Source organism: Symphalangus syndactylus, chromosome 12 (assembly GCF_028878055.3).
Source record: "Symphalangus syndactylus isolate Jambi chromosome 12, NHGRI_mSymSyn1-v2.1_pri, whole genome shotgun sequence".
Taxonomy (NCBI): domain Eukaryota; kingdom Metazoa; phylum Chordata; class Mammalia; order Primates; family Hylobatidae; genus Symphalangus; species Symphalangus syndactylus.
Window position 1 is genome coordinate 68359380 of NC_072441.2, and position 112312 is coordinate 68471691.

The following is a 112312-nucleotide window of genomic DNA, read 5'->3' on the forward strand; positions in this document are numbered from 1 at the left end:
TTGGATTTACACCTTGCCCTTGGAAAGCTTCTCCACTATGCTAGCAAATATCTTAGGATATTTGATGGAAAGAACTTGAGAATCCCTTCTAGAAAACCCAGCCTTGCCAGTGTTAACACCTGCTGCAAGACAGGGATGCTGTTGTTCTGGCAGCCCCCGTTTGCTTTTGCCTGGCCCCACCTTCTGCTCCCACTCTGCTGGCTTGGGCAAGATGTGTGCCTTGGGCCTTAGGTGCAGGGAGGCAGGCAGGGGCTTGACCTGGCCTCTCTCTGGTGCCATGGCACCATTATGCCCCAAACTTCTTCCCTGGTTGGAGTGAGAGGGGCTGTCCACAGCCCCATCCTGTGGGGATCTCGAGCCGGAGTCCCTGGCCTGGCCTCCTTGACGTAGGTGTTCTCAGCAAGCAGTTTGCATCCCACCGTTTTACCCACACTTGCCCCCAAGACTTTTGACAGAGCAGACGTAAAACAGGACTCAGAAAACCATTTTTCTCTATTCCCATATGTAGTAAGTTTTGATTCAGTTGTGCATAAACCATAGTTTTCTGCCCTGCTGTTTGCTTTCAGTGGAAGATAGTAAAGGGAAGATGGTGCTCATGTGTCTCCACGTGACATCTCATGAAGAATTAAGATGTGATGGATTAGAAATATAAAACTTCAGCGTAAAATTAAATTTTAGGGCTCTATAAGTCCCGTTTTCCCAGGTCCTGTTCCGTTTCTACGTAGATAACCCAATTTGTTTTGTCTATGAACTAAGTCTCTTTAGTGGGTTGTTTTAGAATCTCTCCAACAAGAGAACAGATTCCTAAAGCCAGGTGCAGCACTGTGAAAAGTTTCTTTCAATATGGCACCAAGACTCTACCATTTATGTCTCTTTCAGCTTACAAACATCAGCGTTTTGTCCTTGTCATAGTGGAAGAAAGACACTTATTTTAAGCTTTGGGGGCAAAGGTGACAAACCCCAGGCTTTTATCTTGAAAGTGTCTTTGGCACTTCTCTTGGCACTGAAGTGGTATTTGGATAACATTATTTGAATGTACAGTGGTTTGGTTTTGTATGTGCTTATCTTTATCTGAGCTTTCGCTTGTGGGCATGGCCTTTTGTTGTGAAGTTGCTCGTCATTTAGGAGTGTTTAATTCTAAAAAGCCTTCAGCCTAAGAAAGCTTCATCTGTGGGGACCGGAGACTGTTGCTCAGGGAGTTCGTGATGGGACTTGGGCATCTGATCTGCAGGTGACAAGTTTAGTTCAACTCAAGTTGTAGGGAATTTAGACAGTTGCACATCATCGCCGTTCTAGGGGCCTTGTAGAAAGACGCGACAGTTGTTTTTCATTTACCAGCACCTCTCAGTTATAGAGGTAATGGAACATTCACTTACTTTTCATCATCATTCTTTCAAAAGTGAACATACAAAAATCTAAGCTTTGGCAATAATTTATTTTTATAATAGTTTACGGTAGGTTTTAATTAAATGGCAAACTCCTCTGGGACCCCTAAGTTATGGCGTGATTAACCAAATTGGATTTCCAACAGTCATTTATGACCATAACTATTGCATAGAGTGTAGGATGCCAGCAAAGATGAGGGTGGGGGCAGATACTGGCTCAGTGATTTAACTCACATTATAGATGACCCCTTCCTCAACAGAAATGCTACTGAGAGAACCAGAGAGGCCTGGGCCAGGCAGGTCTTATTTGAGAGGAGATTATTTGATAATTGCTTTGGTTAGAAGGACTTTACATTTCCTGATTTCAAGTCCGGCACCAATTTAGAAAGTTCAGAGATGAAACCACCTGTCTTTACCTGACAGAGTCATAACTGTTTGTGTAAAAATGTGGTCAGGGATCTTCTTTGTTCTTTCTGATTAGTTAATACTGTACATTGTAACCAGGAAGGGCAGTTTTGCCAACCAGCCTCTGCTCCTGGTCACCGTATGTGTATGACAAGGCCTGAGTGAGCTCCTGCATAAACTGGGTAGTGGGCTCTTTTGACACTTTTGCAAGCATGTAAATGAATGAATGACACTACCAGCAACCATCTGTACAAGTCCATTTACTTACATTCATAAGGTTTATGCTATGAAACTTCTTCTCATTGTGATGTCAGTAACAGAGTTAGTGTCTCTGATGGAATAGTGTACCTGTCACCCAAGTTATTTGTTCCTTTTTGGGTCCTCCAGGATAATCCCCCCCTCATCCCAATTAACTGTAAAATGTTTTACACGTCACATTTTTTATACTGTAAACTTGGAAAATAAATTGAAATATCAAATCGTATCTTGTTTCTTTTCTTTATGTGATTATTTCAATCTAAAAAGTTGCTTACTTTTTCAGGGACATTTTTCACTCGTGCATAATTTTGAGACCTTCAGAATTTCCAGACAACCTGTCATATTTCTATAAAAACCAAGACAATTGTGATGGATTGGGAAAGTAGAATTACCATTGTAACAAAAACTACTGATTGTCAATCATTTTACAGTGAAGAAAATGTTTTGAATAGACAACTAAAAATGAAATCCTCAGGCTCTAAAACATGGAGATGAAACAGATCTTCTGAGTAAACCAGCAAGTGGAAAGGTATTTGAGTCAAATAAGAAGAGAGTAAAGTAACAGACCTTGGATTGATGTGGGAGGTGAATATCGGATTATTTTTCTGAGTGGCTGGGGAATTCAAGTTAAATTATCAACTGATTTTAGATAGGTCTATTTTAAGGAAATTTGATTATTTGCAAAGAAATATGAAGCTTGTTTTCTGCTAAACTCAGCAGTAGAATTTTGACAGCACACAATCAAATTCTTAGCTATTGCATGGACAGAAATTAGAGAAAGCAATTGACTTGAAGATATTCATTGGTTAGATTATTGACAAGCTGCTTCTTTGGGCCATTAAGCAAAATGTACACAATTTATATCTGCATAAGTAAACCCTGCTAATATACTTTGTGCTATCATTTGGATATTTGTTCCCACCAAATCCCATGTTGAAATTTAATCCCCAGTGCGGCGGTGTTGAGAGGTAGGGTCTAAAGGGAGTGATTTAAGAACTTGAGAACTTGGGTCATGGGATGGATCCTTCATGAATAGATGAACGCCCTCTCTGGAGGAAGTGAGGTGTGAGTGCGTACTCGCTCTGTTAGTTCCCTGGAGAGCTGGTCTTTAGAAAGAGGCTGGCACCTCCTCTCTCCCATGCTTCCTCTCTCACCATGTGATCTCTGCACACACTGGTTTTCCTTTACCTTCTGCCATGAATGGAAGCAGCCAAGGCTTTCACCTGATGCCCAGTCTTGCAGCCAGCAGAATTGTGAGCGAAATAAATATTTTTTCTTCATAAATAACCCACTCTTAGTTATTCTTTTATATCAATAAAAACAGACTAAGACACCTTGTAAGCTCTGTTACCCAATAGTGCTGGGGAATTATAGGTATTCTGGTTAATCAATTATTCATCCACCAACTCAATAAATGAGTATCTTCTTTGTGACGGGCAAAGCGCTAAGTGCTATGGATTCTAAGATAAATTCCTTGCCTCTAAGGAGCCTGCAATTTAGTGAAAGGACAGACATGCAAATATATGTTATACCTTAAATGATAAGTGACATGATCCAGCGATGCACAAAGCACAGAGGGGAAGGGGCACCTTCAGGTCACCTACACAATTGGATAAATGGTGTTATCACCCACCCAAACTAGGACTTCATAAAGAGGAGAAGATGTTTAGGGGAGAAGGCAACGAGTTCAGGTTTTGTTGTGTTGAGTCTAAAGTGCTTGAACAACATCAAGTCAACAAGTCCAGAGGCAGTTGAATGAATGTGTCTAAAAATAAGGCAGAGTCAAGGTTAGAGACTCATAGTTGGAAGTAATTAGCACATGGATAGTATTGATGGGCATGATGATATCATTTTGGAAGAGTATGTAGAGTTGAGATGCTGTGAAACACCATCATTTAAAGAACAGGCAGAGGAAGCGGGGCAAGAAAGAAAAACAGAAGAAATAAGGAGGTAGGACTGGAGCCAGATGAGAATGAGCACAGTCAGAAAAATCAAGATAGGATTTTCAACATTATCTGAATATTTTCAAAATATGAGTTTAATGACAGAATTAGTTAGCTAGTATTCCACAAAAAGTATTGCTCTATTTTCAAAAAATTTGCACAGTGTCTTACACATGTGCTAAAAGATTGAGAAAATAAATTAGAAAATTGTACTGCACACTTAACACTAAAACTACCAAGCACAATGTAACTTTTAGACAGCTCAGAAGGCACTTTGGGATTTTTTTTCTCAGTGCCTCAGGGCATCAGTATGAACTCCAATTATTGCTGCCCTGGCCAACTGTGGGAGTACGATAACTGGAGAGTTAATTGACTGCTGGATAAAGCAATCTTTAATCTAAATGGGAAGGCTCACTAGCAGCTACAGAGAAGGGGTATTCAGATCCCAGCTTAGGCTAGGAAGCCAGCTGACCCAATCAGAGACATGAACCCATCAGAAAAATGTAAAACCTTTCATCTTTCTAGTTTCCCCCCACCCTCCACACCCGCTGATGAATATGTGAGACTTGCCAACTAGAGGGAAGTTTAGAGAGCAAATCAATCTCCCATCCCAGTTTCCTAATGTACTAGAAATGATGGTGACACCTGTACACATTTCGAGGCCTCTCCATAGCCATCCAAAGGCTTGAATATCCAAGTTCATAATGATATGAATGACCATCACTTGAAATAAGTTTAACAGAGCCATGAGAATATGATTTATAAGTTTGCTTCCAAGGCTGAGCCTTCTCTAAGAAGGATCATCTTGGCTAGAGGAGGGATCCCAACTGATGTTCGAGGTATGGAGGGAGCTAAATCATTAATCATGTGTCTTCCCTGGGCTCTGATTATAAGGTCACTCTATGCCTGTGAGTTAGAAAGCTGTCAATTCTGTTACTGTCATAATCAAAGATAAGTAAACTTGTGTTAGGGGATTGTTCACCCCAGACTGCCATGTTCAGGCACTGCCATGACCCTTGATGGTCCAGCAAAGAACAAGATCTGTTCCATGACAGTCAAGACAGTCAACATGGGAATAATTTTCCTCCTGTCCCTGCTAAGTGGGATTGCTGCATTTGAAAAGGCATTTGCTGAATGATACTGCTCCTGATGCAAAGGGAGTGAGAAAAGAGATGATGGAAAAGGGAAAGGAGCTGGCTGGGTGTGGGGCAGAATTTCTTGCTGCCACCTTGTGCTGTCTTTACGGTAGTGGGTAGCTGTGATTTTATCTTCATCAGAATTGTTTGGAGTTGGGCTATTCATCATCATCATCATCATCACTGTCATCATTATCCTCTTCATCAGAATTATCATCATCATCATCTTCATCATCATCTTCAGTGTTTATCTTTCCAGAAAGCACATCCTCTATCCAGTCCTCCAGCTCCTCGGCAGTTGGAAGATCGTCATCATCTGGAATCTCCATCCAGACACTGTCAGCCTGCAGTGAGGGACAAAATGAATGAGTGAGTGAATGCATGAAGGCTGAACCAGACCAGGGGTAGCCGTGCTGAATAGCTATGCTGAGTGCTCCCCGACTCTCTTACACTTATTAGGAATGTGCACATTGTTAACTGGAAATGCCAAACAGCAAAACGGTATGTGTAGTATACTGTTTGTGTTGCATAAAAAGAAATGCGTATTCCATTTCCCAGTGGAATATATATGACATTTCTGGTAATATACCCATGCAACAACCACCAGTGGTTCCCTCCAGGAATGAGACTAGGGGTTGGGTCAGGGGAGTAGGAAATACTTTTTACTTTGACCTTCTATTCTACTGTTCTGTTTTAAAATGTTTTCACTTGAGCATATTTTAAAAGTTATGTATTATTATTAATTTTAAAGTAGCTTACAAAATAAATGAATGTAGAGTTACCTAGGTGATTGAACACCTATCAACAGGGGAGAAAGACATTGCTAACTGGCCCCCATTCTTTTTTTTTTTTTTTTTGAGATGGAGTTTTGCTCTTGTTGCCCAGGCTTGAGTGCAATGGCATGGTCTCGGCTCACTGCAACCTCCGCCTCCTGGGCTCAAGCGATTCTTTTGCCTCAGCCTCCCAAGTAGCTGGTATTACAGGCGCCCACGACCATGCCTGGCTAATTTTTGTATTTTTAGTAGAGATGGGGTTTCACCATGTTGGCCAGCTGGTCTCGAACTCCTGATGTCAGGTGATCCACCCATCTCGGCCTCCCAAAGTGCTGGGATTACAGCCATGAGCCACCGCGCCTGGCTTGGACCCCATTCTTAAGAGATTCTACCTCAGTTAAGTATGGCTCTAATAATCCTCTGTGATCATCCCTTTCTGTCCACTGTTTGCCTGATTGTATCTGTCCCCACTTGAGTTTTATGATGGTGGAGTTGTATCAGATGTATGGACTGAGATCTAAGATTTCCTCACATTCTGCCAGTGTACCTCACTAGCCTGTCCCACCCTCAGTTCAACAATGCCTTAACTCTGAGGAGAAGCCCCTTACTTGCATATGATTCTCTTCCTTCCCTTCTGCAGGCCTGGTCTCCTGCCTGTGGAGTAGTTGCCTGCCTGGGATTCTAGGCCACAACGGCCCCATCACCCATTGTGCAGTGATGGCTCCTGGTGTGGGTTCCCTTTTGTAAGGAGACTTTGTTGTTTGTTGTTTGGCTTTGGGGGTAAATACAGGAGAGTTTACTTGAAGGGAAAATTCCAAATCAGTGATTCAGGAAAGCCTGGCCCCATAGGCAAGAAAATGTGCCCATGGAAGAGAGCCATGAAACCACAGATTGGGACTGGCTCAGAGACCAGGTGTGGAACACACTGGCAAGTTTCCTTGAGTAGGACCCCTGCCCTCTTCTGAAAAGGCTGGGCTATATAGATGCTCTCACAATCTAAGCTGTGTAGCAGAAGACAGGGCAGGCCAAGGGTGCCTGAGCAAGCCTTCATATGGGATACTCACATCTGTGACATTCACCACCCCAATCTGTGGCCTGAATAGGTCAATCTTGAAAGTCTTCTCCCAATAGGCAACAAGCTGCAGCAACAAAAAAATAAGATTAGACAGCAGGCAGAGGGCATTCTCTGTTAAGGACCCACCCGCCGTCCCCTCGCAGTAACTAGGTCACCATTGGTTAAAGGTCTTCAAAACAGCTGTGAGCACTTAGCAAATTGAAGACTTGGCCCCAGCCTTCAAGCACTTCAAATAAGCATTAAATAAAAGATGACATAGCATAAATTATGGAAACATGTGTCTACAGCTGTAAGAGAGAAAATTATAGAGGCGGTCTAATGTTGCTTTCCAAATTACTTGTGGCTGTTTTATAGTTTATAGAGCCATTTCCCTCCACCTCTTTTTTAATGTCCCAGTTTTAAAAATACCTTATCTTGTGCTACATGAGATAGCTGGGAAAGCCATGATGGGTCACAAGTTGCCAAGTAAGAAGAAGGCTTCTTCATTCAACCAGGCTTGGACTCCACGTGGACAAATCTCTGACTGGGGCAAAAATAAAGGAGCAAGGGGCCACAGGATTTTTTTTTTAAATGGAGATGTTCACTGGTAGAAAATCTCCCATGCAAAGATATGGCCTAGTGGGGACTAGGGATATTCAGGAATCTGGAAATCAGAATAGTCTGAAGATTTCTTCTTTGCAAAAACCAAGGCAAACACATAGAACTGGCCAGAAGAGAGGCTGGGCGCAGTGGCTCACGCCTGTAGTCCCAGCACTTTGGGACTGGAGTCCAGGAGTTTGAAACCAGCCTGAGCAACATAGTAAGACCTTGTCTCTAAAAGAAATTTTAAAAATTAGCTGGGCGTGGTGGCACACGCCTATAGTCCGAACTGCTCAGGAGGCTGAGGCAGGAGGATTGCTTGAGCCTGGGAGCTTAAGGCTGCAGTAAGTTGAGATTATGCCACTGCACTCCAGCTTGGGTGACAGAGTGAGAGCTTGTCTCAAAAAAAAAAAAAAAAAGAACTGGCCAGGAAAACTGCAAACCATCTGCAAGCTTGTATAACAAAATAGTCAGATAAACTAGAAACACAACCAGGCAGAAGCTATATCAACAAAGCTGTACTGTATGCAGTCTTATATGGCCATGACTTTGTTATAATTACCCAGTGCTACGACATTGGTCTCAAGCGTCATGGAAGCCTCTGCCTTTGATTCACCCCCCTCCTCTACATAGGGCTGATTTTCAGGACCCTTGAGATCCCTCTCAATTTTCTCTATTTAATCACAGTATCATCAGTCATGACCTATGCAACTAATGATAATTCCTGGAAGATAAAGTCATCATTCATAACCTAATGATAGCTAAACTTGTACTGATTACCACAATAAGCTTTTACCTAAAGCAGTCGGTAGACCAAGCTTTAGCATCATGTAGACCCTAGATTGGAATATCACATCTATCACTCACTAGCTTTAACCTCCCCAGCTATCATTCTCTCCACCTTGTGACAGGAATTATAATAGTACCTACTTCACAGGGTTGTTGAGAGGATTCGCTGTGATGAGGCATGTAAAGTATTACTATAGTTCCAGGCATACAGTAGAATATATCAGCTACACTTATTATCAGTACGAGTACTTATTATCAGCACTAGAACGAGTACCAGGGTTCAATGCATGTAGTGTACAAATTCTGTTTATTCTTTTTTTAAAATTAAGTATAATCAAAACTTTTGGGCCATTGATCATGGACACTAGCAAAAGTGTGGACTTTAAGTTTCTTTCACATTCATCGTATGCTAGACACTGTGCTAGGCCCTGGGGAGAACACGATGAACATGACAGGCACGCTCTCTTTCTCTCCACAAAGTTCTGAACTCGCTGAAAAATGTTCATCTCTGATTTTTATTACTTAGTAATTCAGGTGGCCTCAGAACGATGGTCCCCACCCAGAAAATAAAAGTAGTTCTGGGGACAGGGAATGGAGTGATGAGGGGCAGCTCTGGAGCTGCTGCCAAAGGAGTTTACCCTGCTCACTTGGGTGGGGCCCTGAGAGTCAAGGGTTTTCAACTCCTGGTCTCCAGGGAATAAGCCTAATCCTTTCAGGGTCAGCACCAGGCCCCAAGTTCAATACTGCCCCAAGGGCCAAGACCTCCCACATGGGATGAGGGCCGCCACTGGGTTTCTTCAAGTGCGCCTGCCTATTTCACCTCCTCGGATGCTAAACGCAATCATGAGGCTGTGTCAGCAACTGAGGGTGGGGCGCTGGCCTGAGCCACTCACCAGAGGAAAGTCGTCGGGGTCGATCCACAGGATGCTCAGGTCGGGGTTGTCAGTATTGTCCCGGGCAACCTGTTTCAGGATCTCCAGGAATTCGTAGCCATCTGAAGCAGGATTCAAGAGAGTTGAGTAACCCTTGCACATACACAGCTTCTAATGCAGACAGCAGAGTGCGATTTTTCCACGAGGACTTCTTAGGACATTTGGTGCTTACCCTCAATTATAGGATTATTCTATAAAATGAGTCAGATGAGAGCTCCAGGCACAAAGCAGCTTATACAAAGGAAACAATAAAAAATTTGAACAAAGGATTAAAAGTTCACAGAGAACTGGCTGGTTTTTCACTGGAAGCCAAACTTCATTTGTGAAAACTGCCCAGCCTTGGGTCAGAAAGTCAGTCCCGGCAGAGAAACCCCTGCCTGTCTTGAGATCCTGTTTCAAGAGATCCTGTGCCATCTCTTGAAACAGATGCTTTGCTGTCCCTTAGAGTCCCCAGTAACATTTGCTCTATGGACCAAGAATGTTTACACCTGGACCCTTAGTTTCTACAACCAGGAATGGCTAAAACCTTCAAACCAAATGAGCTTCTGATTTACAGTTGGTTTCACAGCTCTGGGATAGTAAACGGGGCTTCCCTCCGTCTCTCCCTATTTCCTTGTATACTGGGCCCTCCCTCTGTTCAGTCAGCAGCAGTCATTGCCCCAGGGGTAGGATGATTCATAAGAAAAGCAGAGAGGAGCTTTGTAAGCTTCAAGAACACGAACTTTTTAGCTTTAAAAGCCTAAACCTTGAAGGACTGGGAGCATACAATTTTTGCCATAAACAAAAATTTTAGGAGAATGTTTAGTAAGAGATAGCATACTCTCAACCCTCAGCACCACTCCCCATCCCCCAGCTAGAAACTGAAAAAATAGTTTAGATTCTGAAAGGTCCCTGAGAATAATGAACTGTGCCTGTGTGTGTGCGCGCGTGTGTGTGTATGTGTGTGCGCGTGTGTATGTGTGTGTGTGTATGCATGCGTGTGCATGTGCAGAAACACAAGCCATGTGTGCATGTGTGTCCACGTACAGAATCTCCACTGTTTCAGGGAATCCCAGAGTATAGAAGACCCATGATTTGTTCCAGAACTAAACTCAGGCAAATGAAAAGATCCCAGAATCCCTTAGAGAACCCCCTAGTATAGAAGCACTAGGACAGAAAAGTCTGTCAGAAGGCCCCATGGAGTTGCTTGTCATTCTGAGGAACTTGGACAGATAACGATGACCCATACCAGATGTGCACCCCACTCAGCTATGCCTGGGAACCAGAGAGACCCTGGATCCCTCGGGATAGTGGGGTTGGGGTGGAGGACCTTAATTATCAGCCCCAGCTTCCACCATTCAGTGGTATACACTCAAAATTGAAATTTAGGTTCAGTTCTAAATAATAAAGTTACATTTCTTGCATAGCTGAATTTGTGGCTTGAAATTTATACCTTGAATACAAGTAACTCACCAGCTACTTGGGAATTCAATTAACTGTGCTTTGTTTGCAAAGTTTTTCTTCTTTTGTCTGGAGTCTCAGCAAACTTGAGCTCCTCCCTATGGCCTCTGTTTAGCAAGCCTCTCCTCTCTCCAGGAATGCTAGCTTTTGTTTGGCTCTTTTGGACTCTTGGTAAAAGTTTTTTTCTACACTTCTTTATCTCTAATGCATTCCAGGCAAAACGCATACTCTTCTTAGCAACTCTACTTTGAGTTTTTGAGTTGGTGTAGTCACTGTTGCTAGCTCACACTGAAGATTCAGGCTGAGCCCCCTTTGGCCTTGTTACCTGGGAACCTGGGAACCTGGGAACCTGGGAAGCACAGCGACCTCTAGTGGAGAAGTAGTTCCTTTTTTTTTTTTTTTTTTTTTTTTTTTTTTTGAGAGTCTCTGTTGTCCAGGCTAGAGAGCGTGGTGGGATCATAGCACACTGCAGCCTCAACCTCCCAGGCTCAGGTGATCCTCCTGTGTCAGCCTCACAAGTAGCTAAAACTACAGGTGTGTGCCACTATGCCCAGCTAGTCTTTTAAATTTTATTGTTTTATTTTGTACAGACTGGGGTCTCACATTGTTGCCCAGGTTGGTTTTGAACTCCTGGGCTCAAGTGATCCTGCCTCAGCTTTCCAAAGTGCAGGATTACAGACGTGAGTCACTGTGTCAGGCCTAGAAGAGGTCTTTATGGCCGGTGGCCACTTCTTGCAGAAATACAGAGTGGACCTGGGTGATCTTTTAATCTGTGCTCATAGCCATATTGCAAATGAGATTATGACAGACACCGGAGATTGACAGGGCCCTAAGCATTAGAGTTCACTTATCTGTCATTGCGGGGCTGGGGGTGAGGTGGGGTAGGGGCATTTCTCCTGCTGCCTGTAGGTGGAACTGAGAAGGTCCTGCCCCTCCAGTGTATCACTGGCTGACATGTGTGGACACTATGGGTCCTCCTTTGGCCATGTGTCTGTCACAGGAGAGGGAAATATGGTGCCACCTTGGTTATCTGTAGAGCTAGGAATCATAATACAAAGACCACAAGGAGGAATTCCTCCAAAACAACTTCAGTTACTGTTTTTAGCTGCAGAAAACAAAGAAATGATGATCAATGAGGTGACACTGCCAGTACTTTGGAAGATGAGAGAGAGTCAAATGTAAAAGGGACATGACGAAACTGAAATTCACAAAGAGGATGAAATGCAAAAACACAGACTGAAATGAAAGTAGAAAGTAAACTTGCGGTGCAAGAGACTGATTCACCTAAAGGAAAAGATAGTCTAGGCAGGCACGAGTGTTGTGGAGGGACAGGACCTGTGACCCAAAACTACAAGCTGAATACACAACGGAGCGCTGTTGTTTTCTTATGGGAAAAACTCTCTTAACATTGGGATTCATCAAAAGGAATGTGGTATACAAGGACATCCCGACTACATTCCTATTTGACATTCTACAGCAGGTTAAGAGTTGAAAAGAAAAACTGAACTGTGCAAGAAAAATCAAATGGGTTGTAGTTTTTATGTAAACGAGTGAAGTCAAAAGTGTGGCTTAATGCCCATTTTCAAGAAAATAAAAGTTTCTGTAAGGAGAATATTCTTTGTGTCTATGGAGAAGCAAAGAAATCTCAAAAACCATTCCCAGAATAAATTAATAAATAAGGTTGACATTAAAGCTGAAAAAGTTTCCTCTAGATCCAAGGGCAGGTTTCTGATGTGCAGGGTGATGAATTCTGTAATGGACAATGTCTGTGACCCCGAATACTTTCAGTGACAGAACAGAGCCCATTCTTCAGGGAGTCAGCCCAGCATGGCCCTTAAACACACAGACTCTGGGGCCAAATGACCTTGGCCAAGGTCCTGGATGTACCCTTAGAGTGTGACTTAGAGCAAGTTATTTAATGTTTGTCTCTTCATCTGTAAAACAGGGATGATGAAAATGATAGCATCTACTTCATCGGGTAGTTCCGAGTTAAATGAATCAGCATCTCTGAAGCACTTGGACAGTGCCTGGAGTATAGTAAGGTTTAGCCATTATTTTACTTAAATTACCTGACATTCTATATTCAAAGGCAAGGAAGCTGGCTGGAACTCCCTAAGCCTGGCCATTCCTCTGTTCATTTACCACATCGGTGTCGGGTTCAGTGATCTGGGCACCGGGAGTGGGGTAGAGGCAGTCTTGGATCCACGTGGTACATGCTCACAGAAAACTATATCACGAGAGTGTACAGCGTGGGGCGGTTCCTTCCAGCTCCTGTTGCCGATTCTGTGACCAAAGGCTTCAGGGATGGCTGCGCCAGCTGGTGTGACCACGAGAACCCTGCCTTGATAACTGGGTCAGGGAAAGGTTTAATTCCTTTGCTTTTAAGGCATTAGCTTGTGTGGCTATTCCTGATCAAAGGCTTACGAGCCTCCGAGGCTCTCCCCTCTTCAGACACCAGCCTTGAGTGCAGACCTGTTAAAATGGATTCTCAATCTGTGTAAGTGAGTTAAGGCAGCTAACCTGGTCTCACATGTATTCTGTTGCTAAAATTGTAAGTTACAAGCTCAATTTTTTCCAAAGAGAGCCTCTGTTTCTTTGTAAAACTGGCAGGTCCCCTGGAAAAGAGAAACATTCTCTGTGGATCCTCCCTTTTTGACCAGGAAGGCAGGTGTAGGAAGCCGCATTTCACTTTAGTAATTCAACGTTAAGCAGGGACTAGTCCACTGTTAAAATTACATGGATGAATGACTGAGTTTAAAATGAGTAAATGTTTCCTTTATCAGTGGTAGACATGGCTTGGAGCCCTTTCAAGACTGTGGTCATGTATGTTTCAGAAGGAATATAGCCTGTACTTCAAAAAACTGTATAGAGAAAAGGGGGAAATACTATTCAGAGATGTGTAGGCTAACAGTTATCTAGACAAAGCAAGTAGAGGACTATTCTCTGCAGTTATCAGAAAAGCATCAGTTCTCAAAATCAGAAGAGACCCCCGCAACCCAGACATTCCAAACTCCAGGTAGATGAATAGCCCCCACTCAGAACATTTGTCTGTGTTGAATATTTCCAGGACTGAGACCCTTTGACCTTGCTAAAGGCTGACTACAGAGTTGATCATTTTAACAGCCAAGAATCTTATCCTTGCATCCAGTTGAAATCTCCTTTTTTTCACATGACGTTTACTCCCCAATTTCTTCCTTTATGGACACTGGACATTGTTCTTTTTTGTTTTGTTTTGAGATGGAGTCTCGCTCTGTTCCCCAGGCTGAAATGCAGTGGTGCAATCACGGCTCACTGCAGTCTTGACTTCCCAGGCTCAATTGATTCTCCCATTTCAGCCTCCTAAGTAGCTGGAACCAGAGGCACATGCCACCGTGCAGTTAATTTTTTTATTACTATCTGTAAAGATGAAGTCTCTCTGTATTGCCCAGGCTCGTCTTGAACTCCTGGGCTCAAGCGATCCTCCCACCTCAGCCTCCCAGAATGTTGGGATTATAGGCGAAAGCCACCATGCCCAGCCAGGACACAGAACATTGTTCTCCATATGCAGAAAGTCTGTAATCACGCTGCTCCAACCTTTATTTTCTGAGTGTCTATTGAACACTTACTGGGTACTGAGTACTTTTGCATTTGATTTTTACAACTAGTCTTGATGGAGGTTAGGAAGATTTTATCATCTCCATTTTAAAGAGGATGGAATTAAGACCCAAGGAGAGCAAATGACTTGCCAGCATCACATGGGAGCAAATGGTAGAGCTGGGAGTTGAACTCAGGTCTTAAGTCTGCACGTCTGGAGCCACTTCCACTATCTCCTACCCTCTGAGGTCTCCGCTTTCCTACCAGTGTCGCTGCCATCTTCTTTCCTCGAGTTCGTGCTTGAGATTTTTAAGCCCAGTGTGAAAGCTTCAATATCAGGGAAGCAGGGGTTGGGACACTGAGGAAACTGTCCAGGGGTCAGCCCCAGGGCTGGCGGGCTGGCCTCTACCTACTCATGGAGGGGTCCCTTCCCCTCCTTCAAACCACGCTGCCGAGCCCTCGCCTCCCAGCAGCTGTAGTATGATGGGATGGCTAACTCAGGGATGGCTCTGAGCGGGACTGGCGTCTCAGAGATGGATGTAAATAAAGAGACCTGGAGCTGTGCGAACTGCAACTCCTCTCCTGCCACGAAGGCTTGGAGTCCTGAGAGACCATGACCCACAGACAAGGGATGCACGTTGAACCAAGAGGTTTCCCACGGCAAGCGACTGGCCTCTGGGAATCACATCTTTGTGAGAGGAGAAACTGGTGATTATCCTCTCCTGTTCCCCTGGCAGGGACTGGTGGGAATGAGCCTTCACCAAGCCCTAGGGGACCGGTCCCAGGTCAGGCCCAGCCAAGTCAGGAGCCAAGGCCACATTCGGCAGAGGCTCGTGTGTCTCAGACCAAGCAGCGGCCCAAGAGTGAACAGGCCTACAGCATGCAGCCTGCCCTGCCCTGCTATCTGTCCTCACGGCCCCACTCCTGGGGGAGCTGGCTGTGCTCATTCCACAAAGGCATGGAAAGGGACCCTTCCTGACTCCATGCCATGGGAAGTTCTGGGCCTCAGGGTCTCTGCTCCTGTGAGGAGAGGCCTGAGCTTGGGAGGACCAAGCTCTTAGAGTGGGGTCCTGCCCTTGCTTGTGTGGCAGGTGGACAGATAAACGGCCGGGGCTGGAACCACACAGCTTAGAGGTTGTGTCTAAAGAGGGCACTGGGTCTGGAGTTTAAAGACCTTGCACAGGTCGCTTAACCACTCACCTTTCATCTCCCCCTCTGAAAGTGGAGAGAACAGCTGCCACATGACCTCTCAGGCATGTTGATATAACAAGATGCTACCAGCATGTGGGTTGGGTAAAGTGTGTAGGGAGACACATGCAGAAGGGCCTCATAAAGACTTTGTCTGTCTTCTTCCTTTCTCTCCTCCACCCCCATCAAACTCTTACTCATTTTAAGATTGTTTTTTTTTTTCCACTACTTTGATCCTTCATTGATGGGAAGGGTTTTTGTTTGTTTGTTTGTTTTGTTTTGTTTTTGTTTTTGAGATGGAGTCTCACTCTGTCACCGAGGCTGGAGTGCAATGGTATGGTCTTGGCTCACTGCAACCTCTGCCTCTCAGGTTCAAGTGATTCTCCTGCATCAGCCTCCCGAGTAGCTGGGACTACAGGTGCATGCTACCACGCCCAGTTAATTTTTGTATTTTTAGTAGAGACCGGGTTTCACTATGTTGGCCAGACTGGTCTCGAACTCCTGACCTTGCGATTCGCCCGCCTGTAATCCCACAGTGCTGGGATTACAGGCGTAAGGGTTTTGTTTGTTTGTTTGTTTGTTTTCATCAGGCAGGTATAATTTGAGTTCCCACAACATCTTAAGCCCAGAGCCAGGGCCTGAGACACAAGGGTATATAGGACAGGTCCTCTCTCAGAAAGGCCTTGTTGGTCTGTAGGCCAGAGCTCACTCAGTAAGTATGGAATTCTCAAAAAGCAGCCCAGCATCTGAACTGGATCCTTTGGGAAACCTCAGAGGGACAGACAAGGCCAGGAGCTCTCCCTCCTCTCACAAGATGGAATTGCCAAGAAGTCACCTGTGAGAGTCAGACATCTGCGTAGGACAGGGGACATTGTCTGGGCCCCACAGCTGTGACATGGCACTTGAGACATGTGAATACGCTACCACGCCTTACCACAACTCTCTTTCTCTGCCTGTCTTCTCCTGGCCCTAAGATCCCAGAATTGGTGAAAAAGTCAAATGATATGGTGTTGTGATGAAGAGAAGCTTAAGCTGCTGGTTACAGAGCCCAGACTGGGGGCTGGACTGCTGGGTTTGAATCCCAGTTCTATCACTGATTAGCCATGTGAGCTGGGGACATTATTTAACTTCTTTGTCCCTGTATTTTATCATCTGTACAACGGGCAAGATGATAAAAACAGCACCTAACACGGCGGGTTGTTGCAAAGGTTAAATATGTTGATACTTGTTAAGTGCTTGGAATAACATTCAACACATAGTAAGAACCAGGCCTGGCACAGTGGCTCACACCCATAATCCCAGCACTTTGGGAGGCTATTAAAATACAAAACTTAGCCAGGTGTGGTGGCCTATGCCTCTAATCCCAGCTACTCCGGAGGCTGAGGCAAGAGAATCGCCTGAACCCGGGAGGTGGAGGTTGCAGTGAGCAGAGATGGTGCCACTGCACTTCAGCCTGAGCAATAGAGGGAGACTCTGTCTAAAAAAAAAAAAAAAGAAAGAACCAAATGTTAAATTTGGTAAACCAAACTTAAAATCAAAAGCTCAAGGCGGTAGTTGGTGGTCCTACTTAAGACAATTGTTCTCAAAAAGATTTTTACAAGAACCTGAAGCAGTGGAAGCTTGGATGGAACAGAGCTTGGAGACGTTCCTTCCAGGGCCTGTCACTAATTCTGTTCCACGTGTGCAGATAGCAGCCTGTCCTTGCATTTTCAGCTTGTTAGCGCTAATATTCCCGGTGCCCTTTGAGGAGACCCATCTAGCATGCACTCATGTAGAAACGCTGCTTTGCAAACCTTTCATCACATGTTATAAAGAAGATGTCAGCCTAACACAGACACATCTAGGGGTGGTGAGGAAGAGAGTCATTCATTTTCAAACCTGTCAGACGAGCGGCTCTGGCGGGCACTTTGAGCGCAGGAGCCGGAGGAAGACTGGCAGCACCACCAGGCAATGGGCAAGAGCACAGGGCTAGGAAATGTCCTTCCCAGCCAGGCCTGCCTGAGGGCATGGGATGAGTACAGCAGGAGAGATCCAGTGATTAGGCTCAAGGGCCAGGAGAGCAGACCCTGCCTCCTGGCAGGTGGAGGTGGGAGTACAGGGTTGCTGCCTGCCTTCAGCTTTCTACCCTGGGTGAACTCAAGCTCTTGGCCATGAAGGTCATGTCAGAACTGCTGGGGGAAGAAAGTGGTTGGGGCAGCTGGATCACTGGGACATGTGGTTGTTGCTGCTGTGTAATCTTAGATCCCAAACCTGGACAGACAATGGGAGGAAGCCGGACTTTTCTTCCCTAACTGGGCTCTCAAGCTTCCAGGTGGTTTTGCGCTCTTCTCACCTCCGCCTGCTCTGCCTGCTCGTGTCCCCTTCCCCAGTACATGCGGCAGCACTGCACATGCTCAGAGCCTGCACTGGCTGGGGCATTGTTTGGAGTTGGTGTGATAGGGTGGACTGTGCACAGGAGGGGCCCTTGGGAAATCTAAGCTCGATTTCCCACTATGCCTATAACCCTGTGATCTCGAACATGCCATTGCATTGCCCTTGGTCTCCGCTTTCTTGTCTTTCAAATGTTGGAGGTGGAGAAGGTGGTGAAGGGCAACAGAGAGGCAGGAAGGAGGACCAAATGATCACTTAGCATAAGGCCCTGCTACAGCCTTATATGCCACTCAGAGTTGCTACCCTGACGACTTCATATAACTCTATGGCAGGTCCTTGTGGTTAAGGGTGTGGGCTGGGAAGCCAGACATCCTGAGCGTCTTTCCAACTTTATGCTTCCCAGTGAGGTAAGCTCTCTCAGCCTCAGCTTCCTCAGTTGTAATAAAAAGAATGCCTTCCTCATGGGGTTCTTGTGTACATATAAGTACACAGTAAGTGACAATCATCATCATCTTCCTCATAGTCATGATGTATTTAGAGGTCAAGACAGCCTGTTTGAATTTGAATCTTGGCTTAGGTACAGTGAGTGATTTGGGCAACTTATTTAACCTCTAAAACTCATGTTCCTCATCTGACACTAGAATAATAATCATCATGCACGTATTACAGAGTGGCTTTAGGTGCTAAATAAGGTCATCTACATAAAGCTCCTAGCACAGTTCCTCAGTACTGTTAGTTCTTTAAGAAGAACTGTATTATTTTCCTGGATGTATGATCTTCTTCCTTGGGGTGGTGGGGGTAGGTGTTTGGTTGGGGCGAAAGGCCGTGTCTAACTTGTTAGCAAGAGCAAAGGAATGCAGAGGGACCGTTTTGCAGGAATGAAATTCCTAGTCCTGCAGTCAGGTCCATTGCCCCAGGTTGCACATCAGTGCTGTGCAGGTAAATCACTGATTAACCACAAATTCAGAGTCAGGGACTTTCACAGACAAGTCTTTCGTTTTCCCAACCCTGAGTAGCAAGGCCCTCGCTCACAGAAGGTGCTTCTAGAGCTCCTCCCCATCCCCCTGCTCTCACCTCAGTGCATGCTTACAGCTTCCCAGTACAAGCCCCAGCCTGGGCTCTTTTGGGGAAAGGCACAGCTTCAGGCCCAGGGATATTTGTGCAGGGAGGAGGTGGAAGTAGTTTCTGGAGCTTGATTCATTACAGCAGAAATCTCGGTCAAACAGGTTCCTGCAACTTCAGGGAGGCCTCTTTGTTCTATTGTTCCAAAGAGCCAGACAGGCTTCCCCACAATCCTGGAAGGGAGCGGGTGAGGTGGAGTCTGGCCAGCAGGCTGCTGCCTATGGCTACTGCATCTCTGTTCACATAACACCAGGGATCCAATTCTGTTTGATTATAGCTTGTAAACCTTAGGCAATTGGCTTCCTTTGCTATTTGCTCCTCCAGGGAAGAGTGGTGGCCAGAATCGGTGGAAAACCCACTGAAGCCACACTGGCTTTTTTTGGGAGGGTGGAGACAAGGGCTAGATCATGTTGAAAAGTGAAAAAGACAAGAGAGTGCTCAGATAATTCAGAACATAAATTTGGTTTTGATACAATGGAATATTATTCGGCCCTTAAAAGGAATGATATGTGCAATGTCATTGGGACACCTTGAAAACATCATGCTAAGTGAAAGATGCCACACACAAAAGGCTACATATTAAATGATTCCATTTACATGAAATGTCCAGAATAGGCAAATTTTAGAGATACTAGGTAATTCCTGCTTGCAGAGGTGGGTGAGAGGGAAATGGGAGTGACTGCTAATGGCTGTTTTTCAAAATGTTCTAGAATTAGATACTGATTATGTTTGCACAACTTTGTGAATGTACTAAAAACCACTGAAATCTTCACTTTAAAAGGGTTACTATTATGGTATATGGATTATATCTTGATTTTATAAATTATATGATAAAAAATGTGGGTTTCATTCTGTAAGAAACTATGGAGGCTATTAGTGTATTGCCAAAAAAGGGAAGGAAAAGCTGGTCTGCCAGTGAAGAGTTTAGGGCTCAGTCTTGGTTGGTCATCTAACTCTCTAATCATCTGCCAGACAAATATTTATTGAGCACCTACCATGAGTCAAGACACTGTGCAAGAATCAGCTGTATAGTGATGAAAAAGGCAATCTGTTCACCCTTCATGATCTGCCACTAACTGTGTTCTCTTGGGCAGTTTGTTCAACTTCTCCAAACCACTGTTTCCTGATCTGTCTAGTGGAACCATCTCTAGATCTCTCCCTATGAGTATACAAGAGACTGAGGTCCCCAGCAAATACCATGAAAGTCTACATTCCCTTGTCTTCTCTGGTTACATTCTGGGTTGTCCCAGGGTTTCCAACATGCACTTCAGAATCTGTGCTTCCACTTTCTCTTGGGGACTCTCTATCTCACAGAGCACTGCCATAGGGAATTGCTACCTGCAGAATTAATTTTCCTGCACTTCACTCTCCACTGGTGTTGAAAAGAGTGAAACCAGAGAAAAGTCGTCCAAGTTCCAAAAACAAAGTTACCTATCCGTTTACAGGGTCATCTTGCACTTTTAAAATAAGCTGCTCATTTTCCCCAGTTCTCATTATTTAGGGGAATGTTTCCTACTTCATTTCCTAAGCACAGACAATATTTTATGGATCAAAGTACACATTTATCCTATTTTCAGGTAGAATTGTGGTTGATATAGGCTAGATGGCAAAATTGGTAAATAAACTTTTAATGTGAACAGAAGTTCACATGTGCACACACACACAAGCATACACACACCCTGTAAAGCTGGTATGTTTTAATATCTCCCCCAGGGCCCAGTGTACCTTTCTATGTTTAGGAAGCAAAGCAGAATGTTTGAGGTTCTTGAAAGCATCTCCAAAAACACTTCATAAAATCAACTGGAGAAAAAAATAATATCCCGCTAGGCTTCCCACACCATCAGCAGCAATCGTGAAGCTGGCTTGCCCCCTGGCCCACTTCTCTTCCCTGTGTTCTACCCCAGGATAATGTAGCCCTTGTCACAAGACTTGTTGTCCCTTCTCTGTTCTATAGATAAAGTTTAAGACATGGTGAGATTAAAAGTGATATGGTTTGGATCTGTGTTTCCTACCCAAATCTCCTGTTGAAATGTAACCCCAATGCTGGAGGTGGGGCCTGGTGGGAGATGATTGGATCGTGGGGGTGGTTTCCTATGATTTAACACCATGCCCCACTTGGTGTGAGTTCTCACAAGATCTGGTTATATAAAAGTGTGTGGCATCTCCCCACCACCTTGGTCCTGCTCCTGCCATGTGAGGTGTCTGCTCCCGCTTTGCCTTCTGCCATGAGTAAAAGCTCCCTGAAGCCTCCCCAGAAGCAGATACTGCCCTGTTTCCTGTACAACCTGAAGAACTGTGAGCCAATGAAGCTCTTTTCTTTATAAATTACCCTGTCTGTGGTATTTCTTTATTGCAATGTGAGAATGGACTAATACAATAAGATTTCCATTTGAGTTTCTCTTTTAGGTTCTGCATACCAATAAAACTACTGACATCAGCTGGTCTAAAAGGCTGAGCAAGGGGCTGACTTATGGAAGAATGCAGTTTCCACATCCTCACGATTTCATCCCCTTACCCAGATCAATCGATGACCCCAATTTTCCAGGCCCTCACCTTCCATGATCCTCTTAAAAACCCTTTCCCAGAACCCCTTGAAGAATTGGATTTGTGGCCTGAGAATCCCTCCCCTTACCCATTTGGCAGCCTTGCGATTATTAAACTCTTTCTCTGCTGCAAATCCCACTGACTCAGTGTGTTTGGTCCATTGCTGTGCAGCAGTGTAGGAACCCGGTAGTCTATAACTTCTGATTTGTTCACACCTTCTCTTCTCTTAGCCGTGTGCACAATTGAAAACGAACTCATACTTAATGGGCGACCACCAGGGGGTGCCCAATATCTTGCAGTTGCATTGTGGATGGGATGTGAGAGAAGAGAAAGGTGAGAGCTGACAAAGGTAAGAAATCGGTACTTGCTAAAGCTGTAAAAGAGCAGATTGAAGGTTTCCTACCTGGGTCACTCTTCTCTGCAAAGGCCACAATGTGGATCCCATTCAAATCATCTTCCTGTATGAGAAAGGAATCAAAAGTTACACTTCCAGCTGGAGGGATACAAAGGACTGAGCTGGGGACAGGGACTCAGAAGCTGGAATGGAAATAGGAGAGGTAGGGAGAGGTGTGGAAGCGAAGACAAACACAGAGGCACAGAGGAGTACAGTGGGGCTCACATTAAGGAAGGAATGCTGAGGAGCAACTGCCACGAATGCATAGGGTTTGGATCAGGGACTCGGATAAATGAGTTTGCAAGACAGGAAAATACCAACCACACGCAAGACATTAGCACTAAATGAGCCTCACTCCTGTGGTCTGGTGGTTCCAGGAGAGGAGCAGTAAAAGGCAAAATGAGAAAGAACATGAGTCTGGTTTATCAGGAGATCTGAGGGCAACAACGGGTCTAGAGGCAGCTCAGTAAAAGCAGCTGTCAGTCTCTGTTTCAAGAATTTACCACTGGCAGATAGAGTCAGTGATGCACCAGATTATGGAGGCTTCTGAATGCTGTGGACAGATCCTGAAACTATATCCAAATGGATGGCAGACAGGAATCATTAAGGTCAATTAGGATGTGGGCTGGTGGTGTTCACACAGGAATCACAGACGAGGGTTGTGCTTCCCTGTTAGGATCCTGCCTACCGAACCCATGTAGTGTGTAGGGGACGCTGCTGACTGTGACCTCTAGGTGACTTCCTTGAAGTCCTTGCCCAGTCAGTATAGGCCTCCAGTGCATTTCTGAGGCTGCAGGAATTGTCTGGAATTTGAGTGCAAGGAAGGTTGAGGGTGTGTGATTGAGAAAAGTGGTGTATGGCTGTGGGGGCAGGGGCAGGAAGAAGAACCTAGAGAGAGTATTTTAAGTCTATGAGGCAAACGAGGGACATTTCATGTCTCTACACCCTGGACAGCAAGGACCCTGTGCCTTGTGTCTCCTTTGCAATGATTATTCCTGGAGAAAGAAGAGCTAGAGCTTGGAAGGGGCTCTGCTACCACAAATGTGATTCTCAGGAGACTTGGGGAGGAATACGTGTGAGAAAGAGGCACCTGGGGACAAGGCCGAGTGCATACTGATGATGAGACATAGGGAGAGGTATGCTTTGGGCACCCTGAATGTCATTATCAGAATCATCCTATGGAAAAGCCTCCAGGAGTCTCAACCTTCCCATGATCTCTGTTTCCATTTCAATTGATTTTAATGCTGGTGCAATCCTATCTAAATGCTAATTTTTTTCCTTAGAGTTTGGAATGGACAAAGCCTCCACAAATGCTAAGAAAGATTAAATGGAAAATATTATTATTAAAAACAAGAGAGTGGGCGCTGCCTTGGTCAGATTCTCTGGGGAATTTAATTTTACAGATATACGCATGTGTGTGCCTGTGTGTGCCGGCTTATTACACAAATCCGACAGCAACCAGAAGGGGAGTCTGAGGTTTCACTGTTTTACATTTGCTATTATCACCAGACAGAATATCCCAATCAGTTCTCATTAGGCTAGCCTGTGTCTCTGTCTCCTGCCATCAGATGGGAGTGAGCGCTGTTAATTCTGTGAAGCAGGCTTCATTTCTGTGTGCCCTGCTAGAACGCATTAGGAAATTGGCTTTAGAATTAAGAATCCATATTTCTTTTCTAGGAGGCTGCTCATAATACGGCTGTCACTCCCCAGACCCAAGATGGTCCCTGGAGGGAGCACTGTCACCAAGGGAAAGAGCCTGTCTCTGTGTGCGTCACAAAGATTCAGCACGCAGACCTGTATTCCACATCCACAAGGAAGCAGGCCAGCGCTAGGTGCCAGGCATTTTCGAGTAATAAACTCATAGAGCCAGAACCCATGGGCAAGCTGGCAAGTCGGGGTTACTCAGTGAGAACCCAGCTTGCACAGGGGAGGAAGAGCTGTGCTGACTTTAGGGCTGAGAACCCCTGTTGCTTCTCTGAATCCCACAGCCTTTGCTACCCAGATCTCTCATTTGGTCTTTAGGTCACATTGTCTTGGAAATTCTGTTTTTAATTGCATGAATCTTCCCTCCTCAACTAGATGGAAAGCTCACTAAAGGAAGGGATTATGCCTTAAGAAAACAACAGTTATTAAAGTGGCAACAGTATCTGCTATTTGCCACTTTTTCTGTACTTACTTTGTAAGTACATAATCTCAAAATCTCCTAAGAAAGTCTAATTCTTATTGAATGCTTGAAGAATCAAAGTGACTTACCTAAGGCCAAAGAACTAGTAGTGACAGAAGGGGGATTCAAGCCAGTTCTGTCTGGACCCAAAGCCCACTGTCTTGGTCCATTCAGGCTGCTATAACAACATATCAAAACCTGGGTAGCTTATAAACAACAGAAATTTATTTCTCACTGTTGTGGAGGCTGGGAAGTCAAGGCGCCAGCAGATTTGGTGTCTTGCGAGGCCTGCTTTCTGGCTCAGAAACAGTGCCTTCCTGCTGTGTCCTCACGGTGGAAGGGACCAGCTAGCTCTCTGGGGCCTCTTTTAGGGCATTAATCCCAACATGAGGGTTCAGCCCTCAAGACCTAATCACTTCCCAAAGGCCCCATCTCCTCACACCATTACCTTGGGGGCTATGATTCCAATGTATGAATTTGCACGGGGACACAAACATTCAGACCACGGAATCTGTACTCTTTCTTTCTCACCACCACCAGCAGAACAGGCTCCTTGAATTTATTGCCCCCTGCAGGGTTTGCAGAAGATGTTGTAAACTTAGATCAATGGCTCTTAAGTTGAAAGAGGCTGGAAAGAGACCTGTATACAAAGTAACTGAGTGCAAGATTTCCCAAAGAACTAGAGATTTGGGAATAATGTCAGAGAATCCCTTCCATTGGATACCCCAGCACTTTGTATGTGCCTCTGTCGCAGCAGTGAGCATACTGGGCTGGCATTATATGTCTTGAGACTGTTTCATCTACTTAATCTGAGCTCTTAAGGACAGGACAGCAATGTTAGTCTTTATAACCTCATTGTTTAGCACAGAGGTTCTTTTTAATGCCTATAGACTCAAAAAAGGAGTATGGCAATAAAAACTTTACTCACTGAAGAAAATTAGAAAATATTAGGTATACCAAGAAGAAACTATGCTTAACAATTACCTACCAACAACATATATTACCACTTAATATTTTACTCAGTTTCCTTCCAGTCTCTGTTGAATGTTTGTTCTCATGTTGAATGAAGAGATGCAAAGAAAAATGCGGTTAAAATAAGCAGGCTCCCAATTTAAGGTGCAATGGAGTGACCTAGATGCTTGTCTGGGGGTCTCTGACTCCATCTTGAAAGTATTTTGTTGTTGCAATATAGGGAGGCTTCTTTTAGAAGAAATTGCTGACTCTCCTTCCCTGTGGGCAGTTCCCCAGGACTCTAGCGGGCCACTTGGCTAGATGGAGGGTGAGGTCTCCAAGGGGAATTACAGATCAGCACTGGGTCTCTTTTTGCGCTGCCTCAGCTTGACATTCTTTGAGTATTTAAAATAAATAAATAGCTTTCCAATGTACACACAGCAAATATTACCAGGCACCAGTTTCTTTAGTAATCATATGTGATGTGTTTTCTATGGCCTGCATCTTAAAAACCTGCACAATTAGAGAGAGAGAAAGATCAATCGTTGTTTTAGTCCTAGCTGGCTTTCCCGTCTTATTGAATATTTCTCAATGTCTCGGGAAGTAGATGTCTGGGGAAGTGGATGTTGAAGATAAAGACTTTTGTTTTTCTTTCGAACAGGGTTTCACTCTGTTGCCCAGGTTGGAGTGCAGTGGCACATCTCGGCTCACTGCAGCCTCTGCCTCCCAGGCTCAAAGGATGCTCCTGCCTCAGCCTCTCAAGTAGCTGGGACTCTTGGCACACACCACCACACCCAGCTAATTTTTGTATTTTTTGCAGAGATGGGGTTTCGCTATGTTGCCCAGGCTGCTTTTGAATTCCTTGACTCAAGCGATCTGCCCACCTCAGCCTCCCAAAGTGCTGGGACTATAGACATGAGCCACCTTGCCTGGCCAAAAAGATTTTGAAGTTCATTAACTGGTCACTTTCCACAACCACATCTGTGGTTTAAGTTGCTGTGGCCACGTGGCCCACAGAGATGCCACTCTTTAGAGAAGTGACCTGCTAGGGGGCCCAGGTAGAGGAGGGGGAATGGAAAGTGGCTCCTCAGAGGTCCTTTGGATGGACTGATTTCTGTTTCTCCCTTTCAGGGAAACAAAGATGACACTGGAGAGGCCTGTCCTGCCTTCCCTCTAGTTAGAGACTTGAATGACAGGCAGACTAGGTCTGGTTAGGGTTCCTGGGTAAGACATGGGGCTGTTCCAGAACGGGGAGGGAAGGAATAAACCATTTCAGTTGCCCTTTTCTCTACCTCGTTAAATTAAATACGCTGCCCTTCCCCAAGTTGAGAACAATTCGATATGCAATAATGTGGAAAATATGAGCCATCACCATTATTTTATATTATAGCAAAAGGCTGTATTTTATCTTATTCATTAAATGAAAAGAAAGGAGAGAATGAGTTCCAATGAAACCAGACACCGAACTTCCTTTCTGAACATCTGCCTCTAATGTGTCAACAGGGAGTATTTCTGCAGCAGTGTGGGATATGTGAGGACACAGGCTCCCCATCTACAGAACACCATGATCTTGAGTGATATTGCTATGACAGGAAGGAAAGACCTGGGAGAAGGGGTCCAGGGTCCACAGTGTTATATTCCCCCCCTTCCTAGAACCTAGATAATTGAGACTTGCCTCTTAGGAATAAAGACAATAAAAAGAAAAAAACTGAAGATAAAGCCATAGCAAAAGAGAACATCAATAATGACTTTCAATTTAAAGTGGTATTTTGTGCCGTGAAAGACAAAGACCAAGACTCCGTTCCAAATTAAAGGTGACTAAAGAAGCATAAGCAGGCCGGGCATGGTAGTTCATGCCTGTAATCCAAGCACTTTGGGAGGCCAAGGAGGGAGGATCACCTGAGGTCAGCAGGTCAAGACCAGCCTGGCCAACATGGTGAAACCCTGTCGCTACTAAAAACACAAAAATTAGCCAGGCGTGGTGGTATGCACCTGTAATCCCAGCTACTTGGGAGGCTGAAGGAGGAGAATCACATGAACCTGGGAGGCAGAGGCTGCAGTGAGCCAAGATGGTGCCACTGTACTCCAGCCTGGGTGACAGAAGGAGAATCCGTCTCAAAAAAAATAATAATAATAAAAGAAAAAGAAACATAGGCAAATGCAAGTGTGGAATCCTGGATTGGATTCTGGGCCAGGAAAAAGAGACGTTTTTCTTTTGCAGTAAAGGACATTGCTCGGACAACTGGCCAATTTGAATAATGGTAGTAGACTTATTATGTCAGTGTTAATTTCCTGATTTTGATAATTCTATCTCTATCTATCTATCTATCTATCTATCTATCTATCTATCTAATCTATCATCATCTATCTATCTATGTATCTGTGTAGGTAGAAGGCATGATAAAATGTTAACATTTGGGAGATCTAGGTGAAGAGATAATGAAGTTCTTTGCACTATTTTGGTACATCTGAAATTATTTTAGGGTAAAAAGTAAAAACAATTAAAAATATGATTTTAAAGCACTATTATAACTTTTTGCTATTACTATTTTAAAATATATTAATAAGACTCTTTTTTTTGGAGACAGGGTCTCACTCTGTTGCCCAGGCTGGAGTGCAGTGGTGCAATCACAGCTAACTGCAACCTCTGCCTCCCAGATGAAAGTGATTTTCTTACATCAGCCTCCAGAGTAGGTGGGACTACAGGCGCCTGCCACCATACTTGGCTAATTTTTGTATTTTTTGGTAGGAATGGGGTTTCACCATGTTGGCCAGGCTGGTCTCGAACTCCTGACGTCAAGTGATCTACCCACCTTGGCCTCCCAAAGTGCTGAGATTACAGGCATGAGTCACTATGCCTAGCGATAAGACCATTTTAATATCTTTGAAAGGTTTAAATGTTAGGAAAGTTTGTTTCTATTGTGCTGAGTTGTTATTAAATAGTCCGCTCCTCTGGACTGTATTATTTACCCTTTGGTATCTTGTGAAATGTTTGCTCTACCTTCAAACATCCAAGTAAGTTACAGACCAGTAAAACAGTGTCAAGTTACTCCCTGGTTCTGTTCATCCGTCACTTCAAAGAATTAAATAGATAAATACTTCCGTGTTAATTCCTTTCTCCTCCTTCCCAGCCCTCACCCCAAATGGCCCCTTGTGGGTACATAGTCACTCTGGGGAGGCATTTTTCAGAGAACACCAGGTTTGGCTCCAGATGGCCTATATTTAAGTTCCAAGAACTAATGGTTATTAGTTATGTGTCCTTTAATGATTAAGCTGTATGAGCATCAGTTTCTGACTATGTAAAATGGGGCTAAAATAGTACTTGGTTTTTGTTTGTTTGTTTGTTTGGGGAACAGAGTCTTGCTGTGTTGCCCAGGCTGGAGTGCAGTGGCATTATCATGTCTCACTGAAGCCTCAAGCGTCTGTGCTCAAACAATCCTCCCACCTCAACTTCCCAAGTAGCTGGGACTACAGGTATGCCCCACTATGCCCGACTAATTAATAATACTTGTTCTACATCACTTTCTAGAGCTATTGGAAGATGCAAATAAAAAGATGCATGGAACGCTTTGAAAAATGCTCCACAGCCTTTGTTGTTTATGAAATTCTGTACATAAGGTGTGGGTTGGGGGTTTATCTCCAGGGCCCTCTATCTAACACTATTTGAGCTGCCTGACATATTATCCATGACACAGACCTAGAGGACAATTTGGCTCAGCTGCTTGCCAGTGCCTTCAGTTGATAGTTTAAAAAAACAGCTACCATATTCTGAACTCTTCATATTCATCCTTATAAGTCTCAATTTTAGATAAGGAAATTTAGACAGCTCAGAAAGGCCACAGGACTTGACATAGGACACAAAGCTACTAGGTGGCAGATTCTGGACTTGAACCCAAGTCTCTATTACTTTGTAACCTGAGTTCCTTCCACTGTGTTACTGTGCGGCTCTGATGGTCAATGAACAGGAGCTATAGTCACTGTGGGAAATGAACTAAGAGTAATTTTGCCTAGTGAGTAGTACCAAAGAGGCTTAGATTGATCCATGGAGAACTGTGTTTTAATTGAGCATGACGTGCATGCTTTTGTTTTGTTTTGTTTCGGTTTTTTGAAACAGTGTCTCAATCTGTTGCCCAGGCTGGAGAGCAGCGCCAGGATCACAGCTCACTGCAGACTTGACCTCCCAGGCTCAAGCAATCCTCCTGCCTCAGCCTCCCAAATAGCTGGAACTCCAGGCATATGCCACCATGCTCGGCTACTTTTTGTATTTTCTTGTAGAGACAGGGTTTTGCTATGTTGCCCAGGCTGCTCTCGGACACCTGAACTCAAGTGATCCCCGGCCCCGGCCTCCTAGAGTGCCGGGATTACAGTTGTGAGCCCTCGTATCCAATCTGTCCATGTTTCAAATACTCATCTAGACATCCACCTCAGCCAAATAAAGCTTGGTTTGAGTTTGGGGACTTAATCTAAGAAGCACTCCTCTTTGGGACTATACTCATCTCTACAAGGCAAGGAGAGTTTGCCTCTTTCTTACCCATGTTTCAAACATTTCTTCTGGGCGCAGGCGACGTAGAGTGGGTCTGAAAAAAAAAAAAAGAAGGAGCTTCCTTGAGTAAGGATCACTGTGGCAGATATGGCAGCCACAGCATCATGAAATGTAAAATGAGTTGATGGTTCCTTTGCAAGGCATGGAGAGCCCTAAAAACCCACTTATCTTCTAAGGAAACAGACCTGCTCTACTCTGCTGTGTCAGACAGCGAGCTGGGCCAAGCCACTCAGCCTTTTCATAGACCCACTGATCCAAGAATTATAAAGTCGATTACAAACATGGGTCAGAGGGCACAGGGTCAGCTCATTCCCAGGACAAGATGCCATTTCCCTCCTCACAGATAGCCACCATTCCAGAGAGCCCACAGCAGGCCTGGAATGAGAAACCTGAGGGGGAAAACAGGAAATCTCGGATTTTGTAGGTTAAAACTGCCTTTGTTTTATCATCTGGGGTATACATTGAAAGTCCTTTAGGGATATTTAGGGGAGCAGACAGGATCTATATTTTGCTCATAGTTTCATTTCTTTCTGAATATTGGCAAATAGTGCTGGACATATTAGTATCTGTTCCTCCAAGTACTGCCTTCCTGAAGGAACTAGGACCGTCCAGGTGAGGGGGATCACAGTACTGCAGGTCCAATGAACACACTCATGTACATGCCAGGTGGGGTGGATGGACAAGCCAGTGAGTCCACTACCATGTTCCATATTCCCATATCTTCCCTCCCTCAAGAGCAGCGGTCAAAAAACTACAGCTGGTGGGACAAATCCAGCCAGGGCCTCCTGTTTTCCTAAATAAACTTTTACTGGGACACAGCCACACCCATTTGTTTATACACGATCCATGGCTGCTTTCATGCCACAGCCGCAGTTAAGTAGTTGCAACAGACGCCATCTGACCCACAGAACCTGAAATATTTACCATTTTGTTCTTTACAGAAAAAGTTTGCTGATCCATGCTAGAACTACACTAAGTGGTATCAAGCATTTCTCTCCCAGAAGTTCTATGCATAGAGTGTTCATCCTTGGCTAAGTTACTTAACTATTAAGTCCAATTCCTTGATCTGTAAAATTGGGATAATAATAATTACTCCGTAAGGTTGGAGATTAGATAAAATAGTTTCCCTAAAGCACTGGGCATAGTTATTGGTATACAGGAACTTTCACTAAATTGCTATCATTCCTAGTATAGAATTTTATTTATATCTTGCCCTGGCTTTGAGGGCATTTGCTGACTGAGGGATTTATCAAACTCTGCTTGCAGGTGCAGACTTAGATTCAGAAGTAATAACATCCCTGCTAGTCATCACTGATCAACAAAGCCATACTACTGAGTTCTGTACTGCTGGGGTACTAACTAGGTTGTTGCTCTTGGCAGGTCTGAAATGTTAGCACAGAGAGGCTCCTCTCCATTCCCCAGACCCCAGGCCCCCAGCCCCCACATGCCATCTCAGGCACCTTTGGTGTTCCTTCACAAACTCCACAAGCTCCTCTTCTGTGTAAGGTTTGTTGGGGATGGCAATGGGCTCATCCATAAATGGCTCATAGAAGTCAACCTCATTCATCTTCAAAGATAATTTCTTTGCAACCTGTAACCATTGGAAATAAGACAAAGTTTATTTGAATGCTAGTCTAGAATAGCAATGTGTTGTCCATCTAAGATAAGTGTGTATGTTTTCTGGCAAAGACATAGAAACAGATGTACAGTTTTAACTTCAATGTTGAAGTGATAGGAACTCATCACCCAAGGCCTGGCTAGACCAATCTTCTTTTGTGATCAAAGAAGGAAAGATAGGAAGGAAAAAGACTTATCTAGCAAATAAGGGTCAGGCAGGGGCAGGGAGCCGTTGAGATGCAAAGTGGGAAATTTAATTCTACAATCACCATCACTCTACTGCATTTGCCAGGGCTGGATGGGAAGCAAATGCCAGTGGAGCATATTTACTATCCTGTGTTGTGTGGATTTAATGGAACCAATGTTGATAAAACAGGCAATTGATGGAGATCCTTAAGGCATACAGGTACTCAGAATCAGAACTCAAACCATTAGCCTGTCTTTGATCTGCTCATAGCCCTAATTGCTTTTTACGTTGAAGTGCTGGCCCTACAGTTAAATCTCTCAGTACCCAGCTTGCTTTGTGGTTTGTCAGGCTTTGGGAGCTGCCCAGTTTGTCAGCAGTTTTGAGGTGACTGACCATCTTGCTTTGTTCTGGGTGGAAGGGCTCCCTGGGATGCAGGACTTTCAGTACTAAAACTTGGACAGACCCCAGTAAGCCAGCATGATTTGCTCATCTTACAACAGATAAAGAGCTCAGAGAGCCAGCCCATAGCCTGGAAGACATTTTCTCTCTGGATTAAAGCGGCCACATGTTCAGTGTGTTGTCAAGGCAGAATGGTTGCTATTTCCCTGCACAGCTGCTGAACTCAGGACCTCCGTTTGTGAAATGATTTGAGAGGCCTGGAATGTGCAATGCTCTACAGAAAACCAAATGCCACTCTTTTCTAGTTCAGAGCTGTGGTTCAAGAAAGCACAGGGATGAATAGTGGTTCCCTTTAAGCTGAAGAGGAATTGCCTAAGAGCTGACGCACTGTGATGGTAACCCGTGGTGCCATGACCCAGGGCGGCTGCAACTAACTGGGGAAGGGGAGGAGCTGGGTATTGCATAAGCTCTTACACAAGGAGGTCCATTCTGAGGAAACACTGATATCCATTTGGTTTTTGTCATCAATTGCTATGAATTCCAGGTCACTATATTCTGAAAGGCATTTCATATAGTACTTAAGCAAGAGAAATTCCAGCATCCTACTCAGAGATCAAGAAAACAGGCCACGTTGACAGCTATAGTCAGTCAAGGGAGATTTTATTGTCAGGTTAATTTTAAGAGAGGGAGACGTGGAGTTTTTTCTAACTGTTTTTCCCTTTTCTCAGGGGTAGGCGGGTGATGTGGATGATGGGGTGATGAGGCAGGGAGCCAGAGTGGGCAAGAAAATGGCATTGAATTCTGGTTTTCTGAGTTCACTCACTATGTATTCTAGGAACCAGAAGACTGTTTCCATGAAAGGAGAAGTGATCAGAATGAAAACAGTAATAACAAACATATGGAGTGCTTATCATGTGCCAGGCACCGCTGCCAGGTGTTTTAGGTTGATTCTTTGTTTAATTCTCACTTTGATTGTATGTGGTAAGAATGATTATTATAGTTATTTTACAAACGATGAACCTGAGGCACAATTTGGGTAAGAAATTTGTCAGGATCATGTATCTGGAGGGAGCAGAGCCAGAAGTCAAACCCACCTGGTGGTGGTGATAGTCTCCAGTCTCTGAATGCCAGTGTCTGGGTCCACAGTGCTGTCTATGAATGTAAAAATTGGATTGTCGTATCCTTAATTTAAGTCTTGGAAATGCTGAGTAAAATTTCCCAGGGATCTCTTCACTGTCTCACTGGAGTGCCCTCATCTTTTATCTCAGAGAATCCCTCTCTTTCATTCTTTTTCTTTTTTTTTTTTTGAGACCGAGTTTTGCTCTTGTTGCCCAGGCTGGAGTGCAATGGCACAGTCTCGGCTCACCGCAACCTCCGCCTCCCAGGTTCGAGCAATTCTCCCGCCTCAGCCTCCTGAGTAGCTGGGATTATGGGCACAGGCCACCACACCCAGCTAATTTTTGTATTTTTAGTAGAGATGGGGTTTCGCCATGTTGTCCAGGCTGGTCTCGAACTACTGACTTCAGGTGATCCACCTCCCCCCTCGGTCTCCCAAAGTGCTGGGATTACAGGCATGAGCCACCACGCCCAACCCCCCTCTTTCATTCTTATTAATCTTATCTTGGATGGTAAGGACTGAAGGGGATTTGACTGGTTGAAGCTTTTATTCATTCCTTTATTCAGTAAGTATTTAGTGGGGCCTACTGAATCCAAGGCATTATTCCAGGAGGAGATCTGGTTCATGGGTATTAGCATTGTATAAGAATGAATTATATTATTAAGAACCAAATGGGTCCATAAAAATGAATTCTTTCATGCTTTTATCTGTTAACTAGTTGGAAAAGATTTTAGCAAAGAAAACTACAAAGTACAATGCCAATTTTCTGACATGTGCATGTGTATGAATTTTGATACAGATCATTTTTCCTCCAGTTAGCAAGCCATTTTAGTTGTTGCCACTGAAACCAACTCAAGTATTAGGTTGGTGCAAAAGTAATCGCAGTTTTTGCCAAAAGTAATGGTTTTTGCCATTACTAAATTTAGGTCTTCCCAACATCTATCTTCTCCACTAACTTTGTTTAGTCACAGCTCCCTTTGGCTCCAGTGTGATTTAAAAAAGAAAGTGATTTTTTGTCTCATTGTTCACTCAGACAAAGAGAGGAACAGGTCAGTGGGCGGGGACATGAGATTATAAGAACTGATATTTTTCAGGCTGGGAGGTGCAGCAGAGTGGAACCATCCTTGGCCCTCTGACCCTCTCTTGCTCTAACTGCTTCTTCAGAGAGGTTAGGCCTTCATGTGGCTTGATTTAGGATTAGTATCAATAGATCAGTACTGGTCCCAAACCTGCACACCCTTTAAAATTCCTTGGGAGGCTTTCGAAAATGCAGATTCCCAGACACTGCCACAACCCTAAAAAATTAAAATTTCCAGGGCTGGGGCCCAGAGACCAATGGTTTTAAAAGCTTGTTGGAGGATACTAATATGGATAGTGGTTGGGATCTACTGACTGCCAAATTTACATCAGCAGCCATGACATCTCACCCTCTTTACAGTCCTGCAATTCATATGATGTATTTATTGGTTTGTTTACTTTTGAACTTTCTGTCTTTCCATCTTCTCTTTCCCACAATAAACTTTAAATTCTAAAGGGCAGGAATCTGCTTTTCTCAATGTTGTGTCCCTGTCACTGAGAAGAGTGCCTGGCACATAAAGGGCACTCAGTAAATACTTGTTGAGTGAATGAATGACTGAATTAATTAATTAATTAAAGACATTTCCAGTTGAATGTTTCCCCAACTTTTAGAAAATAGAACTCATAATCCCATCTCATGTTCCTCAATAGATTCTTCTTCCTAGATTTCCTAATGTTTTTAGTAGCTTCATAATTTTTGCTGTCTTGATGCCAAGACTTGCTTTCTTAAGTTATTTTGAGGCCTTCTCTCATCATCTCATCAACGGCCTGATCTTCTTGTTATATCCACTTTTGCTAGTGCCAGTTGTTTTTTGCATTTTTGTGACTACATTAGTGCTTTCTTGTCCCTTGCCTCTCCTGGTTTCAGACCTCAACAAAGCATCTCCAGGTCCCTCTGAGATTCCCTAGGGTGTGTTGTACAAACAAGTCCTTTCAGCCACTTCACATTTATTATTTTTCCCCTCTTCTGTCCTAGCACTCCCTGCTGGAAACCACTGAGGCTCTACCGGGTGCAGTCATGCCTTCTGGACCCCACCATCTCCCCTTGAACACCCCCTCCACCCCAACTGAAGGATGCAAGTTCTTAAGAACCAAATGGCATCAGAGTCCTCTCAGTGCTCTCCCCTCTGTGTGCCTTTGTCTTTTTAAATGTTCTGAAATCCAACAAGGCTACACGAACACTGGCACTTATGACTCAGTGTCCTACAGAGTTTTAATAAAGCATCTCTCTGAATTTTTAATCATAGCCTGACCTCACCTTTTTCATGGACAACAGGCATGAAGCTATACAGTTGCACTAGGAGGCACTTCTACAAACAGATACTACTCTGAGCTCAACGTTGAACCACCCCTCTAAAAACTAAGTCATTGTTGTTTGGCCAAATTAATTGGCCTGCCTCTCTCTTCCTTTCAGCTGGATTTTTACCCAGGAGCCACTTTAGACACACCTAGTCCGTTAGAACCAAATGTTCCATCAGAACCATATGTCAGTAATGGATTCAGTTTTGGCTTCTCTGTTCCTCCCTTTCTCTACTAATATCCTATCCAAGCCTCCCACTTCCTGGGCCTAGATGACTGCCTTCTTATGAACAATGGTGCTCATAGCTGGCTATTACTGAATGCTTCCTGTGTGCCAAACACCAGCTAGGCAGTTTGCATATATTGCTTCTTTCTCTGGAGTAAAGTAGGAGAGAGCATTGACTTTGAAGTCAGGCTGGTCTGAGATTATAGCAAGCTTCTCAATTCAGTAACTACAAGATCATGAAAAAATCACTTAATCTTTCAGCACCTCAGTTTCATCTTCTGTAGAATGAGGATACTAATTCCTCCCTTATGGGAGTGTTGAGAGGATGAAGTGAAGAAAATCCATGTTAACTTCTTAGCACACACTCTGGCACAAAGAGATTTCTTAGCACAGACTCTGGCACATAAAATTTTTTTTGAATTTATTATTTTTTATATTTTTATTTTTATTTTTTGAGAGAGGATTTCACTCCATTGCCCAGGATGGAGTACAATGGTACGATCACGGCTCACTGCACCTTCAACCTCCTGAGCTCAAGTGATCCTCCCACCTCAGCCTCCCAAGTAGTTGGGACTACAAGTGTGTGCCACCACACCCAGCTAATTTTTGTATTTTTTGTAGAGAAGGGGTCTCATTATGTTGCCCAGGCTCGTCTCCAACTCCAAGGCTCATGCAATCCACCCCCCTCAGCTTCCCAAAGTGTTGGGATTACAGGTGTGAGCCACAGCGCCTAGCTCATAATAGACACTTAATAGTTTTTCTGAATATTCTTGCTCAAGATCCCTCTCAACTGTAATACAACTAATTAGGATAAACATTCTTCAAGTTTAGATCATGTTACTTGGATTATAGACCACTCTTCTGGATCATAGGCTTGAAGACAGAGCTACGTCCACAGAAGCGGTTCATCATATACATGAACTGAACACAATCTCATCCCACCATGCCCATTCCCTGCTTCAGCTCACTGGCTTCCTCTTGTTTTTCACAGAACACTTGCTTGAACTCATCACAGAGGAGTTCCCATTCTACTTCCCATCCTGACACAGCAGAAGGGGAAGTATGCAACCCCAGGAAGGGAGAGGATATCCCCTAAGGAAAAAGGAAGCGGTAGCTCAGTGGGCTGGCACACTCTGGGCCCACACATTTCCCATCTCAGTGTATGAGAAGATAACGGTGGGCTGTCACTTTTCCTTGAATGTTTTTATAAATATTCTTACATCCTCTGACTTAGTCATCTTTGTACTCATCTTAAATCCAATAGTGATTTAGTGATATAATTCTTAACCCTTCTAGAGAAAGAGGCAAGGCAGGATGGTTAATGTTGCTAAAAGAAAAGAAAGAGTGGTGGGAGTTCAAACTTTAATTCTTCATGCCTACAAAACTGTTCAAATTGGGGTTTCACAGGTACTTACCCCTTTGTCAAAGGTGGCAAAGAATTTGATGTAAGGCTGGAAGTGTTCAGCTGCTTCTTCAAAAGCCTTGTAGTCTAAAGGGAAAATAAAGATGAAGGGAGAGACATTTTCAAGATGCACACTGAAGAATCTTCTTTTTAAATGATGTAGAGAGTAGAAAGCCAATTAATCCTGATTGGATAATAATTTAGTAGATATTGTTTAGATAGGTATTATTTAATATTATTTAAACCCATAGTTTCCCCCAAGGAGTTGGAATTGACTGGCATTCAAACGCCCAAGAGAAGACCCCTTCACCACACTTTTATGAACTGCAGGTAGAAAGCAGGAAACAGAGGGAACTGGGAGGACAAGAGAGAGAAAAAGACGCGTAAAACTCCAAACCGAAATAAAAAGGCCTTTCACTCTAACTCACTTCTACTTATAATCATGCCCTCTAGAGAGAGTGCAGTTTGCCAGAATAAATGGGCCCTAAGTAAGAAGGAAATTCATCTCACAGTGTAAAGTAACCTCAATCACAATTGACATCACAGAAGTATTTTAAACTTCTTAATGGAAGTACCCCTGTTGCTGAATTCTAGTTTTCTTTCCCCTTTTTTCATTTTAAAGTTTTCTTTTTTATTCTGATGCCTCAAGAGGATTTCTTAAACTTAATCAAGCCCTTGATTGACTGTGGTCTCAAACTCGAGTCCATATTGGCTGAGGCAGTATGAGATCAGGTGAGTGTGGGAGTGCTGTACCTTGGTACACCTGGGGAGTTACTTGAGAAAGAGATTTGTCCTCAAGCCTTAGTTGTGAGGGTGATGATGGTAATTGTGGCGGTGGTGGTGGTTATGAATAAATGCTATAAGCCTGAGAGTCAATGAGCCTGTGATTTATTCTTAACAAGATTAACTTCTTTCCATTTCATGGAATTCCATTTCCCTTAACCATCAGAAGTATAAGCCTTTGTTAGAATTCTGAGACCTTGCAGAATTTACTAAGATTCTATCAAAATTTTTTTAGAACAATGTTAATTCAGAGGATACCAAAATGAGTAAGACACAGATACTGATCTTCAAAAGCTCTCAGCCTAGAGAGAGCTACTGATCCTTAAAGAATCAAAATGCAACACGATAGTTGTTACAACAGAGGTGAGTGCCGCAAACACAGGTGAGAGAGGGGTTGGTAAGTCATGAGAATACTTGCACATACTGATACACACTCACACTAACTTGTCCTCATAAAAGTAAGTGGGTAGTCAAAAAAGATATCCTGTAACCTCATAGCTGGGGTCGAGAATTGGGTGGAGGGGAGAAGATGGCTGAGAGCATTTGAAGAATGAATGGAGTGAAGGTAAGGAAATAGAATGGCTAAAGCAACACCTAAGCCATCTGTGTCTAAAGCAGCGGTGGTCTCTATCAGAATCCTCTGTCCCCCTCTTTTCCAATCCCCATGTCCCTGATGAATTTCTCCTCCCTTCCATGAACTGCCACCCTGATGGAAAGAATGGCTTAGGCCTGTGTCAGGAGCTTCCCTTCCTCTCTTGGAGAGCTGGTCTACATCACTTTAAGATGAAGAACGGAGCAGGGTGACCTCCAGATGGGTGATTCAAAATGTGGCTTGACCTTTAGCCTCAGCCAAACAGCAGTTGTTTTCCAAGAAGCCTCTTCTTGTCTTCTGCTCTGATGGAGCTCAGGTCATCTCTAGGCTTTCCCTGCCTCCTGATCAGCCTGTTCCTGGTCCCTTGCAGTCAGACCCCTCTCCCACTTTCTTTGATGACTCTTTTGGCTTCTGGACTAGGCTCCTGAACGTTGAATTCCCAGCCTCCAGCTTACTAAAAACTTATCTTAGCATTTTCTCTCCTTTCTTCCCCATCTCTCAGGGTTGTGCATACTGGATATTAGTATCACAGATTTTAGTAACTGGGTGTGGTTGATGGCACCATTTAGAAACCCTGACCAGAAATGCTTGGAATAATATCATCTGTCTTACAAAGAAGAACCAAACCAAGTTGTTGGGGATGAAACATTCAAAGAAGTAGATTAACATGTCAAAATAGATTCTGAAAGCACTGCACAAGATAAGTGTACACAATTAAATGTATAAACTTTACAGTATATGAATTCTATACACGGTTAAACTCTGAAGTCAGATTTTGAATGTCCAAGTTCATGTATTGATAGTGCAGCTACAATGACAAGAAGGTGTAAAGGCTTTACATCAAGTTCTTTCTGAAAATCTTGAGATTCAAATAATATTTATTCAGAGAAAAAGTTCATCATATAAATGCCAGTGAATCTGCATTCCACAAAAAGGTTGTTATTTTTTAAAAGTGACTCCAATAACATTCAAACCTGTATAACTCCTTCTTTTTATAGCTTTTGGTGAAGAAATGGGTTCAGGAGATCTCTCTCTGCTCTTTCATCCTAAAGTAGGTTAACTGGGCAAGAATTTTACAAAGAGTTTATCAGCTAAAAACTAGATTTAAAACTATGCTATGAATTATGCTTACTTTGAAAATATTTTGAGGGATCATTATTGGCTCCAAAAAAGGCTAGATCTTGCTAAACACCTACCTGAATGTACTTAATTGAAAATTGCAAGGACTACGTGAAATATATAATGTACTAACAAAGTTTATAAATTTAAAAACAAAAATTCAACCTTAAAAAGAGGTTAAAATGATTCACTAGCAAATTTATTAAATTTTAAGAATGATTATTAAGATCAGTGGAGCAATATCTGTGTATTCCTAAGGAAAAGCTTCATTATTATTTTGAAATATTGATGATATACAAAATTTAATTAAGATCTGTAATCCTTTCAAATTCATTCAAATTATTATGAGGAATATGAACATTACATTTGTCAATGAAAAGAAAAGCGATAGCTGTCAGATTGGACTAAGTGCCCTTGAAGGACACTTTAGAGATGGAATTATCTGAATTACGTCCAATGGCAAAAAAAGAATGCTCATCAGTCAAAGAAAGAGCAGGCCGGACATAGTGGCTCACACCTGTAATCCCAGCACTTTGGGAGGCTGAGGCGGTTGGATCATCTGAGGTCAGGAGTTCCAGACCAGCCTGGCCAACATGGTGAAACTCCATCCCTACTAAAAATACAAAAAATTAGCCAGGCATGGTGGCAGGCACCTGTAATCCCAGCTACTCAGGAGGCTGAGGCAGGAGAGTTGCTTGAACCTGGGAGGCAGAGGTTGCAGTGAGCTGAGATTGCACCATTGCACTCCAGCCTGGGCAACAAGAATGAAACTCCAACCCCCCCGCAAAAAAGAAAAAGCAATGGATATTGTCCTCCGATTTGTCACTATCCACATATACAAGTGAAGTCTCTTGTCGATGGTGACCATCAAGAATTTGAAGAGATCACCATTTAAAATCTTGATCAGGGTTTCATATTGCTATTTTAAGCATAAAATCTAATATCAAAAAGCTATATCCTGGGCTGGGCACAGTGGCTCATGCCTGTAATCCAAGCACTTTGGGAGGTTGAGATGGGTGGATCACTTGAGGTCAGGAGTTCAAAACCAGCCTGACCAACATGGTGAAATTCCATATCTACTAAAAATACTAAAATTAGCCAGGCGTGGGTTTGGGCACTTGTAATCCCAGCTACTCAGGAGGCTGAGGCAGGAGAATCACTTGAACCTGGGAGGCAGAGGTTGCAGTGAGCCAAGATCATGCCACTGCGCTCCAGCCTGGGCAACAAAGCAAAACTAAGTCTCAGAAAAAAGCTATATCAAGAATGAGCATAAGATTCTCATTCAAAATTTTTTTTTAAATTGGAGATATTTTACAATGCAATATGTCATATATTTCATATTACTTTGTACACCATACTAGCCATGTGATAATGGGCAAGTTAATTGCACCTTTCTGTTCCACCCTTTCATCATCACTAACATGCAGATAATAATGATAATCACCTCACAGGCTTGTTGTGAGAATGAAATTAAGGCATCCATATAAGCTCCTAGCATAGGCCCTAGCATATGAAATGTGTTAATTAAATAGTATTATTATGATGATTCGTCTAGGCGGGGGAAGACGCCAAGGGTACTGAAAGGTGTGCTCTTTATCCTAACCTTGGTTTTGCTTCCCTCTTATCTGCTATCCTGAGCTACATGGATGAAAAGGATAGAGGAACATAAAGATGGAAACAAATTGAGACAGAGGAACTGAAAAGGAAGGGGAAGGAGAAGCACCCCAGAGTAGTCAGCACTGATATGGAAATGTACAAACTAAAATAAAATTGCCTAAAGAAGAACTGGGCCAAATCTCCCTGGTTAGCCAGTTCCCTCTAGCACATTCATTTTAAGCACTGTAAATGGAGGTTTTAATGAAGCAAATGAAAAGAGAGTTAAGTCGGGGCATGGGAGACAGAAAATGAATGGGTTGTTGATGAGGTGACTAAGGATGCTAGTGGGCAGACTGGTTAAAGAAATGGGTTTGCAAACAATTTCAGAATATTTTGGGGTTCCCAGAAATAGTCATAAGCAGCCCACATTTGCACTTCCTACTTGTATGAATGCTACCAGAGTTATGCTCACCCCCTCTAATGCTGTTCCTCTCTCCAAGGCTGAGATACCAGAAAAAAGCCTACCTTATTGGGGCCATGCTGCCAAAGCAGTTTTTAAACATGTACAGTACTCAAGTGCTTACTTCTCCTGGTCCCTTCTGCCTGCTCTTTCTGACTCACCCCCACCACCCTCTCATCCCTATAGGGCTGTGGTGATGTTATCATAGGTCCTGTGTCCACCCAAAACCTGGTCACAAAGCTTTCAAAGGGAATATGCCCAAGGGTGTGGCTGCACTATGACAGGCAGCCTTGGTGGTCAGCTGTGGGCTTGGCCAGTGATTTTTCACATTCTGTAGCCGCTGCTAAGCCCATTCCTACCCCAGTTTTCCACTCATGCTTTCCAATTGACTGCAAAGCTCTCCAGCTGGTGACCATAGGAGCTGCCAATGACAGGGAGACAGCCCATTGCTTGTCCCATTGTAGGGGAGAATCCTACTGGGAGGTGGGTAGGCAGGAAAAGTGGAGAAGGGCTTTTCTCTCTTTTGTAGAACACTCAGCCTGCTTTAAAGCCAGAGAACCTGGCCCCACCTTAATATTCTTTCAGCTTTCCTGACTGTTTTGTACAATTTTTGCACATGTACTCCACTGTGTTAGGCTCAGGAAGAATTCTAACATCTATTCTACCCAGCAAAAGAGGTGCTGAAGACCCATCCTCTTTTGGAGTAACCTGACATACCTTGTTTGGAATCTAGCTTTTAGAATGATCGGCTGGGGTTGGCAGACAACTTACATTCTGAGTCCTCACTCTTGAAAAAGCCAATGAGTTTGATGTAGTCCTCAATGCGTTCGAAGGCTTGGACTTCCAGTTTGCTGCTAATGATCTCCACTGGGTCTTCAATTAGCTGAAATGCCACACACACACACACACATGTTCAAACAAGAGATTTCCTTCTTCACTGGGGAAACAGAATGCGTTGGAGGGAAGTTGTAGTGGACTTTGTGGTTGGTGCCTCAAATATCTATTCCATTCTCCCCACAATCCCCCAGTGAGGATACCAGCAGTACCTTCTGAAGAATAGACCTCAACTCAAAGAGTGAGATGATTGGTGGGGGCAACCTATTCCTTTTGCCAGTTTTAAAAAGCATTTATTTTTAATCATAGATTGACAAATTATAGTTGTATTTATTGGATGTAAAGTGTTGCTATGATCTATAAATATGTGAAATAATTAAATCAAGCTAATTAACCTATCCATCACCTCTAATACTCATCATTTTTTTGTGGTGAGAACATTTGAAATTTACTCTTTTAGTGATTTTGAAATGTGTAATACATATTATTTACTATATTCACCATGCTGTACAATATATCTCAAAGAACAAAATCTTATTCCTCCTGTCTAATTGAGGCTTTGCACCTTTCGATCATCATCTCTCCATTCCCACCACCCCCACCCCCATCCAGCCTCTGATAACTACTCTCTGCTTCTTTAAATTCTCGTGTTCTAGATTCCACATATAATAAGTGAGAACATGTGGTATTAGTCTTTCTGTGCCCAGCTTATTTCACTTAGCATAATGTTCTCCAATTCCATCTGTATAGTTGCAAATGGTAGTTCTTTTTTTTTTTTTACAGCTGAATAGTATTCCCTTGTGTATATAGCACATTTTCTTTTTTTGTTTTTTGTTTTTTGAGACAGAGTCTTGCTCTGTTGCCCAGGCTGGAGTGCAGCACGATCTAGGCTCACTGCAAACTCTGCCTCCTAGGTTCACGCCATTCTCCTGCCTCAGCCTCCTGAGTAGCTGGGACTACAGGTGCCCACCACCATGCCTGGTTAATTTTTTTGATTTTTGTATTTTTAGTAGAGACGGGGTTTCACCGTGTGAGCCAGGATGGTCTCGATTCGATCTCCTGACCTTGTGATCCACCCACCTCGGCCACCCAAACTGTTGAGATTACAGGCGTGAGCCACCGCGCCTTGCCATATACCACATTTTCTTTATCCAGTCATCTGCTGATGGACATTTAGGTGGATTTTATAACTTCCCCTGCCAGTTATTGATTCAGGAATGGGCAAGTAACTGGCCCAATAAGGACAGATTTGCTGAAGGCTTTGGGAAAAGTTCTTCACTCTTAAAAGGGCAATGGGAAGCCAAATTTGTTTTTCTATCATGAAATATGAATGAGGAAATGTAATGTATTCATTCCTACTGTTGGCCATCTTATAGCTAACGTGAGAATAGTCAGCTTGAGGACACAAGCAACATACTGAAAACACAGTTATCTGTGATTTACAGAGAAAAATGGAGCCAGTGTCTGGATTCGATCAAGTGTAAAGTCTCCTCTAACTGGAGCCTTCTACTTAGTAAGTCAATCACATTGTTTATTGTTTGAAGCAGTTAGTCTTATTTCCAAAAGCCTCCTCCTAGCTGATAAAGCTGGGGCAGCACCATGCTGTCCCAGAGTTGTTCTGTCACCCCTCTCAACTTTTTTAGGGCTTGTGGGAGTGAGTCAATGAGATGGCCAAGCACAGTGGGTCATGAGATGGCACTTTTTTTGGTAAAAGGTAGCTTCCAACTCACTTCTGGCCTTCCCTCTGGTTTTTGACACTGTAGAGAAAGAACAATAGACCACTGGGTACTGGCTGGTAGATAAGGAATCATCGGCATGGATGCTCAATGCTAGGTTCTTTATCTGTGCAAGAATATGTGTTCAAAGCATTGAACTTCACAGCGGTTATTGAAAGTGTGAGTTTATCTATGGATGAAATATTTTTATAATGTTTGTTCCTATGTTTGTCTAAGCATATGGATATGAGGGTGTGCTATGTCCATGGCTGAAAAAGTGTGATATTGGGGGGCTGTTTAGCTCTGCCACTTCTCTATGTTGCTCTGAGGGTAGCTAACTCAGGGTGACCTGGCTGATTGGTACTCCCATCCCTCCTCTCTCTTCAGGTGGCTGGTTAGCCCCCTCACTCCCCACATTCCCCAGCTCCTCTTCAGCAGCAGTGGAGCAAAGCCAAGGAGATTTCAATAGATGTCTATGTATAACTGGTAACGGAATTAGCATATTACTACTACATGGCCCCCAACAGTTTCTAGGGTGACTTAAAGATCACCTTCCCGGTAGAGTAGACAGTGCAATAATATAGGTGCTCCTTAGTGTTTTGTGAATTCTGAAAAACCTGTCACAGATGAGGCCAGGTTCTCCAGCTTGTCTGTTCTTTGGGATTCTATCTCTCCCTATATTTGAGCAGAGGCAGCTCCATGCAGGGTCACTGTGTATAAATGCTTACATCCAAGAGGAACTCCACCAAGACATCAGCTGCAAACTCGCCATCAAACTCTATTGTGCGATCACCCTTAAGAATATACAGGCTTCCTTCTTCATCAAAACCTGTAAGAAACAAAGAGGCCCACAGAGAAGGTCATCCTGACATAGGAAGAGCGATTGCATTGGCTGAGGTCTGGCTCAGGGTTTCTGGGTGACAGTGGGGTCAGGATTAGTGGAACTAGCATTAACCCAAGAAGCAGTTGCCTTGAAATAACACTTTTGAAGAGCTCCTGAAGTGGACATTTAATTGGAAATAGTCAAGAACAATTCCAGTTGGATTTTGACTTAAAAGAAAAGTCTATTCTCCACCCCACCACTTCTTTAGTTTTCCAAAAATACAGCTGATCCCATGTCATTCTCCTTATCAAAGAATTGTAACGGCCACTGCCCACCTGACTCCTTAGCCTTGCGTTAAACTCCCTCCAAAATCTGTTTCCAAATCTATCCCTTTCATTCTCCCTTGGGTAGACCTGTACTCCGTTGAGAACTGCTCTCTTGTCCCTTGTGTGACTCCCTTCACTTCCTGCCCACATGCTTGTATGAAAAGGTGAGTAAAGGAAAAGTCATTGAGCATTATTCTCTAGACTTAGTTTTTCTTGTTCCCCCTGCCTGGAATGACCTCCATCTTGGTTAGCTTCTTCAGGTCTCAGCTTAGGATTCATTTTTCTTAAGAAAGGTCACTTCAGTCTCACTGAGCTCATGCCATTATTGATCTTTCTTCAGCTCAATTTATAGATCTTCACTATCACAGTGAGTTCTCTGAGGGTAGGATCATTGTCTTCTTGGTATCCCAGTGCCTTGTACAGAGCCTGTGTACATCAGCAACCCATTAATACATGTGGCCAGGATGGACAGTTTGCTTTCCTGTTCCAGTTGAATGCCACGCGTCTTCTTTATCCAGTTGGCTGGTAGATGTTGCAAGGACAGGCTCAGCGTCTTCTTATTTTGCTGCCCTTTAGCACCCTTGGTCTGATGTTGTGTACCTTAACAAATGCTTGTTGGAAAAATGCATTTTCCTCCTTAGGAATGTTAAATAACCAAAGCTGGCATTTAGTCCAATTACATGGCATCCTTAATTCCTTAGATTGTTGTAAAACTCTATTAGCTGGAGAAAGTTTTCTCCAAATGAACTCTTTTGCAGAACCTCCAGGGACAGGAAGGCTGGACTGCTGCCTGCTGTGTCCCAAGGCATGCATGAGGTATAAGGAGCCTCTGGCACATGGGCGGGAAATGGTGGAGGCACCATTTGTAAACCAAAAGGAGCAATGTGCCAGGTATTCTTTTTGTTTGTTTGTTTTTTGAGACAAGGTCTCCCTTTGTCACCCAGGCTGGAGTGCAGGGCCATGATCATGGCTCCTGCCTCAGCCTCCTGAATAGCTGAGACTACAGGCATGTGCTACAATGCTGGCTAATTTTTCATATATACGTATATATGAAAAATTATATATTTTTTATATATATGAAAAATTATACATTATATATATATACACACACACATATTACAAGCATGAGACACCGTGTCTGGCCCTGCCGGATTTTCTTGATATCAATGATGGCCAAGCTCAAAAGGTGCCCTAGGGAACATTGGCCAGTGTCCTGCTGTTGGATTTTGTCTTGAGCAAAACCACAGTAAGAAGGCTACTGCAATTGTTCAGGCACAACTTGACAGAGGCCAAAATAAGGCAAATGGAAGAGGAATGAAGATGAAGGAGCAGGTTCACAAAATACCTCCACTGTCCTATAAACCCTCAGGGATCAAATAACCAGAAGGAACATGCCCCAACTCTTCCAAACTGAGCTTGTTTCAGTGTATCAAGCCCCATCATATTCCTTGCTAGTCTATTTTTATGTATACTTGCCCAGCTTGTCCACCCAAAATTTTTAGATCACTGGGACACTAGTATTTTTCTCTAACTAAATTTGCTGGAAATTCTCCCAAATTCAACTTCTCATTAAACCAATGGGAAGGCATCAACAGACTTCTGGGGGAGGAGACAGAACTCATTAAACTGTTTGTTTGTTTGTTTGTTTGTTTTGAGATGGAGTCTCGCTCTGTCCCCCAGGCTGGAGTACAGTGGTGTGATCTTGGCTCACTGCAAGCTCTGCCTCCTGGGTTCAAGCCATTCTCCTGCCTCAGCCTCTCGAGTAGCTGGGACTACAGGTGCCCGCCACCATGCCTGGCTAATTTTTTTGTATTTTTAGTAGAGACGGGGTTTCACCGAGTTAGCCAGGATGGTCTCGATTTCCTGACCTTGTGATCTGCCCGCCTCGGCCTCCCAAAGTGCTGGGATTACACTGAGCCCAGCCATTGAACTGTTTTTGACTCTAGGAAAAGAGTTTAACATATTTTGCTCCCATACTCAAGGGAGAAAAATATCCCTCAATATGTCTCCAGGGAAAGAGACATCCCAAGCATTCTTTATTTTTATTTATTTATTTATTTATTCATTCATTCATTCATTCATTCATTCATTTATTTGAGACAGAATTTCACTTTATTGCCCAGGCTGGAGTTCAGTGGCACAATCATGCAGGCAGAAGTCACGGCAATCTTGACCTCCCTGGCTCAAGCCATTCTCTCATCCCAGCCTCCCAAGTAGCTGGCACTACAGGCACACGCCACCATGCCCAGCTAATTTTTAAAGTTTTTGTAGAGATGAGGTTTTGCTATGTTGCCCAAGCTGGTCTCAAACTCCTGGGCTCAAGCAATCCTCCGCCCTTGGCCTCCCAAAGTGCCCAGACATTCTTAATAACTCATTATCATTGTATAGTCCTAAATAGTTTCCTATAATTTAAATCTTTTTTTAAAAAAAAGGCTGGTCTTCTTGAAAATAAAATAGAAAACAGTTGTCTGTAATTTTCCAGGATAATGGACTTTTATGTACCTGAAGGTATTTATTGAGCCACCACTAATCTTTTTTTTTTTTTCTGTACTTACTACTCCAAATCCAGTTAACCTTTCTTCAAAGATCCTGTTTTATAACTCGCTATTTTTTTAATAGCCATTCTTCACTGGTCATGCAGAAAAAGCCAAATGGGCAGTACATGTGTGTCAGTGTTTGAAAATCAGAGGAGCGGGCCGGGAGCTGTGGCTCACACCTGTAATCCCAGAATTTTGGGAGGCTGAGGCAGACAGATCATTCGAGATCAGGAGTTCAACACCAGCCTGGCCAACATGGTGAAACCCTGACTCTCCTAAAAATACAAAAAAAATGAACTAAGCATGGTGGCGTGTGACTGTAATCTCAGCTACTCTAGAGGCTGAGGCACAAGAATCACTTGAATCCAGAAGGCAGAGGTTGCAGTGAGCAGGAATCACACCACTGCACTCCAGCCTGGGTGACAGTGAGACCCTGTCTCAAAAAAAAAAAAAAGAAAAGAAAAGAAAAGAAAAAGAAAACCAGAGGAACTACCTATATTCTCTCTCTTTGGGATTACAGGGTTGTGAATCCCGAAGTGCACTGCACTTAAGCATGACATATCGACACTAGAGAGTACAACTTCCATGTGCAGTCACTTAACCATACCTCACCTACGTCCTCCCTCTCATCCTTGGTGATAATGCCCAACTGGGATTTAGCCTTAAATTTAAAAAGCACTGTTACCCTGGCATTATTACTATTAATGCTGTCTTTTGTTGGCTGCTTCAGCTGCAGGGAAACGAAATAATATGTGATGAAAGAAGAGAATTTTTAACTCTCTCAGAGAGATCGCCACAGTGGTGAGATAAGAGAAGCTGGACTTTTAGCTTGCTTTAGAAGCTGAAAATAAAAGCTTGACTCTTTAGCATCAGTTTCTCCAGGAAGAAACCCTCTTCATTGTATTGATACAACAATCTCTTACATGATTAATGTGAAACCATTCAATTCAGGCCTATATTTGCTTTTACGAAACTCTTCTCCAACCAAAGATGAAGGTATGCAGGATAGTTTTATATATTTTAAAAGATAGTCCGCTTATGCAAGAATAATTGCAACTGTACTTTTCCTTTTGCAAGACACATTCGTTTCTTTCCCACATACAGCATCTCAAAAATCACACTTACCCAGTTTCTTGGCAAGCTTGGCTTCTCTCTTGGCATCCACCATCACAAAGCCTATAGCTTTATGTTCAAGGACCTGGGCCACAAGCTGAAGAAACAAATGGAAAGATGAGTGTGCTAAGGGCAGAAAGATGGTACAACATATTACAGGATTACTATCCTCATGTATCAACGGAAGGGTTTCCTCTATACTTTCTGTTGCTATGTGACCAAGTTGAGCAGCAGCAAAGGAAATGTATTCTTGACCCCTCAGGAGAAGGATGATTCAGGAGAATGCTGAGAATCAAGGAGGGAAAATCTGAGGAGCAGACCTAAGACAAAATTTGGAAGAATATATCCACTGTCACATACCAGTTTCTGCCCTTGGAGTAGATAAAACCTGGATCGGGAGAAAGAGGAATCAGGAAGCATGGGTGCCTGACAAGAGGCCCTGAGCCTTTCTCTAGCTGCCAAATGTACCTGGGGTAGAGTGGGAACACAAGAGGACCTAAGAATAAAGGAGGCCTATGTCCTCAATATCCAAGCATTGCCCTCAATTCCCCCACTCCTGGGCTTGTGAAGTAGGAATGCCCATTGGGTGAATAGACCTGAGATGTCTTCTCAAGGTTCCCTGAAGCACATTGAGACTAGCAGAGTATCGGGGGTCAGGGGTTTGGCTCCAAAGGCCAGGAGGATGCAGCAGTGTCCTAGATGGACAGATAGCTGAAAACGACTCTGGGTAGACACCGGCATAGATGGTGACACCAAGCACAAGATTGGCATTATGTTAAGCTTCCTGCAATGCAGATATGAGCAAGTAGGGAATACTTGCTTACTTCAGGACTGAGACCTTATTCTTGCCATCTGTTTGAACAGGGACTTGAAACAAACAGAATGGAGATGCTACCAGGCAGATCATGAAATATTAATACTACTTTTTTTAGTTAAACTTAAAAAAAGATAATTGTAGATTAACATGCAGTTGTGAGAAATAATGCAGAGAGATATACATTTTATCCAGTTTCCCTCAACAGTAACATCTTGCAAAACGGAGGTACAATGTTACAAACTGGTTATTGACATTGATACAGTTAAGATACAGAACATTTCCATCACCAAAAGGATCCCTTTTGGGTGATGGTCACACCCACTGGTTCGTGTCCCCATCCCCTCTTTTACCCTGGGCAACCACTAATTTGTTCTCCATTCCTATAATTTTGTCATTTCAAGAATGTTATGTAAATGGAATTATATAGTATGTAACGTTTTGAGACTGACGTTTTTCACTCAGCATAATTATGTAGAGACTTGTCTAGGTTTTTGCATGTATCAATATGCTGTTTTTTTTTTTTTATTGCTGAGTTGAATGTATGGTATGAATGTACCATAGTTTATTTAATCATTCACTCATTAAAGGATATGTGGGTTGTTCCCAGTGATTGGCTAGTATGAATACAGCTGCTATAAACTTTTGTGTATAGGTTTTTGAGTTAAATATTAGTCTTAATTTCTCTGAGATAAATGTCTAATAGTACAATTGCTGGGTTGTATGGTAGTTACATGTTTAGTTTTTAAAGAAGCTGCCAAACTATTTTTCAGAGTAGCTGTATTATTTTACCTTCCCATGAGCAAGGTATGAATAATCCAGTTTTTCCACATCTTTGTCAGGACTTCATAGCATAACCATTTTTCGTTTTAGTCATTCTGACAGGTATGTAGTGCTATCTCATTGCGGTTTTAATTTGCATTTTCCTACTGGCTAACAATGTTGAGCATTTTTAAATGTGCTGATTTGCCATATGTATGTTCTCTTCTATGAAATGCCTGTTCACACCTTTTGCTCATTTTTCAACTGGATTGCTTTTTGGTTGTTGAATTTTGACAGTTTTTTAAATACCAGTCCTTTTTCAGATATATGCTTTACAAGTATTTTTTTTACTCTGTATGTGTGTTATTTCATCTTCTATTTTATTTGGAAAATAATAATTCTACATATCCATAGGGTACCCAGTGATGTTTTGATTCATATAATGTATATTGATCAGATCAGGGTAATTAACATACCTATCATTTCAAGTATTTATCACTTTTTTGTGTTGAGAACATTCAATATCCTAATAATTTCATCTTCTTAACAGGATCTTTCACAGAACAAAAATTTTCAACTTTGATGAAGTCCAGTTGATCACTTTTTTCATTCATGGATTGTACTTTTGATGTTAAGTCCAAGAACTCTTTGTCTAGCCTCAGATCCTGGATTCTCCTATTTTTTCTAAAAGTTTTATAGTTTTTCATTTTACATTTAAGTTCGTGAATCACTTTGAGTCAAATTTAAGGTAGGTTGAGGTTTTTCTTTTTTTGCCAATAGATGTCCAACTGTTCCGACATTTTTTGGTGAAAAGGCTGTCTTTCATCCAATCAATTGCTTTTGTACCTTTGTCAAAAATCAGTTGGCATATTCATGTGAGTCTATTTGTGGTTTCTCGATTCTGTTCCATTGCTCTATATATCTGTTCCTCTGCCAACACCACATAGTCTTGATTGCAGTAGCTAGGATCAAGTATATCTGAAAGCAGGTAGACTATCTCTTTTCACTTTATTCTTTTCTTTTTAAATTGCTTTAACTATACTAGTCCTTTAGCATTTTTGTATAAACTTCAGAATAATCTTGTTTATACATACAAAAAAATCTTACTAGAATTTTGGTAGGAATCGCATTAAATCTGTGTATCAACTTGTGGAGAGTGACATATTTACTATGTTGAGTCTTCCAATTCATGAATATGGTATGTTTCTCCATTTATTTGATTTTCTTTGGTTTCTTTCATTAGCACTGCATAATTTTCAGCCTACAAGTCTTGCACACATTTTGTTAGATTTATATCTAATCAGTTAAATTATTTCAGCTACTGTAAATTGTATTGTATTTTTAATTTTTAGGTCCATGTGTTTATTGCAAGTATATAGATATACAATTAATTTGTTTATGTTAATGCTAAACTCACTTATTAGTTATAAGAGGTTTTTGTTTTGTAGGTTCCTTGAGATTTTTCTAGGTAGACAATTTTGTTACCTGCAAATAATTTCTTCTTTTTTAAGCTGCATGCCATTTTATTTCTTTATGTTTTCTTACTGCACTGGTGAGAACTTCTAGCACTATTTTGAATAAGAGTGGTGGTAAGAATACCTTGTTTTCTTAAATTTTTTATTTGTTTGCCAGTCGTAGAGGTTTGTTCATTTTTCCTTTCCGTTCTATCAGTTTTTGCTTTGTGTATTTTGCAGTTCTATTGTTTGGTCCAGACACGTTTAGGATTTATTGTCTTCTTGATGGTTTGACCCTGGGTCTGTTTGGCTCTACAACTCATACTATAAATCCCTCTACTTTCTTTTCTATGTTTGTTTCTTTCATATCTTCTTAATTTTTATGTCTTCCTTTCATTTTTCCCAGTATCTGTGTCTTTTCCTTCAGAGTTCCTCTTTTGAACATCTTGAGGTTTTTCTTTGCATATTCATTCTTCCCTCCCACACCTTTTCATCTGTTCCCAGCCTCTTTCTTTCTCTCTGGCTTCTAACCATTTCCCTTCCTCGAAGAGCAAGGATTGTGAGCACCAAGAGCAGCTCCGAGGAGTACCTCTGGTGGTTGGGGACTCGGGGGTGGGATTGGAATGGCAGGTAACAAATGAGCCAAGCCCCACCCCCACCCCTCATTCAGTTTTCTCTTATTTCTTTTATTTTGGCTGGAACTAGGCAAAACTTGGGATGAAAGGCATCATCAGTGTTTACGTATGACTCATCTTGAGATTTTCTGCAGTGCCCAAACAGACCAACCTTTCTGCAAGTCACTTGGCTTCACTCTATTTCATTTAGTCTGTTAGACAAGGCCATTTATGACTTTTCTGGTTTCCAACATAAGCCCCTGTGTTCTGTTTAGTGCTGTCAAAATCTTAAGTTAAATGCTCCCTTGTGTATCATTCAGAGTCAGTAATAATGGGACCTCATGGCTTTGTGGTATAGTAAGTTTCCTTACTCCTAGTACATGAGCCTCTGACGGTGGTTCTTAAACTTCAGTGTGCATAAGAATCACCCAGGGACTAAAGTGGGGCTTCCTGGGCCTCAGCACAAGAGAGTAGAAAGTAGACCTGGGTGGGGCTCAGGAATCTACATTTTTATAAACCACACTACCACACCCCATTATTCTAACACAGCAGATCTCAAACCACACTCTGAAAAACGCTGCTATAAATGATTGTCAGCACATCCAAAGTGATACGACACAGTGCTCTTCTAACCGCTGGGCTCTTTAAGCCCCTCTACCTTTGGCATAGGAGAGAAGTATTCATAATAGTAAGAATAACCAATGACATAAAATAAGAAATTAACTCTGAGAATTAAACAGATAATTTAACTCTGATCTCTCCTAGGCATGCACTACCATGTTTTATTTGGTTTTAGGTAGATCCAAATGTGTGCCTCTTGTAGGCATGTAAAGCATGGCCTTCTGGTTATCTTATGGATATTTATATGTGATTTTTGAAGATTTATGAGTGGGAGGTGCTATCTCAAATGAACTCGATTCTTTTTTCCAGATTCCCTGGTTAACTAAATACAGCCAATCACTGTCCTGTGCTATAGATGGAGAGACAGAGCAGGCAATAACACATGGGCCAGGATCCCATGCCTAGCTGAGACTTTCCCACCTCCTCTTTGGCTCCCTTTGTCAAAATCCCTCCAGAATTCCCATCACTCTTGCCTCCCATGCTGATAAGACCCAAAGCCTGCCCACTTGAGTTCTGTGATCACTGCCATCAGTCCTAGCAAGTCTCCTTCATGGGAGCCAAGGGTGCCAGGTAGGTGACTCCTGACATGGCCGCCAGGAGCCTCTGCTGGGCTAGTGGGGCAGGCAGGAGTCTGTCTACCTCTCATATTTGGCTTGGCCTTGCCTCCACCTTTGCTTTGGCCCTAAATCTCCAGCTCACATGTTCCCTTCTCTCCTGCAGCCTAGTCTCACTGCATTCTCAGGTCACTACCAGTCCTGGCCACCCTTGGCTGCAGAGCCCAGCTCCAGGTTCATCTTTCACCACATTCTCCTCTCTGGAACTCCAAAATCCCCTCACAAGGGCACAGTACTCTGGCACTTATTGTGTAGTCATTAGAGTTGTGTATAGTCTCTACATTGTGACTCTTTCCTCCATAAGAAGAAGGACCCTGTTTTGTGCTTCTTTTGTATCTTGCAGTTTCTTGGAGACACTCAGCATACTTGTGGATGAATGGGTGGATTGGTCCAAGTACTTCACAAGTTCAAGGGCCTTGTGAGCCAAGGAGTTAGAGGCAATTGTCATCAAATACAGTGACAAAGAGTTCCATACATGAGAAAAAAAGGTAGAGTCAATATATCTCCGAAATTCCCAGAAAACTAGTACAGACTTTTCAGACAGGATTGCAATTTTCTCCTGTTGATGTACAACTGTTTCTCTGCTGGTTTGTTTGGTTGGTTAGTTACCTCTCAGATAGTGCATCCTAGCGAATGTGGTTATCTCTTATCAGTTGGTTATATACAGCCTCTGGGCATCGGTCAGTGCTCATTCTTTCTAGAAACATTACGATTTGTTTTAACCATTGCTGATTCTTTTGAGTACAAAAAATGTTTTTTAAAAGTTCTTTTAAGGTCCTTAAAGTTTTGTTTTGTTTTGGGACCTGTTCTCACTCCCTTTCCCATGCTGCAGTGCAGTGGCACAATCATGGCTCACTGAAGCCTTGACCTCCCAGGTTTAAGCAATCCTCCCACCTCAGCCCTCTGAATAGCTGGGACTACAGGCCTGCACCACCACACTTGGCTAATTTTCTAAGTTTTGTCGAGACAGGGTCTTGCTTTGTTGCCAGGGCTAGTCTTGAGCTCCTGGGCTCAAGTAATCCTCCCACTTTGGCCTCCCAAAATGTTGGGATTACAGGCATGAGCCACTGCACCCAGCCTAAAAAGTTCTATTTAAATAATATGCGTAATTCAATAGGAAAGAATTGGATATTTATAATATAGCTTTACTCTTGTTAAAAGATTGTGTACTGTAGGTATTTATCGCACCACTGCTACCCCTGTAATGACAGGGTGGATCCAAGCAGATCTCGTCTTCGAATGAATAAATGACTCATGGATACTATGCCCCGGTTGTTAAGTGCACAGGGCTTGGAATCAGAGACCTGGATTTTTGACTTGTCCACAAGCCTGTGCTGTGACTCCAGTGTAAAAAGTGGACAATACCAATATCTATTCAATGGGACTGTTTTGATGATTAACTGAAATAATGCATGTAAAGTGCTTGGCACAGTTCTTGGCATGGAGTAAGTGCTTAGTAAACATTAGATTTTCTTCTTAATATTATGACAGCTGGCTAGGGTTTTGGATCTTGTGCCAATTCAAAAACGCCATAGTGTTAACTATTGCAATGGAAAGAGAACGATTATTAATTGAGAACCTACTGTGTTAACAAAAATGTGTAAGTCACATGTCAGCTCCAGGGACTTTGTGATTTAATGAGGTATGAAATTCATTAAAAAAACAGCTCTAGGGCCAGGCTCGGTGGCTCACGCCTGTAATCCCAGCACTTTGGGAGGCCGAGGCAGGCGGATCATGAGGTCAGGAGATCGAGACCATCCTGGCTAACACAGTGAAACCCCGTTTCTGCTAAAAAAAAAATACAAAAAAATTAGCCGGGCGTGGTGGCAGGAGCCTGCAGTCCCAGCTACTTGGGAGGCTGAGGCAGGAGAATGGTGTGAACCCAGGAGGTGGAGCTTGCAGTGAGCCGAGATCACGCCGCTGCACTCTAGCCTGGGCGACAGAGTGAGACTCCGTCTTAAAAAAAAAAAAAAATAGCTCTAGGTGCCACAGGAATAGGACAAAAAATAAGAGCTATGGAGACTTAGTTTGTGGGCTGGGAGGTCAAATCCTGCAGAGCCCAGTGGGCTGTGATGAATACTGTGGATTAAATTTCCATGCACTCAGGATGAACCTAAATCCCTAACATGGCCAAGAATGTCCTGCACTCTTTGTTCCACTTGTCTTTCCAGCCTCATCTGGGGTCACTCTGTTTCTTACTTAATACAATTGTCTTCAGCTCCTCAAAACATCAAGCTTATTCCTGGCTCAGGTGTTTGCACAGGATCACCTCCTTCAGCTGTGCTCTCAAGCCCTAGGCCAGTTGAAGCTTCAGCTTCTGGCAGGGACACCTTGTTCTAATTCACACAAAGGCACCAACACATGCTCTGCTTCTACACACACCCTTCACTCCAAATAGAATTCCTTTTCCCCGACTGTTTGCTGGTTTCTACTTTCCTTGAAGTCTACATTCAAACATCAGTTCCTCAAAAGGCATTCCCTGACTCCCAATCTTAGTTTTTCCCTTTTTACCCTTGATCATATCACCCCGTGCTTTTCCTTTGCAACCATTTCACAGTTGCAAGTGCACATTAATTTATATGAGTCTTTGTCTAGCAATTGTCCATGTTGTAGCCTGTAAGCTCTATGTCCATGTCTGTTTTTCTCCCATGCTATCTCTAGCACCTAGCATAATACCTGAACAGATCAGATCTCAAAAATAAAAAAATAAAAAATAAATAAAACCAGTAGTTTCTTCAGTAAATGAATGAATGAAGAGGGAGGCTGTTTAGAAAAGGGGAGGCCAGCTAGACCTTGGAGGAGGAGTGTGTGGATAGGCGGAGGGGGGCTGCAAGGGCATCCCATGAGGAAGAAATGGTATAAGAAAAGGTTTGCAGGTAGGAATGTGCAGGGGTGTGCAGGAGAAGAGGCTGACCTACTTGAGCAGTGGGCTTATTTGGGGTGCTGAAAGAAGTCCTGTGTTAAAATCACATTAGAAAAAAAAGTGTGAAGGACTTAACTACTAGGACTGGAAGCTCTGATTTGGGGGTTGTGTGAGTAGAAGAGTAATATGACTAAGTTGTGTTTGGCAAGAGTGGATCTGAGTGTGTAGAGAAGACAGAAAGGAGGGTGGAAAGGAAAGGCCACCACTTGGGAGGCTGATGTCCTAGTCTGTGTGAGAGATTCTCTGATCTCAGACCAAGACAGTGTCAGTGGGAGAAAAAGTGACTCATGCAGGTGGTGCTACAAGTTGAGAATCAGTCAGACCTGGTAAGTCTTCCTTGGTTTTGGAGAGAAAAGGGAGAGAGATCAAAGAAGAGGGAGGAGGCACAATAGTTTGAGGGTCTCCCATGAGGAAACGAAGTGGAGGAGAATCAGTCAGACCTGGTAAGTCTTCCTTGGTTTTGGAGAGAAAAAGGAGAGAGATCAAAGAAGAGGGAGGAGGCACAATAGTTTGAGGGTCTTCCATGAGGAAACGAAGTGGAGGACACACAGTGGTGGCAGGAGAGCATGACAGAACTGGGGAAGCTTCTCAGCATGGATTCAGACCCAGAGAGTTCACAGTCATGGCAGTCCAGCCCAGACCCAGAGGTGCTGATCTAGGGCTCAGGGGAGAGGTCCCGCGTGAGAGGTGAAGGCTTGAGGACAGATGACATCTTTGGGAGACGAGTATGAGAGAAAGCCACAGGGTCAAAGGCTGGCTGGCTCAGGAGTAAGAGCAAGAAGCCTACCCTGGAAGCAGAGCGGAGCTATGGGAGAAGTGCAGGGAGAGAACGGATCCTGGTGTCATGACTTCAGAGTCACAAAGGAGCGGGTGGTCATATCAAATGTTGCAGGGAGTCAAGGAGGGGTAGGACCCCCATGAGGCCTCTCATCTCAGGACTGGTAAGTCACAGGTGACCTTTTAGAGAAGAGCTGAGACAGAAGCCAAAGCACTGGGAGTTAAACCGCTGGGTGGGTGGCAAGGACATGTTACAGCAGGTGTGGCTCGCTTATTCAAGGCGTCACACAGGAGCGAGAGGGGTGCCCTGTGCTGCTTGACTGCCCCTGGGACTCCCAGGGCAGCACATCCAATACCTCCATAAAGACCCCACCCAATCCAGTCTCTTCATAGGACTTACCAGCTCTAACCCAGGGAAAGACAGGAAGAAAGTTACATTTGTACCATTTCCCAAGAGCTGTCTTTGTAGAGGAGAAAGACTAATTTACTACACAGTCAGAGGGAAGATGGGGAGGTGGAGGGTCATAAAGAAAAAGGAGGTGGTTACTTGTTGAAAGGAGGTGGGTGGGGATTACTTTCTGCAGGGCCAAGAATCTGAAAAAAAAAGTTGAGCCTCGGGGAAAATGTCACAGATCTCTGCTCCAAGTGATTGTCCCTCAGGCCAGTCATTAAAAACACCCTGGCTGTAACCCTGCTGTTTTCATGTAAGCCAAGAGCCAAACGGCTGTTTGTACCCACTGTCCCTCATGCCATCTGGCAACATGTCAAGCAATTCAACAACTGTGTGTCCTCCCCTGAAATCAGAGAGCTGACGTTTCTCTCCGGTAATCTCCTGTCACTTTCTGCCGCCCTCAAAGTAGGCCTGAGCTATGTATAGCTGGGCAGCTGGCATGTGATGTGTTCACGAAGGAGGCTGGCTCAATGAAGGGACAGCTATTTTATGGGATTCAAGCGAGTATCAGGGGCCTCTTTAGGGCTGGAATAGGTGGCCTCTGAAAGAGCCTTCGGGGAGAGGGAGACTGTTGATTGTTTTTATTGGCATTTTGGACTATCACGTTGGTCAATGCCAAGGAAAAGACCCAAGGGAAGATGCTATGTATTTTTTCCACCCCACAATTCTGAGAGGCTATATAACAACAACAATTTAAAAAAAGCACTTACTGGGTGTTTACTATGTGCCAGCTATTGCTCCAACTGCCTTACAAGAATTATCTTATTGAATCTCTACAAAATCCTCATGAGGTAGAGGCTTGCAGATGAGGAAATAGAGGCACAGAGTGGTTAACCAACTTGCCTGGGAACACACAGAGCTTAAGTGACCCAGCTAGGCTTTCAACCCTGACACTCTGGCTCCAGAGCCCAAACTTTTATCCATTACATTTTGTTCCTATACCTTGGCCTCTGAGGGACCTGGGCCCAAATCCTGGCTTTGCAACTTACCAGCTGTGAGACTCTGGGCAAGTCACAACTTAACTGATCTTCAATTTCCTTATCTAAAAAAATGAGATCCAATCTCACAGGAGTATCATGTATACAAGTACGTAGTGAAAGTTCCCTACCAATTAACTACAGGGCAAACCCCACTACACTAAGTCAGTGGTTTTAGAACCTGGGTGCACATCAGCATTCCCTGGAGGGGCAGCCAGTAAAAAGAGATTGCTGGGCCTGCCCCAGAGTTTCTGATTCAGCAGGTCTTGGATGGTACCCAAGAATTTGCATTTCTGCCCGGGTCCCAGGTGCTGCTGAGGCTGCCGGTCTCGGGCCCACACATTGAGAGCTGTGGCTCTTCCGGTCTGTAACACAAAATCACAATCTTTTATTGTGCAGCATTTTCCCATGTCCAAACTGACAGAATGAGGGAAGCTGTCCCTGAAGGCCAGGTTTGTTTTGTTTTATCTAAAAATATTATTGCAATGGAATTTCTAAAGAGTGAATTTGACTGACGTGGGGCAAGGCCATGCCCTTCTCCAGTTTTTCTCAACAGAATTCTGTGCCCCAGAGCCTGTAAAAACGCAGTCTGGAAGCCCAGGCCCTGACCTCCTCTGGTAGTCCCTCCCTCCAACGCTCCTTGGGAAAAAGTTCCACATGATACTCAGTGCTTTCTGGAGCCAGAGAGATCACCCCTTTTTAAACTAACCTTCATTGGAGGTTGGTACACCTCATTTTCAAAAGGGGGTGGGGTGCTTCCTCTCATGGAGAGGCCTCATCAATGTAAAATAATGATTGAACGAAGAGATCCTTGACTTACGGTTTCCACAGTGCAATAAGCAGAAGAGGAACCTGTCCCTGCTTGGCTGAACTTTCTGAAATGTCTGACTAGTGTTTATTTTGATAGCATCTGCTAATGACAGCAAATGCCATGGATAACTAACTTGAGTGGAGAGTGGGAGTTTTCAATGTGCTTTCACATACAAAACGATTTCAGGAGCAGCCCTTCACTGAGCACCAAGCGTGTGCCAATCACTTCACACATGTTACCTGTTTTGTCTTCTTAAAACCTCTATGAGGAGGGTACTGTGGCTTACATTTTATAAAGTCAGCACTCAGCCTTGAGGAGCTAAGCGACCTGCCTGCAGTCACACAGCTAGTGCAAGGACTCAATCCCAGCTGGTTCTAACTCCAAAGCCCGTGCATCTCACACTGCTAGGTGCTACTGCCAATAGTCATCTGTGTTGCATTCACTTCTTCTTCTGTGTCTGGAGGATGCTTCACTTCCTTCATAAATCGGAGGTGTGTGGTCAGGCTAACAGTTAGATATCCAGGGCCAGAGTAATTGTGTGTGTTGTATAGGTCGAAGCAGGTGAACGTGTGAGGGAGTACCTGTTGGCTCTCCTTGCCACCCAGCTCAAGGCAGATGGTGAGGAGAGGCCTGTCTGGCTTGGGGCACCTGGGCAGCAGGTGGGAGCTCCTGGAACTGGCACTCCGGGCACACAGAAGCGGCTCTGGCTTGCCTAGCCCACCACATTGCAAGATGCCATACTGGCCCCTTTCCTGCATGGCTGTCCAAATAGAAACAGCTTATCTGGATAATTCTGGCCTACCACATCCAGTTTATAAAAAGGGAAGCCTTAGAGGCTTCTTTGAACGGGCTCAGTTCTTCAGGGGGCTGACTTTCTAGCAGGAACAAGTCATTTTGAATGCGCACTAAAGCTAAGCTGACAATTATGCAAAAATACTCCGCACCAGCCTGTAAAGCTCAAACTGCCACAGGGTAGGGCTGCTGAGTAAAGAAAAATCTTGTGATTTGGAATCAGATTTTATTTCTTACTTTTAATTTTACTGCCTTATATCATAATAGCCCTTATAATATTTCTGCAGTGGTGACTTTCATGGTATCTCACGCCCCCATTTTAAAATTTATAACTTTGGGGGCCAGGCATGGTGGCACGTGCCTGTAATCCCAGCACTTTGGGAGGCGGAGGCAGGTGGATCACCTGAGGTCAGGAGTTCGAGACAAGCCCAGCCAACATGACAAAACCCCGTATCTACTAAAAATATAAAAATTAGCTGGGCATGGTGGCACACGCCTGTAGTCTCAGCTACTCAGGAGGCTGAGGCAGAAGAATCACTTGAACCAGGGAGGCAGAAGTTGCAGTGAGCCAAGATCGCACCACCGCACTCCAGCCTGGGAGCCTGGGTGACAGAGCAAGACTCCGTCTCTAAATAAATAAATAAATAAATAAATAAATAAATAAATACTTATACCTTTGGGAGGAGATCTACCTCAGGAATGTGATGAATAAGTGTCCTATTTGGACTTGCGCAATAGCAGGGGCTTTGGAGATAGGAGTAGTGAGAGAAGGTTCCAATGGTCTAAAAACTTCTGAATCAACAATGTATTTTCCAGTTCGTGAAACCTTTATTTCCTTATAATTCCATAGGTGAAAGGAAACATTTAACTGTAATCAACTCAATCCATGCTTTTACCACTAGCATTTCTGTTCTTTTACCATCTCACTCCAAGGATCCCCTGTATTACCGATATGTGCCCCGCAATCCTCCACACAGAATTCAACAGCACTTGGGCTTCACGGAGAACTGCGATTTAAAAGTGAGCACCTCCTGAGAGAGCATGGGCTCTATGAGAGGCTTTGTTCTCTAAGCCAAACCAAAATAAGCCTGACCTCATCTAATTTTTCAGAGTGGAGCAGGTGTGAATTTGGAGATTGCCATTTTTGGGCAGTGAACAGTTGGAAAAAAATACCTGAATCCTGTGTGTGTTGCTATTCCCTGCCCAGCGTTTCCACACGGCTCCATCTGCAGATTCACTCAACTCCAGCAACTTCATTTTGCCTTCCTCTCTTGGGGTTTGGAAATGCAACCACCACTGGGATATTTGCCAGTGCTAAATAGGTTTAGAACAAGGGTCAGCCTTATAAAGCTTGGAGGCTTCTGCCTACGTGTATGTATATTTTGGGCTAAGAATCCCATGGCTTAAAAAAATCAATTTTACCCATATTTTGGTGGGATTAAGCAAGGGTAACAAACAAGTTCCTGAATCTGGCAAATTCAACCTCTTTACAATTTTACTCAATACTTTAAAAAATTTAACTTAATTTAAATATGAGATCAAGGAGAAGTATATCTTCAGTATAAGCAATTTATTTCTAATTCTTGACCTTTTCCTTCTTCCCCTCTCCATCCATCCATCCAGCAAACATTTATTAAGTTCCAAGTGCCAAGCAACGGTCCATTGGCTCACATTAGTCATTTAGGTTCAACACATAGTCTAATTGTGCAATTTAATGCAGCTCAAGTGTGAGTGAAAATCCAGAGTACAAGCTAAAGACATCGGCCCCTTCATAAGTTGGCACTGCTTACAAACATGAAGCAATCCCTTTAGCTGCTCCTTAGCATAATGGAAGGAACATATCATTTGAAACCAGATAGGTTTGGGTTCAAACTCTGCTTCACGATCTAATGTTTTATAGCTTTGTGACTTTAGGCAATTTTTACTTAGCTCTCTGGCTCATTTCTCTGTCTGTAATGTTGTAAGAATTAAATAAAATAACATATGTAAAGTCTCATATTGGCATGGTTTATGGTAAGTTCATAATATGGGCTTCTCCTTTCTCCTCCTTCCTCTTCTCTTCATTCAACATTCATTTGACAAATGCTGTTGAATACCTACTAAGTCAGGCACTGGTTTAGGTGCTGGGGGTATAGCAATGAGTAGAACAAAGTCCTTGCCTTTGTGAATGTCACATTCTATAGCAGGTGCTGTAGTCTGGACGTTTTTCCCTCCAAATCTCACATTAAAATTTGATCCCCAATGTTGGAGGTGGAGCCTAATGGGAGGCCTTGGGGTCATGGAGGTGAATCCCTTATGAATAGATTAATGTCGTCCATGGGTGAGGCAGTGACTGAGTGAGTTCTCACTCTATTAGTTCCTGCTAGAGTTCCTCTGAGAGCTGGTTATTAAAAACAGCCTTGCACCTTCTCTTTGTCTCTCTCTCTCTTGCTTCCTCTGGTGCTGTGTGATCTCTGCACACATCAGCTCCTTTTCACCTTCTGCCATGAGCGGAAGCAGCCTGTGGCCCTAGCCAGATATGGACACCCAATCTTCAACTTTTTCAGACATCAGAATTGTAAGCCAAATAAACCTTTTATTTTTTACAAATTACCTAGTCTTAGGTATTCTTTTATAGCAACACAAATGTACTAAAAGAAGGGGTGTCAGACAATATGCAATATGTCAGCCAAGTGCTATGTAGAAAAAGCATAGAGGAGGGTAGAGGAGGTAAAATGAGTGCATGGAAAGTGTGATTTACATAGGTTGTCAGGGAGATAACTTCTTTGATAAGGTGACATTTAAGCATAGACCTAAAGGAAGTGAGTTCTTATCATCAATAAAAGAGGAACATTTCCCTAGACACTGGGGCCATTCCATCTGCATCTTTCTAAGTGCTATGATTTGGGTGTGGTTTGTCCCCATCAAAACTCTGTTGAAATTTTATTCCCAATATGGTAGTGTTCAATGGTAGGGTCTAGTGAGAGGTGTTTGGGTTATATGGGTGGGCCCCTTATGAACAGATGAATAGATGAATGCCCTCATTCGAGGGTAAGTGAGTTTTAATGAGAACAAATTAGTTTCTGAGGGAACAGGTTGTTTAAAAGGGTCTGGCTTCCTTGGCTTCTCTGTCTTTCTTTCTCTCTCATCACATGATTTCCTTGCCCCTTCCTCTATTGCTTTCTGCTTTCTGCCATCAGTTGAAGCAGCATGAGGCCTTCACCAGATGCAGCTGCCAATTTTGAACTTTCCAGCCACTAGAATCATGAGCCAAGTAAACCTCTTTTTATAGATGACCCAGCCTCAGGTATTCTGTTATAGCAACACTAAGCAGACTTAGACAGTAAGTAAGATGAATATTTCATGAATAAATGAAAGAATGAATATTTCTATTCAGGTGTTCACTAGACTTAGTTTTATATTACAAAATACTCACAAGTTTTCTCTGAGAAGCTTTCCCATGGTTTTCCATTAAACATCATAACATCTTAATGCCCCACTTCCATCTACCTTCAGGGTTCTTAGATTTGCCATCTCTTTTGGGGAAAGGGCTAAAGTGACACAGCAACCAAACAGATGCATGTCTTCTCTTTCTGAAGGTCAACTCTGAACCCTGGCCTGAGGATAGTTAGAAGACCACCTTCTGAGTTGGTTTTTAAAAGCCAAGCAATTCAACTGGAAAGATCTCAAATAGGGTAAGACTTCTCAAGTCCCAGATCATTTCCTTCTAAGGAGGTCCAAAGGATTAGTCACTGATTGTGTGAGTGATGGGTCAGTGGGAGAACCCCGGGAGGCCTGGCTGAGTCCCGAATCAGATATGAATCCCTGCACCCCTAGAACCAACTTAACATCCCAACGACTCTCCAAATTAGAGCTATACTGACAGTTCCAACACCATTCTGAAGAATGAATAATCCAAAGGTCAAACAGGTAACAACATGATTCTGGTCATCTGGAAAACTTTCCCAACCCAACAGACTGTCGCACTGCTTTGCAAACTTTAACGTGCCTACAAATGACACAGGGATCTCATTTAAATGTTAAGTTTGATTCTGGGATAGGGCCTGAGATTCTTTGTTTTTAACATGGTCCAAGTGATGCCATTTGCTACTGGTCTGGTGTCCACCTTTTTATTCAGATAAGGTCTCACTGTGTTGCTCAAGCTGGAGTGCAGTATCTACTCACAGATGCAATCATAACACACTGCAGCCTTAAACTCCTGGCCTCAAGCAATCCTCTAGTCTCAGCCTCCCACGTAGCTGGGCTGCTCTCAACCTTGGGGTCCACATTTTAAGCATCAAGTTTCAAGTGGCCTTCAAACTTGGCTGCATCTTAACAGCACTCAGAGAGCTTTTAAAAATTGTAGCAGCTGGACATCAGCTTTTACCCAGTGACCAATTAAACCAGCACCTGTGGGGATAAGACTCAGGAAACAGTATTTTTTAAAACTCCTTATGTGGTTCTAATATGTGGCCGAAGTTGAGAACTACTACAATCGACTAAGAACACGTACAAAACTTCAAGTGACTAGTGAAGGAAATTCGCATTGATAAGCACCCGCTATACTTCAAGCACTCAATTAGTCATTCGATTAATACACAAATGAATTTCTTCAGTAGTAACTGATGTAACAAAAATAATAAAACCTGACTCTTTTATACCTTCTTATAATTTTATAAGAAATTCTTATTCACCTGTTTTCATTTAATTCTCCTAATTCATGGAGGTAGGAGATGATGGTTGATTTTATAGATGATCTTACACATAGATTTCATAGATCAGTGTAAAGAGGTGAATCTGTGTGACTTGCTAAGGATAGTGGGTAAATAGAAGAGAAGTTCAGGTGCCCGGCTCTCAGTTTTCCCAAGCACTGCTACCTCATCTGAGGTTGGACATAGAAAAATGGTGGTATACCAGCCTGGCCAACATGGTGAAACCCTGTCTCTACTAAAAATACAAAAATTAGCCAGGCACGATGGTGGGCACCTGTAATCCCAACAACTCAGGAGGCTGAGGCAGAAGAATTGCTTGAACCCAGAAGGCAGAGGTTGCAGTGAGCTGAGATTGCACCACTGCACTCCAGCCTGGACAACAGACTGAGGCTCAGTCAAAAAAAAAAAAAGAAAAAAGAAAGAAGAAGAAAGAAGAAAGAAGGAAGAAGGAAGAAAGAAGAAGAAGAAGAAGAAGAAGAAGAAGAAGAAGAAGAAGAAGAAGAAGAAGAAGAAGAAGAAGAAGAAGAAGAAGAAAAGAAGAAGAAGAAGAAGAAGAAGAAGAAGAAGAAGAAGAAGAAGAAGAAGAAGAAGAAGAAGAAGAAGAAGAAGAAGAAGAAGAAGAGGAGGAGGAGGAGGAGGAGGAGGAGGAGGAGAAGAGGAAGAGGAAGAGGAAGAAGAAGAAGAAGAAGAAGAAGAAGAGTAAGAGTGGTGTTCATAAAGTGCACATGAGTCTTGTCAATGATGATGCTGGGCACATTGCAAAGCCTGAAGAGGCTACAGTCACTCTCAGCTAAAGTTTACTTTTTATTGATATACAGATAGTTTAGGAGACTGAGGCCCGAAGGAAGAAGGAAGCTCAGTCTGTTAGGGGCTCTGGCAGACGGAGAGCAGCAGCATCAAGAGATCCACTAAACAGCTGCAAAACTCAGAGGCCTACATCACACAGGATTATGATTCTTGATCCTGTCATAGATGATGAAACCAGCATCTCTCTCCCCTACAGGGCCTAATAGATAATCTGTGTGAGTCATCCTTTAAAAATTATTGGAAAGTAACCTATGTTTCGGCACTGGAAAATTGGTTTGCATTTTTAGGTAGTGGTCCTGCCATTTAATACCCAAGAAAGCTTAGGAGAGATCCCCTGGACAGGCACTGTGTGGATGGCAGCAGAGCATCTCAACAGCCTCTATTGGTGAGCTAAAGTGAGACCTTCTTAAGCAGGAAAAGCAGAAGAAACACACCAAGGGTACACCGGGCAGCAGCCTTAGACCTTGAACTCTAGTTGCAGCCTGTTGAAAAACTATAGGACCGGCAGGTAGACCTGGTTCAACTTCCAAGAAGATGTGGCCATTTTTGAGCCAAGACTCCTGATTCCCTGCCTGAGCAAGGGACCTATTTCACCCTAAATGAATGAACCAAGCTTTACTGTTCACAATCTGGAAAGTATTGCTTGTTCCTTATCCATACATTCACTGATACATTCATTTACTCATGCAAAGATTATTGAGTGTCTGTTTATAGCAATGAAAATTTGACAAATGAATGAATATTTCTATTCAGGGATTTACAATACTTGTTTTCATGTTCTGAAACACTCTCTAGCTGCCTGAAAAAATCCCCCATATCTTTCCTTAATCCAATAAATGCATATTGGTTACAGGTTAGTCTATTTAGTTACTATTCCTCCCTCTCCACCCTGCCACCCAAAACACATATACATGGCTAACAGCATCAATTTTAGCTACGAAATGTGAATATAAAATGAAAAGTGCCCAGAGGTCCTAAAACTGAGCTCTGAGGTCTTTGCATGTCTCCTTCCTCCTTTCCTTCTATAGATGATTTAAGTGACCATAAAATTGTTTCTATAGATGATTTAAGTGACCATAAAATTGTTTCTATGTAAGTGTTAAGCTCACCTGGAAAAAGCTTTTGTCCTTTTTTTGCCTTCTTTTTCAGGTTGGAATGCTGGACCCCTAGCATTGAAGTGGTGTAGAGGAAAAGATAAAGGTCTTGGAGTTAGGGATTGGATCTATGTCAAGGTAGAAGGGGAAGAGGAAGGAGTCGATGATTCCTCATCCCAGGCTGGGTGCTAGGCAGAACGGTAATGCCATGTATAGAGGGCTCAGGAACTCAGGATGTGGAGGCCATGTTGCTCATGCCTGGCCAGCTGGGGCTCCACCTGTCACGTTGTCATGTGACCAGTGCATTCATTTAGTTGTGTTTTTGAGTCACAAGCAGTTTGTTGATCCTTGCCCAATGTGAACTTGGCTCAGTCTGCTTTTGTTTTGTTTTGCTTTGCTTTTTGCTTCCCCTATTACCAAGTTTGATTTTAATTCAGGTTGTTCTCATGAGGCTTCTAATCTAGAGGGAAAAAATCCAACCATGTCTCCACGGGGGGAAAGAGTAAGGTAGAAAGGATTAGAAGGAAACTGGAAGCACCTCTCAAAGTAGGTGAGACTGAACCATGACTGAAAATGGGGCAAGGCCTAATTTAATAAATGGCATTGATGAGGTGATTAGACATAGCTGACACAGGCTCAGCAAAGCCTTGAGAGCAGAGGGAATGCCAAACAGCGGTACATCGAGAGCGACCTGTGACCACTGGCAACTCACTCCTCCTCTCCAGCCCCAGAGAGGAGGAGTGAATAAGCAATAAGAGGAGGAGCGAATCAAACTGGCTGTGAATAAGCAAGATGGCTGCATTTCCAGTCCCCAGCTCCCAAGGCCTGGTTTCCTCAGTTTGTCAACTGATGGGGTTAGCTGCATTGTGTTTAGAATCCCGACAAAATATTGAGTGTGGGTTGAAAGAAGCCAGCGTTTGTTAAGTATGTTCTGTGTGCCAGAGCTATGCTCTTGCTGGGCAGCCTCATTCAATCCTCACAACAGCACTGTCATCTCCAGCTTGCAAATAAGGAAGCCAGGTCTATCTGATCTGGAAGCCCATGTTAGAGCATGCCATCTCTCAAGCACTTCAACCTGAGGGAAATGGTGGTGTTGAAGAACTTTCTCTGGCAATATTTATAGGACATGATAGGAGCAGTGGCTTGCACAGCAGTTTCAAGGAAAAAGAGGAAGCAGGAAACAAAGCATCAAGGAGAAACTGAATTACCTGCCCATATCCTGTCTCTGGGTCCTGTAATGCTAATGGAAGTTGGCCACTGTGGTGTGACTAAATTTACTGTCTTGGCGGAAGCTGTAAGAGACAGCATGCAAAATTGCAACTCCCTTTATAATTTGTGTTGACACCCCAATAGAAAAATGAGAAAAGGCATAGAAAAATAATCTATGAAAGAAAAAATATATAAATGGCAAAACAATTTTATGGAAAACTTTAGCCAGAAATCAAAGAAATGTTCATTAAAACAACAATGAAAAGATAAGATTTTTAAAACTCTAAAAATTGTGTCAAGATCCAAATATAGGGTAATTATTTTAAAAATATGTATGATAATACAATGGAATACTATGCTGGTATTAACATTACTGTTTAATAATATAGAAATACAATATATGGATGTGAAAAAAAGCTGGAAACAAAACTGTATAAATGGTATAATTCCCAATTGAAAAATGTATATTTATGTATAGAAAAAAATACTGGTTCAGTGGCATTAAGTGCATTCACATGGCTATGCAACCATCACCACTATACATGCCCAGAATATCTTCATTTTTCCAAAGTGAAACGCCATACTCATTAAACAATAACTCACCATTCCCTCTTTCCCCCAGCCCCTGGCCCCTACCAACCTACTTTCTGTCTCTGTGAGTTTGATTACTCTAGGTACCACATATACATAAAATTGTGCAATGTTTGTCCTTTCGTGTCTGGCTTATTCAGTTAGAATAATGTCTTCAAGGTTTACCTATGTTGTAGCATATGTCAAAATTTCATTCCTTTTTAAGCCTGAATAATATTATGTACAACATGTTTATCCATTCATCTGTCAACACTTGGTTTATTTCCACTTTTTGGTTATTGTGAATAATGCTGCTATGAACATAGGTCTTCAATTATCTCTTTGAGTCCCTGCTTTTAATTCTTAGGGGTATATACCCCAAAATAGAATTTCTGGATTATATGGTAATTCTGTGTTTAATCTTTTGAGCAATGAATAATTTTAAATTCTTTATTGTCTTTTTGTTCTTCTGTATTTTAACATTTATTATATAATCATGAAAGTATTACTTTTAAAATCTAATTATTTGAATGCATTCTGCATTGTAAATGGACATATGTTCTGTGAGCTTTTCAACATTTCCCATAATTTGTGAATTAATATATGTTTACAATGGGAAAAAAAAAGAAAAAAATACTGGAAAGAAATCTACCAGAACATTATCCATGTTTATTTTGGTGTGATTACTTTTATTGCCTTTTAGTTCTTTTCCACATACTCTGAAATTTCTAAATCAGTATATGCTACTTTGTTTATGAAGAATACCCAAGCAGGAATCAGAACTGCCAGCTGTTTAAGTCAGGGTTACAGCTATGAAATGAGGGGTTCAGAGCAACCTAGATGACTCCCACAGTTCTTTTGAGCTCTAACATTTCATTCATTCATTCAACAAGCATGTGTAGAACATCTGCATAGAACTATGGATCATACACCGACCCTTGGGCCCTCCAGAGCTGGACTCTGGCCAGATTGGAAAGCAAGGTTTGGGTTTGCTGCCTCCTGGTGTCATATTACTTGCCTTTTTCTTGCTAAGCTGTATAGACTTTATCTTCTCCCCCTTCTCCTCTTCCCCTTGTCAAGCCCTGTTCTCACGACAGAATTCAGACTCAGGCGATGTAAGTGATTGGCAACATCTCAAAGGTCTACCTCTCCCATAGGACCTCGACTAAGTAGGGACAAAAATCTTACCCTAAAGAAATGAGGCCCTCTTGGCCAAATTTTAGGAAAAAGCTAGCAGGTGGAAAAATACTTGAGAGCCATCAGAATATTTGCTGTTTTGCCAGTAAATTCCTACTCATTTCACAAACAAGTTCTGGCTCTTCCTCTTTCCTCTACTCTCCCTGAGAAACTTATAAGTTGCTCTGTTGTTACAGCAACCTCCCTGCACTGTAGCTCTTAGTTTGCATGTTTTCTTCCATGTTCAGCTGTGAGCCACTTGAGGGTCTCATTTTCCCCGTATCCACAGCATCTACGGGCCCCAACAACAATTAGGTGGCAGATGCATGACTAATTGAATGGTATTTCAAGTGCCCCTCATCAGGCAGTGACCTCCTCGCTGTGTGGGTGGAGCTGTTTCTGGCTCTTTTCATTGACATCCCTTAGAGATGCAGACAAAATATACGTGACTGGCCACAGTGCCCTTGGAGTTTCTTAGAATGGGGTGGCCCTAGTGTGAGGAGCTATGAGTTTCTAATTCCTAGAAATTCCTCAGGGGTTTCAGCCTGGGGATGACAACTCCTCACTGCAGAGCGAAATCAATTTAATAGGTTGAGATCAATTTTTAAAGTGAAATAGAAGAGAACAAGATAAAAATAGAAAAAAATTTTAATTCCCCAGGTAATAATAATAAGTATAGTTTATATGAAATTTTTGTTTCTGGTGGGTGTGTGTGTGTGTGTGTGTGTGTGTGTCTGTGTGTGTTTGTATATACTGGGTCATAGTCGGTTATGATAAAAAGTGTCAGAAGCCGCCTTAAGCTGCGAGGGGGAAGGGAGACGCCTCCCCTCCAGCTATTTGCCCGTTGCTGAGACTCCACTGCCTGATGGATGGACACTGGGAACTGCCTCCTCTTTTCCCCCTACCCCCTAACAGCCACAGCCCTGGAAGCTGGCAGACTATTTTTCTTAGTGCAAGTGTGGGGTCTAGAGGATTAAGAGGACAAAATAGTTGTTTTGACCATGAAGAAAGTTTAAAGGCATATTCGCTCTTTCCACTCATGGACTTCCTGGAGCCATTTTTTCCCTTGATGCTGCACCTGACAAGTATCTCAACAAAGGCCCCTCCCTTCCTCAACCTTCACTAATGGAGCCCAGGCTTCCTCCTCGGTTTGGACTTTTGCATGAGCAGCACCTCCAGGCCATGTACTTCTCGGCCATACTGGTGGTACAGCTGGCATCATCAGACCTGGGCCCAGAGGCTGAGCAACTCTGTTTAAGGGAGACTTTTGAAGCCATCTTAAACAGGTTACCCAGAAGCCCCTTGGGCATTTTCGCACTGATTTCAGGAGTAGTGCCGTGTAGGTGTCACATACGACTGCCTTCATCTGCAGTAGCTGTGTGACCTTGGACAACTTAGCCTCTCTGCTTCAGTTTCCCCATCTATAAAATGGAATTGGTAACTGTACCTACTTAATAGAATTATTGTAAGGATTAAACAAGCTAACACACACCAAGTGCTTAGAACAGTCCCTGCACTTAGTAAGCATTTAATAAACATTATTATTATTTAATCATTTCTTAAGCCTGCATGATAGTTATTTTTCCATATTTATAGATAAGAAAATGAGGCTCTGAGAAATTACATAATTTGCCCTGTGTCCTGTGTGTAGTAGAGACAAAGCCAGAACTTAAATCCAGATATCCTGACTTCAAGTTCTGTGTTCTTTTTCTCCTAATGATGCCTCACTCCAGCTTTAGCAGCCTGAGGGGCATCAAATTAACTCCTGTGGTGAACTTTTCCTTATCGGTCTCTGCTGGGCTGGCACCCAACTGTGAAAAGGGCACTCTTGGATCAAAGGTGTCTGGAGGGATGGTAAGCCCAGGGGAAGTTTCTCTTCATGATTTTGCATAGTCTTTGGGGACAGATATACTTGGGGGAGCTAGAGATAGACAGACAGATAGATAGATAGATGATAGATAGATGATAGATAGATAGACAGACAGATAGATGATAGATAGATAGATAGACAGACAGATAGATGATAGATTAGATAGATAGATAGATAGATAGACAGATAGATGATAGATAGACAGACAGATAGATGATGATAGATGATAGATAGATAGATAGATAGATAGATAGATAGATAGATAGATGATAGATAGATGATAGAAAGAGATTTCTTTTAAAAAAAAATTAGAATCAGAAATGAATGTCCTTGCCTGTACTGGCCACCCAAAGGCATTCTTTTGGAGTTCTAGGCTAATGGACAGCGACGAGCATATAGGGGAGAATCCTTACGCCTTCAATTAAGTTTTCATAACAATGTCTCTTGAGAACTGAGTATGGCAGTTTGAGATGGAGATATAATGTAAGTGTTGGTTTCATGCGCTAAGCAGCAGCTAAGTTCTATGTCTCGTTCTTTTCCAGCCTGTGATTTGCTCATTTCTATAAAATAAAGTCTTAATTACTGTCCCTGCTTTCTCTTTTCTTGCAACCCACAGAGAGAACTGAAATTCCACATTCAGCACCCAAGGTTGGAGATATATTTTTGATGTATTTGGGATAGTTTTGCTGGATTTTATTACAGTCAATTTTTCAATTTGAAAAAATTCAAATCCACATGGGTTTTATACGATAATTCTGTTAATCAAACTATTTCATCAACCTGAGTTCTCTGATTGTGCTGGTTAATAAACTGTAATTCTCAAATATCCTTTTCACAGGTTTGCGCCTGGGCTAGGCACGGGGACTGATGAGGGATCTTGGTGCCCACTAGCATTCTTGGCACCCTCAGGCCCTCTTAAAGTTTAAGCCATCTTAAGCTGTCCAGGAGGAGCTGCAGGAATAGTTTCTGGGGCACTCGCAAACGATTAGAAAATGGGCCCCAGTGCCAGGTTACAAACAGGCAGGCCGTGTAATGCAGATAAAATAAGAACTGACTTCAGCTCTGCCCTAAAGTCACACCAAGAACTTTCTGAGAAAAAAAAATCACATACATGAATATGCCTCTCAGAAGATCTACACACAACTACATTCTGTAATGCTGACTGACAGCAAATCATGAGAGAGGAAAGTCATTTAGTGATATTCTCCATCTGACCCCCAGAGAGAGGCAAGGTCAAGTAACTCTGGTCTCTCCAGGATCACGGGGAGATGTGAGGGAGCAGATTGGGCACACTGAGTGAAATCCACAAGTAGTCCCTGGATTTCATTTCAGCCAACAGTTTTAACAATAGTTTCTACATTCTATCCGGGAAACAATGGCTGTGACAAGGGCCCTTGAAAAGTCAAGGGGGCCATAAAGACTTTACATCAGACCCATCATAGTGTAGCACGTTTGGTTCTCTTCATTTGAAGAGTTAGGACCCACCCCTCATTGTTCACACATCCCAGCTGTGCGACAAGGGCATCTGATTCACATGAGGCCAAAATAAAGCAGACTTCAGTATATATTCTCTGCATCCTTGTTCCCATATCCCAACCCCTGGCCAAAGGCATTCCCTCAGCACCTCACTGAGGCAGCGCAGACAGCATGCCCTTTGATTACTTACCTCAAGCACGATTTCTTTCAGTTGGAACTGTTTTTGCGCGACCTTATCTGAAGACACCGGCTCATGGTAGTAGAGGCAAAGCAAGTCATATTTCTTTAAAACCTGCTTGAAGTTCTTCTCGGAAAGACTTACCACTCGGTCCTTCCCATCATACGTGGGGAAATTAAGCCCCTCTTCGGCCCTGCAAGAGGACAGAAAATAAACCCCCACAATAAACAAGTGAGTTCTCTTCATTTGGGAAAACTTTTGTTTCTCGTTCCCAAATATGCCGTGTGCAGAAGAGAGGACAGAAGACTGTTGGAGGCCTTCTTGGGCCAAGCAGGGAGCAGACAGGCTGATTTTGTCTCTCTTCTTTGCCCTTCCTGGGGCCGAGAAGTGACTCTTCACCTCTTTGGGTCCAGCCAGCTCTGGAATCGTGGGCTCAGGACAAAGAGCAGAGGCACACACACACACACACACACACGCAAGCGCGAGAGTAGAAAAACAGCCAAGCTAGGGAGGCTGGGAGGCCAAGCCCCAGATACCTTACATAGCTCTGCTCAGCCTCTGTCTCATTAGGAACTCCATTTTTAGGATGCAGTTGTTTCAGGCTAAAAATAAATCATGCAATGAATAAAAAAGTTAGATACGACACTGTAGAGGGATTCGCTGATACAGACTGTCCGAGTGGTGAAGAGGGAAGAGGCAGAACGAAAAAGACAAGAATGTACACGCATGAAATAAGGAGGCTAGAAAGGTCAAAGAAGAGAAAGAAACTCGAGAGGGAGAGAGATAAGGGACTATGGTGCCAATAAGCAAATAGAGAGTTAAAACATACGGAATGACACTCATACATTACTGAAATGTTAAATCACCCCAGGGAGGTAACTCAGCCTGTCCCCTCATGGTGGTTGCTCATCCTCTGTTCCTCACTGCAACATGGAACAAAATGGAGCCCCGAGGTAGACTTCATGTTCTACTCCTGTCTTTTTCTGACTTCCATCCTCTCTTCTTAAAAATCCTCTGCCAGACACTGGGCGAGGGGTGCAGGGACACCCTGCTGAACCCAGCTGACACCAGAAGAATCTGTCCTCATTAAAATAAAATGAAACAAAGTTCACAGTTCCAATCCCTACTCTGCCTTTTAACAGCTAATGAACTTTGGAGGGTCACTCGCCCTCTCTGATTCTCAGTTCCCCTCTATGTAAAGTGGGGCTGATAATAACCACAAAGTTTAAAACACATAGATGAAAAAGCACGGCACAAAATAGGTGCTCAAAAATAGTAGCTATTATACTTACTTCTCATTGGAGCTGGTGGAACATTGGTTATATAATGGATATTTGTCTGTTTCTAATATGAATGGTTTGTGAACCCTTTCTTGTCCATTTTCTCCTTGAATCCAGTAGGCAACTGGGGCAAAAGTGATCAGGGCTCATCCTACCGCTGAGCTAACAGCAATTTGTCTGAGTTTGCCGCATTTCTAACCGCCGGAGCAAGAATTCAACCCTGCCTCAAAGCTGCTGCTCCTGGTTGTTTTGCCTCTGACTCTGGGTGATTCGCTTGCAGACACCCCTTTTCTTAAGTACCTTCTTGACCATCTCTTGCAGTCCAACCCTAGTCCAGTCATGTCTCTCCACTCTTCAAAGGCATCTAGGGCATTCATGATTCTGACCAAGTTTTTGTTCTCCTTCAGTTATAAATCAGCTTCGGAAAGACAGTAGTCTGTCACGCACAGCTTCTGCAGGGGCTAGAAGGCAAAGAGAAGATCCGTGGCCTCTCTGAGTAAAGCAAGTCTCCCCTGCAGTCAGAGGGCCTTACACTGAGAGTCAGGCTGATAAGGGGTTGTCTTGATGCTACACTTTCATGTGCAGAAAGTTGGGGCCTTGAAGAACCCATCACTAAAACCCTTGACAGTATTCCGTTCTTTCTAATGGTGTAGTCTGTAAGTTTTCAAAAGATGGAGCGAAGAATATCCATTCTAAGGTGCACTTAGCTTTCCAAGTCAGTGGCAAGCAAGCAAGATCTCTGCTTTCTTTAGGAAATTTAAGGGGGAAAAGATTTCCGAGTGAAACAATGTGTGTCTTGTCTTTTTGAGGTCAGCCTCCCCAAACTGTTCCCAGTTGTCTCGATCTCACTGGGTTACCTTTATTTAGAATTTGCTCCACTTTTCTTAATATGTAAGTAGGTTTTTTTAACTGTTACTGAAAAATTGGAAGCTATTTAAAGTCAGAGTCTTTTAATTTCCTTCTGACTTATAATCGACAAAACTATAAGGGAAAAGAAATAATTTTTTAAAATTTAGTTTAGCCTTCAAGTCTGGTTTACTACAAAAAGCCCGAGCTGGGGAAAGTTCCTGCTCCTAGACCATGGACTCGATTTGGGCCAGGCAGCCCAGCCCTGAGGACACGCAGCCACTGACATATGCTATGGTGATCAAGTTTCCCCCAAGCATCCACGGTAGATACGAGGTCTACATTCATGCCCCACTCTCAGCAAGAGGTAGGTTTTCATAGTTTACATTTAACATACCAGGCTTATTTTCTGCCTGCCTTTTATTTTCCTATTTTTGTTTTCCCTCTGTCTTAATTGCTCATCAACATTAATTTTTTTTTTTTTTTTTTTTTTTTTTTTTTGAGTTGGAGTTTCGCTCTTGTCGCCCAGGCTGGAGTGCAATGGCGCCATCTTGGCTCACCACAATCTCTGCCTCTCAGGTTCAAGCCATTCTTCTGCCTCAGCCTCCGGAGTAGCTGGGATTACAGGCACACGCCATCATGCCTGGCTAATTTTGTATTTTTATTAGATACGAGGTTTCTCCATGTTGGTCAGGCTGGTCTTGAACTCCCAGCCTCAGGTGATCCGCCTGCCTTAGCCTCCCAAAGTGCTGGGATTACAGGCGTGAGCCTCTGGGTCCAGCCAATTCATTTATTTTTTAAACAAAGAATGCTTCACACATTTCTGAGTCAACCTTACATCCTGCAAATCAGCTGTTTTGTTCCAGCTTTAGCTGCGGCCCAAGCCAATGTGTCATGCACTTCTAGTTTATGTGGTTGTGCTGAAATGCATGCATTTTTATTTGCCATTAGTAGATACTTTTTGTTTTGTTTTTAAACAAGAAGGGGTAAAACAAAACAGACAAATCAATACAAATAAATGTTCATTGTTGTCACAATATATGCCGTAGGCCCCTTGTTTTGCTAACCATTTCCAGTCCTTCACTGTGAGTGGCCGCCAACTAGAGTCCCTTAATGTAACCTAGCTCATTTACTTTGTTTATTCTTGACAGGTGGCAGAATGATTTTCTCTGAGACCATTTTATCTACAAAGAGAAACGTATGTGCTCACGCCTCCCTTCGAAGGTCTGCAGGTCTCCATTTGGGCGCCTCTGAGGCGGCTTAGAGAGAAAGAACCGCCCCCAGAAAGGCAGGAGACCTGCGTTCCGCCCGCCTGTGTTATTAGGTCAGGAGCCCTGAGGCCCTACCACTTCCAATTTGTGAAAGAGGGTTAGAGTCAGGCCGATAAGGGGGGCCAAGCTCCTACGGCCCCCTTTCTGGCTCTAAGATGTTAAAATCTATTACAAGATTTTCTTTTACCAGGATAGGCCTCAGCCCAACACACAGGTGTGATGAAGTTTGATGAATGTTAGCTGCGGAGGAGGGTTTTGATGGGTGTGACTCCAGGCGAGTCCAAGCTTGCCTCTTCTCCAAGGCAAAGATCGCCTACAATGTCACTGCTGCCAAAGGCCCCTTCTTTGGCTAAAATACTCCACCCAGTGGACAAAACAGAAAATGGCCTATTTCTTTGCTCCCGTTCCTGGAGGGAAGCACAGGCTATTGGCCTGGTAGAAAGAATGCAAGAATGCTCGGGTCTAGAGCCCTGTTCTCCATGAGCCTCCAGCATCCTCTGGCCAGATCTAAAAAGCCTCTTAGCAACCCCAAGGCCCTCGTTTTCTCTCAACTTTAACAGGTGGTCCCTGGAGTCTTCCTGCCTCCTCTGCACCAGGAAACTCCTCAACAGAAACAAGCAGAAAGAGATCAATGCTATCCTGAAAAAGAGCCCCCAAACTCCACCAATATGATTCCAGGTTTTGACAAATGTCACTTCCTCCAGGAGGCCCTCAGTGTAGACCAGGAGCTGACACTCACTCCCCTTACACACTGTACTTCTCCTTGGAAACACTCCTCTCACGGGAGATCCTTCTCCCTCTCGCTGCTGAACCTCATTGCTGCAGGGGCAGCATCTGTTCACAGCATCCTCATAGCAAGTAGTAGTTCTCATTAAATGCTTATTAAATAAATCTGTAGCATTACTTTGTGGCCGGGCCCGGTGGCTCACACCTGTAATCCCAGCACTTTGAGAGGTTGAGGCGGGAGGATCACCTGAGGTCAAGAGTTTGAGACCAGCCTGGCCAACATAGCGAAACCCAATCTCTACTAAAATACAAAAAGACAGGCATGATGGCACCTGCCTGTAATCCCAGCTACTCAGGAGGCTGAGGCAGGAGAATCGCTTGAGCCCAGGAGGTGGAGACTGCAGTGTGCTGAGATTGCACCACTGCACTCCAGCCTGGGCGACAGAGCAAGACTCCATTTCAAAAAAAAAAAAAAAAAAAAAAGTCAGGTATTGTAACAGCAGAAACAAGAAAGAGAGAGAGAGAGAGAGAGAAGGAAGGTAGGAAGGAGAGGGGAAGGAAGGAAGGAAGGAAGGAAGGAAGGAAGGAAGGAAGGAAGGAAAAATTTAATTCAGTAGACAAGAACAGATAAATGGAAAGCTTAGGGCTACTTTGTCCTGGAACAAGGGGGGAAATACAGGGTTCTCAAGGGCAGCAGTAAAAGAACAGAAAAAAAAAGCCCTAGTATGGAGGTCATATCAAAGGGTCCAAATGGAGGGTATGGTAGGCGGAATAGTGCCCCCCCATTCCCCCACCACCCCTCCACAGAATGTCCAGTATAATCCTCAGAACGTGTGTGTGTGTGTATGTGTTGCCTAATATGATCAAGGAGTCTTTGCAGATGTGATTAAGTTACGGATCTTGAGATGGAGAGATTAGCCTGGATTATCCTGGTGGATGCTTGTGAAACAGAGGCAAGAGGGTCAGAGTGAGAGAAGGAGATGGAGGATGGAAGCAGAGGCTGGAATGACACAGGCCAGCAGCCAAAGCATGTAGGCAGCCTCTATCTAAGAGGTAGAAAAGGCCAGGAGAAGATTTTCCCTGAAAGCCTCCAGGAGGAATGCAGCCCCGCAACCAATTTTAGACTTTTAACCTCCTTAACTATAAGACAATACATTTGTGTTGTTTTAACCACTAAGTCTGTGGTAATTTGTTACAGCAGCAATAGGGAACTAATAGAGGGTGACAGTGAAAACTGACTCCTAAAATGACAAAAAGCTGCCTATCCTATAGCCTCAGCTGTTTTATCTGCAAAGTAACCTGTACCTTCACCTAGCCCCATTGCTTGTACCAAACAGATGAGAAAACAGCTCAGCACAGCTCAGTTGACAGGGTCGTTTACATTTATTGTTCCTTTGATCCTCACTCCATGAGGGAGCTGGGACATATGTCTCTTGAGGCAAGTCACTAACACCTCTGAAGGCCTCTAAAATAATCTAGATCCACATTCTCCTACCTTTTTGACCTTTCTTTTTTATGGTAATATACCGTCTCTCAATATCTCTCCTTAGGAATTTTTTTAAAGTTGCCATTTTTGTGTAATATATTCGCAAAGAAATAATTTTCAAATATGTCTAGGTTGACATATTATTACAGACTCTTATAAAATTCATTTTAATATCATTCTTAATTATACAGAATGAAGATAAATTATACTTTGCCAGTTTATAAATGATTCATTGTTTAATTAAAATAGACAACAGAAAGGTTGATTTGTTAGCAAATGTTTAAATGGCATATTGGTTTAGGAAACATATATGAGAAATAAAGATTGAAGTTTTTCCTTTTTTTAATTTTTTTAATTGAGATATAATTGATATACAAGGAATTGCACATATTTAAAGCGTGACATTTGATACATTTTGGCATATGCATACATGCATGAAACTATCACCACAGTCAAGATATTGAATATATCCACTGCCTACAAGTTTCTTGAGTCCTTTTATCATCTATCCTTCTTCCCTCTTTCTCCCCTTAGTCCTTAGGCAACCTCCAATGTTTTTGTCACTATAGATTAGTTTTTATTTTCTATAGTTTTATGTAAATAGAATCATACATTACCTATTCTCTTTTTTTTCTTTGATGTGGCTTCTTTCTCTCAGCATACCTATTTTGAGATTCAGTAATGTTGCCTATATTAATTGTCTTTCATTTATATCACTAACTAGAATTATATTGTATCAACATGTACAATTTGTTTATTCTTTCCCCATTAATGGAAATTTGTGTCATTTTTACACATAAAGCTAAAATTAAAATCTGTGATTCAATCTAGTTAATATAGTGTGAATAAGTATGAATCAAAGTAGGGGTGTTTTTCATATTCCATTGTTCTGTATTATACATTTCTTGAAAAGACTCCAATTCTACTGAATTGCCTTAACATGTTTGTTAAAAAGTGGTCACCCAGCCAGATGTGGTGGCTCGCGCCTGTAATCTTAGCACTTTGGGAGGCTCAGGCGATCGGATCACTCGAGGTCAGAAGTTCATGACCAGCCTGGCCGACATGTGAAACTCCATCTCTACTAAAAACACATGAATTAGCTAGGTGTGGTGGTGCGTGCCTGTAATCTCAGCTACTCTGGAGGCTGAGGCAGAAGAATTGCTTGAACCCGGGAGGCAGAGGTTGCAGTGAGCCAAGATGGCGCCACTACACTCTAGCCTACAGGACAAAAGCGAAATTCTGTCTCAAAAAAAAAAAAAAAAAAAGTGGTCATCCATATATATGTTGGTCTATTTCTGGGCTCTCTGTTTTGTTCCTTTTATTTATCTTTTTAAAATGTCAGTGCTGTGTGTTAGTTTTTATTACTGTAGCTCTGAAAGTCTTGAAATCAGGTACTGTTAGCTGTCCAACTTTCTTCTTCTTTTTCAAGTTATTTTGGCTATTCTACATACCCTACATTCCCATATGAACTTTAGAATCAGTTCAACAAGTTTTAAAACAAAAATCTGTTGGGAGTTTTATTGGGGAGAATTCATATCTTTGCAACACTGAGTCTTCTGAAACGTGAACAAGATATATCTCTCTCTAAATTTGTCTTTAATTTTTTTAAGCAATGTCTTATAGTTTTCCCTATTTAGGTACTAGATCCTTCATCAGACTTAATCTTTAAGTATTCCATATTTTGATGCTTTAAAAAAATGATAAAGTTTTAAATTTTTTATTTCAATTTGTTGATAGCAAATATAAATATAATTGATTTTTGTGTGTTGGTGTTATATCCTGTAAACTGGCTAAATTTAATAGTTCTAGAAGATATTTTGTAGATCCCATTGGATCTTCTTCATAGATGTTATTTCGTCTGCAAAGACCTATTTATTTCTTCAGTTGAAATTTGGATGCCTTTTTTTTTCTTTGGCTTGTTTTATTGCACTAACTAGAACCTCTAGTACAATGTTAAACAGACATGCTAACTGTAAACATCCTTGTCTTGTCCCTGATCTTAGGAGAAGAGTTCAGTTCACTTACTGGCAGGGTGGTAGCTACAGTTTTTGTTTATTTGTTTTATACAGATGCCCTTTGCTAGGGTTAGGAAATTGACTTCTTTTCCTGGTTACGAGTTTTTCTCAAGAACGGATATTGCATTTTCTCAAATACTTTGTCTACATCCACAGAGATGATCATATGTTGGTTTTTTTTAACTATGTTGATTTGGTAAATTACCAAATTTATTTTTTTAAGTTAAATCAAACTTGGACTTACAGTATAAACCCCATTTGGTCATGATGTATTATCATTTTTATAAATTTTTCAATTCCATTTATGAGAATTTTGTTTAGAATGTTTGCACCTTTGTTCATGATGGATATTGATCTGTAGTGCTTTGTGCAGGTCCAGATTGCCATTTGGTATCATTTTCCTTCTGCCAGAAAAACTTCCTTTAACATTCTTGTGGTGCAGGTCTGCTGACAATTCTTTTAGCTTTTGTTTGTTTGAAAATGTTTTTATCTTGCTTTTTGTTTTTTGAAAGATACGTTTACTGGTTAAAAGTTTTAAGTTGACTTTTTTTTCTTTCAGCACTTTAGAGTTGCTCCACTGTTGTCTTGCTTATATTCTTTTCTATAAGCAATTACTGTCATCCTTATGTTTGTTCCACTGTATATAACTTCTTTTTTCCTCTGGCTGTTTTCAAGATGTTGTTTTTATCAATAGTTTTGAGTAATTTGATTATGATGGGCCTTGCTTTCATGATTTAGGTTTTTGTTTTTGGTTTTGGTTTTTTTTTTTTTTGTCATGTTTCCTGTGATCCTTGGATCTGTGCATTCACAGTTTTCCTCAGATTTGTTAAATAGTTGGCCATTATTTCTTCAAATGGCTTTTCTGTCTCCTCCCCATTCTTAAGGGATTCTCATTATATATATTAAGCCACTTGGGGTTTCGTAATTTATGTTCTTTTTATTTTCTAAAATTATTATTATTATTTATGCTTCATTTTGTATAGTTGCTATTGCTGTGTCTTCAAATTCACTAATCTTTTCTTTTTTAACATATAATCTTTTGTTAATACCAGTTAGTGTTGTTTAATCTTGGAAATTATGGCTTCCACCTCTAAAAGCCTGATTTGGGTCTTTTAAATATTTCTTTGTCTTGAATTAGGTTTTTCAAGATATGAAATACAATTACAGTAACCATTTTTAATGTTGTTGGCTACTAATTCTAATATCTGTGTCAGTTCTGAGTCAGTTTCAATTATTATTCTTCTCATCATTATGATTCATATTTTTCTGCTTCTTTGAGTACCTAATAATAGTTGATTAGAGGCAAGACCGTGTACATTTTACTTCATTAGTTACTGATTTTAAAAATATTTTTAAATCTTTTCTACTTTTGTTCTGAAATGCAGTTATTTGGAAACAGTTTGATCCATTCAGGTCTTAATAGTAAGATTTTGTTTTGTTTTGTTTTGTTTTTGGTGGGACAAAAGCAGCAATGAGCCTAAGACTAGTTATTCTCCACTATTGAGGCAAGACTTTTCTGAAAGCTCACCCAATGTATTCATAATAAGAATACACAGGTATTCTGAGGTTTTCCAGCCTGGTCGGTGAAAGTTGGCATCATCACTGGCTCTGTGTGGGCCCTGGGTACTATTCTCTCTAGCTGAATCCTTTAGATTGTTCTTTTCCCTAGTCTGACATAGTTTCCTTAAAACACATGCATTGATCAGTGCTCTGCTCAAGAACCTGAGGGTAACGCCCTGCCACTCTTCCAGGTTGTCTCTCTGTGCAGCTTTCAGACTCCTTGGTCTCCTTGGATCCTCAGTTCTATCTTCCCAACACAGGATTCCACCTTAGTTACCCCTCCCTGTGCCACTGCCTAAAAGCTCTCTCCAGGCATTCTGTGGGGCAATTGTAAGCTTTAAATGATTTACTTCCTATCTCCCAGGGATTATGCTCTTTTGTTGCCTACTGTGCAGTATCTTAAAAACTGTTGCTTCAAATGTTTTTTATTTTTTTATTTTTTAGTTGTTTCGGATGGGAGGGGAAATTGGTCCCTGTTACTCCATTTTGCCTGGAAGCCTTAGAAAGTTGAAATTTTGTGTCGTAGTCAATTTGGACTGCTATAACAGCATACCATAGACAGGGTGGCTTATAAAGAACAGAAATTTATTTCATACAGTTCTGGATATTGGGAAGTTCAAGATGAAGCTGCCAGCAGATTTGGTGTCCAGTGGAGGGCCTGCTATCTGGTTCATAGACAACTGTCTTCTCTTTGTGTCCTCATGCAGTGGCAGGGCTGAGGAATCTTACAGGGGTATCTTTTATAAAGACACTAATCTCATTCATGAGGACTACCTTTCATTACCTAATCACCTCTTGAAGGTCCCCTCTCCAAATATCATCACATTGAGGTTTAGGACTTCAACACATCCATGAGGTGGGGGCCATAAAGTTTCAGTCCACTGCATTTATCTATGTATTATACAAGTAAAAGTAGACAAAAACTGCTTTCATGAGCTGATGGTGGGTATTCTTGCAGATTGCTTATTTCAAGTAGTTTAGTTTGTATAAAGATTTGTTTATTTCTAAATAATTAGAAAAGCTAATGATAGGCCGGGTGCCATGGCTCATGCCTGTAATCCCAACACTTTGGTAGGCCAAGGTGGGCGGATCACCTGAGGTCAGAAGTTCGAGACCAGCCTGGTCAACATGGCAAAACTCCATCTCTACTAAAAAATATTTTTAAAATTAGCCAGGCCTGGTGGTGTGCACCTGTAATCCCAGCGAAACTCCATCTCAAAAAAAAAAAAAAAAAAAAAAAAAAGAAAAGAAAAAAAGCTAATAGTATATCAGTAAGACTATGCTAGAAGGCAAGTAACAAAAATCCAATGCAAGCTAGCTCAGCTTGTGTAACTAGAGATGGGGAGGGCTGTAGGGTCAGTGTGATTTGTCTGCTCAAGAACACCTTCAGATGTTTTCTGTTTTCATCTCTCTGCTCTGCCTTCTCTTGTCTTTTTTTTTTTAATACTTTAAGTTCTAGGGTACACATGCACAATGTGCAGGTTTGTTACATATGTATACATGTGCCTTGTTGGTTTGCTGCACCCATTAACTCATCATTTACATTAGGTATTTCTCCTAATGCTATCCCTCTCCTATCCTACCACCCCACAACAGGCCTTGGTGTGTGATGTTCCCTGCCCTGTGTCCAAGTGTTCTCATTGTTCAATTCCCACCTGTGAGTGAGAACATGCGGTATTTGGTTTTCTGTCCTTGTGACAGTTTGCTGAGAATGATGGTTTCCTGCTTCATCCATGTCTCTATAAAGGACAAGAACTCATCCTTTTTATGGCTGCATAGTATTCCATGGTGTATATGTGCCACATTTTCTTAATCCAGTCTATCATTGATGGACATTTGGGTTGGTTCCAAGTCTTTGCTATTGTGAATAATGCTGCAATAAACATACGTGTGCATGTCTCTTTATAGTCACATGATTTATATTCCTTTGGGTATATACCCAGTAATGGGATCACTGGGTCAAATGGCATTTCTAGTTCTAGATCCTTGAGGAATTGCCACACTGTCTTCCACAATGGTTGAACTAGTTTACACTCCCACCAACAGTGTAAATGTGTTCCAATTTCTCCACATCCTCTCCATCACCTGTTGTTTCCTGACTTTTTAATGATCGCCATTCTAACTGGTGTGATACAAAATCAATGTGCAAAAATCACAAGCATTCTTATACACCAATAACAGACAAACAGAGAGCCAAATCATGAGTGAACTCCCATTCACAATTGCTTCAAAGAGAATAAAATACCTAGGAATCCAATTTACAAGGGATGTGAAGGACCTCTTCAAGGAGAACTACAAACCACGGCTCAACGAAATCAAAGAGGACACAAACAAATATGAGAACATTCCACACTCATGGATAGAAGAATCAGCCTTGTGGAAATGGCCATACTGCCCAAGGTAATTTATAGATTCAATGCCATCCCCATCAACCTACCAATGACTTTCTTCACAGAATTGGAAAAAACTACTTTAAATTTCATATGGAACCAAAAAAAGAGTCCTTATAGTCAAGACAATCCTAAGCAAAAAGAACAAAGCTGGAGGCATCACACTACCTTACTTCAAACTATATTACAAGGCTACAGTAACCAAAACAGCATGGTACTGGTACCAAAACAGATATATAGACCAATGGAACAGAACAGAGGCCTCAGAAATAACACCACACATCTGCCACCATCTGATCTTTGACAAACCTGACAAAAACAAGAAATGGGAAAAGGATTCCCTATTTAATAAATGGTGCTGGGAAAACTGGCTAGCCATAGGTAGAAAGCCGAAACTGGATTCCTTCCTTATACCTTATACAAAAATTAATTCAAGATGGATTAAAGACTTAAATGTTAGACCTAAAACCATAAAAACCCTAGAAGAAAACTTAGGCAATACCATTCAGGACATAGGCATGGGCAAGAACTTCATGACTAAAATGCCAAAAGCAATGGCAACAAAAGCCAAAGTAGACAAATGGGATCTAATTAAACTAAAGAGCCTCTGCACAGCAAAAGAAACTACCATCAGCGTGAACAGGCAACCTACAGAATGGGAGAAAATTTTTGCAATCTACCTATCTGGCAAAGGGCTAATATCCAGAATCTACAAAGAACTCAAACAAATTTACAAGAAAAAATCAAATAACCCCATTGAAAAGTGGGCAAAGGATATGAACAGATGCTTTTCAAAAGAAGACATTTATGCAGCCAACAGACACATGAAAAAATGCTCATCATCACTGGTCATCAGAGAAATGCAAATCAAAACCACAGTGAGATACCAACTCACACCAGTCAGAAAGACTGCCTTCTCTTGTCTTAAACCCTCACCATAGTAGTGGCTAAGCCTGTTGAAAGATGACTGCAAACAACTCCCGGGCTCCATAATTTTTCCTCTAGAAAGAGCGTGTGAAGCTTTTTTTTCCCCTCAGAAACCAGCCCAGCCATCTTCTCCAATCTCATAAACTAAAATTGAATCATGTGCTCACAACTGAAAAATAGAATCCACTCAGACTCCAGTGGGGTCAGTTCCCTGAAAGCTGGGCTGCCAGAGAGGGGTGGAATACCCAAACAATACTCAGGTCACTGTCAAAAGTCAGAGGATTGAGGGAACTGAGGACACTGCAATCACAATGTCCACTTGGGTGGGCATCAGACCATTTGTAAATGCTTTGAGACAGGTAACCTAAGTGTGAGCAATCTCTTCCTTCCTAATAAATGAAAAGCCAAATTTGTTATAATTATGATCGTATCTTTTGCGCTCTCATTTTAGATATTTTTGGAGACAACTGGATGTGTACATGGGATTTAGGTCAGATAAGTTAAACTAATAGAGTTATGAAGATCACCTTGAGGTGAACTTGCAGAATTAATAATATTGGTATGTTCCTCTTCCCTTGTGTTTCAGTACCAAAGTTTCTTGTATGTTCTTGTCTTTATGTGTTATAGGCACAAATTAGGCAATATGATGACTAAGAACAAAGACAGTTGAAGGCTCTGCAAGAGTCAAAACCACTGTGGCAGCTGAGTGATCATCTGAGAGCCTGAGTCAGGAGCTGGCCCATCTGACCCCACTAAGGGCCATGTGGACTAATATATTTAATCAGAGGCACTCAGCAGTTTTATTTTAAGTGGCAAGACATTTAGGTTAGTATTTTAGATACTTATAAAAAAATAAAATTGAACAAGACGCCTTAGTGCCATTAATGTCATGAACCCTGGGAACACTGTCACAACCCCCAGCTGAGAAGTGCTGAAACAGGCCATTTGTAGGACTCACCATGTCCCAAGTGCTGTACCGAGCATCGTACATGCAATGAAGAATATATATCCTCACAGATATATATTCTGTGAGGCAGAATAGAAGATTGCCAGAAGTAGTCACTGGCATTGTCTACATTTTACAGATAAATAAAAAGGTGAAAAGAGGTGGTATTCCCTTGCCTGACGTCACCTGACAGTAGGCAGTAAAGCTGTGTCCCAAGCAGCTGGGATTCTGGCACCAGAGTATGTGTAATTAACCACTACACTGTACGCTTCTGTAAAGTGCTTGGGGCAAATTTTTTAGATTAAATAATGGCTTTGGCTTCACAGATATGAATAAATCAACATAAGTGTTGGATTTTTAGCAGAGGTCTCTGTATTTCACGCCAAGCCCTAGTCTCAGGAAGTATTGTTGCAAGTGCTTTCACTTCTTTTGAGACTTAATACCAGAAGTCTAGATTAGTCAATTCTCAATCAGAGGTGATTTTGATTTGGCAGTGTCTGGAAACATTTTTGATAGCCACAACTCAGAGATGTGTTGGCTGGGGTGTTCCTGGCCCTTAGTGAACAGAGCTCAGTGATGTACTAGATATTCCACAATGCACAAAACAGCTCTCCACTACAAAGAACCGTCCAAACCAAAATGTCACTAGTGGTACGGTTGAAAAACCCTGAGCTACACTGAAACAGAGCTTGCAATGTGTGCATTGAGATCCCCTCTCTGTGGACACTTCCCGGAGTTCTGTCCCTGTGACTTGAGTAGCAGTCATCGTGCCTAACCCTGCTCACAGAGCCTAAAGAATGCATGGCACATTTCATTCCTTGTTTGGTATATGAGCACTAGTTCATAGCCCTGTCTCCTTGCCTCACAAGCTATGGGATAAGTTTAGAGTGGGAGAAATGCTTTCTCCTTAACTGTTCCAGGACAAGCATTCTCAGTGTGTCTGGCTCTTTTATATTTTCTGAGTCATGCTTTAATATAGTCCTTTGATTCTTCTTTCTGCCTGTCCTGTTTGCTAGGTTCTTGTGGTAGCAGCCACCCAGTCTCTCAAATCCCCTGTCATCCTCAGCACACAACCAGCCTGATGGAGCTGAGGTGCTCAAGCTTCTGTGTGATTTTGTCCTGTGGTCAGAGCTCTCAGGTGCTTTGGAGTACACAGACACATGACCGAGGTGAAGCATGGGGCAGGTCCTTGTGGTGTTGGTGCAGTGGCACCCCAAGGCCTGTGGGCTCATAAGAACAGGAATGATATCTGCTAGGGCAGCATCTCAGCACTGCTTCAGGAATAGCTGCTGTATCTTGCAACATGTGATCTGCATTTGTAGCATCCAGAAACATTCCATTGCCACTCCTTCCTAGAGCAAAGGAACTGCTAATCCTCCCTCTGACTCATAACTAAAGCCAGCTTTCAAAGTGGTGAGGTTGCAGAGCTTGAGGGAGGGGCCTCATGGTCCCAAATACCTACTCCACTTGTTTGCTGCTCCAAGGAATTCCTACACAGTCAGTTAATATTAATATCACTCGCTCCAATTTTATAGATGAGAATCCTTAAACTCAGAGAAGTTAAGGTGACACAACTAATAATCTAGGTGATCCATGTCTATATATTTCACATTCACTACTCTCTGCTGGGTTATTACCAAGAAATTCCTTGGCCTTATTTAATACTGGATAGGACTAATTAAATGATCCAAGTATCTAAGCAACAAGGGTATGTCTGCACCAACAAACCTGAATGTAACTTCTAGATCTGAAAAATAAAATATTGATGGTCCCCAATTTACGATGGTTCAACTTAACAATCTTTAAACTATACCATGGGGCAAAGGCAATATGCATTCAGTAGAAACCATACTTTGAGTACCCATACAATTGTTCTGTTTTTCACTCTCAATGTAGCATTCAATAAATTACATAGGATAATCAATTATTTCTTATAAAATAGGCTTTGTGTTAGATGATTTTGCCCAACCATAGGCAAATATAAGTGCTCTGAGCATGTTTAAGGTGGGCTAGGCTAAGCTATGATGTTCAGTAGACTGGGTATATTAAATGCATTTTCAACTTATTTTCAACTTAGAATGGATTTATAGGGACATAACCCTATTACAAATAGAGGAGCAAATGTATCTGGAATAAAAAAATATACCATATGGGATTAAACCCAGATTAGACATTGGGGTAAAAATAGACCAGTGAACCAGAAGAAATAGCAATGAAAACTACGTAAACAGAGTACAGACAAACAAATTTGAAAAAAATAGAATCCCAGTGACCTATGAGACAATGATAAATAGCTTATCATACCTATAATTGGAAGCCCTGAAAGAGCAAAGAGAGGAGAGATCAGAAAAAAAAAATTCAAGAAATAAATGGCTAAAAGCTTTCCACACTTGATGAAAACTATAAACCTACACATTCAAGAAGTTTAACAAACCCCATCAGAGAAAGGATAAAAGGAAAACAAGGCAAATTATAATGAAATTTCTGGAGACAGAGGACAACAAGAATTATTAAAAGCAACTAGAGAAAATACTTTATCTACAGAGGAACAAGTATAAGAATGACAGCATACTTCTTTCTAGAAACTATCCAAGCCAAATAACTGTAGAGAAAAATGAAAGAAAAAAAACTGTCGACCTAGAATGTTTTGCTAAGAGAAAATATGTTTCAGAAGTAACAAGTAAGAATGGATTTTAAAAGGGCATAAAGAAACTTGTGAGGATGGAAAAGTTTATCATCTTGATTTTGGTTATATATACATGCACACAAATGTACATAAAATTGTACATTAAATAGTGCAACTTACTATAGGCAAATTACGTATCAATAATGCTATATAAATTATTAATAAAAAGGAGAAATTAAGACTTTTTCAGATAAATAAAGGCTGACAAATTCATGACCTAAAGACCTTCACTACAAGAAATGTTAAAGGAATTTCCCCAGGAAGAAGGAACATGATGTCAGATGAAAATTTGGAACTCAACAAAGGAATGAGTAGCTCCGGAAGAATCTGGTAAGTATGACTGTTTAAAGCAAAAATGATATAAATGTATTATGGGATATATAGCCTATATAAAAGTAAAAAGACCTTGACTCTTTTTTTAAAAAAGTAAAATGTATTATAAAAATAGCATAAAGAATAGAATGGGAGAGATGGAGATTTACTGTTGTAGGGTTGTTATTTTATATATGAAGTAGCAGTATATAAAATGCAGATATGTTAAAGATAAAGGACAGAAAAAGAAATTTCAAGTAAATATTAATACTAATCAAAGGAAAGTTGGAATGGCCATATTAATTTTGAAACTAGGAATTTACCAAAGATAATGAGGAACATTTCATAAGGAGTGAAGGCTGTGTATAGCCTTAATGAACAATAATGCTGTGAACATATGCTGGATCCCAGCTGAAGGAAGCCTAGAATGACAGCTGTGATGGATTTCTGTTACCTCTCTTTCTTCTTACTTTCCCCCTTCTTCTTGTAGTAGCCTTCTGCCAGCAACCATGCTGCAGCAGTGGATTCTGCCCCACACAGAGCACACCCCACCCTCTGTCCATAGTGATAGGTCCTAGGAGAGACACACAGCCCAGTATGGTCCAAGCAGATCCCCCAAGCAGATGTTTCTTAACTGGATATGGTATGCCAAAGGATATTTTCCCCTTCTGTGGTTACTAAGCTTAAAGAATGGCAGTCCAGAGCTGACTCAAGACACATCAGGAGGAGATAAGAGAATCAACACATAATAAAAGCAGAGATAAGAGAAGAAGAGAGGTTTTGAATCTTTCCTTTCCGTTGTCTTCAGATCAAATCTCCCTGATCTTTCTGAAGTTGAATGTGCAAGCCAATAAATTCTCCCTGTTTTGCTTAACCTGGATCAATTTTTTTTCTTTTTTCTGTCCTTTGCAATTAAAGATTTGAAAGTAGTACACTATGCTCAGAATTTTTAGCATATATTGTTTATCCCTGAAAACCTGAATTTGTGTGTGAAAGAGCAAAAGGCAGGGGGCCAAGTCTTTTATAGCCATGTGTCCCACTGTTGGGAGGGGTTTAGTTTCAATCTTTCGCCTGTCTTAGAGGGCACTCTAGCAAATGAGGTGAGCCCTGGGCCTTGGAACAGGAAGGACTTTTGAGGTCATGTAAGCCAATAATTTGTTGTGGTTTGCCAACTAAATTCCTGGAGCTGCTGGCTTCCATGGAAATGCCCCAGGATGTGTTAAGTGGGCCTACAGGGAGGTTCTCAGCTCCCCTGCTCTATTAATAGCAATGCAGCTGTGGATGGCAAGGCAACCAGAAGGATGCTGGCATAGTACGGATAGCACATTGCATGTATTTATGCTGTAATCCGACACATCACGCACACTGCAAAGAAACTGTTTTCTTCTGAAATCAAACCCCAGTATCCTCCAAGGTGTGAGCAGAGAAGAATGCTGGAAGAAGAATCCACCCAAGCAGGAGAGGCAACTGAACAAGAATTTTTAGAAACCATTCTCCTGAGTTTTCACCTCCCACTTGAGATTCTCACCCCAGAGCGCATCAGTTTCCATTTAACAGTCAAGTTCAAAGGTGGACAAAATTGTTTCCCTTGGTTCTTCATAGCACAGCTGAGACAACCTGACATTTCCAAAATGAATTTAAATACTAAGGGAGAACAAAAATGAAATTATAGCAGTCAGTACAAATAGCGACTTTCCAGAGTTACTGGTTTCTGATCCTAAGGTAACCACGGGGTGGTCTTAAGGATAGTGTGATAATTTAGTTTATCGTTCAGCAAATATTCATTCCCTATCCCTTCCCACTGTGGATGGAATATACATCCCTGTCTCACTGATGCTGAGCCATGCCTGACTTTCTTTGACCAATGGAATGTTAATGGACGTGACATTGACAGAGGCCTTAAATCTGCGTGGGTGGCTTGGCTTTTGCATCCAGTGATCTTCCATGAGAAGATAAGCCTTCAGTAGCACTTCCCCTTCAGCCTGGACCCTAGAATGACATGTGGACCGGACCTAAGCCCAGCCTGAAGCCAGGAACACCACCTAGAAAACCCACAGCCTGAAGCAGAGACTCCTGGGTGGCTCATCCTAGAGCAGCTAAATTGTAGAAAACCTGCAGACCATAAGCATGAGGCTGGTTGTGGTGACCACTGGGTGCTAGGCCAACTTGTTTCTCAGCATTCCAATAAGAATAGTTGATTAATACACATGATGTAATATCACAAGTCTTGTCTAAAATGCCTTCCTTAGAGGAAGTCCTGCCCATCTTATTGCTTGCTACCCAGGTGCTGTATCAGGACATCTTGACCTCGTTCCTACTGGCCAGTGAAACTGAGGAAAACATGATACCTGCCTCCAGCTGCTGATGAAGTGTTAAGTTTATCATCCTGCTCAAGAAGAACCCCTGCCACATCACACATGCCCACTCCCACAGTGGAAAGCAGTCTTGCTCTAAAGAGTAGTATAGTATAGTATGGTATAGTATAGTATAGTATAGTATAGTATAGTATAGTATAGTATAGTATAGTATAGTATAGTAAAAATATGTCTGAACCAGACAATAATTGCAGTGAATAAGAAGACCTGGCACACTTGCAACTGCCATGCTCTTCCAGCAGCTTGGAATGCCCATCCTTCCTTTCTTTGTGGAGTGAACCGCACTTACCCGTCAGCTCTCAGCACAGTTGACATTACCTCAGTGGCCTTCCCTGAGGAGACAAAATGCTCCACTAGCCACTTCCATAATTCTTTTCTTCTTCACACCACTTAGAGGTACAATTTCACACTCACTCATAGGAAGATTTGTTTACTGTCCATTTGTCCCAATATGTGAGCTCCATGAAGGCAGGAGCAAGCTTCAGGTTGCTTTTGCCATGCCTGGCACATGGAGCGTTTAATAAGTATCTGCTGAATAGACTAGACTCATAGGCTCATGTTTTTTTCCAAGCCTCAGAGCTGCCCCTTTTCTAGGTAATCATTTGATTACCTGGGTTTTCTTTCCTTTCTATAGCACTTTTTATCCCACAGCTCATGAACCCGTACGGTTCTGACCACAATTGCAAGGTTTCTCCCAGCCCTTCAAAGTCATAGAAACAAAGAAATCACACAAAAAGGTCTTACCATCTTCATCTTGGATGTGAGGACACAACCTCTTCAATTAACAAAGGAAGAAACTGAGGCACATTCTCTCATCCAAGTTTACTTGGCCAGCCATTGGCAAGTGTTAGAGCTGTTGACAGGAAATTGGTTCTGCCCCCTTATGTTGCCACTGTGGGCATAAATTGTTTTCCTCCTCTAACGATGACTTTGGCACCAAATACCATAGGTCTGAAACACCGGTTTCTTATTAAGCAGCCCTGGCTTTACAGGGTCTGTGAGTGAATAAGGATGGATTGGGAGCCGTCCACCGGCCAGGTGTTTGGTAGCAGCTGCCACTTTCCTTCCTTTGTCTTTTCTACCATCACTGATTTTAACCCTCATCTAGAAGGCCACTTTGTCTGGGACAGGGAGATAATTTAGTCTTGCATCTGTTTGGCAGCTTCCTGATTACCAGCTGAGCCTGATTACACAGTCTGTGTGCCTGTCCCAGGACAGACGTGCTGCTGCGTGCTGGAGGAAGGAGGCAGCTCCAATAGTGGAATTGCATTTGGGGTCTCATTTCTAACACCTCTCTTTGGCTAACCCAGACCCAGTCCCACAGGCGACTGGCTCTGAGTTCCACTGTTAATTTCAAAGCACTTTCTCTCTCCAGCAGGGGTCCTAGTGGATAGACCAGGCTCTTCTCTCTCTCAACACCTTAGATCTGCCCCTTTCCTAGGAGATCCTTGGTTTTCTGTACTTTCTCTAGCAAGGATAACTTTCATTCATGAATTCAACAAGTTTAACTAAAACAGTTGGCAAACATTTATTGAGGACTTTTGTGCCAGGAATTTGAGATATGAGTTGAGTAAGACACAGTTCTGACCCCAGGAGCTGTCAAAATAGAGATAGAGACAGATATGCAGCAGTTCCAATAGTGGGAACCCCCAGGAAAAGACTAGCTTTCTCAGAGAAGGGGTGGCAGGGAGTAGTTCTGGAAGGCTTCACAGAAGATGTGCCACCTTGGTGGGTCTTAAAGAGAATAACTGGGGTTTGCTACTATGTGTAGCTGAGTAACACACAGAGGCATGGAGATCCAAGGCAAGTGAGGTAGGGGGAACAGCACTGGCAATCATGTCCATGGTGGGTCAGAGAAGGTGAGTAATCAGATATGCCTGGAAGACACCAGGGGAGAGGTGGCTGAGGCTGGAAAGTCTGGCTGAGGATAGAGGGTGAAGGATGCTATCTGACACGCTGTGAGGCAGGCAGAGTTACAAGCATCAGTTGCAAATATCAGCACCTGTGTGAACATGAAGCAGTTCGTGAAGCTTCTACTTCATATAAAAATATTACTTTTATATGATAGGTTAAATATTTTCCTGGAAAATAAAACACATATAAGTAAACTAAGGAAGATTACTTCTAAAACATTTGAATAATTGTCAAAGGGAATGCTTGACATCCATTGAGCTTGCAGTGTATGAGACACTGTATAAGCACTTGATATATATTCACCTCCCTTGGCCTTTACAACTTAGCTAGGCAGCAGATATTATTTTTATCATTCCCATTTGGTAGATGAAGAAAGTGCCTAGTCATAGGCTTTTGGTGAGGAATACAATTTGAAGTCAGTCAATCTGATTTCAGGGACAATGCCATAATCTTTATGTTCTTTGGGAGATAATCAGAATCCTAAACTAAAGAATGCTTAAGATTTCCTAATTTCTACAGTCAGTGGGGAGCCACAGAGGATTGCTGAGCATAGGGGAGATTTAATAAGTTGATGATGAACTCTCTCTGTTGAGCAAATGAGGAAGATAGAAGAAATACTTGCAGAAGTTTCAGGGGTAGCACTTCACGCAATGAGACCACTGGGAAACTTCAGTCCTAGGGAGGCTAGGCATGTGGGGAGGGCTCTGCTGAAGAAAGGCTCTGTGCTAATGTGTGTCTATGGAGCCAACTGTGTGAAGTGACAGGCTCTGAGGATGGAGGCTGCCTGTGCACATCAAAGAATGGCCTTCCTATGTCTCCATGGCACAGACCCTGGTCATATACTGGTCTTTTTAGCCTTCCATATCCCTTAAATCACCCCTCAGCAGGAGCACCTGCAATTATGAAGTCAAATATTCTAACCTGAATTCCTTTTCTATTCGTATGACCAAATTCAGCAATCTAAGGACAATCTCATAAATGTTAGGTGGAAAAGAGCTTTACCTTGCCAGTCCAAGTACATAAAATGATGTGTGTGTTCCTCAACAAGCAGAGGCGAAACCTGCTTGTATAAATGACCTCTGCCAGAGCATTTTCAGAATTCCTGCAGCGTGAGACGCCTTTCACCCACCACACTGGAGTTACTTCCCTCAGATTCACCACTTCATGGCTTTCCAGTCTGTATTGTCTTTGTTCTTCTCTGACCATCTTTCCAAACTAACCTCAGAATTATGTTCCTGCTTTTCCTGGGGTCTGCAAATCCTCTGTAATGAGCAGCCATCTGCAGATTCATTTTTATGCAGTTTCCCTTCCCCCTTCAGACTGGTAATAAAAATATTAAACAGGACTAAACCCAGGGCTGACCCCTGCTGCACCCTGCTAGACAGCCCCCCTTGGGATTGGCTGCCTTTATCATTGGCCTTTTTTTCTTGCAATTTTTTGTCCAATTTACAGTCACCTCTCCCTGTCCTCAGCCTAGTCAATTAGAGCCGAATGTGAGAGTAAAAATGTTGAGAGATATCCCAAGCTTTTCCAGTTAAAGTCCAAATCTCTGTCTGTTTCTATACATCAGGAAACAATTTTGGGTAAAAACTGAATAACACCATATTAAATATCAACATATTTTTATGTTAACCATAATCTGGACTGTTGACTTAATATTTTATTTTCAACAAGTTCTTTGGTATCCTGTCTTCATGAGTTAACATTTGCTAATAAAAAGTAAAAATTTCACTCAGTTTCTCTTTTAGATTGTAAACTCAGACTGGGGCATTTCGTACTTCAGTTTCTTCAGATGTAAATAAAATGAACAAATTTGTTTACAACAAACTCCAAGAAATGTTTGATAGGACTACAAAGGATTGTTTATCCTTTAGAAATGCTTTGTCTTTTGACACAATTATTTCCCCCCATTTGGGGATCTTACCAAGAAAGATGCTGGGTAAATCTCTTTCATTTTTATTGTGTGTATTCCACACATCTAGAAGTCCTGGAAGAAGAAGAGGAGCATATCACTCCACTGGGACTACTTTCTGAATGCATGGATGTGCTATGAAATATAAATGTATCTCTTCCTGGACAGAGTTTTCTTTTTTCCCTTGCTCTCCTGAGACGCGGGGCTCATGGCGTCAAAAGCTCAGGTGCATCTAGCCATAAGAAGGCGTCTTTTCAGCTCTCTTTATCTTTGCCTCAGTACCCTCATCATAGTAATGAAGATGGACAGAGATTTAAAAGCAAATATGATCTAACAAATAGGCCAGACCCCTTTCTAATCCACATTCAGAACAAAAGATAGCACTTCCTGGAATTAACTCCTCGGGAGAGAAACACTCTCATCTAGTTGTGGAAAATCTTTTCCTTTCTCTCAAAATATTCAAAAAGCCTTATACTTTTAAAAGGACCATAAAGAGAGAGGCTTCAATATTTGGTCTATAGTTTAAAATTTTGTGTGACTTTTTCTTGGTCAGGAATGCTTTAACAAACAAGATCATCCAAACTAGAAACTTTAATAATAATTTTTATGTTATAACTGCACAGAAGTGCGTGAAATAAGAGAAACCCCACCATTCTTCATATATTTTGACTCTATTGTATACAGAAAAGATATAGTAAAAATAAAAAGGATTGTGTAGTTCACAGAACACTCAAGATATCACTCTCCATGATGAATGAATTTCTGAAAATAATACATATTAAATATAGCACATATGACAGATCGATTTATTCTATACCCATAATATTTGTGTTGTATATTATTCAGGTGCTATTTTCACAAATGTATGTCTAAAAACATCTATAAATGTGACTTCACTGGTTAGCTGTCTCATTGATATGGTGATGTGGGTCTTCAGCCCGGCTTTCTTTGTATCTGGGTACATCAGGTCTCAATGGCAATGGAGTGGGAGCTGTCCCGTTTCTGAGTCCCTGAAGCCCAGGTTGTGTTTGTGTATGGGGAGAGTTAATGAGAACAGAATGGCTTTCTTCCCCTAGCTTCCCCAATCCCATCTGTTCAAACAAAAGGCTGAAAGGGAAAGAGAACTGAGACCCTGCTGGTCAAGGGGGGAGGAATAATAACACATATCCTTGGGCAACATTTCAGCACATGCAACCCTTTTATACTGTGCTTAAGCTTTTATTCAGACAAAAGGAAGTCGGGCCAATGTAGGTTCTATTTAAAACTAAAATTAAAAAAAAAAATACATTAGGCCCAAAGGTCATTTTTTTTTAAATAAGAACATTTGTAAGTCTAGATTGAAAAATGAGAACTATGAAAGGAAAGGAAAAAAGCAATCTGTTTGTACTGAAATCTGCTGAGTAATCCACCTGTGTAGACAGTTGTAGAAGACCAATTTCACTTACTTTGAATGAAGTTGAAGGACAAGTAATGAGCACTATAATAAAAGGAGCTAAAAAAAAAAAAGGCACTTCCTTAACTTCCTGAGAAGAGTCCATGAAAATATTGTGATTTCCAGTTGAGGACAAGAAAACCAGTTGCCTTCGGTTCATCAGGTTAGCGGCTTGCCCACAGAAGCATGGCAAGCAACTCTGGAAGGTCAGAGCAACATTCCCTGGAGCAGTTCATTGAGGCTGACTGGCTCCTAGAGACGGCTGCTTAAATCCCAATGGGCCACCCTCAAGGGATTATTTCACAAGATTTGCCAGTGCCCTGATACATGCTGCTGTTCATTAAGGCAGGAGAAGAAAAGATTTCCTGGGTATTTACTCTACGATTTAAGCCAGAGCTATTGGGCCATCTTACCATCCATAGGAAGGTGAATTTGCAATCAGTTTTCTTTTATCTGTATTATAAATCATATATTTTAAGTCAGTCACCACAATAGCTGCATTACCATCACATACATACAGACTTACCATTTTTTTGAAAGTGTATAAAATAAATTCTACCCTCTCCTCTTGAGTTAACTTTGATGCTATCACTTCTGTAAAAAGGAAAATAAGAAAGGATGAAGATATTCACAAACTGAGATTGCCAGGAGTTGAGATGTTTAGGTCACTGTATATTTGGAAAAAGAAAAAAATCCACATCTTCAGGATATTTCCCAAATGACAAAAAAAGAGAAAGGAAGGGGAAAATAAAAAGTAAATGTGAGCATTAAGAAATGTCATCTTAGGACCTCCTGGGAATTGTGAAAGCCTGAGAAAATTTTATAAGAAAATGCAATTAGAACACCTAGGACACGCTGAGACACAAAGTCTGGCTCCTTCCATAGAAGGGCCATCAGCTACTTAAGAAAGGCAAACCAAACCTGAAATCTAAGGGAAAAGAAACTTCCTGAATGATGGGGGTGGCCTCTGAAGGATAAGTAAGCTTGTGTAAAGTACGAGTTTAGCAAATCTTGATTATCTCGGTGAACATTTTCTCATAAATGTTCATTTGTATTGTGTCATCAACATTCAATTGTGCATGCAAATGGAAGGAAAAGCAGGGAAATGACAGTCCAAAGTGGTGATTGAGCAAAACCATATTATCTGGCTTTCACCTGCATCATATTATTCTTTTCTTTCCTCATTATTTATTTTTGCTTGGGCTAATTTTAAAATGAGTTTTTATTCCCTTGGTACAACAGTGTTGGCCCAGAATGAAAAACACACCCCAGTAATCCACAGAGAATGTAATCTACAACATTAATAACTGGCGGCTGAAAGCATTTGCCTATTCCATTTTCCTCCTTTATTCCTAAAGGAAAACAGGAATATAAATTACGCCTACTTTATAGAAGACCTGAGTTCTTTAAAGGGTCAGCTACAAAAAAAAATTTTTATTAACAAAATTAGATTTTGCCATGAATGTCCATCTCAAAACTAAAGTTGTATACCATGTAAAAAGTTTGCTCTTGAAGATAATGGGAGCCATATTTACAAAATAATATGACTCTAAATGAAACTGCCTTTGCAAAATTATGACAGTAAGAGAAATCTGACGTAGTTGACTTCATCTTGCTTCTAACCTCCAAGCTGTTCTTGGTCATTACTGGGCATAGGCCAAACTAACTTTGGGAGAAATATAGTTTATAGTTTAATCTTAAAGCAAGGATGATAATAGCCCTTCCCAAAACTAAATTGCCTTTGTAAAACTAATGAAAGCTTACAAGGTTAGGATTATGAGAGGGGCCTGAATTCTGCTAAGATATAGGCGTAGTTAAATGACAACTAGCCATTGTTCCAGAGGTCACAAGAATTGTAACTTCCCCAATTACTCCTGTAGATAATATCACTACTGTAGAACCTATGATTGGCCTTTTGAGATGTTTTTCAGACTTTTGCATTGCTGATGAGGGCTGACCCTACCCAGACCCCCAAATGATGTCTCAACTGGTCCTTTGGCTCCCACCCAGAGACCGACTCAGCGCATCAAGACCTTTTTCCACACCCCTATGATTTCATACCCAACCAAGCCACATTCCTCATCCCCTAGTCTCCTGCCCACGAAACTATCCTTTAAAACCCCTAATCTCTTAGTTTTTAGGGAGACTGATTTGAGTGATAAATTCAGTTCCTCCTCATGGGCTGGCTTCTCATCAGTTAAACTCTTTCTCTACTCCAATGCTGTGGTCTCAGAGAATTGATTTTGTCTGTGCAGTGGGCAGGAAGAACCCACTGGAAAAATCACATAAAGATAGTACATTTAAGGTTGAAAAAATGATCAAAGGTAATTATTGGATGATCTCCATTGGAGGATTTTCACTATGCTGTCCACAGTAGCCACAAGAGACAAACATGCCATGGTTGGGATAGACTCCTTAGGTATGACAAGGACTCCCCCAACCCATGCCCCTATCACTGCAGTTTGAGGCTACTTAAAAAAAAAAAATTTGTTCTGTAGTTTTTGCTGCCATTTCGTATGAGGTCATTATGCAAGTAAATGGGACCCCTTCTGTCTGTTATCATTGGTGAGATATATATGCATTTTAAAGAGGCAATGCATTCTTCACATTTGACTTAAATTTAGACATATCGATTTATTCTATAACCAGTCATTGTGAGACTTGAATTTAGATGTATCAATTTATTATATGACCATTAATTGTGAGACACTAAATAAAGGCTGTAATGGATGAAAAAATGCTGTGTCCAGGTACATGTGAGGGAGTGGAGAATATGGTCTGCCAGGTTGGGGCTTGTATATTTATCCAGAGGATGATGAGGAGGCACTAGAGCTGGAACACAGAGGAGGTGTGAGCAGATCACTGAGAAACAAGCGTACCTCAGATATTGCAGTTTCAGCTACAGATCATCGCAATAAAGGGAATATCACAATAAAGCAAGTCACGCAAATTTTCTGGTTTCCCAGTGCATATAAAAGTTATATTTACATTATACTGAAGTCTATTAAGTGTGCAATAGCATTCTGTCTAGAAAACAGTGTACATGCCTTGATTTAAAAGTACTTTATTGCTAAAAAAGTGTTAACAATCATCTGAGCCTTCAGCGAGTCAGAATTGTTTTGCTGGTGGAGAGTCTTGCCTCAGTGTTGACGGCTGCTGACTGATCAGTGTGGTGGTTGCTGAAGGTGGGAGTGGCTGTAGCAATTTCTTAAAATATGGCAACAGTGAAGTTTATCCCATCAATCAACTCTCCTTTTCATGAAGGATTTCTCTGTAGCACGCAATGCTGTTTGATAGCATTTTGCCCATAGTAGAACTCCTTGCAAAATTGAAGTCAATTTTGTCAAACCTGCCAGTGCTTTATCAGGTAAGTTTATGTGATATTCTAAATCCTTTGTTGTCATTTCAACAATGTTCACAGCATCTTCACCAGGAGCCGATTCCATCTCAAGAAACCACTTTCTTTGCTCATCCATAAGAAGCGCTCCTCATCCATTCAAGTTGTATCATGATAGATAAATATGATATCAATTTAGCATTGATGTCATCAATGGGAAGCAACTGCAGATGTTGCGGAAACAGGAGAAGCACTAGAATTAGAAGTGGCGCCTGAAGATGGAACTGAATTGCTATCAGTCAGTTCAGACGAAGGTTTTAGCATTGACTTCTCCTCCCTAGCTATAAAAGTCCTAGATTGCATCTTCTTCCAGTGCAAGGCTATTTCATCTACTTTGAAAATGTGTTATTTAGTGTAGCTGCCTTGATCAATAATCTTATCTAAATCTCCTGGATAACTTGCTGCAGCTTCTGCATCAACACTTGCTGCTTCATCTTGGACTTCTTTGTTTTGGAGATTTTTTTTCCTTAAACTTCATGAATCAACATCTGCTAGCTTCCAACTTTTCTTCTGCAGCTTCCTCACCTCTCAGCCTTCATAGAGTTTAAGAGATCTGGGGCCTTGCTGTGAATTAGGTTTTGGCTTAAGGGAATGTTGTGGTTGGTTTGATCTTCTATTCAGACCATTAAAACTTTCTCCGAATCAGCAATAAGGCTGTTTCACTTTCTTACCATTCACATTTTCTTTTAATTTCCTTCAAGAATTTCAAGAACTCTCCCTTCAAGAATATTTTCTTTACATTTGCGACTTGGTTAACTATTAGGTGGAAGAGCCCTAGCTTGTGGCCTATCTCAGCTTTCAACATGGCTTCTTAACTAAGTTTAATCATTTTGAGCTTTCAATTTAGAGAGCTGTGTGACTCTTCCATTCATTTGAACACTTAGAGGCCATTTTAGAGTTATTAACTAGCCTAATCTCAATATTGTTGTGTCTCAGGAAACAGGGAGACACGAGGCGAGAGAAAAAGATATGGAATGTTTAGTTGGTGGAGCAGTCAGATCACACACAACATTTATCAATTAAGTTTACTTTCTTATACGGGTATGGTTAATGGCATCCCAAAACAATTACAATAGTAACATCAAAGATCACCAATCACAGATCACTATAACCAGTGTAACAATAATGAAAAGTTTGAAATATTGTGAGAATTACCAAAATGTGACACAGACATCAAGTGAGCGTATGCTATTGGAAAAATGGAGCTGATAGATTTGCTTGACACAGGTTGCCACAAACCTTCAATTCGTACAAAAAAAAAAAAAAAAAGACTGTAAAGTGCAAAAAAATGAGGCACAAAAAAGTGAGGTATGCCTGTATTTGCAGCTACAGTTGACCGTTGAAAAACAGGAGTTTGAATTGCACAGGTCCACTTAGATTGTCTTCTACCTCTGCCACCTCTGAGACAACAAGACCAACCCCCCTTTTTCTCCTCTTCCTCAGCCTGCTCAAAATAAAGACAGCAAGGATGAAGATCTTTATGATGATCTACTTCTACTTAATGAATAGTAAATATATTTTCTCTTCCTTATTATTTTCTTAATAATATTTTATTCTCTCTAGCTTACCTTATTTTAAGAATACAGTATATAATGCCTATAACATGTAAAATACATTTAACTGACTGCTTGTTATTAGTAAGGCTATGGTCAACAGTAGGCTATTAATACTTTAGTTTTGAGGTAGTCAAAGTTATATGCAAATTTTCAACTGTGTGGGATGGGTGTGCGGGGGGATAGGGAGATGTTTTCTCTAACCCCTGGGTTGTTCTAGAATCAACTGTATATTCTTTAGTTTAACCAAATTCTTTCTCACTAAATGAATTAGTGGCATCGAGAGATTCCTGCAAAGACATAGCAGACTAAAGCAAACAACAGAATGGCAGAGCCAACGTTCTACTCTTAGCCTGAGTTCTTTGTCAGCCATGTTATGAGATTAAAGCAAAGACGATATAATAAACTCTGACAAAAAGTCAGCCAAAAAAATTAAAAATTATCAAGAGCTTTTGAAATACAGCTTTGTATCATTAACCACAGGGTATGATCTATATGGTGTGTATTATGTTTTCATGAAGTGAGGTATCTTTTTGGCTACGTCTGCCATGAAAATCTAGTAGATAAATAAACTGGGCTTAGAATCACAACTTTGAATTACCACATTGTAAAACATTAAACTAAATTTGATTTTAAAAAATAAAGTGTATCCAACTACATTACTCTCACTAAAAATACTATTGTGAATTATAATTATAAAAGAGTACAAAAAGTTTTCATATATTAATAAAAAATAATTTTAGAAATGTTAATTTCATCTTTATTATTTTTTTCCAGTTACTGTGCTACAGAACAATTCATCCCAAAACTTACTGGCTTAGAACAGCAACAATATTGATTTTGCTCACTATTTTGCAAGTTGGGGAAAGCTCTCAGGGATAGCTTGTCTCTCCTCCACATGGTGTCGTTTTGGTTGGCTTGAAGGCTGGGAGCTAATGCTAACTGTCAGCTCCTTTCCATGTGGGCCATCTTCTCGTATGTTGGCTCAGGGCTCCCAAGGCACGTGTCCCAAGAGAAAAAGAGCTAGGCAGAAGCATTATCTTCTTTTATGACCTAGTCTAGTTAGCCAGCACAGTTATAAAGTTCTGCCAGGTTCAAGGGGAAGGAACATAGCCTTTCAGTCAAGAAGTGTCAATGTCACACTGCAAGATGAAAAGGTAGGAACAGATTATGTTGATATGGCCATCTTTGAAAAATGCAATCTTACAAAATTATCATTTTCATTATCATACAACATTTTGTGTTTTAAACAACACATCAGCACATCTTCATATTTTACACATAAGTAAATATGTATATATTTATGACATTGTCAGAATGCTTTATAAATTGGAGTGCATAATCAAAATTGTTTGAAAACTTTTCTCACTTAGGAAATTGAAGGAGAGTGAAATACAATGTATCTTTGCATGGCACAGGAGATACTAAACATATTTTTTCATCCTTCCACATTGGCCTTCAGACTAATAGGGGGGTCAGTACCTTGTAAAATAGTGTTTCACTAGGACTCTTTGCAGTAGTTAATCTCCCTTTCCCCTATATTCTAATAGCAAATTATGCCTTTGGTACCACATTTCTCACATTACGTTTTGCATTCAAGTTATGTACATATATTATATAAGACAAAGTCTTATTCAGCTCTGTGTACTCAACAGTTTGTACAATGCTTTTTACATAGTAGATGCCCCCCAAAATACTGAGTTGAATGGACTAGCCAAAGTTTTAGGATCTTTACTCCAGCGTGGAAGTTGGTGGTGGAAGAGCTGATTTACTTAGAAGAAGAGAGAGAAGGGAATGTGCAATGGTAGTCTATTTTCCAGACCACAGCTCTCCCTAGCATGTACTATGCATCCTCTGAACCAACTCTGAGGGCCATAATAAGTAAGTGGGTAGAGGAAGATGAGTAGGTCCTTAATCCAAAGGATTGTAAGTATCTACTGCCTTCCGTCGTCAAAGATGCTGATGTTTCTGATCCCATGATCATGGTGTAGCGGAAGTAGCTCCAGATTGGCAGCCATGACATTTGCCATGGGGTAACCTTTTGGCAGTTAACTTTTGGTTTCTCCGTCTGTGAAGGAGTGGATTTGTATTAACAAATTCTTAGGTGCCCCGCAGCTTGAAAATATTCCGATTCTCAAAACCCCTGAGATGCAGTTCTATATGAGTAGTTATGAAGGTGAAGCAAGCTTGGTGATCCCAATTCATGATCTGAATATGGCACTGTCTTATGATTTAAAGAAAACCGTTGAAAACGTAGATTATTATTCTTATATACCGAATGCCTAGAATAGTACCTAGCTCAAGATAAATGTTCAGAATATTTATTGAATGTGATATAATAAAGAGTGTAGTTGATTTTTGCCCATGGTTCCTGGCTCAAAATTTCTTGGAATTTTCTGAATGATAGGAGTGTCTTTTGTTTTCATAAGAGCCCCTTTTGATCATACCTCAGTTTATGCTAATGAGGCAACTCATGGTAAAACCTTAGTTTTAAGGGAGAGGCTGACCATGACAGAAGCACCAAGATGTAATGAGAATGTTGGAATTTTCAGCTTCACCTCCTCAGCTCCAAAGAGGGGAAAGGAACTAGAGATTGAGTTCAATCACTTGGCCAATCATTTAACCAATGATACCTATGTAATAAGACCCTAGATAAATACGCTGAACACCATAGTTCAGGGGAGCTTCCTTGTTGGTGAAGAGGTTGATATGCTAGGAGGCTGACACACCCACAAAGGGCAAAGAAGCTCCAAGCCTTTCTCCCAGACCTTGCTTTTCTCTTCCATTGGGGTGTTCTCCGATTGTAGCTTTTATAATAAAACCTTAATTTTAGTGTGCTTTCAGTAAATTCTGTGAGTCATTTTAGTAAATGACTCGAGTGTGGTCATGGGAACTCCTAAATTTGTAGCCAACTCAGACAGAATTGCAGGCATCCAAGGACACCCCTTTCAGCTGACATCTGAAGTAAGGGCAGTCTTATTGGGGACCTTGCTCTCTAACTTGTGGTATCTAATGTTAACTTCGTGTAGTCAGTGTCAAAAGCAAATAACTTTGCCCTTAACTTGTAGAGTCTGCTCTAACTGTGGGTAGTTAGTGTCAAAATTGAATTGAATTCTAAGATATCCACTCGGTGTTGGAGAATTGGGGTTAGAAAGTAGCAAGTCATAATAAATCACATTAATGAGTACTCATTCTATGCCAGGTACTGTTCTGGATGCTTGATGTGTATCACCTCATCTAATTCTCACAAGAAAACAATGAGGTAGATGATTATCATCCCCATTTTACATGTAGGAAACTGAGGCATAGAGGGAGTAATTTCAGTGTTATACAGCTGACAAAACTGGATTTAAACGCATATCCTAAACCACTACCCACACACAGTCATACTACTCAGCCCTGTCTTCTTGATCCTCAGGCAGCTGAAGCAACAATGAAGAAGTCAGACTTGAAGATTCTGGGCATACTGATGGCAAATGTTCAGAAATATGGAACAGATTGCTTCTGAGACACTTCATAAAACAGACTAGGATGTGGTTGCCAGTTCCCCAAGAATTGAAATATGCCACATGCCTCACCTCCACTCAGGTATGAAGTGTGAAATACCTCAGACCCTATTAATCAGACCCATCACCAGAATCAATATTCATTAAACAGCCATGTGCATGAACAAAAGCTAATCACAAAGAAGACATAGATGCTACTCCCATGTTGGTCTGCCCAAAAGGAGAGATAACACTAATGGAGGCAAACCTTCCTTTCTGTCCTGAGAAGAGGGAGGGTAGAAAAAAGTCCCACTTACCTGAATGGATTTGGAGCACTCCACAGCTGCCCCTATGCCCTCCTCGTATCTCTTCATATGTAAAGTATTTTCTATTTGGAGGACAGAGCAAGACTAGATTAATGGCAGGTCTGATGACCCCTATCTGTAAAGGGCCTTAACCTCTCATAAAAATACTTAATAGAGTTCTTTCCCTTTAATTGCATGCCACAATCTTTGGGGGCCCATCTATCTCTGTGGATGCTCTGGGCACTAGCCTTCCTTTGTAATGTGGTTCTGCCTGAGTGTGGAATCAGCTGATGAGGCCAGGGGTCCCAAGGCAATACACCATCTGGCCAAGGTCATGGGTGGCAGATTACCAATTAGGAAGCATGGCAGGGAGGATGTTGTGTGGCTGGGGGCCAGGAATAGATGGTGGATCAGCCATTAGTAAGGGAACCAGTGTAGGTGTTGCAGCAGATTAATACACAAATCTTTGCTCTCAGGGGATCCTGCATGAAATCTTAGATTTGGTCACTAAGATCTTTCAGAGGTAGAAAATGCAGCAACTCTATTAAAACATGAGCATGCACTTAGAGCAATGTTTCTCAAACTTTAATGTGCATGTGAATCACCTAGAGATCTTGTTAAAATGGCTTTGGATTCAGTGGGTCTGAGGTGGGCCTGAGATTTTGCATTTATAATAACTCAGGAGATGCCAGTGCTGCTGGGCCATGAACCACTCTTAGATGCAAGGGCTTAGAACACATCCCACCTTGTTCCCTGCTTCCCTCTTGAAGATTTCACCTGTTGGAACCTGGTTTCTACAGCCCTGCCTTCCACTCCAATTCCATAGATTAAATGAGGTCCCTCTCGCATGCTAATGTATGTTAATCACAAATAAGAAAGGCCAGGTTCCTTTTTTTCTCTTTTGCTTTTCACTTACTTTTTAACTGTACCAGTAATACATGAATATATCTGGAGTATTTCAGCCAACCGAAACATCATATCATTTAATCTATGAGTTCTTTTTTATCTATCTTTAACATAAAGACTCTAAAAAAAAAACCACACACACAATACCATTATTATTCTCAACAAAGCTAATAATAATTCCTTTATATTGTTTAATATCTCATCTATATTCAATTTTAAATGATGTCCCAAAAATGTCTTTTTATAGTTAATTTGTTTAAATCAGGATCTAAATCACAGCTACACATTGCATTTGATTGATTTGACTTTTAAATCTCTTTTAATCTCTAACAGTTTCTCTTATTTCTTTCTTTCTTTTGTTATTTCATTCAATTTCTTTGTTGAAAAAACTAGGTTATTTGCCCTGTAGAATTTCTCTCATTCTGAATTTGCCTGATTGTATCTACATGGTGTCATTTAACATGTTCCTTTATTCTCTGTATTTACTGTAAATGAGTAGTTAAATCCAGAGACTTAACTAGATTCTGTACCTTTTTTTTACAGTAATACTCTAAATGGTATACTCTAAAGCTGTGTGCTTTGTATCTCCATCACATTTCAGAGAACATTATTACTGGTTGTTTCACTTTTAGAGATATTGGAATTGATCATTGGGTTCTGATGCCATTTAGCCGAACCATCTATTATAAAGTCTTCCATCAACCTTTCACTTAGTGGTTTTAGATGTTATGGATAACCCTTGTTTGCACTCTTGAAAGTGTTTCTCTGTCATGCTGTGCTTCCCTAGTACAACAGTTTATTCCTCAATTTTCTCTACTTGATGGTAAATTCCCTCAAGGCAGGGTCATGTCTCTTCCTGTCTTCAGCACCTAACCCGATATCTGGCATATAGTTGGTATTCGATAATTATTGAATGAATGAATTCTGCCCCTAACATCTCCTGAAACCAATGGATGCATGCCATAAATTGGTTCTTAGGTTACATATGTCTAGGGTGTTTCAGGGGCTTTTAAAGCCCTGCTAATATCAAAAGCATTCCTTCTAGAAATTCTGCCACCCTATTGGACTCAGTAGGGGCTTAGAAACAAGGTAGTATTTTAGCCATGACTGGGTTTCCCAAATCCATGGTGCCACAGAGGAGATAAGGAGAGAAAAGGAAGGGATACTTTTATAGAGCCTTTTCCAGTTGTTGAGTTAAGAAAACACATCTCAGGGTCAGACACATGGTCACAGGCAGAGACTCACCGAGGATACAGATAAGCACATGCTTTGGGAATGAAGCCAGGATATACTCCAAGTAACAATGTTTTGTATGACAATTGGCTGACTTGAACCCTGATATCTCATTTCAGAGTAGAGGGGTCACTGATGCTTGCACTGAACTTTGTCCTCTCTTCCAGGAAGTCTTTAAATCTAACTAGGACTTTAAAAGGCCCTTGAGTAGAACTATTCCACTAAAGAGAAGGTAGATGGCCTCTGAACTTCTTTAGTACATTAGTGACAGAGGAGAAAGGGGGTGGTTGCTCTAATAGCCTAACTAAGATCTTAGCTTTTGGAAATGAAGGCTTAAAGACATCATGCCCAGTAGGGGGAGCCCTTATCAATGAAGATGCCTGTGGGATGTTGGAATGAACAGGAAATGCTAGGAGGAAGTGTTTGCTGAGGTCCTGAAGACACCCTTAAAACAAATATGTAAGATTAAAAGGAAACTGCTAACTTTCCAAGTTCCAAATTCTACCAACTTTGTTCTCTTCCCTATTATTCCCATTGCTAATGTGAGTCTACACACTGATACCCAAGCCTAAACTGTAAAACAGTGGTTCTTACCTGGAGGCAACTTTGCTCCCAGCCATCCTCTACCCCCCAATCCCCTAGCCCTTATTCTCAGGATACATTTATCTGTGTCTGGAGACATTGCTGGTGATCAGACACCTGCACAACAAAGAATTATCTGGCCCAAAATGTCAATAGTGCTGAGGTTAATAAATCCTGCCTTAAAACAATCTTTTGTTGTTTGCAAGTTGTAATGATATTGAATTGTACAAACTCTCCAGCTCTTAGTTTCTCATCATTCTTCTGTCTTTCATCTGAATTCCTAAAATCACACTCTCAAATTTCTTGAACTCTTCGTTCAGAGTTATCCTGTAAATAGTTCTGTTATATCCTTCAAAATCACGTCCCAGATGTGTTTCTCTCACTAGACAAGTCTCCACCCTGTCACCTGCTATCCCAAGTACCCTCTTTCTTTCCTTCTTTCTTTCTTTCTGTCTTTCTCTTTCTTTCTTTCTCTTTCTTTCTTTCTTCTTTCTTCGTTTCTTTCTTTCTCTCTCTCTTTCTTCTTTCTTTCTCTCTCTCTTCTTTCTCTCTCTCTTTCTTCTTTCTTTCTCTCTTTCTCTCATGTTTTTTTTTTTATACTTTTTATTATTATTATTTTTTTGAGACAGAGTCTCACTCTGTCGCCCAGGCTGGAGTGCAGTGGCACTATCTCAGCTCACTGCTCTGCCTCCCCAGTTACCTCCATTCTCCTGCCTCAGCCTCCAGAGTAGCTGGGACTACAGGCACCCACCACCACGCCCAGCTAATTTTTTGTATTTTTTAGTAGAGACGGGGTTTCACCATGTTAGCCAGGATGGTCTCGATCTCTTGAACTCTCATGATCCACCTGCCTTGGCCTCCCAAAGTGCTGGGATTACAGGCGTGGATCCTACTTTCTACTTATGTATCTAAATTTTGTTATATATCCACCTCCACCTCTTACAAGACATGAAACAGCTCATAAGTTTGAAATCATAGTTTTAAAAAGCTATGTACTCTTCCCATGAAAACCTCCAAACTATTAAGGCAAAGCTTCAGATTCAAGTTTCTTTGGGTTTCTTTTCACTCCACCATGTGATCTGGAAATTATTTCTTCCTATAGATGGTAGTGGAAGAGGAGATGGTAGTAGAAGGCACACTTCTCTCTATATATTATTTCCTTAAAATTACTTTTTCTTCCTCAGGATCCTGGTCAGACATGGAACGTTAGATCTTAAAGGGACCTTACCAGCCTGTGGTGAATATAGCAAACTGCTTGACTCAACCTCCATCCTCTCACTTCCTGGCCTGCTTCCTGTACTGTGAGTGCTGGAAAGTTCAACATTTCATTTCTCAAGCTTTCCTTGCAAGCAAGGTCTTACATGCAACTTAGGTTCTGCCATTTACATGCACAAGTGAGATTTGAATAGCGGAAGCAAGGCAGAGGCTGCCTTCCTGTCCCATTTGCTGTTGTTGCTGGTAAGCAAGGTTGAGACAGAGGGCATGTCCTGTGGTAGTGTCCGTCCCTAGCTTCTTGGCATCAAGAGGTGGTGGAGGCAGCAGAGGATGTGGATCCTTGGGTAGCAGGCATGGCGGCATGTCTTTGAACTCAGCAGTTCCAGTGGTGGTCCTAGAATCCCCTCCACCCACCCTTTCAATCACTTTGTATTACTTCATTTTCTGTATTGCATTTCTGTGTGCTTATAATAACCAAATTTCTGTATTCTGCATAGAACGCTGCCTCTATGAGGTCATAAACCATGAAGAAATTCCTGTCTTGCTTGCCACTAACCTAGGTGCAGAACTGAGGGCCCCAACAGTAGTGGAGAGTGGGAGATAATGAAGGGAAAACCAAACCAGGAAGTGGCAGGGCCAGGGGAAGGGGGTGTGCTGTTACATGTGCTGTTACACTTGGTTGTGGGGAGACCTCAGAGAGGCTTTCGAAATATATACAAGGATGTCATCATGTTAACTGGAATGTAAAACATTCATAGTGCCTAGGCTTGTCATTAAAAAGAAGAATGGGCTTGGACTACATGGTGAGCAGAAATACCTATTAATCTAAGTCCTCGTCTGGATAAAGTGTAGAGGAGGTGGGCACCACTTATTAAATGTATCTTATGTTTTATAAACCAGCTGACAAAGTGATAAAAGTAAGGTGTAAGATTGTGCACAAAAAGCTTGTATTCGCATAAAATCAAACCTCAGGTTTTCTGACTATGGATTATACCCATTGCTGAGAAGTTTAATTTACCAGTTGTTCACAGCATGTTATTCAAATAACCTATAAGTTGCCGGCACAGCAATGTATTGCATTTCTAGGACATACTGTAGATTCTTGCTACTGTTGTTCAGTGTAAATTCTGCTTTACAGTATCTGAAAATTGCCTGCAGTTCTGGGCCCAGTTTGGACATGACTATCTGGCAAAAGAAATAAGCTGGAGAGTTGAAGAAGGCCAATTAGACTTTTTGGAAAAGCTGAAAATTAAAAGGTGAAGTGCTGTGTTGGACAAAAGGTCAGAGACAAAGCAAGACCCCCAAGGCCACTTGGAGAAGACTGGAGTGGCCTTGGACTCTGGATAAGCTGGGAAACATCCTCCCAGTGTTTTCTGCAAGTGTTCATTCCTGCCCATCTGTTCTGTGCAATACATAAGTGCCCCACTTATGTTGTTTGCACAGAACCTACTCTGTGGTGAAATGCCAGGTTCTGGCTGCATGCTTTCCCAACAGTCCCTTCTTCTGTCACTCCAGTGTTGGGTGTGTGTCGGGGTCCCCAAGCGCTCAAGGCTTCATTGACAATTCATTAGAGAGATTCACAGGACTCAGAAAGCTGTTGTACTGATGGTTACGGGTTATTCCAGCAAAAGGATATAGATTAAAATTAGCAAAGGGAAAAGATACATGGGGCAAAGTCCAGGAGAAACCAGGTGCAAGCTTCCAGGTGTCCCCTCCCAATAGAGCTGCACAGGATGTATTTAATTCTCTCAGCCTCAGTGTGTGATAACACATATAAAGTGTTGCCAACCAAGGAAGCTCACCCAAGCCTTGGTGTCTAGAGTTTTTACTGGGGATCTGTCATGTAGGCATGCTGTACCTGTGTGACTGGTCTCAGCTACTCAGACTCCAGCACTCCTAGACAAAAAGCAAGTGTTTGCCACAAGTCACATTGTTAGCACAATCTGATCCAACTGGTAACATGTGACCCAAGGCCTCAAGCAAACAAAATGTCCCTTATCAGGCAGAATATCCAGGGACTCAGAGCTCATCTCCCAGAAACTGGCCAAGGGCCATTGCGGAAATCAGGCCTTTCTTGGGAATGTAAAGGGT

At 42.0% G+C, this 112312-nt stretch overlaps 1 protein-coding gene across 1 annotated transcript; it reads right to left on the reverse strand.

Moving 5' to 3' along the window:
- Positions 1-4068: 4068 nt before the first annotated feature.
- On the reverse strand, positions 4069-73888 carry CASQ2 (calsequestrin 2). Its single transcript, XM_063628038.1, has 11 exons — positions 73480-73888; positions 48799-48883; positions 44716-44816; positions 42210-42321; positions 36902-36975; positions 31025-31155; positions 29553-29598; positions 21916-21970; positions 9237-9337; positions 6965-7039; positions 4069-5471 (listed from the first exon to the last, which is right to left on the reverse strand). The coding sequence occupies exons 1-11, from the start codon at positions 73711-73713 to the stop codon at positions 5286-5288; spliced, it is 1200 nt and encodes a 399-aa protein (XP_063484108.1). The 5' UTR covers positions 73714-73888; the 3' UTR covers positions 4069-5285.
- Positions 73889-112312: the final 38424 nt, after the last annotated feature.

What these genes read in the sequence shown, in the direction of transcription:
- CASQ2 (XM_063628038.1), bottom strand. Translation starts at nt 73,713, where the DNA reads ATGAAGAGAACTCACTTGTTTATTGTGGGGGTTTATTTTCTGTCCTCT. An exon ending in CAAGAGTGAGGACTCAGAAT is followed by an intron (nt 36,976 to 42,209) that starts GTAAGTTGTCTG and finishes TTTTCCCTTTAG; the next exon opens with ACTACAAGGCTTTTGAAGAA. An exon ending in TTTGTGAAGGAACACCAAAG is followed by an intron (nt 29,599 to 31,024) that starts GTGCCTGAGATG and finishes TTTTTTTTTCAG; the next exon opens with ACCCACTCTACGTCGCCTGC.